Source organism: Triticum dicoccoides, chromosome 6A (assembly GCF_002162155.2).
Source record: "Triticum dicoccoides isolate Atlit2015 ecotype Zavitan chromosome 6A, WEW_v2.0, whole genome shotgun sequence".
NCBI lineage: Eukaryota > Viridiplantae > Streptophyta > Magnoliopsida > Poales > Poaceae > Triticum > Triticum dicoccoides.
In genome coordinates this window covers 517,474,578-517,609,888 of record NC_041390.1, presented here as the reverse complement: position 1 = coordinate 517,609,888, position 135,311 = coordinate 517,474,578, and the positions used below count along the sequence as shown (strand labels likewise).

At 44.3% G+C, this 135,311-nt stretch overlaps 1 protein-coding gene and 2 long non-coding RNA genes across 8 annotated transcripts; 2 read left to right on the top strand and 1 right to left on the bottom strand.

Annotated features, from left to right (window-relative positions):
- Positions 1-66,307: 66,307 nt before the first annotated feature.
- Positions 66,308-69,376, top strand: LOC119317629 (GDSL esterase/lipase At1g28600-like). Its single transcript, XM_037592110.1, has 6 exons — positions 66,308-66,676; positions 67,800-67,897; positions 67,991-68,206; positions 68,381-68,532; positions 68,630-68,906; positions 69,018-69,376. The coding sequence occupies exons 1-6, from the start codon at positions 66,513-66,515 to the stop codon at positions 69,209-69,211; spliced, it is 1,101 nt and encodes a 366-aa protein (XP_037448007.1). The 5' UTR covers positions 66,308-66,512; the 3' UTR covers positions 69,212-69,376.
- Positions 69,377-91,466: 22,090 nt separating this feature from the next.
- Positions 91,467-117,866, bottom strand: LOC119317628. Of its 4 annotated transcripts, none has more exons than XR_005153686.1 (6): positions 117,556-117,866; positions 117,047-117,479; positions 116,461-116,609; positions 116,309-116,382; positions 116,134-116,221; positions 103,325-105,320 (listed from the first exon to the last, which is right to left on the bottom strand). It is a non-coding gene; the product is annotated as an uncharacterized LOC119317628 (long non-coding RNA). The 4 variants fall into 4 exon arrangements; XR_005153685.1 differs by having other exon boundaries at positions 117,574-117,866; XR_005153687.1 differs by lacking the exon at positions 103,325-105,320 and adding an exon at positions 91,467-91,948 and having other exon boundaries at positions 117,047-117,866.
- LOC119317627 lies at positions 110,200-116,140 on the top strand. 3 transcript variants are annotated; one of them, XR_005153681.1, is made up of 8 exons: positions 110,200-112,179; positions 112,610-112,748; positions 112,841-112,891; positions 113,916-114,069; positions 114,309-114,410; positions 114,764-114,846; positions 115,580-115,712; positions 115,799-116,140. It is a non-coding gene; the product is annotated as an uncharacterized LOC119317627 (long non-coding RNA). The 3 variants fall into 3 exon arrangements; XR_005153682.1 differs by lacking the exon at positions 114,764-114,846 and having other exon boundaries at positions 110,202-112,013; positions 112,111-112,179; XR_005153680.1 differs by lacking the exon at positions 114,764-114,846 and having other exon boundaries at positions 110,206-112,179.
- Positions 117,867-135,311: the final 17,445 nt, after the last annotated feature.

Below are 135,311 nucleotides of genomic sequence, written 5' to 3'. Positions count from 1 at the left end.
ACGGGAGTTGTTCAGGAGGAAGTGCCTGTAGTGAAGGATTACCCAGATGTTTTTCCAGAGGAGTTACCAGGCATGCCACTGGATCGAGACATCAAGTTTTTGATAGAGCTATTGCCAGGTATCGGGCCAATATCAAAGAGACCCTACCGAATGCCCGCAAACGATCTATAAGAGATCAAGAAGCAGATTAAGGAGTTGTTGGAGAAAGGTTATATTCGAAGGAGTTCATCACCATGGGGAGCCCCAGTGCTTTTGGCTGAGAAGAAGGATAAGTCTCTAAGAATGGTTGTTGATTATCGTGCGTTGAATGAAGTGATGATTAAGAACAAGTACCCCCAGCCGATGATCAATGATTTATTTGACCAGTTGACAGGAGATAAAGTGTTTTCGAAGATCGATCTGCGATCAGGATATCACCAGCTGAAGATTCGAGAGAAGGATATACCTAAGACAGCTTTCACCACAAGGTACGGGCTGTATGAGTATACGATCATGTCTTTTGGATTAACTAAAGCCCCTGCCTATTTCATGAGTATGATGAACAAGGTGTTCATGGAGTTCTTGGATAAGTTCGTTGTGGTGTTCATTGATGATATCTTGGTATACTCGAAGAGTGAAGAGGAGCACAAGGAACATTTACGTTTAGTTCTCGAGAAGCTCAGGGAACATCAGTTGTATGCCAAGTTCAGCAAATGTGAGTTTTGGTTGAAGGAAGTTGGATTTCTTGGACATGTCATATCAGGAGAGGGTATAGCAGTGGACCAAACCAAGGTTCAGTCAGTCACTGAGTGGTTGTCACCCACCTCAGTTGGAGAGATCCGCAGTTTTCTTGGACTTGCGGGATATTATCAGAGATTTATTGAAAATTTCTCTAAGATTGCGAATCCTATGATGACATTGTTGAAGAAGGACACCAAATTCCATTGGACTGAAGAATGTGAAGCAAGTTTCCAGGAGTTGAAGAAACATTTGACTACAACCCCAGTGCTGATTCTCGCTTAGGACTTCCAAGTGTATTCCGATGCTTCTCGCTTAGGACTTGGAGGAGTACTGATGCATGACGGAAGAGTTGTTTCGTATGCCTCACGACAACTGAAACTGCATGAGTTAAATTATGCCACGCATGATTTGGAGTTGGCTTCCGTAGTGCATGCGTTGAAGACTTGGAGACATTTTCTCATCGGAAACCGTTGCGATGTATACACGGATCACAAGAGTTTGAAGTACATCTTCACACAGAAGGAGATGAACCTCAGGCAGAGGAGATGGTTAGAACTCATAAAGGATTATGATGAAGCTGCATTATCATCCAGGAAATGCCAATATCGTAGCAGATGCTTTGAGCCGTAAGAGTTATGTCAACACCCTCGTAAGCGGAGGGATGCCAAAGGAGTTAGCCGAGGATCTTAGGGCACTTCGATTGGAAATAGTTCCTAAAGGGTTTTTGGCAACATTGGAGGTTAAATCAACACTATTGGAAAAGATTCGAGAAGCTCAGAAGGATGACAAAGATATCACTGAGATAAAGGATAAGATGAGTGAAGGGAAAGCCAAAGGGTTTCGTGAGGATGAGCACGACACCTTGTGGTTTGAGGACCGTATATATGTGCCCAATAATGCAGATATCAGGAAGTTGGTATTACAGGGAGCTCATGACCCGCCATACTCGATACACCCCAGAAACACCAAGATGTATTTGGATTTTAAGGAGCATTTCTGGTGGACTGATATGAAGAAGGATATTGCCGAGTATGTAGCCATCTGTGATGTATGTCAGAGAGTGAAGGCCGAACATCAGAAGCCAACAGGATTGCTACAGCCTACGCCGATACATGAATGGAAGTGGGATAAGCTTGGCATGGATTTTATCACCGGATTGTCCAGGACCAAATCATGATATGATTCTATATGGGTAGTAGTTGACCGCTTGACGAAAGTGGCTCACTTTATCCTCGTAAAAACCACGTATACAAGTGCGAAGTTGGTCAAGATATACATGACTAGGATCGTATGTCTGCATGGAGTTTCGAGGACCATCGTGTCAGATAGAGGAACGCAATTTACTTCAAAATTTTGGCATCAGTTGCACCAGACCTTGGGTACCAGACTGGAGTTTAGTACAACTTTTCATCCGCAGATAGATGGACAGACTGAGAGAGTCAATCAGATTCTGGAGGACATGTTGAGAGCTTGTGCATTAGACTACGGATCTAGTTGGGACGATAATTTGCCCTACGCAGAGTTCTCATACAATAACAGCTACCAGGCCAGTTTGAAGATGGCACCGTTCGAAGCATTGTATGGGAGAAGATGTCGAACACCGTTGATGTGGGATGAATTTGAAGACCGCCAGTTGTTTGGACCAGATTTGATTAAGGAATCAGAAGAGAAGGTTAAACTAATTCGAGATAGACTGAAGGTAGCTCAGTCCTGACAGAAGAGTTATGCAGATTCAAAACGCAAGGAGGTAGTCTATGAAATCGGAGACAGAGCGTATCTGCGAGTATCACCTCTTCGAGGTGTTAAACGTTTTGGTGTTAAGGGGAAATTAGCCCCGAGATTTGTGGGACCGTACCATGTTTGGAACGCATGGGAGAAGTTGCCTACAAGTTGGAGTTATCCGAAGGACTGTCAGGAGTACATGATATGTTTCATGTTTCCCAGTTGAAGAAGTGTCATGCGGAGATAGCCGATATTCCTCTGAGAGATACAGTGCCCCTGGAAGCAACTCAGTTGAACAGTGATTTGACGTATGAGGAGAAGCCTGTCAAGATTCTAGAGTTTGCTAGCCGAGATACTCACAGCAAGGTTATCAAATTTTGCAAAGTTCAGTGGAGCCACCATACCGGGGATGAAGCCACCTGGGAACGAGAGGATGATCTCCGCAAAGACCACCCACACCTATTTCCTAGCTAACCCGAATCTCGAGGGCTAGATTGATCTTAAGGGGGGTAGGTTTGTAACATCCCAAATTTTCAATTTGGAATGTTATACGTAGGTCATTCATGCATATCATATTTTATTTGCATTTTGTTTCGCGATCCTCGAAATTCTAAGCAACTCAAGGACCCTCAGAGAGAGTTGGGGATTTCACGGTTTTCATATTTGAATTTTATCAAATATCGAAACAAGGATCATTTGTTTTATTATTTTTTTCTCTGAAAATATTTCATATTAAAATATATGAAAGGAGATAATATGACTTCTCCAAAATAAACGAAATATTGGAGGAAAAATATTAAAATTAACTTTTGACTTTATTCGGATTTTATTGCTACTTTTATTTGCATAGGAAAAAAATATGCATTTTTCAAAAATTGCATTTTAGGCCAAGAAAATGTTCACCTTGTTCTAAATATTCTATTTAGACGGTGAAAATTTGTTTTGGTATTTTTAGATTTTTTTTTCTAGGATTTTTTTCGGCGGAATATGTTAAAAAAAGAGGAAGCCCGCCGGACCGAACTGGGCCGCGGCCCAGCCAGCCCCGCGCCGCCGTCGTCTCCGAGCCGGACTCCTCGAGGGAGTCCGAGCCGCAAGCCGCCTCCCCTCCCCCTTTAAAAGCCGGACCTGGGCCCTCCTTGGAGCCCCAAGTTGCCGCCTCGCGCCGCCGCCGCACGCCGCCTGCTGCTGTGCCGCCGCCAAGCCCCTGCCGCCCTCTGCCGCCCCGTGCTGCACCCCGCCGTCGCTCACGCTGCCGCCCGCTCGCCGGAAGCCGCCGGAGCCGCGCCGGAGTTCGTATCTCGCCGTTCGTTTTTTTTCCGGTTTAGGTAAAAACCGTCGGTTTTTTAAAAAACCCTAGTTACGTTTTTTAGACCGATTCGATGGTTTCCTCGGTTTAGTTTATTCAGCGGACGTTCGTCCGTACGTTTGTTTTAACGAACGGTTTTCGCCCGTTAGTCACAGACAAACGTGCATTTGTTAGCCTGTTCGTTCGTTTTTGTTTTTCTCAGGTTTTTCACGATTATTTTCGATCACGATTTCTGATCTGATTTTCGTTTTAGTTTTTCTTTTTGCTCGTTTATCGGAATCAGGCGATTCAAGCGCCTAGATCTTCATCTCGAAGCCCTCTTTCCGTTTAACCAACTTGAACAAGATTTTGGTACAGTAAAATTTGACTTTAGTCCAGATTAGTAATTAGATCTTGTTTCTTTCGCAGTTTGTGTTTCGTTTCTTCGTTTGATTTGATTCTTTTTGCAAACCAGAGTTCTTAAGTTGAACTTTCTGGTTAGATCTCTTATTTGAGTTTTACTCGTGCATCTTTTTTTGATTGCTTATGTATGCTATTGTTTGTCTGCGATAGAACACCCGGAGTGCGAAGCGTGCTACTACGAGTCTCTAGGTTTCACGGATCATCAGCAAGGCAAGTAACACTTTGATCGTACCCCTTTATTACCCAGTTTTTATGCATTAGTTCCAATCCTCAAACACTGCATGATTAGGATGTGATTTACTTGTGGGTTTGGGAAGTAGATGATGAGGTAGAACCTATTACCTGTTTTATTATCAAACCCTTGGGAGTTACCTCTACGTTGCTTATATTGCTATGCTATGCTCGTAGACGTGGATTGGGTTTGAGTGTATCCATGACAGATGTGAGATTGATAATTAATGGTTCAACTTAAGGTGGCAACTTTAATACACATCTGGATGGATTGCTTGTTTGGGCACCTGGAGAATCCAGTGTTGTCCTAGGATATCCCGGAGTACCCGTGTGATCATCCTACGGTCCGCCACCCAGGCTCAAAGGGATCTTAAGATTATTCATGCTAGAAACTTCCATGTGCAGCCACAAGCCATTATGGGCTCTGGCATAGTATGAGTAAGTTGTGTGACCTCTTTCAGTGGTGGGCTAGCAGATGTAGAGGGAAAGTAGGTGTAACTGTCCATCCAGAGTAAAGAGTAAATGCTTCTGAAAGACTGTGTCTCGATCATCCGTTTCTCAAACATCATGTAGTGCGAGAAATCCAACGGAGGAGATCGAGTCTTGTGGGAAAAAGTGCACAAACCTCTGCAGAGTGTACAATCTAATCATGGTTAGCCGTGTCCCCGGTTATGGACATCTTGAGTATCTAGTACTTGGATTTTCCTATTGTATCTCATCACTCTAAATTAATTTGTTGGGTTAATGAACTACTTTAATTGGGATTGAGTTGGAGGAACCTTCTCAATGATGTTTCAAGTACCATGATAGTTGAAATAAAACTTATTCCTTTGTTGTAGGAATTTTTTTGGCTTTTCGCAAAAACATTATAACCATACAGCCTCCACCAGCCAAATATGCATATAGTGTTAGTATTATTTCTGTTCATTGCTCTACTGTGTTACATTGCCAGCATATTTCATGTGCTAACCCGTTTTTGGGCTGCAACATATCACGTTGCAGACTTTTCAGACGAGGAGTAAGGTTCGCTAGGTCGTTGCCGTGCTGCTCAGCTATGTCGTTGGAGTTGATGGACTCACTTTATCTTCCAAGCCTTTCGCTGTTATCGTATTAGATGGCCTTAGGCCATATTTATTATAATAAGTTCTCTTTTGGAGACATTCGATGTAATAAGTGTGTGATTGCTACTCTGTTATAAATCCTTCGAGTACTCTGTGTGTCAGCAGTACCAATCCAGGGATGACACTGAAGCATAGAGACTTGACCATTTGAGGTCGGGTCGCTACAATCTCCAAACAGGGCAACTTGACATCCAACTCGCCTAACACTCCTTTGTACGTTTCCATTGCAACCCCTCTGTGTATAATCCCATATAAGCATGAAAATGATTTGTTACTTTTAGCGTGAGGGCTCGAATCTGTGTAAAACTCATGCCTAGTGTCCACTGGTAACCCGAGGTTGTCACACTATCATAAAAATCTACATGCGACTATTGTGATGGTGTCATGCAAATCTTTGGTCCAAGGGTCCACAATTGACTAGGAGGAAAGGAGAGTTCATAGCTCATGGGTGGACTAATCCCTCTCATGCCTCCACCATAATGGTTTTTCTTCTTGGGCATCCTTCTGGACATCGCTTGGGAATTCGTTTTCGGGAGGACAAGCGAGCGAGAAATGCCACCCTCCGAGTTAATATCCAACCATTTACCATATTGCTCGAAACGAAAGTGATATAGTTAAATAAGTCATGAGCACGATGGATTTCACTAGAATCTAGCTCAAAGTGGTTTTCTCCGTTGACTATAATAAATAAACAATTTGGAAGTCAAAAGTATCATCAAAAATCAAGATTATTTTGGTACCTTCGTCAAAGTGTGATCCTAACTAAGGACAACATCGTTCATCGCAATTGGCATGGAAGAAAAACATGTTGTTTTATCAAAGTAACGAGATAATAAAATATATTTGCTTGCAATGCAGATTTGCGCGCTACATAGTCAGTCATCCAAGTTGCATTTAACTTCTATCTGCCACGCATTGTAGCGAATGTGCTTGGTCACTGGCTTCATGGTATACCATGCAAGTTTAGCGTGCTCATAAGGGTGAGAGCGTCAACCTAGATTTGGCCATTATAACAATGTAGTAATGATATGATTTTTAATTGTAAAAATTCATCTCCATTGCAAGATTATCTATCGATATACACACTACACACTAGCTTCGTTCATGGTCTATTCTACAATGACAAGAACACCAACATTTGTTTACAACATTGTGTATGTGTTTGGAGCAGGTGTCCAAGAAAGTTTTAACCCCTTACGGGTGGCAGCATAGTCTTCATACATGCCTTTCCCCTCTCCTCCTTTGGAATTGCTTTGTTTTTGTGTGATTGTACCCTTTGTCAACGTGTTGCCTAAGTTTGTGCATTTTTGGTTGTACATCATAGTTAAGCAGAGGTCGGGTACATGCTCGTTATATTCATATATCCTTGATACAATATTATTATTCAATAAATAGGAAACCACTTCCTTTCAGCCATTTGATTTTGTCGCTCGCATCGCTCGCCTCCCTTGGTTATCACGCGTCCCCTGTGGACCCCACGTACAATGTGTCCTAGAAATACCTAGGGCGACCCCATTCCCGTCCTCTTGTATTTTGTCCCTCATTTTTTTACTCATTCTCGACCTGCATGGGGCGCCACTGTACACATGTTGTCGCCGATGCGAACCAAGCACCGCACACGCCATCGTGCTACTCGGTGCAAGGGACAATGTGGCCGTGCGCCACCGCCACCGTTTTTGACACTACACCGCCGCTGTTGGAGAAGGCTTCTGACAGACATGCGAGGGGCGACTGATGAAGGAAATATGCCCTAGCGACAATAATAAATTTGTTATTTATATTTCCTTATATCATGATAAATGTTTATTATTCATGCTAGAATTTTATTAATCGGAAGTACATGTGTGAATACATAGACAAACAGAGTGTTACTAGTATGCCTCTACTTGACTAGCTCGTTAATCAAAGATGGTTAAGTTTCCTAGCCATAGACATGAGTCGTCATTTGATGAACGGGATCACATCATTAGAGAATGATGTGATTGTTGACCCATCCGTTAGCTTAACACTATGATTGTTTAGTTTATTGCTATTGCTGTCTTCATAACTTATACACGTTTCTATGACTATGAGATTATGCAACTCCCGAGTACCGGAGGAACACTTAGTGTGCTATCAAACGTCACAACGTAACTGGGTGATCATATAGATGCTCTACAAGTGTCTCCGATGGTGTTTGTTGAGTTGGCATAGATCGAGATTAGGATTTGTCACTCCGATTGCTGGAGAGGTATCTTTGGGCCCTCTCGGTAATACACATCACTATAAGCCTTGCAAGCAATGTGACTAATGAGTTAGTTACGGGATGATGCATTACGAGCGAGTAAAGAGACTTACCGGTAACGAGATTAAACTAGGTATGATGACACCGACGATCGAATCTCGGGCAAGTAACATACCGATGACAAAGGGAACAACGTATGTCGTTATGCGGTTTGACCGATAAAGATCTTCGTAGAATATGTAGGAACCAATATGAGCATCCAGGTTCCGCTATTGGTTATTGACCGGAGATGAGTCTCGGCCATGTCTACATAGTTCTGGAACCCGTAGGGTCCACACGCTTAACGTTCGATGAGATCGGTATTATGAGTTTATGTGTTTTGATGTACCGAAGGTAGTTCGGTGTCCCGGATGAGATCACGGACATGACGAGGAGTCTCAAAATGGTCGAGACATAAATATTGATATATTGGATGACTATATTCGGACACCGGAATGGTTCCGAGGTGTATCGGGTATTTACCAGAGTACCGGGGGGTTACCGGAACCTCCCAGGGGGTTATTGGGCCTACATGGGCTTTAGTGGAAGAGAGGAGGAGACGGCCAAGTGGGAGGCATGCGGCCCCCAAGAACAATCCGAATTGGGGGGGGGGGCTTTCCTTCTCTCCCTCTTCCCCTTCCCCCCGTCATAGTTGGACTAGGAAAGGGGGGAACCTACTCCTACTAGGAGTATGTCCCCCCCTTGGGGCGCGTCCTATGAGGCCGTCGGCCCCCTCCTCCACTCCCTTATATACGGGGAAGGAGTGCACCCCATAGACACACAAGTTGATTTCTTAGCCGTGTGTGGTGCCCCCTCCACAGATTTCCACCTAGGTCATATTGTCGTAGTGCTTAGGCGAAGCCCTGCATCGTTAACTTCATCATCACCGTCAACACGCCGTCGTGCTGACGAAACTCTCCCTCAGCCTCAGCTGGATCTAGAGTTAAAGGGATGTGTGCAGATCATAGAGGTGTGTGCGTTCGGTAGTTGATCGGTTGGATCGCAAAGACGTTCAACTACATCAACCGCGTTACTTAATGCTTCCGCTTTCGGTGTGCGAGGGTACGTAGACACACTCTCCCCGCTCGTTGCTATGCTTCTCCTAGATAGATATTGCGTGATCGTAGGATTTTTTTGAAATATTACGTTCCCCAACAGTGGCATCCGAGCCAGGTCTATGCGTAGATGTTATATGCACGAGTAGAACACAAAAAGTTGTGGGCAATAATAGTCATACTGCTTACCAGCATTTCATACTTTGATTCGACGGTATTGTTGGATGAAGCGGCCCAGACCGACATTACATGACCGCGTTCATGAGACTGGTTCTACCGCCATGCTTCGCACACATGTGGCTAGTGGGTCTCGGTTTCTCCAACTTTAGTTGAATCGAGTGTGACTACGCCCGGTCCTTGTTGAAGGTTAAAACAACAAACTTGATGAAAAATCGTTGTGGTTTTGATGCGTAGGTAAGAACGGTTCTTGCTAGAAGCCCGTAGCAGCCATGTAAAACTTGCAACAACAAAGTAGATGACGTCTAACTTATTTTTGCAGGGCTTGCTGTGATGTGATATGGTCAAGACGTGATGATATATATTGTTGTATGAGATGATCATGTTTTGTAACAGTTATCGGCAACTGGCAGGAGCCATATGGTTGTCGCTTTATTGTATGAAATGCAATCACCATGTAATTGCTTTACTTTATCACTAAGCGGTAGTGATAGTCGTAGAAGCAATAGTTGGTGAGACGACAACGATGCTTCGATGGAGATCAAGGTGTCAAGCCGGTGACGATGGTGATCATGACGGTGCTTTAGAGATGGAGATCAAAGGCACCAGATGATGATGGCCATATCATATCACTTATATTGATTGCATGTGATGTTTATCCTTTATGCATCTTATTTTTCTTAGTATGGCGGTAGCATTATAAGATGATCTCTCACTAAATTTCAAGGTACAAGTGTTCTCCCTGAGTATGCACCATTGCTACAGTTCGTCGTCCCGAGACATCACATGATGATCGGGTGTGATAAGCTCTACGTTCACATACAACAGATGCAAGCCAGTTTTGCACATGCAGAATAATCGGGTTAAACTTGACGAGCCTAGCATATGCAGATATGGCCTCAGAACACTGAGACCGAAAGGTCGAGCGTGAATTATATATTAGATATGATCAACATAGTGATGTTCACCATTGAAAACTACTCCATCTCACGTGATGATCGGACATCGTTTAGTTGATATGGATCATGTGATCACTTAGATGATTAGAGGGATGTCTATCTAAGTGGGAGTTCTTAAGTAATATGATTAATTGAACTTTAATTTATCATGAACTTAGTACCTGATAGTATTTTGCATGTCTATGTTGTTGTAGATAAATGGTCCGTGTTGTTGTTCCGTTGAATTTTAATGTGTTCCTAGAGAAAGCTAAGTTGAAAGTGTCAGGACCCCGATTCTAAGTCACACTGATCTAGCCTGTAACACCTCATATCACTTTGTGGCCTCACGCACGATACTCCCACGGGTGTCGCCTTACCATGGCCCGGGACCGTTTGCGCCTTTTGGCTCACGTATATGATAGTGTCGCTAGCATCCATATGACAGAGAACCCGGGCCGACATGGCTAGTCGTGAACCCAAAGCGGCACAAACTTACGGGGACAGGCATACATGAATCAACATCGAGCATGTCGGTGAGCAGCGTGTGAATCCGGGCTGTAGCACTGGGCTAACAGGACTCCGGGAACCCGGGCTGTAGCAGGCTAGGCAGGACTCCGGATGTCACCACGTGACATTTTCTCGAAGGGACAGACACAGGAACAAAGTGAAACACGTGCTGGCCAGTCAAGTGTTCCGGAGCAGTAGTGCTGGGCTAGCAGGAGTCCGGTGAACCGGGCTGTAGCGAACTACTATGGCTCATGGAAGCACTAGACTACATTTCCCCATAAGAGAGGCTGCCAAGGATAAACAACTAGATTGTTGGATCCCACACATACCAAGCATTTCAATCATACACACAATATGCTCGATATGTGTAAATACAACATGGCATCACAACAAAACTCTACAACTCAAAGTACTTTATTTAAAGGCTCTGGAGAGCCATACATAACATGTTCATACAGGTAGGGGTCACATGACCCGACACTCAAGTCATACAAACATACAAGCACACGCGGAAGCAAACTTGTCTGAGTACAGATAACTAGAAAGAAAGAGGGCTTGACGAAGCCTGTCTATCTACATAGGCCCTTCATGGCTCGGAATCATCACCTGGGTGGCAAGTCACTCATCAATGTCGAGATCTACATAAAACCCGTCGGAGGGGGTGGTGTTCTCTTCTGCAACAGTAATTAAGCAAACATGAGTACAAAGGTACTCAGTAAGTCTTACAACAGATCCTACTATACATGCAACATTCTCAAGAAGGATAGTGGGGTTATTGCAGCAAGCTATCTTTGACTCTTGGCTAAGCTATCCTATGAGACACCACTTGTAAAATAGTTCTCGCACACGAGTCCACTAATCACCATCACAATACTCCACCGTGGATCCTCCCTCGTCATCCTACGAGAGGGCCATCCACGGTACTCACACTTATCTTGAATCTTTTAGTAGTAACCATTAACTTGTCTATGAACTGCATAAGCGACCAAGTAGTCCTTTACCGCAGATGCGGCTATTTGAATAGTTTTATACCCTGCAGGGGTGTACTTCGTCACACATGTTTCCACCACTTAGCGTCTGCACACGACATGTGCTCGGCAGACTTCAACCGAAAGCCGACGTGGGTGTAGACCACAACCTGACTAACCACACAAGTCTCTAGTCTAGGTTTATCGCCTATTCGGGTTCCATCCGCAAGGAAATCCGGTCGGGGTGTCCTCAACGGCCCCAAACGATGTGTGCAGGGTTCCCGAGACACCAAACGGGCGACTCGGTACACCGGTCCATGAGCCTACCGCATCACAGCCCACCCCTAAGGTCAGCGCTGCGCACGGCCTCCAGCAACTACAAACACCAAAAACTACTTGCAACTCCTGGACAGAGGACGAGAGGGGTCAGTAAGTCGAGCGGGTCATATTTCAGGGCCCAATGTGTGGTAGTAGCTGAATCTTAAATCATGCATATAGATCTCAGTTCTTAAGGACGACCTCAATGAAACAACCCACCATGTACTCCTACATGGCCTCTCATCGATACCTTTACCAAATCATGTTCAACACTTCACTCTCATTACCGACACAACCATTCACTCTAGTTCATCACCCCGACGAGCCAGACCTGACATGACTCTAAGCATAGCAAGCATAGCATGGTAGGAAACACAAACATGGCTCAATCAACTCCTACACATGCTAGTGGGTTTCATCTAGTTACTGTGGCAATGACAGGTCATGCAGAGGAAGTGGGTTCAACTACCGCAACACATAGAAGTTTGAAACGCGTTGTCTTAATGCAGTAAACAGGAGCAGAAGCAAGAATATGGGTTTGTATCAAAATGATCAATGGGGTTACTTGCCTGATGGAGTAGTAGTAGGGTACTGCCCTTCAGTCGGATATTGGAAGGTATCCTCGAAGGCAGAACCTACCACGAAAGACACCACGGAACACAATCATCACATGGCAATATGCAACAATATGATGCATGCTATGACATGGAAATATGGTGTGTCTTGGCTAATGCATTGTAAAATAGGTTGGTTTGAGTCCATTTTATTCAAAGATTGAAATAGAACTCATGATATTAAGTCATATAAGTGCATTAGCTTGTTCACTTAAACAGCAAGGTTAAAGTGTTCTGATATGCATGAAACCATTACAGATGGAAAGATTGGATTTTTCTGATCATTTTTCATATATAAATCTTTGCATTTGGAGTTACAGATTAATTTCTATGGATTTTTGAAGTTTAGACCAACTTCTGGAATTTCCTGTATAAGAATAATTCCAGAAATTGAATTACCGCGTCAGCATTGCGTCAGGGTGATGTAAGCAGGTCAAAGGCGCCAGCCCAGGTCAAACCTGACGGCTGGGACCCACATGTCAGTGTAACAACTAACTAACAGAGTTAGTTAGTGTTATGTTAGCACTAATCTAGGTTAATTAGGGCCTGGGCCCACATGTCAGTGAGTCAACCCATTAACTAAATTGGTTAGCGTTAACTAATCTAACACTAAACTAAACAGGGGCATGGCCCACATGTCAGTGACCCTGGGAGGGTCAAATTGGGCCCACCCGAGGTCAAACTGGGTCAGCGGAGTCAAACTCGCCGGCGTTTAGCCACCGGCGAGGCCAGACGCGGCGGGGCAGTGCGGGTTTCGTGCTTCGGCGACCAAAACGACAGCGGAGCATGTCTACGTGATGCGGGGTGTGAGCCGCGTCGAGTGGTGGTGGTGGTTGGGCTCGGGGTCGCCGGAAACAACACCGGCGACGAGCTGTGCGGCTGCCGGAGTTCGAGCGAGGCCGAACCCGTCGCTAGGGGGCACGGCAAGGGGCGTGCGGTGGTGCTACGGGTTTCTGGCGATGCGGTGAGTGTAGTGTACAAGGTGGGGTGGCCGGAGCGTCGTCGGTGACGAGCTCGGCGGCGGCGCGTGCGGTGAAGTTTCGTGCGGTCGCTATGGTGCTCGAGAGAGAGAACGGGAAGGATGGGGAGGTGGCTGAGCTCACAGCGATCACGACGGAGCAGACGGCGAGGTTGGGGACAAGCTGGTGCGGCGGTGACGGTGAAGGGGATCTCCGGCGGTGGTGGAGTTGGGCGAGGTCGTTGCAGTGGCTTCGGGGCAAGCGAGCGCTCGGGGCTCGGCCTTCTCGACGGAGAGGAGGGCGGCGGCGCTTCTGGACGCGGTGGCGCGACGCGGGGACGATGGTGGGCGCGTCTACGTCGGCGGTGCGGCAGCGGCAGCGTCGGCCATGGCAGGAGAGGGCGAGGGAGAGAGGCAGGGGGCATGTGGGGGTGTCCAGGCGGTCGAGGGGGCAACGTGGAGGTTGACCAGCATGTCTAGAGGCGAAGCGGCAAGCAGGTGGCGCCGTGGCGAGCTCGCGCACGCCGGCGTCACCTCCCTGCCTGCCTGGCGGGGAAGAAGCAGTTGGCTGGCATGGGCCAGCACAGTGCTGGGCCGCCAGGTGGGCTGGGTGGTGGGTTGCGGCCAGGTAAGTTGTTTTTCCTTTATTTTTTGTTTTCTTTTATTTCTGCAAGTTTGTGGCATTTCTAAAAAAACCTAGGCATTTCCAAAATTCACCAAACTGCACATGCTCACTGTATGGAACATATCCAACATGGAACATTTCAGTTTGGGATTATTTGGACATTTAAAATATTTACTAGCATTTAAATTCCCAAATGCAAGTTACATATGATTTAATTCAATGATCTTGTGATGACCTAGAAAATTGTGAACCCATTTTGTCAGAGGTTCTAACCCAAGACAAAAGGGTGGACTTTTTAGAAGGGCATTTTCAGGTTCATTGAAAATGATTTTAGTAAAGCCTAGTTGTTTTCAGCGGGGCTGGGGGTTCTGTCATCCCCATTTCAAATTTCTGGAAAAGTTAACATGATGCAACACTCAAATGCATGAACTAGCTAGGATGTGACAGAAAGATGATGGTAGCAACTACACGGTCTGGGCCCGTAACTTGAGGATTATCCTCATTGCTGCACAGAAGAATTATGTCCTAGAAGCACCGCTGGGTGCCAAACCCACTGCAAGAGCAACGCCAGATGTTATGAACGTCTGGCAGAGCAAAGCTGATGACTACTCGATAGTTCAGTGTGCCATGCTTTACGGCTTAGAACCGGGACTTGAATGACGTTTTGAATGTCATGGAGCATATGAGATGTTCCAGGAGTGTAAGTTAATATTTCAAGCAAATGCCCGGATTGGGAGATATGAATTCTCCAATAAGTTCTACAACTACAAAATGGAGGAGAATAGCTCTGTCAGTGAGCACATACTCAGAATGTCTGGGTACCACAATCACTTGACTCAGCTGGGAGTTAATCTTTCAGTTGATAGTGTCATTGACAGAGTTCTTCAGTCACTGCCACCAAGCTACAAAAGCTTCATGATGAACTATAATATGCAAGGGATGGATAAGACAATTCCCGAGCTCTTCACAATGCTAAAGGTTGCGGAGGTAGAAATCAAGAAGGAGCATCAAGTGTTGATGGTCAATAAGACCACTAGTTTCAAGAAGAAGGGCAAAGGGAAGAAGGGGAACTTGAAGAAGAACGGCAAGCAAGTTGCTGCTCAAGTGAAGAAGTCCAAGTCTGGACCTAAGCCTGAGACTGAGTGCTTCTACTTCAAAGGAACTGATCACTAGAAGCGGAACTGCCCCAAGTATTTGGCAGGGAAGAAGGATGGCAAAGTGAAAGGTATATTTGATATACATGTTATTGATGTGTACCTTACTAATGCTCGCAGTAGCGCCTGGGTATTTGATACTGGTTCTGTTGCTAATATTTGCAACTCGAAACAGGGGCTACGGATTAAGCGAAGATTGGCTAAGGACGACGTGACGATGCTCGTGGGAAATGGTTCCAAAGTCGATGTGATCACCGTCGGCACGCTACCTCTACATCTACCTTTGGGATTAGTTTTAAACCTGAATAATTGTTATTTGGTGCTGGCGTTAAGCATGGACATTATATCTGGATCTTGTTTGATGCGAGATGGTTATACATTTAAATCAAAGATTAATGGTTGTACTATTTATATGAGTAATATCTTTTATGGTCATTGTCGGTGTCAAAACCGGCGGATCTCGGGTAGGGGGTCCCGAACTGTGCGTCTAAGGCGGATGGTAACAGGAGGCAGGGGACACGATGTTTTACCCAGGTTCGGGCCCTCTTGATGGAGGTAAAACCCTACGTCCTGCTTGATTATTCTTGATAATATGAGTAGTACAAGAGTTGATCTACCAAGAGATCGGAGAGGCTAAACCCTAGAAGCTAGCCTATGGTATGATTGTATGTTGTCCTATGGACTAAAACCCTCCGGTTTATATAGACACCGGAGGGGGCTAGGGTTACACAAGGTCGGTTACAAAGGAGGGGTTATGCATGTCCGTATTTCCTAGCTTTCCTTCCACGCCAAGTAGAGTCCCATCCGGACACGGGACGAAGTCTTCAATCTCGTATCTTCATAGTCCAACAGTCCGGCCAAAGGATATAGTCCGGCTATCCGGAGACCCCCTAATCCAGGACTCCCTCAGTAGCCCCTGAACCAGGCTTCAATGACGATGAGTCTGGCGCGCAGTGTTGTCTTCGGCATTGCAAGGCGGGTTCCTCCTCTAAATAAACCATGGAAGAGTTTGAATACAAGGATAGTGTCCGACCCTGCAAAATAAGTTCCACATTCCACCGTAGAGAGAATAATATTTCCATAAATCTAATCTGCTGACACATTTTGGCAGCATGACATCACGCCATGGCCCGGTAATTATTTGAACCATTTTTCTTTAACCAACCCCGCACATAACGCGAGGCGGTTTCTTGACACGTCTTGTCAAAGCAGAGATCGTGTTCCCCTTATTGCGGGATTCTCATCAATACGGACGTGGGTAACCCAACCACGCCTATGGCACTTGGGGGATAAGTGAGTTTTACCAGGCTAGTGGGGGCGCATAGTTTAGTCCGCCCTTATAAAGGGATAAGATCTCACCTTTTTCTACCCACACCTTCTTCCTCCTTTCTCATCCATTCTCGCGCACTCGAGCTCCAGCGCCCAAGTCCACATCCTTCTCCTCAACTCTCTCTTAAACATGTCCGGAGCGGGAGGCAAGTGGATGGCCTCCTCCGTCACGGAGGGGCACATCAAAAAGTTACGTGGAGCCGGATACTTAGCCGCGGATATCGCGCATCGGCTGCCAGCTGCGGGGCAGATCGTCCCTACCCCGGAACCTCACGAAAGGGTGGTCTTCCTCCCCCACTTCGTCCACGGACTAGGGTTTCCCCTCCATCCATTCATCCGCGGACTCATGTTCTATTATGGGGTGGACTTTCATGATCTGGCCCCGAATTTCATCCTCAACATCTTGGCGTTCATCGTCGTGTGCGAGGCCTTCCTCCGCATCCGGCCCCACTTCGTCATATGGCTGAAGACCTTAATTACCAAGCCGAAGGTAGTAGGCAGCCAACAAGCGGAATGCAGCGGAGCCATGGTGGGCAAAATGCCCAACGTTACATGGCTCGAGGGCTCCTTCATGGAGACCATAAAGGGGTGGCAGTCGGGGTGGTTCTACATCACTGAGCCGCGCGACGCCAACTGGGCGGCGGCCCCCGAGTTCCGATTCGGAATCCCCACGCGGCTCACTTCCTGGAAGGAGAAGGGCCTTTCTTGGGGCTCTTCGGTGGAGCTGGACGGACTCCAGAAGTGTATCCGGAACATGACAAGCAAGAAACTTAAGCTTGTCAACATAGTCCAGGTCATGCTCTTCCGCCGGATCCTCCCGTGTCAACAACGAGATTTCAACTTATGGGAGTTCGACCCGGCCCAGCACTAGACTCTACACGAGCTCTTCGACATGACGCATAAGGACGTCTGGAGGGTGCTGTTCAAGGGCGTCGAGGTCCCTCCTTCTCTTACCGAGGACCGCGGGCTAAGCGCAAAGCGCCCTGTGCATTCGGTAAGTTCTGTACATCTGGTAGGATATTTATTTCGCATAGCTTAACCATGTGCGGGGTCTGAGCTCCCATGCCTTTGACAGGACTGGGTGGAAACATCAGAGCAAATTAACTGTCCAGCCCCTCTGCCCGAAGACCCTACGGACGCTCTCCTGACGGAGATGCAGACTCCGGCTCCTTATGAGGTGCCGGAGAAGACCAAGAAGAAGGCCAAGGGAACCCGAAAGAGTTCCCGGTGCCAGGTGGTATTGGAGTCATCGTCCGATAACACCGAGACGCACTCCTCCCATGAAAACTAGGAGAAGGAAGACGAAGACTCTCCCCCTCCAGCCGGGGGGACAAGAAAAGGAAGGCCGCCCCAACCGGGGAGGCCGAAGGGTCCAAGAAGGGAAGGACTCTCCTTCCGGACTGTTCCACCACCGCCGCCGATGGCGGAGACGAGTGGCTGCTCAGGGCCAAGCCCCTGGCGAAGTTGTAAGTATTCGGATACCAGAGTAACTCATAGCATACTTTAGTTGCACTGCTTCTCCTAACATCGAATATGATTATGTAGTCCGCCCCAAGCCCGTATCGACGTATCATCGTCGGACGGTTCCTTGGACTCGTCAGACATGGATAGTGATACACTTCCAACCGCCACCTGTCCTTGCCCTACGGACAATGCCGAGGTACTGTCTCAAGGGGCACCGAGCCGGGGGGAGACAGTCCCGGAGGCACCTCAAGGCGACCTTCCGGACTCCAGGAGCAAAGGGAGCAAGGCTCCCAGGGGCTCCAAGTCCGGCCCGCAGCCAGACACTGCGCCGGAACCTCCAGTGGTTCCGGACTCGGGCAGGCGGCCCCCTTCCAAGAGGGGCAAGCCGTCCGTGCCGGTGACCTCTGTCCATCCAGAGGTATCGGACGAACTGCTGGGAGCGCTTAGCAGCGCTTCCATCGACAAAGAGCACCGCACTATTATGAGTGCGGTGATCAAGAAGGTTCAGTCCGCCAAGAGCGGACTGACTGAAGCTTGTACCAGCCTTCTAACAAGCTTTGAGGTAAGTACTTAAAATATAAGAAAAATATTACCGCATAGACAGTAGCCCCTGATGCTTTGTTTGGTGTTCACAAAGAAAAGCCGAATAGAGGATCGAATAATATCTAAGGAGTCTAATATAAGTATGTCTGTATGCGTATGCAGGCTTCGCTGCTGACCTCTGCCGCACTGACTGCGGAGGTCGCCGCACTGAAGCAGGACTTCGAGCGGTCCGAGAAGGAGCTCGGCCTTGCCAAGAGGCAGCTCGAGGAGAAGAAAGGTAAGTAATACCTTGTCTAAAAAAAGAAAATGTGGTTGCGAACTGACAGGATCATCATGAATGTGCCAGGGGCCACGACCGAAGTGGCGACCCTGAAGCAAGCGCTGTCCGAGGCCTAAAACAAAGCGGCCAAGGAGCGCACCAAGCGGGAAAAATAAGAGGCACGGGTGGGCGAGGTGCAACAAGAGCTCCAGGCTCTCGTGAAGAAGCACGAGGCTTTGGATCTTGACTCGAAGATGCGAGAGTACGAGCTTGCTGCAGCCCTCGAGAGCACAAAGCATGCCAAGGTTGAAGCCCAAAAGGCCCTCCAGGAAATTGAGGCGATGAGGAAGATAGCGGCGGGTAAGGCATTCAATATGCAAAGTAAGCATGTGAAAGTAAATTACTTGTTACTTACCCGAGTCCAGAGCTCTCCAGGAGCATTCATAGATTTTCCCTGCAGCATGTCTGAAGCCGCGAAATATTACCAGGCCGAGGAAGGAAGCTTGATGGAGAAGTTGTTCTAGTGTTAGTATACTGGGACCGAACATCCGATGCCTATGAGCGAGCAGCTAAAGTAACTGGTCGAGCTGCACAAGGCAGCCGAACAGGCCATGAGGGGCCTTATAGTCCGGATGTGGCCTGGCGACTCCCTTTCCAATAGCTACTTCGGCTGGTGAGGCGGCTTGTGGATGCCTGCCCACAGCTGGAGGCCATAAAGCGGTCCGTCTGCATCGAAGGTGCACGCCGGGCCTTTGCCCGTGCGAAGGTGCATTGGGCCAAGATGGACGCCGAGAAGCTGGTGAAGGAGGGGCCGCCGCAGGGCAAGGAGCATCGCCATCCTGAGATGTATTATGAGGGTGTCCTGAAGGGTGCCCGTCTTGTGGCGGACGAGTGTGCGAAGGATGTAATTTTTGAATAAACTTGCTCGTGTGATCCTGTATTATGAAAACTTGTTCATATGCTCTATGCAACGCTTGTCTGTGCGGCTGTTTATCAAATCTGAGAGATGGCCAGTCGTCGGCTTCTGCCCCCATGCCACGAGTGCTGGGGTGTTCGGGATAAACCTGAGCACTCTTTTTCCCATTGTTGGGTCCTTCGAGGGAGGTGCTTAGCACCACGAACAAGGCAACCGGACTATAATGCTTTATCACTCTCACTTAGCCATAGAAGTCTACAATTTTAAATTTGGGCGAAGCCCCTAGTATTCGGAAGGCCGAATTCGGGGCGCTATACACGCCTTAAGCTAGACAAAGCCGACTCCTCGTTCTAAGCGGCATAAGTCTTTAGGGACTCGAGACCTCTCGAACAGCGACCAGCTCTCGCCTTCATGACAGTCAGTTTTAGCTTTCTCTACTGAGGTGCTTAGCCCAGCTGAACCGGGGCACAATCGCAGTAGTTCTCCCAGTGCTACCTTAGCCGATATAGCGGAACATAAGGTACTAAAACATGGGAGCCGGGCAAACCCAACTATTGACCCAAGACATGATTCGGAGCTGATGCATATAATGCTATAAGTTCGGGGTGCCGCACTATGGAAAGTGTTCGGACTTCTCACACCGTATTATGGGGTAATGCTTAAGCCCCTGGCGTATTGGCCGTACCAAAGTGTACAGGTGCTGAATGTCATGAATGAACACACACACACACACAGATATATATATATATATATATATATATATATATATATATATATATATATATATAGAAAGTCTATTAGTAACCCTGGGTGAAGACGCTCCCCTCCGACGCACCTGGTCTCGGTGTGGTTGTCGCACCACTCCTTTTCCCGGCCAATGTATTTCATTTTCCATTTTTATTTATGTTGCTTACGGTTTTTTTGTGGACCAAACCCACTCCCCGCAGTTTCTGGACCTATTCTAACTGCAAACGGGGCAAGCGATGGGAGGTTTCGGCGGCGAGCGGTAGCTGCGTGCGGCGTTGGTCCGGCCCCGTTTTCCGGCGGCGGGGTCGAGGCGGGTAGTGCTGAGGGAGGCTTCGTGGCTGGTGGTGGCCTCCTCGGCCGGCCGCCCCGTGGGAGGCTTCGCGGCATGGTGGTTAGCCTGCACCTTGCGGGTAACCTCGACGACGTTGATCACTATGGATAGCTCGACAAGTTCACCGAGGAGGCATTTTTACCTCCGCCATGTTGTGTTTCTCTCTCGTCTTGAACGACGGAGGCAGCGGTTCGGCCGCTCGGTGATCTCGGTGTGCATAGAGGAGGGCTGTGTGTCGCGGCGGCAGCCAACAGGAGATGCAGCGGCTCGACCTCCTCTGTGACCTCATCTCCAGTTGAAATTAACAAGGCTGCCTCCCTGAACTCGCGCCGGCTGGAATCAATTGCGGCCTAGGTAACTCAGCGCCACTAGAGCTTCAGGTGCCTCACAAGTCACAAGGTTAGGAAATTTTATTTACTTGTGTCACCCCAACCTAGCTACAGATCCTGTCAATTTTCCTCTAGCACTAGAGCTTCAGGTGCCTCACAAGTCACAAGTCACTAGAGCTTCAGGTGATTCTCGTGACTGTAGGAGCATTCTTGATTGTGAAATATGATCATTGCTTCAAACTCTCCATTTCGTGCATTTAACTATTCGATCCAATTATTTAATATTCTTTAATATGGTGGATCAGAATAGGATAAAGCTATGATGATTGTGTGATTGATTTTTACCTGAAGTTGTGAATGATGGCTTAGTTGTAGGAGCTTGTCTTGGTTAATTCAATTAGTCCTCCCCCGGTGACCTCCTCCCCCCGTGTGGCGGCGCCGCGCCGCACCGGGGCCTCCCCGCCGGCCCCCCCTCTCCTCCCCGCCGAGCCTCCCTCTCCTTCCACCGCCGCCGCCGAGGGCATCGCAGGCTAAGCCTGCGGGCCGCGGTGGCGGCAGCGGCAATCTTCCTCGGCCGGCGATCGGATCTGGGTGGCGGCGACCCACTGCGGCCGATCCAAGTGCGATGGCGCAGGCCGGTGGTGACCAGGGTTGTCGTGCTGGTGGCGGCAATGAAGAGATCACGTCGGCGGCTAGGGTGTCCGATCTGGATCCCATTCAGATCTGGATGGTGGTTCCTCGAGCCTTCGTGCACATCCTTTGTTCCGGCACGGCAAGCGGCCTCCGGACTAGGCACGTGACACGAGGATGTCGGGGGCTCCGGCCCTTGGCGTGAAGGTGGTCGGCTAGATGGTTGTGGATTCTCGCATCCAGTCCCGGCGTACAGTGGGGAAACGGGGCTGCCGGTGAAAACCGTGCTATGACTCGTGTCATGGCGGGCGATGGCGGCGTTTTTGCGTCGTTATCTTGTTGAAGACATCGCCTCTGCAGCTTTTGTCGACTTGCTTGCGCTGCTCTGGGTGAAAACCTTGATCCGGAGTTTCCGGATCGGATGATGGCAGTGCTTTTGGGGCGTCGTTTTCCCTCATGGGGGCATCATTTTTTGAGCAGCAGCTGGATGCAGGACCAGAGGACGGATTCTTTGGTGGAGCGGTGCGGCATCTCACTCATTGATGGCGGCGGGTCTAGGCGGCATGGCGCTGTGGTGACTCTGCGTCCGATGCACGGAGATGGACTCGCGCAGGAGGGTGACGCGGTCTGGCGTCGTGGTGGCGTCGACGGCAGCTAGACCGGGCAACGTACATGCAACAGTACAGCTCTGAAGATGGATTGGGGGCAGGTGGCTGCGGCGGCCTCAGACCCGGTAGGCGTCCTGGTTGAGGAGTGCGCCGGACTAGTAGGTGACCCATACCCGGCAGGCGTCCTGGATGGGACCTCAGGTCTTAGATGTTACGTTTGGCTGCGAGATCTGTTTGGTACTAGGCCCAGACTATCAGCATCCTTCATCTATTGGATAGGAGTAGCGACACTTTTGTTGCCTAGACGGTGGCTTCAGTCTTACTGTTGTATGACTTTGTAAGGTCTTGTGTGAATAATTAATAAAGTGGCTGCATGCATCGTCCAGATGCAGAGGCTGGGGGTCCTCCTCCATTTCCAAAAAAAAACTGAAAGAAATTTAAAGGAGGCCAATCAAATTCTTTGTTCTGTCATGGTATTCTGAAAACCAACTTGCAGCTTGGTATTGTAAGGGAAAGGAGAGTACGCATTTGCTACTGGTCTTGTTTGCTTTTGTAGTAAGAAGTTACAACTTTTTTATGTTGTTACTTTTTTTTGGGGTTTCAAGCGAATCGTTGTTTTCAAATTCAGTGTCAATTATATTTTCATGGGAGGCCCATCTGAAGTGCTTACCTCATAGAACAAGCCTCCGAGGCAGAGTCCAATTTTGTGTTTGAGCCCTCAGAGCTCAATTTCTACAACTTCAACACATATTCATGTATAAGCAGAATTGTGTTCTTTAATCCACTTCACATGGTGCTCACTAACTGTTTGAATGCACCAAGGAGCTGATAAACTGCAGATTTTTTAGTGTTTTTTCCATTTATGTTGCTTATATAGCTCAAGCCTAAATTCTGCAAGCTTTTAGTAGTTAAGGTTGTCTTACTATTTTCATTTGGCTTTATTTGTTTCAGAAATCAAAAGTTCTATCATCAAATTTTAGTCGACGAGGTAAATCCTGCTAGCCACATGTGTCATGGCGGCGGCGGCTCGCCGCCACCATTCCCATTTCATCTTCGCTCTGCAAGGTAATAGAAGGAGGGCTCTAATGGGAATGATGCTTGCCACCCCCACCTTCATGACTGCTCCAGATCCATTCAAGGTGGTCATCACTGTTAAATCGTCCAGTGAGCTCAGTACCGTCCTACTCTCCCTAAAATGCACAGTTGCAGAAACAACATCTATTGTGCACCAAAAAGGATAATTGCCCATGTGTAAAATGAGATTTATATATCAAAAGTTTTTGTCTGTTGATATTTTGGCGGTTCTCTTCCCTTCTGCACTGCTGCTGGAAGTGATGAGAGAATTTGTGCATACAGTTGTGGTCATTAGTAAATATATCATTCGAGTTGAAAGGTTGGAGCGTATGCATTAACATTTTCAAGTGGATACTTTGGTACTTGATTTTATAATCATTTGAAATCCGAATATCACGTTGCATTGTGATATTTCTAACTGAAAATTTTCACTATTAGTTATGCATATTTTGGTGGAATTTCTAACACTGTTGTTCTTTCAAGCATATAATGTTCTTTAGAAATTTAATAGTTCATACTGGAATCCTTTTGAATGTATAGTTTTATTATGTTTTCAAAATTTTAAGCAGATAATGGATGAACATGTTTTTTTTGCATCACCATGCTTTGTATCTAGTTTTACAACATCACCGTGTATAGTCTGTGTTTGTGTTTGTTCTAGATTGTCTGCTGCACACCCAGGTGATTTGGTCTCGTATATCTCTTATAAAATAGAAAGTCTCTGATCACCAAATCCGTATAGGTCATAGTGAGACATTTCTCAGAAATACTACTCCGGTATGCGGCACCGTTTGGTAGTTCTATGTACACTGACTCACTGACCCGTAGGGTTTTCTTTATTTTGTAGTACTACATGTGTGCAAGAATAAATAAAATGTGGTCGTCTCCATAGACTTTTGAGCTGTTCCAATTTGTATTAGATCTGCAATATTTATGTAAGTTCAGTTTTTGTTATTTTTTAATTCAAGTTGGGAGAGTATTAATATTGATAGTAGTTGTGGTTCTAGTTGGAGTAATTTATCATACCACCTGACCTAAGGATATTTGTGTCTGGCTCAATCAAGTGTCATATCATTTCTTTCAGGCTTACAAGCTCAGCGGTTCGTAGAAATCTGCAGTTTTTAGTTAAGTGGTTAGTGTTTAGATATTCTTGTGATAGATCATTAAGACATTCTGGCTTTTCTTGATTAAATGTTCTGTTTTCTGTAATCGAAGATTCACAATGGATGATTGAGAATGATAAAGCTAAGCCGGATACAAGTGCGGAAGTACAAAGGCAGGATGCTCTTGTTGTTGGTCCTGCAGTTACAATTGTTGGCATGTTTGTAAGATGCAAAATGAGATCTCCGCCATGAATTTTTGAGACCTCCACCCTCGTCCCACCAGCGAATTGGTGCAATGGTGGCCTGGCATGCCAAAATTTTAGAGCCCGTCCAAACAAGATGTGACACTTCAGTAGACTCCAATAGTTCGGCTCAGAAGGTGAGGGATTTAATCTGAGCAGCCCTTATGAACATGAGCATCTTTGCCTGAATCAGAATGGTGTCATGTTTTGGCAAGCCAAGTCCTTCCTAGTGCTCAACTTTAGTTCGTTAAAATAGTTATTATCGATTTTAATCCACTCAGGAAGAATGTGGACATGCGTCTGAAGAGTAATAACACGAATTACAGAAAGCAGCGATGCTAATGCTGAATAGATCCATTTTTCGCGTCTAAACCTGACGGACAATGCAGCCTATCCAAAAAAAATGATGCCGTAACTTTACATCGCAGTCTCATTTTCCCTACTGTGCTTTTTGGGCGTGTGGACAGATTTGTCTTGGCCATAATCTCACTTCATAGCCAACCAAATCTTACCTCACCTCCCTTCTCTCGTTGTGGTGTTTCCATAGATTCTGTAGAGGGTAATCTTACCTCACAAGCCTTCTATTTCCTACGTGGATGCATGCTAGCTTGACTCATTGCGTGGTTGGTTGGGGTGAGGAATAAGAATTCCTCACCCAGGGTGACGAATAGCGCGACCCTATATATATAAAGGAAGAATAGAGAATGCGGTAATAGTCAGTGCTATGCATTGTTTATTCAAAAAGGTGCGTCGAAGCAGAATGATACAAGTAGTGCGATAAGCAAAAAGTAGGACTATTTGACATGTCCCCTCCAAGGGCAAGCTGAGGAATGGTATTTAAAGCAGGTATTTCACTCGTTGTCAGAGACCACCTCGGAGTTCCGTGGTGCGACGTAGCTTTCTGCCTCCTTGGTTGTTGCATCGTATGTCCGGTAACCGTACTGCCGGACGGGGTTTCCAGAGATTAAAGTCCTGAAAGAGAGAAAAATAACAAAGCGGGAAGCCCCTAGTGCAGTTGAGCCGCGTCTTGGGGCATGTCGTAGTCGTGCCCCCCTCCCCACCTATGCCCATGGTATTTTCAATGCGTAATTATGTACGCATGGCACGGATTTCGCCGTTTGGTTGGTACTGGGGTGGGGGCTGCATTGCTATGCGAGCTCAAAACGTGCCAGACGGTCTTGTTGCCGATTACTCCGGGCGCGCTTGAAGGTGTCTGGGTCTTGAATCGCCGCACTGGTGGATTGCCTTAATAGGCTGCTTTGCGCTTCTACTGCGAGGGCCGTAGTGTGCTCCTCCGTGCGGAGAGAGCGCTCTATGTTTCCATTGACTGTGATGACCCCCCGAGGTCCTAGCATCTTGAGCTTGAGGTATGCATAATGCGGTACCGCATTGAATCTCGCAAATGCGATTCGCCCGAGCAGCGCATGATAGCCACTGCGGAACGGGACTATATCGAAGATTAACTCCTCGCTCCGGAAGTTATCCGGGGATCCGAAGACCACTTCTAGTGTGACTGAGCCTGTGCAATGGGCCTCTACACCTGGTATGACGCCTTTGAAGGTCGTTTTTGTGGGTTTGATCCTTGAGGGGTCTATACCCATTTTGCGCACTGTGTCTTGATAAAGCAGGTTCAGGGTGCCGCCGCCGTCCATAAGGACTCGAGTGAGGTGAAATCCTTCAATGATTGGGTCTAGGACCAGTGCGGCGAATCCGCCATGACGGATACTAGTGGGGTGGTCCCTGCGATCGAAGGTGATCGGAGAGGAGGACCATGGGTTGAACTTTGGGGCGACTGGCTCCAACGCATGTACGTCCCTTAGCGCACGCTTCTGCTCCCTCTTGGGGATGTGGGTTGCATATATCATGTTCACCGTCCGCATTTGTGGGTGGGGACCTCTTCTGTCCTCCGGTGTTCTGCCGGGGCTCTTCCTCGTCATCGCTATGTAGCCCCTTGTCTTTGTTTTCGGCGTTTAACTTGTCGACCTGCTTGAACACCCAACATTCCCTGTTGGTGTGGTTGGCTGGCTTGTCAGGGGTGCCATGTATTTGGCACGAGTGATCGAGTATACGGTCCAAACTGGACGGGCCCGGAGTGCTTCTTTTGAATGGTTTTTTCCGCTGACCGGGTTTAGAGCCTCTGAATCCAGCATTGACTGCCATGTCCTTGGTATTGTCGCTATTGACGCGGAGCTTATGTTTGTTGCAACGTGACCTGCCATTGCTATCCTTGGTATCTGAAGTATCGTGGTTCTTTGATATGTTATTGCTGCGAGCCAGCCAGCTGTCTTCTCCCGCGCAAAAGCAGGTCATGAGTGTCGTGAGCGCTGCCATAGATTTCGGCTTTTCCTGGCCAAGGTGCCGGGCGAGCAACTCGTCGCGGATGTTGTGCTTAAAAGCTGCTAGGGCCTCTGCATCCGGACAATCGACGATTTGATTTTTCTTTGTCAGGAACCGTGTCCAGAATCGCCTGGCCGATTCCTCTGGCTGCTGGATTATGTGGCTCAAGTCATCGGCATCTGGTGGCCACACATAAGTGCCCTGGAAGTTGTCAAGGAATGCGGCTTCCAGATCCTCCCAACAGCCAATGGATTCTGCTGGCAGGCTGTTGAGCCAATGCCGAGCTGGTCCTTTGAGCTTGAGTGGGAGGTATTTGATGGCGTGTAGATCATCACCGCGGGCCATGTGGATGTGCAGGAGGAAGTCCTCGATCCATACCGCAGGATATGTTGTGCCATCGTATGATTCGATATTTACGGGTTTGAAACCCTCTGGGATTTGGTGATCCATTACTTCGTCTGTGAAGCATATGGGGTGTGCGGCGCCTCTGTAGTGGGCTATGTCGCGACGCAGCTCGAATGATTCTTGTCCGCTGTGTTCGGCCCGGCCGGATTGACTTTTACTGTATCCGGCGTGACGGTTATCGTCTCGCGTAGTGGCGTGCCCTCGTGATCCATAGATCGATCTCGTGTGTTTTGCTTTGTCCTCCAATACGTCTCGCAGGTCTAGCATGTTTCCCCATGCCTTGTCATTTTTATTTGAGTGGCGTCGGGGTGTGGGCTGAGTTTTTGGTTGAAATGCCTCTCTATCGCGGCCACGAGGTGGCCGATCAGTAGCGTCATATGCTGGAGATGTAGGTTTTAATGCTTCCTCCTCTAGTCGGGGTAGCAACCTGCGCTTTGGATAACTCTTGGAGGGGCGCTCGAGTTCATATTCCTCGGCCGCAAGGACTTCGGTCCATCTGTCAGCTAGCAAATCTTGATCAGCTTGGAGCTACTGCTGCTTTTTCTTAAGGCTATTTGCCGTGGCTATAAGCCTGCGCTTAAAGCGCTCTTGTTCGGCGGGATCCTCCGGCACGACAAATTCATCGTCGTCGAGGCTTGCCTCGTCTTCGGAGGGAGGCATGTAATTATCATCCTCCGCCTCTCCATCTGCCGCTCTCTCGGGAGGGCTGGCTTCTCCATCCTCCTGCTCTAAATCTTGCTGGAGGGGGTTGTTGTTGTCTTCGGCACTGTCTGGAGTGCTATTATCTCTTGTGCCGGTGTCACCGCTTTTGCTTTGGCGAGACTTAGAGCGGTGCCGCTGACGTTAGCGCTTGGGTTGCTTCTTGGAGGGGTCATCCTCCGCTGTCTCGTCGACATTGCCTTCTTTGGGTGTGTCCACCATGTATATATCATATGATGAGGTGGATGTCCAGTGCCCTGTGGGCAGTGGTTCTTCTTCGTCTCCCACATCGTCGTCCATACTGTCGATGTCTTCAGAGTCGAAGTCGAGCATGTCGATCAAATTGTCGACAGTGGCAAGTAAGTGGGTGGTGGGTGGGCGGCGAATTTCTTCGTCATCCGCATCCCAATCCTGCCGAACATAGTTTGGCCAGGACTCCCCTGACAGGGAGAGGGACCTTAGTGAGTTCAGTATGTTGCCAAAGGGCGAGTGCTGAAAGATATCCGCGGAGGTGAACTCCATGATCGGCGCCCAGTCAGATTCGATAGGCACGGGCGCAGGCGGTTCGGAGTCCGTGGCCGGGGAAGAATCCGGTAGTTCGGCGTCACGGCTCCCGTGAGGGGTAAGGTCGATACTCGGCTTGATCGCCGCTGAGAGTACGGCCTCCGGGGCGGGGTCTATCCACCCGTCCATGGATGGCACAATTGGCTCCAAATTGAGGGTCGAAGCGGTCGCCGGTGTGGTCTCCTGAACACTGTCCGACGACAGAGCTAAATCATGCTCATCGTGACCGTGCGGCACTCAGCCGGGGCTCGAATCCATCGAAGATCAAGTCTCCGCGGATGTCAGCCATGTAGTTTAAGCTTCCAAACCTGACCTGGTGGCCAGGGGCGTAGCTCTCGATCTGCTCTAGATGGCCAAGCGAGTTGGCCCGCAGTGCGAAGCCGCCGAATACAAAGATCCGTCCGGGGAGAAAAGTCTCACCCTGGATTGCATCGCTATCGATGATCGAAGGAGCCATCAAGCCTAACGGCGACGACACAGAGGAACTCTCAATGAAAGCACCAATGTCGGTGTCAAAACCGGCGGATCTCGGGTAGGGGGTCCCGAACTGTGCATCTAAGGCGGATGGTAACAGGAGGCAGGGGACACGATGTTTTACCCAGGTTCGGGCCCTCTTGATGGAGGTAAAACCCTACGTCCTGCTTGATTATTCTTGATAATATGAGTAGTACAAGAGTTGATCTACCACGAGATCGGAGAGGCTAAACCCTAGAAGCTAGCCTATGGTATGATTGTATGTTGTCCTATGGACTAAAACCCTCCGGTTTATATAGACACCGGAGGGGGCTAGGGTTACACAAGGTCGGTTACAAAGGAGGGGATATGCATATCCATATTGCCTAGCTTGCCTTCCACGCCAAGTAGAGTCCCATCCGGACACGGGACGAAGTCTTCAATCTCGTATCTTCATAGTCCAACAGTCCGGCCAAAGAATATAGTCTGGCTGTCCGGAGACCCCCTAATCCAGGACTCCCTCAGTCATGAACCCTTGATGAGTGGTCTATTTTTACTAAATCTTGATAGTAGTGATACACATATTCATAGTATTGAAGCCAAAAGATGTAAGTTTAATAATTATAGTGCAACTTATTTGTGGCACTACCATTTAGGTCAAATTAGTGTAAAGCGCATGAAGAAACTCCATGCTGATGGGCTTTTGGAATCACTTGATTATGAATCACTTGATGCTTGTGAACCATGTTTCATGGGCAAGATGACTAAGATTCCGTTCTCCGGAACAATGGAGCGAGCAACAGACTTGTTGGAAATAATACATACTGATGTATGCAGTCCAATGAGTGTTGATGCTCGCGGCGGATATCATTATTTTCTGACCTTCACAGATGATTTAAGCAGATATGGGTATATCTACTTAATGAAACATAAGTCTGAAACATTTGAAAAGTTCAAAGAATTTCAGAGTGAAGTGGAAAATCATCGTAACAAGAAAATAAAGTTTCTATGATCTTATCATGGAGGAGAATATTTCAGTTACGAGTTTGGTCTTCACTTGAAACAATGCGGAATAGTTTCGCAACTCACGCCACCCGGAACACCACAACGTATGTGTCCAAACGGTGTAATCATACTTTATTAGATATGGTGCGATCTATGATGTCTCTTACTGATTTACCGCTATCGTTTTGGGGTTATGCTTTAGAGATAGCCGCATTCATATTAAATAGGGCACCATCTAAATCCGTTGAGATGACACCATAGGAACTGTGGTTTGGCAAGAAACTCAAGTTGTTGTTTCTTAAAGTTTGGGGCTGCGATGCTTATGTGAAAAAGCTTCAACCTGATAAGCTCGAACCCAAATCGGAGAAATGTGTCTTCATAGGATACCTAAAGGAGACTGTTAGGTACACCTTCTATCATAGACCTGAAGGCAAGATATTCGTTGCTAAGAATGGATCCTTTCTAGAGAAGGAATTTCTCTCGAAAGAAGTGAATGGGAGGAAAGTAAAACTTGATAAGGTAACTGTACCTGCTCCCTTATTGGAAAGTAGTTCATCATAGAAATCAGTTCCAGCGATTCCTACACCAATTAGTGAGGAAGTGTCCAATCATTTTCATTACTCAACATATTATTCAATAGCAATTCAGCTTGATCAACAGTTCTTTGCCTGAAAACACAACCAACACAACTATCCAGGTGGTCTCTGGAAGCATCAGTTAGTCCATTATAAAAGATATCAAGTATTTCATTTTTCTTGAGAGGATGATCAGGCAAAGCATTAAGTAATCGGAGAAGCCTCCCCCAAGCTTGTGGGAGACTCTCTTCTTCAATTTGCACAAAATTATATATTTCCCTTAAAGCAACTTGTTTCTTATGAGCGGGGAAATATTTAGTAGAGAAGTAATAAATCATATCCTGGGGACTACGCACACAACCAGGATCAAGAGAATTAAACCATGTTTTAGCATCACCCTTTAATGAGAATGGAAACAACTTAAGGATATAATAATAGCGAGTTTTCTCATCATTAGTGAACAGGGTGGCTATATCATTTAATTTAGTAAGATGTGCCACAACAGTTTCAGATTCATAGCCATAAAAAGGATCGGATTCAACCAAAGTAATTATATCAGGATCGACAGAGAAATCATAATCCTTATCAGTAATAAAGATATGTGAAGTAGCAAAAGCAGGGTCATATTTCATTCTAGCATTCAAAGACTTTTCTTTAAGCTTAGCTAATAATTTCTTAAGATCAGATCTATCATTGCAAGCAAGAAAGTCTCTAGCAGTTTCTTCATCCATAACATAACCCTTAGGAACAACAGGCAATTCATATCTAGGGGGAGAATCTTCATCATCACTTTCATCAATATTATCAGTTTCAATAATTTCATTCTCTCTAGCCCTAGCAAGTTGTTCATCAAGAAATTCACCTAGTGGCATAGTAGTATCAAGCATAGAAGTAGTTTCATCATAAGTATCATGCAAAGAAGAAGTGGCATCATCAATAACATGCGACCTATCAAAATCAATAGCATGTGTAGGTGTCGCAAGTTTACTCAAAACAGAAGGTGAATCAAGTGCACAGCTAGATGGCAGTTCCTTACCTCCCCTCTTAGTTGAGGGAAAAATCTTGGTTCTTTAATCTTTCAAGTTCTTCATAGTGACCAGCAGATATAAATCCCAAGTGACTCAAAGAATAGAGCTATGCTCCCTGGCAACGGCGCCAGAAAATAGTCTTGATAACCCACAAGTATAGGGGATCGCAACAGTTTTCGAGGGTAGAGTATTCAACCCAAATTTATTGATTCGACACAAGGGGAGCCAAAGAATATTCTCAAGTATTAGCAGCTGAGTTGTCAATTCAACCACACCTGGAAACTTAATATCTGCAGTAAGGTATTTAGTAGAAAAGTAATATGATAATAATGGTAATGGTAGCAAAAGTAATATTTTTGGGTTTTATAGTGATTGTAGCAGTAGCAACGGAAAAGTAAATAAGCGAAGAACAATATATGAAAAGCTCGTAGGCATTGGATCGGTGATGGAGAATTATGTCGGATGCGATCGATCATGCAACAGTTATAACATAGGGTGACACAAAACTAGCTCCAGTTCATCAATGTGATGTAGGCATGTATTCCGAATATAGTCATACGTGCTTACGGAAAAGAACTTGCATGACATCTTTTGTCCTACCCTCCCGTGGCAGCGGGGTCCTATTGGAAACTAAGGGATATTAAGGCCTCCTTTTGATAGAGTACCGGACCAAAGCATTAACACATAGTGAATACACGAACTCCTCAAACTACGGTCATCACCGATAATGGTCCCGATTATTGTCACTTCAGGGTTAACGGATCATAACACATAATAGGTGACTATATACTTGCAAGATAGGATCAGGAACTCACATATATTCATGAAAACATAATAGGTTTAGATATGAAATCATGGCACTTGGGCCGACAAGCATTAAGCATAGCAAAGTCATGGCAACATCAATCTCAGAACATATTGGATACTAGGGATCAAACCCTAACAAAACTAACTCGATTACATGATAAATCTCATCCAACTCATCACCGTCCAGCAAGCCTACGATGGAATTACTCACGCACGGCGGTGAGCTTCATGAAATTGGTGATGGAGGAAGGTTGATGATGACGATGGCGACGGATTCCCCTCTCCGGAGCCCCGAAAGGACTCCAGACCAGCCCTCCCGAGAGAGTTTAGGGCTTGGCGGCGGCTCCGTATCGTAAAAAGCGATGAATCATTCTCTGTGGTTTTTTCTCCCCGAAAGTGAACATATGGAGTCAAGGTGGACGTCGGTGGAGCGTCAGGGGGCCCACGAGGCAGGGGGCGCCCCCAGGAGGGTAGGCGCGCCCCCCACCCTCGTGGACAGGGTGTGGGCCCCCTGACATGGATTCTTCTTCCAGTATTTTTTATATACTCCAAAAATAATCTCCGTTGATTTTCAGGACATTCCGAGAACTTTTATTTTTGCACAAAAATAACACCATGGCAATTCTGCTGAAAACAACGTCAGTCCGGGTTAGTTCCATTCAAATCATGCTAGTTAGAGTCCAAAACAAGGGCAAAAGTGTTTGGAAAAGTAGATACAACGGAGACATATCAACTCCCCCAAGCTTAAACCTTTGCTTGTCCTCAAGCAATTCAGTTGATAAACTGAAAGTGGTAAACAAAAACTTTTACAAACTTTGTTTGCTCTTGTTGTTGTAAATATGTAAAGCCAGCATTCAAGTTTTCAGCAAAGATTATGAACTAACCATATTCACAATGACATTTAGGTCTCATGTTTACTCATATCAATGGCATAATCAGCTAGCGAGCAATAATAACAAATCTCGGATGACAACACTTTCTCAAAATAATCATGATATGATATAACAAGATGGTATCTCGCTAGTCCTTTCTGAGACCGCAAAACATAAATGCAGAGCACCTTTAAAGATCAAGGACTGACTAGACATTGTAATTCATGGTAAAAGAGATCCAGTCACAGTCATACTCAATGTAAACTAACAGTAATGGATGCAAATGACAGCGGTGCTCTCCAACTGGTGCTTTTTAATAAGAGGATGATGACTCAACATAAAAGTAAATAGATAAGCCCTTCGCAGAGGGAAGCAGGGACTTGTAGAGGTGCTAGAGCTCGGTTTTGAAATAGAGATGAATAATATTTTGAGCGGTATATGATACGTCTCCAACGTATCTATAATTTTTTATTGTTCCATGCTATATTATTTTCTGTTTTGGACATTATTGGGCTTTATTATACACTTTTATATTATTTTTGGGACTAACCTATTAACCGGAGGCCCAGCCCAAAATTGCTGTTTTTGCCTATTTCAGAGTTTCGCAGAAAAAAAATATCAAACGGAGTCCAAACGGAATGAAACTTCGGGAACATTATCCAGAGGACTTGGACCCTACGTCAAGAAAGCTACCAGGAAGGCACGAGGTAGGGGGGCGCCTACCCCCCAGGTGCGCCCTCCACCCTCGTGGGTCCCATGTTGCTCCACCGACATACTTCTTCCTCCTATATATACCTATGTACCCCCAAACTACCAGATACGGAGCCAAAAACCTAATTCCACCGCCGCAACCTTCTATACCCATGAGATCCCATTTTGGGGCCTTTTCCGGAGCTCCGCTGGAGAGGGCATCGATCACGGAGGGCTTCTACATAAACACCATAGCCTCTCCGATGATGTGTGAGTAATTTACCTCAGATCTTTGGGTCCATAGTTATTAGCTAGATGGCTTCTTCTCTCTCTTTGGATCTCAATACAAAGTTCTCCACGATTCTTGTGGAGATCTATTCGATGTAATCTTCTTTTGTGGTGTGTTTGTTGAGACCGATGAATTGTGGGTTTATGATCAAGTTTATCTATGAACAATATTTGAATCTTCTCTGAATTATTTTATGTATGATTGGTTATCTTTGCAAGTCTCTTTGAATTATCAGTTTGGTTTGGCCTACTAGATTGATCTTTCTTGCAATGGGAGAAGTGCTTAGCTTTGGGTTCAATCTTGCGGTGTCCTTTCCCAGTGACAGTAGGGGCAGCAAGGCATGTATTGTATTGTTGCCATCGAGGATAACAAGATGAGGTTTATATCATATTGCATGAGTTTATCCCTCTACATCATGTCATCTTACTTAAAGCGTTACTCTGTTCTTTTGAACTTAATACTCTAGATGCATGCTGGATAGCGGTCGATGTGTGGAGTAATAGTAGTAGATGCAGGAAGGAGTCAGTCTACTTGTCTTGGACGTGATGCCTATATACATGATCATACCTAGATATTCTCATAACTATGCTCAATTATGTCAATTTCTCAACAGTAATTTGTTTTCCCACCATAATACTTATGCTTTAGAGAGAAGCCACTAGTCAAACCTATGGCCCCCGGGTCTATTTTCCATCATATTAATCTCCCATCAACAAGCTATTTCTGGCATAGTTTTTATTTCGCTTTATTTACTTTGCATCGTCATCATAAAAATACCAACAATATTATCTTATCATATCTATCAGATCTCACTTTCGTAAGTGCGCCTTTCTTGCTTGCCCCTAACCAGAATAAAGGTCACAATGAAACTTTGATAAATTGGACTCCGCTAAGACCCGCTTGATATGAGTAGATTGCCCTGAGTATTTTACTTTGACAAGACAAAATCACTTGTTTTTTAGCTATATGAGAAAGAGCTGGCGTGTGGGATTGACAACCCCTTTATTGTGTTGGTTGCGAGGATTTTATTAGTTTGTGTAGGTGCGAGGGACTCGTGCGTGGCCTCCTACTGGATTGATACCTTGGTTCTCAAAAACTGAGGGAAATAGTTATGCTACTTTGCTGCATCACCCTTTCGTCTTCAAGGGAAAACCAACACAGTGCTCAAGAGGTAGCAAGAAGGATTTCTGGCACCGTTGCCGGGGAGTCTACGCAAAAGTCAACATACCAAGTACCCATCACAAACCCTTATCTCCCGCATTACATTATTTGCCATTTGCCTCTCCCCCACTTCACCCTTGCCGTTTTATTCGCCCTCTCTTTTCCGTTCGCCTCTTTTTTTCGCATGCTTCTTGTTTGCTCGTGTGTTGGATCGCTTGCTTGTCACGATGGCTCTACCTAGATTTGGTGATCTTCTCCTTAAAAGGTTAGAAGAGATCGAAAGCAACGTTAGGAGTTTTTGGTCTTACAATTTGAGCATAATAATTTCTTTAGAAACGAGCTTAAGGAACAAAAAAGCTTTATGGGTTATATGAATAAAGAGCTCCATGATATGTATAAAGAATTTTATGGTTTGAAATCTCAGATTGCTCATCTTGAGAAGTCAATAGCTAAAGTTTCGGATAAGCAGGCCACCTTAGTTAATAAGATGGCCGCTAAGCCGGATTTTTTTGGGAAAATAAAGATGAAGATCTAAAAGTTATTGATGTGTCCCCTATTAAATCTTTGTTTTGCAATATGAATCTTGATAATGATGGGACTGAATATGACCCACTTTTACCTAGAAGGCGTTCCAAAAATTCGGAGTTTTTAGATCTTGATGCAAAAGTTGGTAAAAGTGGAATTGAAGAGATCAAAACTCTAGATATTAATGAACCAACTATTTTGGATTTCAAGGATTTTAATTATGATAATTGCTCTTTGATAGATTGTATTTCCTTGTTGCAATCCGTGCTAAATTCGCCACATGCTTATAATCAAAATAAAGCCTTTACCAAACATATCGTTGATGATTTGATGCAATCTTATGAAGAAAAACTTGAGTTGGAAGTTTCTATCCCTAGAAAACTTTATGATGAGTGGGAACCTACTATTAAAATTAAAATTAAATATCATGAATGCTATGCTTTGTGTGATTTGGGTGCTAGTGTTTCCACGATTCCAAAGACTTTGTGTGATTTGCCAGGTTTCCGTGATTTTGATGATTGCTCTTTAAACTTGCACCTTGCGGATTCCACCATTAAGAAACCTATGGGAAGAATTAATTATGTTCTTATTGTTGCAAATAGGAATCATGTGCCCATAGATTTTATTGTTCTTGATATAGATTGCAATCCTTCATGTCCTATTATTCTTGGTAGACCTTTCCTTAGAACGATTGGTGCAATTATTGATATGAAGGAAGGGAATATTAGATTCCAATTTCCGTTAAGGAAAGGAATGAAACACTTCCATAGAAATAAAATAAAATTACCTTATGAGTCTATTATGAGAGCCACTTGTGGATTGCCTACCAAAGATGGCAATACCTAGATCTATCTTCGCTTTTATGCCTAGCTAGGGGCGTTAAACGATAGCGCTTGTTGGGAGGCAACCCAATTTTATTTTTATTCCTTGCTTTTTGCTCCTGTTTAGTAATAGATAATTTATCTAGCATCTGTTTTGGTTGTGTTTTTTGTGTTTAATTAGTGTTTGTGCCAAGTAGAACCGTTGGGAAGACTTGGGGAAAGTCTTTTTGATCTTGCTGTAAAAAACAGAAACTTTAGCGCTCACGAGAATTGCTGCCATTTTTATTTGGAAAGTGCTATTTAGTTAATTATTTTTGCAGACGATTAATAGATAAATTACTCACGTCCACAAATTTAGTTTAGAATTTTTGGGGTTCCAGAAGTTTGCGTTAGTCACAGATTACTACATACTGTTCTGTTTTCGACAGATTCTGTTTTTCATGTGTTGTTTGCTTATTTTGATGAATCTATGGCTAGTAAAATAGTTTATAAACCATAGAGAAGTTTGAATACAGTAGGTTTGACACCAATATAAATAAAGAATGATTCATTACAGTACCTTGAAGTGGTGTTTTGTTTTCTTTCGCTAACGGAGCTCGCGATATTTTCTATTTTGAGTTTTGTGTTGTGAAGTTTTCAAGTTTTGGGTTAAGTTTTGATGGATTATGGAACAAGGAGTGTCAAGAGCCTAAGCTTGGGGATGCCCATGGCACCCCAAGGTAAAATTCAATGAAACACAAAAGCCTAAGCTTGGGGATGCCCCGGAAGGCATCCCCTTTTTTCATCTACTTCCATCGGTAACTTTACTTGGAGCCATATTTTTATTCACCACATGATATGTGTTTTGCTTGGAGCGTCTTGTATTATTTGAGTCTTTATTTTTTTAGTTTACCACAATCATCCTTGCTGTACACACCTTTTGAGAGAGACTGACATGATTTGAAAATTATTAGAATACTCTATGTGCTTCACTTATATCTTTTGAGCTATGTAGTTTTTGCTCTAGTGCTTCACTTATATCTTTTAGAGCACAGTGGTGGATTTGTTTTATATAAACTATTGTTCTATCATGTTTCACTTAGATTATTTTGAGAGTCCTACAAAATAGCATGGTAATTTGCGTTAATTATGATAGGCATTCAAGATTAGTAAAAGAAATATCTTATGAGTGTGTTGAATACTATGAGAAGTTTGATACTTGATAATTGTTTTGAGATATGGAGATGGTGATATTAGAGTCATGCTAGTTGAGTAGTTGTGAATTTAAGGAATACTTGTGTTGTAGTTTGTGATTCCCGTAGCATGCACGTATGGTGAACCGTTATGTGACGAAATCAGAGCATGATTTATTTATTGATTGTCTTCCTTATGAGTGGCAGTCGGGGACGAGCGATGGTCTTTTCCTACCAATCTATCCCCCTAGGAGCATGCGCGTAATACTTTGTTTCGATAACTAATAGATTTTTGCAATAAGTATGTGAGTTCTTTATGACTAATGTTGAGTCCATGGATTATGCGCACTCTCACCCTTCCACCATTGCTAGCCTCTCTAATACCGCACACTTTTCGCTGGTATCATATACCCACCATATACCTTTCTCAAAACAGCCACCATACCTACCTATTATGGCATTTCCATAGACATTCCGAGATATATTGCCATGCAACTTACCACCGTTCCGTTTACTATGACACGCTCCATCATTGTCATTTTGCTTTGCATGAACATGTAGTTGACATTGTATTTGTGGCAAAGCCACCGTTCAGAATTCTTTCATACATGTCACTCTTGATTCATTGCATATCCCGGTATACCTCCGGAGGCATTCACATAGAGTTATATTTTGTTCTAAGTATTGAGTTGTAATTGTTGAGTTGTAAGTAAATAAAAGTGTGATAATCATCATTTTTAGAGCATTGTCCCAAGTGATGAAAGGATGATGGAAACTGTGATTCCCCCACAAGTCGGGATGAGACTCCGGACTAAATAAAAAAAGGAGAGGCCATAAAAATGAGAAAAGGCCCAAATAAAAAAAAGTAAAAAGAAAGAAAAGAAGGGACAATGCTACTATCCTTTTACCACACTTGTGCTTGAAAGTAGCACCATGATCTTCATGATAGAGAGTCTCCTGTGATATCACTTTCATATACTAGTGGGAATTTTTCATTATAGAACTTGGCTTGTATATTCCAATGATGGGCTTCCTCAAAATGCCCTAGGTCTTTGTGAGCAAGCGAGTTGGATGCACACCCACTTAGTTCCTTTTGTTGAGCTTTCATATACTTATAGCTCTAGTGCATCCGTTGCATGGCAATCCCTACTCACTCACATTGATATCTATTGATGGGCATCTCCATAGCCCGTTGATACGCCTAGTTGATGTGAGACTATATTCTCCTTTTTTGTCTTCTCCACAACCACCATTCTATTCCACATATAGTGCTATGTCCATGGCTCACGCTCATGTATTACGTGAAGATTGAAAAAGTTTGAGAACACCAAAAGTATGAAACAATTGCTTGGCTTGTCATCGGGGTTGTGCATGATTTAAATACTTTGTGTGGTGAAGATAGAGCATAGCCAGACTATATGATTTTGTAGGGATAACTTTCTTTGGCCATGTTATTTTCAGAAGACATAATTGCTTAGTTAGTATGCTTGAAGTATTATTATTTCTATGTCAATATTAAACTTTTGTCTTGAATCTTTCGGATCTGAATATCCATACCACAATTAAGAGAATTACATTGAAATTATGCCAACTAGCATTCCACATCAAAAATTCTGTTTTTATCATTTACCTACTCGAGGACGAGCAGGAATTAAGCTTGGGGATGCTTGATACGTCTCCAACATATCTATAATTTTTGATTGTTCCATGCTATATTATATTCTGTTTTGGACATTATTGGGATTTATTATACACTTCTATATAATTTTTGGGACTAACCTATTAACCGGAGGCCCAACCCAGAATCGCTGTTTTTTTCCTATTCCAAAGTTTCACAGAAAAATAATATCAAACAGAGTCCAAACGGAATGAAACCCTCGGGAACGTGATTTTTGGAACGAACGTGATCCAGAGGACTTGGACCCTACGTCAAGAAAGCTACCAGGAAGGCACGAGGTAGGGGGGCGCCTACCCCCCAGGCGCGCCCTCCACCCTCGTGGGTCCCATGTTGCTCCACCGACATACTTCTTCCTCCTATATATACATATGTACCCCCAAACTACCAGATACGGAGCCAAAAACCTAATTCCACCGCCGCAACCTTCTGTACCCGTGAGATCCCATCTCGGGGCCTTTTCCAGAGCTCCGCCAGAGGGGGCATCGATCACGGAGGGCTTCTACATCAACACCATAGCCTCTCTGATGATGTGTGAGTAGTTTACCTCAGACCTTCGGGTCATAGTTAGTAGCTAGATGGCTTCTTCTCTCTCTTTGGATCTCAATACAAAGTTATCCACGATTCTCGTGGAGATCTATTCGATGTAATCTTCTTTTGCGGTGTGTTTGTTGAGATCGATGAATTGTGGGTTTATGATCAAGTTTATCTATGAACAATATTTGAATCTTCTCTGAATTCTTTTATGTATGATCGGTTATCTTTGCAAGTCTCTTCGAATTATCAGTTTGGTTTGGCCTACTAGATTGATCTTTCTTGCAATGGGAGAAGTGCTTAGCTTTGGGTTCAATCTTGTGGTGTCCTTTCCCAGTGACAGTAGGGGCAGCAAGGCACGTATTGTATTGTTGCCATCGAGGATAACAAGATGGGGTTTATATCATATTGCATGAGTTTATCCCTCTACATCATGTCATCTTACTTAAAGTGTTACTCTGTTCTTTTGAACTTAATACTCTAGATGCATGCTGGATAGCGGTCGATGTGTGGAGTAATAGTAGTAGATGCAGGTAGGAGTCGGTCTACTTGTCTCGGACGTGATGCTTATATACATGATCATACCTAGATATTCTCATAACTATGCTCAATTCTGTCAATTGCTCAACAGTAATTTGTTTACCCACCGTAATACTTATGCTTTCGAGAGAAGCCACTAGTGAAACCTATGGCCCCCGGGTATATTTTCCATCATATTAATCTCCCGTCAACACGCTATATCTGGCACCGTTTTTATTTTGCTTTGTTTACTTTGCATCTTTATCATAAAAATACCAAAAATGTTATCTTATCATATGTATCAGATCTCACTTTCGTAAGTGACCGTGAAGGGATTGACAACCCCTTTATTGCGTTGGTTGCGAGGATTTTATTTGTTTGTGTAGGTGCGAGGGACTCGTGCGTGGCCTCCTACTGGATTGATACCTTGGTTCTCAAAAACTGAGGGAAATACTTACGCTAATTTGCTGCATCACCCTTTCCTCTTCAAGGGAAAACCAACGCAGTGCTCAAGAGGTAGCAGTATACTTTCATTTTCAACATAACAACCAAGAGATCTCGATATCTTCCATGCTACACACATTATAGGAGGTTCCCAAGCAGAATGGTAATGTTTATACTCCCCCACCACCAACAAGCATCAATCCATGGCTTGCCCGAAACAACGGGTGCCTCCAACTAACAACAATCTTGGGGGAGTTTTGTTTGTGATTATTTTGATTTGATTTGAGCATGGGACTGGGCATCCCGATGACCAGCCATTTTCTCGTGAATGAGGAGCGGAGTCCACTCCTCTTGAGAATAACCCGCCTAGCATGGAAGATACAGACAACCCTAGTTGATACATGAGCTATTCGAGCATACAAAACAGAATGTTTATTTGAAGGTTTAGAGTTTGGCACATACAAATTTACTTGGAACGGCAGGTAGATACCGTATATAGGAAGGTATGGTGGACTCATATGGAATAACTTTGGGGTTTATGGAGTTGGATGCACAAGTAGTATTCCCGCTTAGTACAAGTGAAGGCTAGAAAAAGACTGGGAAGCGACCAGCTAGAGAGCAACAACAGTCATGGACATGCATTAAAATTAATCAACACTGTGACGCCCCCGATTTAATCGTACACTAAACATACACGCAAACGTGTACGATCAAGATCAGGGACTCACGGGAAGATATCACAACACAACTCTACAAATAAAATAAGTCATACAAGCATCATATTACAAGCCAGGGGCCTCGAGGGCTCGAATACAAGAGCTCGATCATAGACGAGTCAGCGGAAGCAACAATATCTGAGTACAGACATAAATTAAACAAGTTTGCCTTAAGAAGGCTAGCACAAACTGGGATACAGATCGAAAGAGGCGCAGGCCTCCTGCCTGGGATCCTCCTAACTACTCCTGGTCGTCGTCAGCGGGCATCCGTAGTAGTAGGCACCTCTGGGTAGTAGGAGTCGTCGTCGAAGGTGGCGTCTGGCTCCTGGGCTCCAACATCTGGTTGCGACAACCAAGTAGAAGGGATAGGGGGAAAAGAGGGAGAAAGCAACCGTGAGTACTCATCCAAAGTACTCGCAAGCAAGGAGCTATACTACATATGTATGCATTGGTATCAAATGGATTAAGGGAATCATATGTGGACTGAACTGCAGAAAGCCGGAATAAGGGGGGGATAGCTAGTCCTTTCGAAGACTACGCTTCTGGCAGCCTCCATCTTGCAGCATGTAGAAGAGAGTAGACTGAAGTCCTCCAAGTAGCATCGCATAGCATAATCCTAACCGATGATCCTCCCCTCATCGCCCTGTGAGAGAGCGATCCCCGGTTGTATCTGGCACTTGGAAGGGTGTGTTTTATTAAGTATCCGGTTCTAGTTGTCATAAGGTCAAGGTACAACTCCAAGTCGTCCTGTTACCGAAGATCACGGCTATTCGAATAGATTAACTTCCCTGCAGGGGTGCACCACATTCCCCAACACGCTTGATCCCATTTGGCCGGACACACTTTCCTGGGTCATGCCCGACCGCGGAAGATCAACACGTCGCAGCCCCACCTAGGCACAACAGAGAGGTCAGCACGCCGGTCTAAACCTAAGCGCACAGGGGTCTGGGCCCATCGCCCATAGCACACCTGCACGTTGCGAACGCGGCCGGAAGCAGAACTAGCCCCCTTAATACAAGAGTAGGCTTACGTTCCAACCCGGCGCGCGCCGCTCAGTCGCTGACGTCACGAAGGCTTCGGCTGATACCACGACGTCGGGATACCCATAACTACTCCCGCGTAGATGGTTAGTGCGTATAGACCAAATGGCCAGACTCAGATCAAAAACCCAGATCTCGTTAAGCGTGTTAAGTATCCGCGAACGCCGACCAGGGCCAGGCTCACCTCTCTCCTAGGTGGTCTCAACCTGCCCTGTCGCTCCGCCTCAAAGTAACAGTCGGGGGCCGTCGGGAACCCAGGCCCACCTCTACCGGGATGGAGCCACCTGCCCCTTCAGCCCCCATCTCCGAACAGTATCACAGGTAATGTAACAGTGTAAAGTATATAGTATATGCCCGTGATCACCTCCCGAAGTGATCACGGCCCAGTAGTATAGCATGGCAGACGAACAAGAGTGTAGGGCCACTGATGGAACACTAGCATCCTATACTAAGCAGTAGGATAGCAGGTAAAGGTAACAACAGTAGTAGCAAGGACAGGCTATGCAGCAGTATAGGATTAACTGAAAGCAGTAACATGCTACACTACTCTAATGCAAGCAATATAGAGAAGAATAGGCGATATCTGGTGATCAAGGGGGGGGGGGCTTGCCTGGTTGCTCTGGCAAGAGAGAGGGGTCGTCAACACCGTAGTCGTACTGGGTAGCAGCGGCGTCGGTCTCGGTGTCTAGCGAGAGAAGAGGGGGAAGAAACAATAAATACTTAAGCAAACAGATGCATAGCGATGCATGACAAGACAGGTATCGGTGCTAGGGTGCCCTAACGCGGTATGAGGCGATACCGGTGAAAGGGAGGGAACATCCGGGAAAGTATCCCCGATGTTTTGCGTTTTCGAGCAAAGGAGCCAGAGGGAGAAAGTTGCGAGTTTGATATGTTAGGATTGCATGGCGGACGAACGGGCTGCGTAGCTGGGTTCGTCTCGCCGTTCTGAGCAACTTTCATGTACAAAGTATTTTGATCCGAGTTACGTTTATTTTCTATGATTTATCAAAGTTTTATGTATTTCTAAAATTTATTTAATTAATTAAATCGAACATTATCCAGAATAGTGAAAGGTGATGTCAGCATGACATCACCATGACATCAGCAGGTCAAACTCAGTTGACTGGAGTCAAACATAACCAGTGGGTCCAGTGGGACCCACCTGTCATTGAGACAAAGGTTAAATAGGATTTGTTTAAACTAAATAGGATTATTTAAGTGTGGGCCTAATTAGTCAGTGACAGATTAGTGTTTTAATTAGCAAGTTAATTAATCAGGATTAATTAACTAATTAATTAATTATTTTTAGTTATATATATATATTTTTTAAATCTCTTTTTTTGTTAAAATGTTCTGGGCGTGGGGGCCCTTGATCAGTGGCCCTGGCTGGCCTAGCGGGCGCTGGGCGAGCGGGTTAGTGGGCAGGCGCCCGTGGAGGCCGGACCTGGGCACGCACGGCACCAGGGGGCTCGGGCTCCACGGCTGGGCGCGGCCTCCGACGAGGCCGCCGGTCAGCGCAGAATGGAGGGGGGACCGCGGCCAGCGGCAGGAGCCCCGGACGCCATGGAGCGACGAGGGTGGCGTCAGGGCGTGGCCGGGCGGAGGCGGGGTTGGCACGGCTGCGCGCGGACAGCAGCCGCAGCAACAACGCGGCGAGGGCAGTGGCTGGGCACGGGCGGCCAACGCGGTGACGGCAGCGCATGGAGTGTGGGCGCGCAGGGAGGTGGCCAGCGCGCGACAGCGGGTCACAGGTGCGGCAACCACGTGCTCCTCGGGAGCTCGGGCGCGACGGCGGGGGCGACCTACGGCGACAGGAGGGAAAGGAGATGGGGAAAAAGGAGGAGGGGGCCTCACCGGGCCCTGTAGGTGTGCAATAGTGTGCGCGAGGAGGAGTCGGGGAGGCGCCGGAGCTCGAGGCGGCGGCGGTCGACGACGGGACGGCGACGGGGTGGCGATGACGACTAGCGACGGCGTCGGTTCGACGACGAGGCGAGGTTGCGGTCAGGCAGGTGTTGCGCAAAGGAGAGGAGGGCGAGGAGGAGTCCGGGAGGCGAGCATCGACGCGACGGGGTCGACAACGGCGGGCGTCAGGGCGGCGCGGTCGCCAGGTCTGCGCCCCCGATCTCGATCCAGATCGGGGGGAGGGAGAGAGTGGCGTGGGGAGAGTGGGTTAGGGATCGGGGAGTGGGGGGTTAGTGGGGTTATAGGCCGAGGTGTGGGCCGGCCTGGGGTTGGCCTGGTGGGATGGCCAACTGGGCCACGAGGCCCACTTGGGGAGGGGGGTTTCTGTTTTTCCCTTTCCATTTCTTTTATTTTGGAAAAACAGGATAGCTACTGTTTTGGATGAAAACAAGGCATCAAAAGAGACCTTTGTTGAATGTGAAATTTAGCAAATAATTCAGGTACAACATTGTAGTGTTGCCTAAAAAGTTTCAGGGCCAATGGAATTGTTCAAGCATTTTTATAAATTGGAAAGGTTAATAAATATGTTGTTGGACCACTAAATACAATTCCATGGGCACTTGGAAATCCAAAAGAGGTCGGTTCCAACATGACAATTATCCAGGGATTCTTTGCCACACATTGAACATTTTAGCTATCATGTTTCGCAAATTTGAAATTTTGACTTAAATTTTTGATTTCGAATGAGAACAGAGATTTGGATCAGGTGAGGATTAGCAACAGTAGGAGTGATGACCTGGCACAATTAGCAGAGGTTACTGTAGCTTAATTACCCGGGCGTCACAAACACCGAATACAAGCAAGAGTAGGATATAATGCACCATGAACATAAATATCGTAGAGGCTATGTTGATTTTGTTTCAACTACATGCATGACCATGTGCCAAGTCAAGCCACTCGAATCGTTCAAAGGAGGATACCACCCTATCATATCACATCACAACCATTTTAATAGCATGTTGGCACGCAAGGTAAACCATTATAAACTCCTAGCTAATTAAGCATGGCATAAGCAACTACAATCTCTAATTGTCATTGCAAACATGTTTCTTTCATAATAGGCTGAATCAGGAACGATGAACTAATCATATTTACAGAAACAAGAGAGGTCGAGTTCATACCAGCTTTTCTCATCTCAACCAGTTCATCATATATCATCATTATTGCCTTTCACTTGCACTTCCGAATAGTGTGGATAATAATAATAGTGCACGTGCATTGGACTAAGCTAAAATCTGCAAGCATTCAATTCAAGAGAGAAGACAAGGTAATATGGGATCTTTGTTAGATCAACAATAATGCATATAATAGCCACTCAACATTTTCTTATGGTCTTCTCCTCTCGACCCCCAAAGGAAAGAAAAGAAACAAAACTATTTACATGGGAAAGCTCCCAACAAGCAAAAGAAGAACGAGAAATAGTTTTGGGTTTTCCTTTTAATTACTACTACTACAGGCATGGAAAGTAAACTAGCTAAAAACTACAACTATTTTTTTGTTTTTTCTTAAGGTTTTTCAAACACACAAGAAGGAAGCGAGAAAATGAAAATAAAGTAGCATGGATGATACAATGAAAAAGTATGAGCACCGACAATTGGCATGAGTGTGTGAACATAAATATAATGTCGGTGAGAGATGCGTACTCCCCCAAGCTTAGGCTTTTGGCCTAAGTTGGTCTATGCCCATGGATCAAAATTGTAGCTGGGGTCGTACTGAGAAGGGTCCTCAGATTGCCACTGGCTGGCGATCTCCTCCGGATTCCACTGATAAACAGACTGACGGTGAGGGTTAGATTGTGGCTCTGGCTCTGCAGCTGACATCTGGCTCCGGTAGGCATGAATGTCCTCCGACGGAACAAGGTACTTGCCTGAAAATATGTCAAACAAAGAGGGCACGGGCAAGGTAATAAACTCACAATATTTTTGTTAAATATCAATTTATATTTAAGTGTCTTATTCTTATCCTTAACAATAAACTCATGTGCTACCATACTCTTATAACCTAGAGCAATAGGGGGCAACAACTTTTCCTTTTTCTCATAATGCCTGATAGGTATGTTAAAGTGTGCAGCAAGGCGCGAGGCAAAGATGCCTCCAAGGACGGGGCCCTTAGTACGGTTCAGATTTCTCCGTCTAGCAACAATAGCGCCTAAGCTGAAAGTAGTATCATGAAACAAGGCATGGTGCAAAATAGCAATATCAGGAGCACTAAGGTTCCCACAGTTCCCGCGACCAATTAAGCATCTACTAGCAAATATTGTGAAGTAACGTAAAACAGGAAAATGTATGCTAGTGATTCTCGCATCGGAAACTTTCCTCGTTTCCCCTACAATAATCATATCAATAAATCCCTCCACAACATTACGATGTGGTTCCTCTATGCTGCCCTCAAAGGGTATCAAACAGACCCGGCAAAAATCATAAATTGACATCTCCTTATGCTCATCATATAAATAAAATTCCACCGAAGGTGTTGATCTCCTAGCATGGAAATGAAAATTTTGCACAAAGATATTGGTGAGTAAGAGGTACAGTTCACGCTGTTCGTGGATGAAGGCGGTGAGGCCTGCATTCTCAGCCAAATGATAAAAATCTTCATAAATCCCGGCCTCTCTCAAGAACTCATCACAAGGCCATTCACATGGCCGAACCTCCGCAGGACGAGGGAGATTATACTTGGGCTTCTTGTTCTCTTCACTTTGCTTATCCTTCGAGCTTCGGCTCGATGAGCCCCTCAAAAATCTCTTCATCTTTTTTGAAAATTTCTGAATTTTTTAGTAACTTAAAATAAAAGTGAACCAAACTCAACAAAATTGATAGCAACTATTCCTACAAGTGCCTAGAGGCTATATCATGCATTAAAACTACTTTTGACCACATAAATTTGACATGCAAGCTCAAGAACAAGGTCACCTAAGCAGCAAAAATTTGCAATAAATAAAGCACTAGAACAAAAACTAATTGGACCATTGGAGGAGTCACATACCAAAGAACAATCCCCCAAAGCAGTTTTGTGAGAGGAACTTTGAGCAAGGAGATCGAAAATGGCAGCAAGATGAGCTAGAACTCGGGTTTGAGCTGGCTAGTGATTTTTTTGGGAGGAAAAAGGAGTGTGTGGTGACTGGAATAAGTGGAGTTGACCCACGTGGGGTCCACGAGGCAGGGGCGCGCCCTCCACCCTCGTGGGCACGTGGCTGCTCCCCCTGCTGTGTTTTCAGTGCCAGATATTCTCAAATATTTTAGAAAAAAACATATTTAAATTTCAGGTCATTTGGAGAATTTCTATTTTCGGGGTATTTTTTATTGCATGGATAATTCAGAAAAGCAGACAGCAAATACTATTTTTGCTTTATTTAATATAAATAACAGAAAGTAAAAAGAGGGTACAGAGAGTTGTGCTTTCTAACTTCATCCATCTCATGCTCATCAAAGGGAATCCACTAACAAGGTTGATCAGGTCTTGTTAACAAACTCATTCCGAATCGCATGAAACTGGAGAAATTTCGAATACCACTAGGTTACCTCAACGGGGATATGCACATCCCCAACAATAAGAATATCATATTTCTTCTTGACAGTAGGAAGAGGAAATTCAAAACCTCCAATAGTAATTGTTGAAATTTTTCCAATAGAATTGATACTGTGGACTTGAGGTTGTTTCCTCGGAAAGTGTACCATATGCTCATTAGCATTAACATGAAAAGTGACATTGCCTTTGGTGCAATCAATAACATCCCCTGCAGTATTCAAAAAGGGTCTTCCAAGAATAATAGACATACTATCATCCTCGGGAATATCATGAATAACAAAGTCTGTTAAAATAGTAATGTTTGCAACCACAACAGGAACATCCTCACAAATACCGACAGGTATAGCAGTTGATTTGTCAGCCATTTGCAAAGATATTTTAGCAGGTGCCAACTTATTCAAATTAAGTCTATGATATAAAGAGAGAGGCATAACACTAACACCGGCTCCAAGATCACATAAAGCAGTTTTAACATAGTTTCTTTTAATGGAGCATGGTATAGTTGGTACTCCTTGATCTCCAAGTTTCTTTGGTATTCCACCCTTAAAAGTATAATTAGCAAGCATGGTGGAAATTTCAGCTTCTGGTATCTTTCTTTTATTAGTAACAATTTCTTTCATGTATTTAGCATAGGGGTTCATTTTAAGCATATCAGTCAAACGCATACGCGAAAAGATAGGTCTAATCATTTCAGCAAAGTGCTCAAAATGCTCATCATCCTTTTTCTTGGATGGTTTAGGATGAAAAGTCATGGGTTTCTAAACCCATGGTTCTCTTTCCTTACCTAGCTTCTTAGCAACAAAGACTCTCTTATCATAACATTGATTCTTTGATTGTGGGTTATCAAGATCAACAACAGGTTCAATCTCTACATCATTATCATTGCTAGGTTGAGCATCAACATGAAGATCATCATTAACATTATCACTAGGTTCATGTTCATTATCAAATTGTGTTTCAGCATCAGAAATAGAAATATCATTGGGATTCTCAGGTGTGTCAACAACAGGTTCACTAGAAGCATGAAAAGTCCTATCATTTTTCTTTTTCTTCCTCTTAGAAGGACTAGGTGCAACATTAGTTCTCTGAGAATATTGCTCAATTCTCTTAGGATGGCCCTCGGGATACAAAGGTTCCTGAGTCATTTTACCACCTCTAGTCATAACTCTAGCATCATTATCATTCTTCTTATTATTTAATTCATTGAGCAAATCATTCTCAGCTTTAAGTACTTGTTCTACTTGAGTGGTAACCATAGAAGCATGTTTACTAATAAGTTTAAGTTCACCTTTAACACTAGCCATATAATCACTCATGTGTTCAAGCATATCAGCATTGCGTTTCAATTGTCTGCCAACATAAGCATTGAAGTTTTCTTGTTTAACAATAAAATTATCAAACTCATCTAAGCATTGGCTAGCAGACTTATTTCGAGGAATATCACCTTCATCAAATCTATAGAGAGAATTTACCTTTACTACCTGTGTCGGGTTATCAAGACCATGTATTTCTTCAATAGGTGGTAAATTCTTAACATCTTCAGCTTTAATACCTTTTTCTTTCATAGATTTCTTTGCCTCTTGCATATTTTCAGGACAGAGAAATAGAATACCCCTTTTCTTCAGAGTTGGCTTAGGAGTTGGTTCAGGAAGTGTCCAATTATTTTCATTAGTAAACATATTATTCAATAACAATTCAGCTTGATCAATAGTTATTTCCCTGAAAACACAACCAACACAACTATCCAGGTGGTCTCTGGAAGCATCGGTTAGTCCATTATAAAAGATATCAAGTATTTTATTTTTCTTGAGAGGATGATCAGGCAAATCATTAAGTAATCAGAGAAGCCTCCCCCAAGCTTGTGGGAGACTCTCTTCTTCAATTTGCACAAAATTATATATTTCCCTTAAAGCAACTTGTTTCTTATGAGCGGGGAAATATTTAGCAGAGAAGTAATAAATCATATCCTGGGGACTACGCACACAACCAGGATCAAGAGAATTAAACCATGTTTTAGCATCACCCTTTAATGAGAACGGAAACAACTTAAGGATATAATAATAGCGAGTTTTCTCATCATTAGTGAACAGGGTGGCTATATCATTTAATTTAGTAAGATGTGCCACAACAGTTTCAGATTCATAGCCATAAAAGGATCAGATTCAACCAAAGTAATTATCTCAGGATCGACAGAGAAATCATAATCCTTATCAGTAATAAAGATAGGTGAAGTAGCAAAAGCAGGGTCATATTTCATTCTAGCATTCAAAGACTTTTATTTAAGCTTAGCTAATAATTTCTTAAGATCAGATCTATCATTGCAAGCAAGAAAGTCTCTAGCAGTTTCTTCATCCATAACATAACCCTCAGGAACAACATTCAATTCATATCTAGGGGAGAATCTTCATCATCACTTTCATCAATATTATCAGTTTCAATAATTTCATTCTCTCTAGCCCTAGCAAGTTGTTCATCAAGAAATTCACCGAGTGGCACAGTAGTATCAAGCATAGAAGTAGTTTCATCATAAGTATCATGCAAAGAAAAAGTGGCATCATCAATAACATGCGACCTATCAAAATCAATAGCATGTGTAGGTGTCGCAAGTTTACTCAAAACAGAAGGTGAATCAAGTGCACAGCTAGATGGCAGTTCCTTACCTCCCCTCGTAGTTGAGGAAAAAATCATGGTTCTTTGATCTTTCAAGTTCTTCATAGTGACTAGAAGATATAAATCCCAAGTGACTCAAATAATAGAGCTATGCTCCCCAGCAACAGTGCCAGAAAATAGTCTTGATAACCCACAAGTATAGGGGATCGCAACAGTTTTCGAGGGTAGAGTATGCAACCTAAATTTATTAATTCGACACAAGGGGAGCCAAAGAATATTCTCAAGTATTAGCAGCTAAGTTGTCAATTCAACCACACCTGGAAACTTAATATCTGCAGCAAGGTATTTAGTAGCAAAGAAATATGATAATAATGGTAACGGTAGCAAAAGTAATATTTTTGGGTTTTATAGTGTCGCACAAAAAAGTAAATAAGCGAAGAACAATATATGAAAAGCTCGTAGGCATTGGATCGGTGATGGAGAATTATGTCGGATGCGATCGATCATGCGACAGTTATAACATAGGGTGACACAGAACTAGCTGCAGTTCATCAATGTAATGTAGGCATGTATTCCGAATATAGTCATACGTGCTTATGGAAAAGAACTTGCATGCCATCTTTTGTCCTACCCTCCCGTGGCAGCGGGGTCCTATTGGAAACTAAGGGATATTAAGGCCTCCTTTTAATAGAGTACCGGACCAAAGCATTAACACATAGTGAATACATGAACTCCTTAAACTACGGTCATCACCGATAATGGTCTCGATTATTGTCACTTCGGGTTAACAAATCATAACACATAATAGGTGACTATAGACTTGCAAGATAGGATCAAGAACTCACATATATTCATGAAAACATAATAGGTTGAGATCTGAAATCAGGGCACTCGGACCCTAGTGACAAGCATTAAGCATAGCAAAGTCATAGCAACATCAATCTCAGAACATAGTGGATACTAGGGATCAAACCCTAACAAAACTAACTCGATTACATGATAAATCTCATCCAGCCCATCACCGTCCAGCAAGCCTACGATGGAATTACTCACGCACAGTAGTGAGCATCATGAAATTGGTGATGGATGAAGGTTGATGATGACGATGGCGACGGATTCCCCTCTACGGAGCCCCGAACGGACTCCAGATCAGCCCTCCCGAGAGAGTTTAGGGCTTGGCGGCGGCTCCGTATCGTAAAACGCAATGAATCCTTCTCTCTAGTTTTTTTCTCCCCAAAAGTGAATATATGGAGTCAAGGTGGACATCGGTGGAGCGTCAAGGGGCCCACGAGGCAGGGGGCGCACCCAGGGGGATAGGCGCGCCCCCACCCTCGTGGACAGGGTGTGGGCCCCCTGACGTGGATTCTTCTTCCAGTATTTTTTATATATTCCAAAAATAATCTCCGTTGATTTTCAGGTCATTCCGAGAACTTTTATTTCTGCACAAAAATAACACCGTGGCAATTCTGCTGAAAACAACGTCAGTCCGGGTTAGTTCCATTCATGCAAATTAGAGTACAAAACAAGGGCAAAAGTGTTTGGAAAAGTAGATATGACACAGACGTATCAACAAGCCATAGAGAATAAATGGATCTTTAAGAAGAAGACTGAAGCTGACGGTAATGTTATTGTCTACAAAGGTCGACTTGTTGCGAAAGGTTTTCGACAAGTACAAAGAGTTGACTACGATGAGACCTTCTCACCCGTAGCGATGCTTAAGTCCGTCCGAATCATGTTAGCAATTGCCGCATTTTATGATTATGAAATTTGGCAAATGGATGTCAAAACTGCATTCCTTAATGGATATCTTAAAGAAGAGTTGTATATGATGCAACCAGAAGGTTTTGTCGATCCAAAAGGTGCTAACAAAGTGTGCAAGCTCCAGCGATCCATTTATGGACTGGTGCAAGCCTCTCGGAGTTGGAATATACGCTTTGATAGTGTGATCAAAGCATATGGTTTTATACAGACTTTTGGAGAAGCCTGTATTTACAAGAAAGTGAGTGGGAGCTCTGTAGCATTTCTGATATTATATGTGGATGACATATTGTTGATCGGAAATGATACTGAATTTCTGAATAGTATAAAAGGATACTTGAATGAGAATTTTTCAATGAAAGACCTCGATGAAGCTGCTTATATATTGGGAATCAAGATCTATAGAGATAAATCAATACGCTTAATTGGAATTTCACAAAGCACATACATTGATAAAGTTTTGAAGAAGTTCAAAATGGATCAAAAAAAGAAAGGGTTCTTGCCTGTGTTACACGGTATGAAGTTGATTCAGACTCAATGCCTGACCACTGTGAAAGATAGAGAGAAAATGAAAGTCATTCCCTATGCTTCAGCCATAGGTTCTATCATGTATGCAATGAAGTGTACCAGACCTGATGTGTGCCTTGCTATTAGTTTATCAGGGGGGTACCAAAGTAATCTAGGAGTGGATCACTGGACAGCAGTCAAGAACATCCTAAAATACCTGAAAAGGACTAAGGATATGTTTCTCGTTTATGGAGGTGACAAAGAGCTCGTTGTAAACGATTACGTCGATGCAAGCTTTGACACTGATTCAGATGACTCTAAGTCACAAACCGGATATGTATTTTTATTGAATGGTGGAGCTGTCAGTTGGTGCAGTTCCAAGCAGAGCGTCGTGGCGGGATCTACGTGTGAAGCGGAGTACATAGCTGCCCCGGAAGCTGCAAATGAAGGAGTCTGGATGAAGGAGTTCATATCCGATCTAGGTGTCATACCTAGTGCATCGGGTCCAATGAAAATCTTTTATGAGAATACTGGTGCAATTGCCCTAGCAAAGGAATCCAGATTTCACAAGAGAACCAAGCACATCAAGAGACACTTCAATTCCATCCGCGATCAAGTCAAGGAGGGAGACATAGAAATTTGCAAGATACATATGGATCTGAATGTTGCACACCCGTTGACTAAGCCTCTCTCACAAGCAAAACATGATCAGCACCAAGACTCCATGGGTGTTTGAATCATTATAGTGTAATCTAGATTATTGACTCTAGTGCAAGTGGGAGACTGAAGAAAATATGCCCTAGAGGCAATAATAAAGTTGTTATTTATATTTCCTTATATCATGATAAATGTTTATTATTCATGCTAGAATTATATTAACCGGAAACTTAGTACATGTGTGAATATATAGACAAACACAGTGTCACTAGTATGCCTCTACTTGACTAGCTCGTTAATCAAAGATGGTTAAGTTTCCTAGCCATAGACATGAGTTGTCATTTGATGAACGGGATCACATCATTAGAGAATGATGTGATTGACTTGACCCATCCGTTAGCTTAGCACTATGATTGTTTAGTTTATTGCTATTGCTTTCTTCATAACTTCTACATGTTCCTATGACTATGAGATTATGCAACTCCCGAATACCGGAGGAACACTTAGTGTGCTATCAAACGTCACAACATAACTGGGTGATCATAAAGATGCTCTACAGGTGTCTTCGATGGTGTTTGTTGAGTTGGCATAGATCGAGATTAGGATTTGTCACTCCGATTGTCGGAGAGGTATCTCTGGGCCCTCTTGGTAATACACATCACTATAAGTCTTGCAAGCAATGTGATTAATGAGTTAGTTACATGATGATGCATTACAGAACGAGTAAAGAGACTTGACGGTAACAAGATTGAACTAGGTATGATGACACCGACGATCGAATCTCGGGCAAGTAACATACCGATGACAAAGGGAACAACGTATGTTGTTATGCGGTCTGACCGATAAAGCTCTTCGTAGAATATGTAGGAACCAATATGAGCATCCAGGTTCCGCTATTGGTTATTGACCGGAGATGAGTCTCGGTCATGTCTACATAGTTCTCGAACCCGTAGGGTACGCACGCTTAACGTTCGATGACGATGTGTTTTGATGTACCGAAGGTAGTTCGGAGTCCCGGATGAGATCACTGACATAACGAGGAGTCTCGAAATGGTCGATACATAAAGATTGATATACTGGATGACTATATTCGAACACTAGAATGGTTCCGAGGTGTATCGGGTATTTACCGGAGTACCGGGGGGTTACCGGAACCTCCCGGGGGGTTATTGGGCCTACATGGGCTTTAGTGGAAGAGAGGAGGAGGCAGCCAAGTGGGAGGCGCGCGCCCCCCAAGCCCAATCCGAATTGGGGGGGGGGGCTTTCCTTCTCTCCCTCTTCCCCTTCGTAGTTGGACTAGGAAAGAGGGGAACCTACTCCTAGTAGGAGTAGGATTCCCCCCTTGGGGCGCGCCATATGAGGCCGGATGGCCCCCTCCTCCCCTCCTTTATATACGGGGGAGGGGGCACCCCATAGACACACAAGTTGATTTCTTAGCCGTGTGCGATGCCCCCTCCACAGATTTTCACCTCGGTCATATTGTCGTAGTGCTTAGGCGAAGCCCTGCGTCGGTAACTTCATCATCACTGTCAAGACGCCGTCGTGCTAACGAAACTCTCCCTCGGCCTCAACTGGATCTAGAGTTCAAGGGACGTCACCGAGCTGAACATGTGCAGATCACGGAGGTGCCATGCGTTCGGTACTTGATCGGTTGGATCGCGAAGACGTTCGACTACATCAACCGCGTTACTTAATGCTTCCGCTTTCGGTCTACGAGGGTACATAGACACACTCTCCTCGCTCGTTGTTTTGCTTCTCCTAGATAGATCTTGCATGATTGTAGTAAAAAAATTTAAATACCACGTTCCCCAACAACTGACACCTCTGCGGCTAAGCCACTAGCTACTGTTGCGACGTTTATTTGGTGATGCTGAGAGAGAGCGTTGGAGCTGCTGCTGTCGGAGATGTTGGAGGCAATGTTGTGATGGTCGTCAGGATGCTACTGTTGTGACAACCACCGGAGATGCCGTGAGGCAATGCAGTAACGATTTTTGAGATGCTGCAAGGTGATGTTGCAAGGCGATGCTATGACGCGACTGGTGATGCTGCGAATGAGTGTTGGGGAACGTAGTAATTTCAAAAAAATAACTACGCACACACAAGATCATGGTGATGCATAGCAACTAGAGGGGAGAGTGTTGTCCACATACCCTCGTAGACTGTTAAGCGGAAGCGTTATGACAATGCGGTTGATGTAGTCGTACGTCTTCACGATCGACCGATCCTCAGTACCGAACGTACGGCACCTCCGCGTTCAGCACGCGTTCAGCTCGGTGACGTCCCGTGAACTCACGATACAGTAGAGCTCGAGGGAGAGTTTCGTCAGAACGATGGCATGGTGACGATGTTGATGAAGCTACCGTCGCAGGTCTTCGCCTAAGCACTGCTACAGTATGACCGAGGTGGATTATGGTGGAGGGGGGCACCGCACACGGCTCGGAGAGATCAATGATCAACTTGTGCGTTCTAGGGTGCCCCTTGCCCCCGTATATAAAGGAGCAAGGGGGAGGCCGACCGACCCTTCTAGGGCGCACCAGGAGGATGAGTCCTCCTCCTAGTAGGAGTAGGACTCCCCTTTCCTACTCCTACTAGGAGGAGGAAAGGAAGGGGAAGGGGAGAAGGAAGGAGAGGGAGGAAAGGAGGAAAGGGGGGCCGTCCCCCTAGTCCAATTCGGTTTGGGCTAGGGGGGCGCGCCCCCTGCCTCCTCTCTTCCACCACTTGGCCCATGAGGCCCAATACTTCTTCCCCATATTCCCGTAACCCCCCGGTACTCCGAAAAATACCCGAATCACTCGGAACCTTTCCGATGTCCGAATATAGTTGTCCAATATATCAATCTTTACTTCTCGACCATTTTGAGACTCCTCGTCATGTCCCCGATCTCATCCGGGACTCCGAACTACCTTCGGTACATCAAATCACATAATCTCATAATACCGATCGTCACTGAACGTTAAGCGTGCGGACCCTATGGGTTCGAGAACTATGTAGACATGACCAAGACACGTCTTCGGTCAATAAACAATAGCGGAACCTGGATGTTCATATTGTCTCCTACATATTCTATGAAGATCTTTATCGGTCAAACCGCATAACAACATACATTGTTCCCTTTGTCATCGGTATGTTACTTGCCCGAGATTCGATCGTCGGTATCTCAATACCTAGTTCAATCTCGTTACCAGCAAGTCTCTTTAATCGTTCCGTAATGCATCACCCCGCAACTAACTCGTTAGTCACATCGCTTGCAAGGCTTATAGTGATGTGCATTACCGAGAGGGCCTAGAGATACCTCTCCGACAATCGGAGTGACAAATCCTAATGTCGATCTATGCCAACTCAACAAGTACCATCGGAGACACCTATAGAGCACCTTTATAATCACCCAGTTACTTTCTGACGTTTGGTAGCACATAAAGTGTTCCTTTGGTAATCGGGAGTTGCATAATCTCATAGTCATAGGAACATGTATAAGTCATGAAGAAAGCAATAGCAGTAAACTAAAACGATCAAGTGCTAAGCTAACGGAATGGGTCAAGTCAATCACATCATTATCCTAATGATGTGATCCCCTTTATCAAATGACAACTCATGTCCATGGTTAGGAAACATAACCATCTTTGATCAACGAGCTAGTCAAGTAGAGGCATACTAGTGACACTTTGTTTGTCTATGTATTCACACATGTATTATGTTTCCGGTTAATACAATTCTAGCATGAATAATAAACATTTATCATGATATAAGGAAATAAATAATAAATTTATTATTGCCTCTAGGGCATATTTCCTTCAGTCTCCCACTTGCACTAGAGTCAATAATCTAGTTCACATCTTTATGTGATTAGTTCACATCTCCATGTGATTAATACTCAAAAGGTTTACTAGAGTCAACAATCTAGTTCACATCGCTATGTGATTAACACCCAAAGAGTGATCATGTTTTGCTTGTGAGAGAAGTTTAGCCTACGGGTCTGCAACATTCAGATCCGTATGTATTTCGCAAATTTCTATGTCTACAATGCTCTGCACGGAGCTACTCTAGTTAATTGCTCCCACTTTCAATATGTATCCAGATCGAGACTTATAGTTATCTAGATCGATGTAAAAAGCTTGCATCGAAGTAACTCTTTACGACGAACTCTTTTATCACCTCCATAACCGAGAAATATTTCATTAGTCCTTTAAGGATAATTTTGACCGTTGTCCAGTGGTCTACTCCTAGATCACTATTGTACTCCCTTGCCAGAATCATGGTAAGGTATACAATAGGACTGGTAAACAACATAGCATACTTTATAGAACCTATGACTGAGGCATAGGGAATTCCTTTTCATTCTCTTTCTATTTTCTGCTGTGGTCGGGTTTTGAGTCTTTACCCAACTTCACACCTTGCAACACAGGCAAGAACTCCTTCTTTGACTGTTCCATTTTGAAATACTTCAAAATCCTGTCAAGGTATGTACTCATTGAAAAAACTTATTAAGCATCTTGATCTATCACTATAGATCTTGATGCTCAATGTGTAAGCAGCTTCATCGAGGTCTTTCTTTGAAAAACTCTTTTCAAACGCTCCTTTATGCTTTCCAGAAAATTCTACTTTATTTCTGATCAACAATATGTCATTCACATATACTTATCAGAAATGTTGTAGTGCTCCCACTCACTTTCTTGTAATACAGGCTTCACCGCAAGTGTGTATAAAACCATATGCTTTTGATCACTTTATCAAAGCATATATTCCAACTCTGAGATGCTTGCACCAGTCCATAGATGGACCGCTGGAGCTTGCTCACTTTGTTAGCACCATTAGGATCGACAAAACCTTCTCGTTGCATCTTATACATCTCTTCTTTAAGAAATTCATTAAGGAATGCAGTTTTGATATCCATTTACCAGATTTCATAAAATGTGGCAATTGCTAACATGATACGGACAGACTTTTAAGCATCGATACGAGTGAGAAAATCTCATCGTAGTCAACATCTGGAACTTGTCGAAAATATTTTTGCGACAATTCGAGCTTTGTAGATAGTAACACTACTATCAGCGTCCATCTTCCTCTTGAAGATCCATTTATTCTTAATGACTCACCGATCATTGGGCAAGTCAATCAAAGTCCATACTTTGTTCTCATACATGGATCCCATCTCAGATTTCATGGCCTTAAGCCATTTTGCGGAATCTGGGCTCATCATCGCTTCCTCATAGTTCATAGGTTCGTCATGGTCTAGTAACATGACTTCCAGAAAGGATTACCGTACCACTCTGGTGCGGACCATACTCTGATTGTCCTACGAGGTTCGGTAGTAACTTGATCTGAAGTTTCATGATCATCATCATTAACTTCCTTACTAATTGGTGTAGAGATCACTGGAACCGATTTCTGTGATGAACTACTTTCCAATTCGAGAGAAGGTACAATTACCTCATCAAGTTCTACATTCCTCCCACTCACTTCTTTCAAGAGAAACTCCTTCTCTGGAAAGGATCCACTTTTAGAAACAAAGATCGTGCCTTTGGATCTGTGATAGAAGGTGTACCCAACAGTTTCCTTTGGGTATTCTATGAAGACACATTTCTCCGATTTGGGTTCGACCTTATCAGGTTGAAACTTTTTCACATAAGCATTGCAGCCCCAAACTTTAAGAAACGACAGCTTAGGTTTCTAGCCAAACCACAGTTCATATGGTGTCGTCTCAACGGATTTATATGGTGCCCTATTTAACGTGAATGTAGCTGTCTCTAATGCATAACCCCAAAACGATAGTGATAAGTCGGTAAGAGGCATCATAGATAGCACCATATCTAATAAAGTACGGTTATGACGTTCGGACACACTATTACGCTGTGGTGTTCCAGGTGGCGTGAGTTGCGAAACTATTCCGCATTGTTTCAAATGAAGACCAAACTCGTAACTCAAGTATTCTCCTCCACGATCAGATCGCAGAAACTTTATTTTCTTGTTACGATGATTCTCCACTTCACTCTGAAATTCTTTGAACTTTTTAAATGTTTCAGACTTATGTTTCATTAAGTAGATATACCCATATCTGCTCAAATCATCTGTGAAGGTCAGAAAATAACGATACCCGCCACGAGCCTCAACACTCATCGGACCACATACATCAGTATGTATTATTTCCAATAAGTCAGTTGCTCGCTCCATTGTTCCGGAGAACGGAGTCTTAGTCATCTTGCCCATGAGGCATGGTTCACAAGCATCCACTGATTCATAATCAAGTGATTTCAAAAGCCCATCATCCTGGACTTTCTTAATGCGCTTTACACCAATATGACCTAAACAGCAGTGCCACAAATAAGTTGCACTATCATTATTAACTTTGCATCTTTTGGCTTCAATATTATCAATATGTGTATTACTATGATCGAGATTCAATAAACCACTCACCTTGGGTGTATGACCATTGAAGGTTTTATTCATGTAAACAGAACAACATTATTCTTCGACTTTAAATGAATAACCGTATTGTAATAAACATGATCAAATCATATTCATGCTTCACGCAAACACCAAAAACATTTATTTAGGTTCAACACTAATCCCGAAAGTATAGGGAGTGTGCGATGATGATCAGATCAATCTTGGAACCACTTCCAACACACATCGTCACTTCACCCTTAACTAGTCTCTGTTCATTCTACAAATCCCGTTTTGAGTTACTAATCACAGCAACTGAACTAGTATCAAATACTGAGGGGTTGCTATAAACACTAGTAAAGTACACATCAATAACATGTATATCAAATATACTTTTGTTCACTTTGCCATCCTTCTTATCCGCCAAATACTTGGGGCAGTTCTGCTTCCAGTGACCAGTCCCTTTGCATTAGAAGCACTTAGTCTCAGGCTTAGGTCTATACTTGGGCTTCTTCACTTGAGCAGCAACTTGCTTGTCGTTCTTCTTGAAGTTCCCCTTCTTCCCTTTGCCCTTTTATTGAAACTAGTGGTCTTGTCAACCATCAAGACTTGATGCTTTTCTTGATTTCTACCTTCGTCGATTTCAACATCACGAAAAGCTTGGGAAATCGTTTCCGTTATCCCTTGCATATTATAGTTCATCACGGAGTTCCAGTAACTTTGTGATAGTGACTAGAGAATTTTGTCAATCACTATATTATCTGGAAGATTAACTCCCACTTGATTAAAGTTATTGTAGCACTCAGACATTCTGAGCACATGCTCACTAGCTGAGCTATTCTCCTCCATTTTGTAGGCAAAGTACTTGTCAAAGGTCTCATACCTTTGGACATGGGCATGAGTCTGAAATACTAATTTCAACTCTTGGAACATCTTATATGCTCCATGGCGTTCAAAACATTTTTGAAGACCCGGTTCTAAGCCGTAAAGCATGGTGTATTAAACTATCAAGTAGTCATCATACCGAGCTTTGCCAAACGTTCATAATGTCTGCATATGCTCCTGCAATAGGTCCGTCACCTAGCGGTGCATCAAGGACATAATTCTTTTGTGCAGCAATGAGGATAATCCTCAAATCACGGATCCAATCCGCATCATTTCTACGAACAGCTTTCAATTTATTTTTCTCTAGGAACATATCGAAAATAAACGGGGAAGCTATGTGCGAGCTATTGATCTACAACATAGATATGCAAATACTATCACGACTAAGTTCATGATAAATTTAAGTTCAATTAATCATATTACTTAAGAACTCCCACTTAGATAGGCATCCCTCTAATCATCTAAGTGATCACATGATCCAAATCAACTAAACCATGTTCGATCATCACGTGAGATGGAGTCGTTTTCAATGGTGAATATCACTATGTTGATCATATCTACTATATGATTCACGCTCGACCTTTCAGTCTCCAGTGTTCCGAGGCTATATCTGCATATGTCAGGCTCGTCAAGTTTAACCCGAGTATTTCTGCGTGTGCAAAATTATCTTACACCCGTTATAGATGAACGTTGAGCTTATCACACCCGATCATCACGTGGTGTCTCGGCACGACGAACTTTGGCAACGGTGGATACTCAGGGAGAACACTTTTACCTTGAAATTTAGTGATCAATCAAAACAGAATAAGATGGATAAAAGATAAACATCACATGCAATCAATATATATGTGACATGATATGGCTATGATCATATTGCGCCTTTGATCTCCATCTCCAAAGTACTGTCATGATCTCCATCGTCACCGGCATGACACCATGATCACCATCATCTTGATCTCTATCAACGTGTCATCATATGGTTGTCTCGCCAACTATTGCTTTTGCAACTATTGCTATCGCATAGCGATAAAGTAAAGCAATTGTATGACGCTTGCATCTTATGCAATAAAGAGACAACCCTAAGGCTTCAGCCAGTTGCAGATAACTTTAACAAAACATGATCATCTCATACAACAATTTATATCTCATCACGTCTTGACCATATCACAGCACAACATGCCCTGCAAAAACAAGTTAGACGTCCTCTACTATGTTGTTGCAAGTTTTACGTGGCTCCTACGGGCTGAGCAAGAACCGTTCTTACCTACGCATCAAAACCACAACGATGTTTCGTCAAGTTAGTGCTGTTTTAACCTTCAATAAGGACCGGGCGTAGTCACACTCGGTTCAACTAAAATTGGAGAAACTAACACCCGCCAGCCCCCCTATGTGCGAAGCACGTCAGTAGAACCAATCTCGCGTAAGCGTACGCGTAATGTCGGTCCAGGCCGCTTCATCCAATAATACTGCCGAACCAAAGTATGACATGCTGGTAAGCAGTATGACTTGTATCGCCCACAACTCACTTGTGTTCTACTCGTGCATTTAACATCTACGCATAAACCGTCTCGGATGCCACTGTTGGGGAACGTAGTAATTTCAATAAAATCCCTACGCACACGCAAGATCATGGTGATGCATAGCAACGGGAGGGGAGAGTGTCGTCCACGTACCCTCATAGACTGTTAAGCGGAAGCATTATGACAACGTGGTTGATGTAGTCGTACGTCTTCACGATCGACCGATCCTCAGTACCGAACGTACGACACCTCCGCGTTCAGCACACGTTCAGCTCGGTGATGTCCCGCGAACTCACGATCCAGTAGAGCTCGAGGGAGAGTTTCATCAGCACGACAGCGTGGTGATGATGTTGATGAAGCTACCGTCGCAGGGCTTCGCCTAAGCACCGCTACAGTATGACCGAGGTGGATTATGGTGGAGGGGGGCACCGCACACGGCTGGGTGAGATCAATGATCAACTTGTGTGTTCTAGGGTGCCCCCTGCCCCCGTATATAAAGGAGCAAGGGGGAGGCCAGCCGGCCCTTCTAGGGCGCGCCAGGAGGAGGAGTCCTCCTCCTAGTAGGAGTAGGACTCCCCTTTCCTACTCCTACTAGGAGGAGGAAAGGAAGGAGGAAGGGAAGAAGGAAGGAGAGTGAGGAAAGGAGGAAAGGGGGGCGGCCCCCTAGTCCAATTCTGTTTGGGCTAGGGGGGCGCGCGCCCCGCCTTCTCTCTTCCACCACTTGGCCCATGAGGCCCAATACTTCTTCCCCGTATTCCCGTAACTCCCCGGTACTACGAAAAATACCCGAATCACTCGGAACCTTTCCGATGTCCGAATATAGTCGTCTAATATATCGATCTTTACGTCTCGGCCATTTCGAGACTCCTCGTCATGTCCCCGATCTCATCCGGGACTCCGAACTACCTTCGGTACATCAAATCACATAAACTCATAATACCGATCGTCACTGAACGTTAAGCGTGCGGACCCTACATGTTTGAGAACTATGTAGACATGACCGAGACACGTCTCCGGTTAATAACCAATCACAGAACTTGGATGCTCATATTGGCTCCTACATATTCTACGAAGATCTTTATCGGTCAAACCGCATAACAACATATGTTGTTCCTTTTGTCATCGGTATGTTACTTGCCTGAGATTCGATCGTCGGTATCTCAATACCTAGTTCAATCTCGTTACCGGCAAGTCTCTTTACTCGTTTCGTAATGCATCATCCCGCAACTAACTCATTACTCACATTGCTTGCAAAGCTTATAGTGATGTGCATTACCGAGAGGGCCCAGAGATACCTCTCTGATAATCGGAGTGACAAATCCTAATCTCGATCTATGCCAACTCAACAAGTACCATCGAGGACACCTGTAGAACACCTTTATAATCACCCAGTTATGTTGTGACGTTTGGTAGCACACAAAGTATTCCTCCGGTAATCGGGAGTTGCATAATCTCATAGTCATAGGAACATGTATAAGTCATGAAGAAAGCAATAGCAGTAAACTAAAACGATCAAGTGTTAAGCTAACGGAATGGGTCAAGTCAATCACATCATTCTCCTAATGATGTGATCCCGTTTATTAAATGACAACTCATGTCCATGGTTAGGAAACATAAACATCTTTGATTAACGAGCTAGTCAAGTAGAGGCATATTAGTGACACTTTGTTTGTCTATGTATTCACACATGTATTATGTTTCCGGTTAATACAATTCTAGCATGAATAATAAACATTTATCATGATATAAGGAAAAAAATACTAACTTTATCATTGCCTTTAGGGCATATTTCCTTCAATGAGTGCCAGAGTTGCTGCTGCGACGGCCACCCACGGCGCAGGGAGGCAATGTGTCGATGCGATGTTGTAACGGCCACTGGTGATGATGCGAGGGAAGGCATGAAGTTGCTGCTGTGAGGCGATGTTCTGACAGCCTTGGCGGCTGGATGGAGGATCCGAGGTGCGTGCTGCGAGGCGATCATCAATGCGATTAGGAGGCGGTATGATATGAGGGATGTGTCAAGGAAAGGGTTATGCTACGAGGGAGATGGAGAAGGAAGGTCCTAGTCAGCGCGCCCCGAAGCGAAACTGGCGCTCATAAGGGAATCTACTAGGCCGGCCCATGAACACGTCACGCACCGAAATACCGTAGCACAAAAACATACAGAAAAAGCGGTCGTCGCCGGGGATCGAACTCACGCCGCAACAGTACTGCAAGAGACTAGCTACCACTGTATCACTCACGTGCTAGTTATCGAAACTAGCGCGCATCTCTAAAAAACTATTAGACACAAGTTCACTAATTTGAGAAACAATGTTCACCAATTGAATAGTGTGACTAGTTGACCGTTGACTGTTTAAAAGATATGTGTATGCTTCTTTGAAAAATCAGGAATTAAAAAAATCATTCACAACAAAAAGTTCAAGGGTTAAAAAAAGGCTGATGAATTTAAATGAAAAAAATCACAAAAATGAAAATAGTTCATCGAATTTGAAAAATGTTCATCGTTTTGGAAAAAAGTTTGTCGATTTTGAAAAAAGTTCATTGTTTTGAAAAAAATCATAGATTTTGGAAAAAAGTTCGTCAATTTTGAAAAAAGTTCATCAATTTTGAAAAAAGTTCATTTTTTCTTAAATAAATCATAGATTTTGTGGAAAAGTTCATCGTTTTGGAAAAAAGTTCATCAAATTTGAAAAAAAAGGTTCATTTATTTCGAAAATAGTTCATCGATTTTGAAAATAATTCTCTGAATCTAGAAAAAGTTCGTCATATTTGAAAAAAGTTCATCGGATTTTAAAAAAAAGTTCATCGAAATTGAAAAGGAATTCATTGATTTCGAAAAAAGTTCACAGAATTTGAAAAAGGATGAGGAAAAAAGAAAAAGAAAAAACCGAACTGACGTAGATAATAAGTAAGTGGACCGAAATATCTATTAATGGAAGTGGTCATGGCCAGGTGGCTAGGACGAAGCGCTAGCTGCGATGAGGTTCTGGGTTCGATAACTAGTTCCAGCTAACTCCAGCGTGCGCCCATCCGTGCTCCCGCATATGTGGCATGATTTGATTGGAACAAAATAAGACCCGATCCCACCCTTAAAATCAGAGAGGGGGGAGATGATTAGATTAAAAAGAAAAAAAGAGAAAAAGACAGTCACAGGATGGAGTGGGAGCACAGATGGGAACATGGATCCTTCGTAGAGTGGGCTGGGCTGGCCAGATAAGACTAGTCAAAATGTCCACGTGGCCCTTTTTTTTCCAGCTAAGCCAGCTCCTCTCGAGGAGACCCATACGTCATAAACATGTTTAAAGCGTTCTTATCCGTCCATAAGTGGTCTACACAAAAAAACTTATCATAGACATTTTTTTTGTAAAGAAAAACAAATCATAGAATCATTTTTTCGGCAAACCCGTCCCTCGATGTGGTGGGTTCCTGCAATTCCTAGATCCGCAGAAGTTGCAGGCAGAGCATATGCGCATGTTGTGCTTGCGCTTTGGCCTACGAGAATCCGCCATATCTGACCTCTTGCTACGCTCGTCGGATCATCACCATGCTGGAGCTGACTTCGGCAATTAAAAACTAACAGAGGCCGGTGGAGCTAATCAACGAGCAGGCATCGCCATCGTGCTATCACAGGAGTCAAAACACGAAGACACCGACGCGGTCGGCACATGCACCCGCGCGGAAGCAGCATCGGATCGCACGCTACGTAGCTCCTAATAATGGCGCTACCTCCTCGTCTCCTTCTGGTGGCCCTTCTCCTCGTCGCCCTCACCGGAGAGGCGGACGCCGGTGGCGCTGGCCATGGCCACGCGCGCTACGACCGCGTCTTCAGCTTCGGTGACTCGCTCACCGACACCGGCAACTCGGCCATTCTCCCGGTCACCAGCGGCGGAGCCAGCGTATAGCTATTGGGTTCAACTGAACCCAATGGATCTTGCCTGGTACGTGCGTATATATACGTGTTTAATCAACCCAATAAAATATTTTGGCTGACCCCAACACATCTCACGTATGTGGAACAAAGGGCCCAAAGGGCACAAGTTCATGTAATCGTTTTACAAGAAACGTGAGCGCGTGAATCACGTAAACGTTTTTACACACCTAAGAAAACGAAATCGTTTCACCAGAAAAGCGCATGCAGCAGCATGCGGCACGCCTCGTCAAAGACTGGTTTTTTTTTCATCGTTCGTCTGTTCTGATTCTCATCTCGCCTGTTTGCCTCGCTCGGCGCCTCCGCCGTCGCACGCCCGCGGCAAGTAGACGTCTTGAGATCGACATCGGCAATAGTGAAGCCCAAAATTGAGGTAATTAGATTATATACCCACATCTCCTCTCTTTTTTGTATGTTCCATCTACCCTAAAACACCAGTATCGCAATGACTGTTTTGCCCTAGTTTTTATTTGTTTTGCTCCATGAACTTTGATTGATCTAGCCTATGAAGCCGTATATTTTGAAGAAAACTCGGTCACCAGATCGAGATAATGATATAGGCACATCAAGGTCACCCATTAGACGTAGGGTAAGTGCATCAAATGTCACTACAGCTAGTCTCCCGAAGCCTACTATTCATACAAAAATAACTAAGATGAATTGCCTTATGATCTCCCCGCAAAAATAAAATAAAATAGAATTGCCTTATGATCCTGATCGAAAGTTATCTAATACTACTCTATTTACTCATTTCTAGAGATTCCAATATGAACTACATACGGATGTATACAGACTATTTTAAAATGTAGTTCACTCATTTTTTCCGTATGTAGTCCATATTGAAATCTCTAGAAAGACCTATATTTAGGAATGGAGGGAGTATATAATACCATATATCTATTCATTTTGTTGTTTTGGGGTACTATAATTTTGTTGTAAGATAATTTAAAATTAGACTTTAACTTCACATCTAGTACTAAGTTCTCCCCGCAAAGAAAAATAGTACTAAGTTCTCACAACGAGTCATGGAGTGAACCCAATGGCCAAATTTTCTGGCTCCGCCCCTGCCGGTCACCGCCGGGGGGCCCTTCACCAACCCGCCGTACGGGCAGACCCACTTTGGCCGGCCCAACGGCAGGGCCTCCGACGGCCGCCTCGTCATCGACTTCATCGGTAAAGATCATTTAATCACCGATCGGATCGTGCGTTGACCTGCACTACTATACTGATAATACAAGCTCACAATTATGTCTTGTGGGGATGCAGTGGAGTCTCTGGGGTTGCCGCCGCCAACTCCGTACCTCGCCGGCAAGACCGCGCAAGACTTCCGGCACGGCGCGAACTTCGCGGTGGGCGGCGCGACGGCGCTTGACCCGGCGTTCCTGCAGAGCAGAGGGATCACATCCTTCGTGCCGGTCGCTCTCAGCAACCAGACGAGCTGGTTCAACGGTGTTTTGCAGCTTCTCGACTCCACTGGCAACGGTATGCAATGTACTGTACATCACGGTCCTTGATTCATGAGATCCTTATTCGCAAAAAAAAAAAGATTTATGAGATCCGCCAATTCATATTCTAGTACGGTCCATGATGACACTAGTTCACGTTTCGCAACGAGTCCTCAAAAACTTCTGATTAGGGGAGGGCTGTATGCTACAGGGCAGCGCAAGATCATGGCGAGCTCCCTCTTGTACCTGGGAGAGATCGGATTCAACGACTACTCTTTCGTCGCCGTCTTCGGCAACGGCACCGTGGGCCTGGCGCAGAGCCTGGTGCCGCACATCGTCGGCGCCATCCGTTCAGTCCTGACCGTGAGTAGAGTACTCCGGCCGGTCAACTCCGCTCGCCACACCCACCCTAGCTAATTAATTTTCAATTGCACCTCACCTGTCTCATTCTATGACGCAGGACGCGATCGGTGTTGGAGCGCGGACGATGGTGGTGGCGGGGATGATACCGATGGGCTGCGAGCCGGAGCTGCTGGCCATGCTACCCGGCGGCGGGGGCGACTACTACGACCGGGCGTCCGGCTGCATCGCGCGGTTCAACCAGCTCGCCCAGCTGCACAACCGCGCGCTGAAGCGCATGCTCTGTCAGCTCCGGCGAGACCACCCCGGCACGGCCATCCACTACGCCGACCTGTACCGCCCCATCACCGCGGTCGTATCCTCGCCCAGAAAATACGGTGCTGCATGTCACAGCCTTTCCTCTCTCCAGTTGATCCGCATGCCATCGGCTTCGGTTCTAACTAATGTATGGTTTTCCTTGGCGCGCATGGCATGTATATCTGTGGCAGGCTTCGGCGACATACCCTTGGCAGCGTGCTGCGGCGGCGGCGGCGGGCCGTACAACTTCAACTTCACCTTCTTCTGCGGCACTCCGGCGGCAACCGCGTGCGCCGACCCGTCGAGGTCCGTTTCGTGGGATGGGATCCATTACACGGAGGCTGCAAATAAGTTCGTTGCACACGCCATACTGAGGGGGTTGTAATGAGCCATCAACGAACAAAACACAAAGAAGGCCTGGACAACAACGGGAAAAAAATATGAGTTGTTCATAAATTATACTTACTTTTGTTATTTTTTTCTAAAGAAGGCAAAAGATTTGCCTTATTCATGGATTATAAGATGGGAAAAAAGTTTAAGGTTTGTGTAATTGTGTTGCAATCCCTAAATGTTACGACCCAAAACATAAAGGCCTACTCTCGTGGCATGACGGAATGCGCTGCACTAGTGCATAGCGGTTATGTTAAGGCCCTCTTATTGCACACCCAAACTGTATGTGATGACGTGAACCATCTCATGCAAAACTTTTTAATGTATCATCACAAAAAGTTACATCTAAAAAGTCGTGTGTTATGATGTTCGCAAGATTTTAATAGTAGAAAGTTTTTCAGGCTGCACGTTGACCTCTACCCATCGCATGAAATATTTAAAACATACACAAAGACAGTAAATAATAAAGGAACATATGTTCATAGGTTCTTAATTAACAAAATATTAAAACATTATTTACATAGGTAAAATGTGATAGAACTACATAGTGCTAGGCAACGTCCTCCACTTTGACGCTAGCTAAGTACGCGCGGGTGACATCCAGGCGGTCAACTACCGCGTCCACTGTTTCAATTGACTACGCCATGGTGGCTTCGGGGCAGCGACAATGTCGACTACTGCAATGAAATGGTGTGCAGCGGGGATGTGGTCGGGCCCAACAATTGCACGGGCCTCATACTCTACGGATTCAATGTCACGAGGAGGGCGTCAGCCAACTCAACCAACTCATCCAGGAAGACATCGTACCGGCCCCAGAGTTCCTCAACTCCATTATCCAGAGATGGAGGGTCGTGGACCTCCAACTCAAAACCGAAGAGTCATGGCTCAGGCATAGTCCCTAGGGCGATGGGGGTGGGAGGCACGTGCTCTGGTACGACTGGGCCGGGCGCAGGCTGTAGGGTGATGGGGGCAGGCTCTAGCACGATGGTGCTGGATGACGCAGGCTTTGACACAAGGTAGGTGGGCACTGGGACGATTGCCATTACAAGTGGGAGTAGCACATGCGCATGTTGACCAACCTCGCAGATTTGCTGGGGTATATATGGTACCTCTCGCCGGGAATGGGTGCCTTGATAGCCGAACAAGCACCTTAGGAATGGCTCTACTTGATAGTGGATGCAAGCGGGCCATCGTCCTGGCCATGGTCGTCATGCACATCCAAAAACAATAAAGTAGGTGGGGTTTGAACATCGCAATGGTTGCCAAGGACGAAATGTGTGTGATGAGTTGTGTGATGTCGTTTACACGATAACTAAGAAACAAGACAGAATTCCTTATTTGACACTCCCTTAAAATCATGTTCCTTATTTGACACTGAAAAAAATTTCTTCCCTATATGACCTATAGTCTTAATTTCTTTCCCTATATGACACTCTAGTTCATTTTGTACACATGAAAATACCTTTTTACCCCTGTACATAATGTGACCAGAAATATGCAGCATTGAGCCTAATTATGGAAAATTCGTTTCTGAGAGTGAGCACAGCTGAACATGTTATCTCCTCTGTTGGTCTTTTTTGGGATGCGTGTGTATTCTGTATTCCTGAGCCTGAGCGCATGCATCCAATGTATTTAGAACGTATTCAGCTGTGGGTCTAGTTTCATGCAGTATGGTTTGTGAGTGCGACGTCGATCGACATTGATCATTGACGCTCTTAGCATTGGAGAAAAGAGGAAGAAACCAAGGCGGAGACCAAGTCCACGAGTAGGTGTGTGTGGGCGAGGTGGCCACTCCGGGCTCCGGCCGTGTTGCGGTTGCTATCCGGCCGGCTGACTCTGTCCGCCCACCCCGCCGCTCATCCAGGGGAAAATTCCTAAACGTAGTAGACTTGACCTGATTTTTTACCGGACGGCATAATTCAACAGACTCTTCGAAAGTGCGGGGGGTCAAACCAAACCACATGCTTTCTTGAGGTCAAAAGTTTACGTGACCTTGCACGTACGCACCTACGTACGTACGGTGCTCCTCGTGTTGCACAGTTGCATGGTGATGCATGCTGGCGTGCTCCCATATTTAACAAAATGTAGCATGGATCATTTCCACAGATATGCTACTGCAGGTATACAATCTAACCGGAACAGTAGCAAATCGACTGGCATGACAATACCAGCATATCTGATGTCACATATGGATAACTCGACTGATTTTTTTGGAACAACTATTATCTTGTACATATTTGTGGTCACATTATACATATGGGTAAAATGGTCTTTTCACGTGTACAAAATGCACTAGAGTGTCATATAGGGAAAAAAATTAAGACTAGAGATCATATAGGGAAGAAAATTTTCTCTAGTGTTAAATAAGGAACACAATTTTAAGAGAGTGTCAAATAAGGAATTCTCTCAAGAAACAATTATCTCCAATTTATCATCAATGCTCACACAGCTGGTTGATAAAACTGTGCATGTGAAGGAAATATGCTCTAGAGGCAATAAAAGTTGTTATTTATATTTCCTTATATCATGGTAAATGTTTATTATTTATGCTAGAATTGTATTAAATGGAAACTTAGTACATGTGTGAATACATAGACAAATAGAATGTCACTAGTATGCCTCTACTTGACTAGCTCGTTGAATCAACGATGGTTATGTTTTCTAACCATAGACATGAGTTGTCATTTGATTAACGAGATCACATCATTAGAGAATGATGTGATTGACTTGACCCAACCGTTAGCTTAGCATGATGATCATTTAGTTTGTTGCTATTGCTTTCTCCATAACTTATACATGTTCCTATGACTATGAGATCATGCAACTCCCGAATGCCGGAGGAACACTTTGTGTGCTACCAAACGTCACAATGTAACTGGGTGATTATAAAGGTGCTCTACAGGTGTCTCCGATGGTGTTTGTTGAGTTGGCATAGATCGAGATTAGGATTTGTCACTCCGATTGTCGGAGAGGTATCTCTGGGCCCTCTCGGTAATGCACGTCACTATAAGCCTTGCAAGCAATGTGACTAATGAGTTAGTTACGGGATGTTGCATTACTGAACGAGTAAAGAGACTTGCCGGTAATGAGATTGAACTAGGTACTGAGATACCGACAATTGAATCTCGGGCAAGTAACATATCGATGACTAAGGGAGCAACGTATGTTGTTATGCGGTTTGACCGATAAAGATCTTCATATAATATGTAGGAACCAATATGAGCATCCAGGTTCCGCTATTGGTTATTGACTGGAGATGTGTCTCGGTCATGTCTACATAGTTCTCGAACCCGTAGGGTCTGCACGCTTAACGTTCTGTGACGATTTGTATTATGAGTTATGTGATTTGATGACCGAGATTTGTTCGGAATCCCGGATGAGATCGGGTACATGACTAGGAGTCTCGAAATGGTCGAGACGTAAAGATCGATATATTGGAAGGCTATATTCGAACATCAGAAAGGTTCCGAGTGATTCGGGTATTTTTTTGGAGTACCGGAGAGTTACAAGAATTCGTATTGGGCCTTAATAGGCCATACGGGAAAGGAGAGAAAGGCCTCAAGGGTGGCCGCACCCCTTCCCCATTGACTGGTCCGAATTGGACTAGGGAAAGGGGGCGCCCCTTCCTTCCTTCTCCTTCTCCCTTCCCTTTTTCCTATTCCATGTAGGAGGTGGAATCCTACTAGGACTAGGGAGTCCTAGTAGGACTCCACACTTTGGGCGCGCCCTATGAGGGTCGGCCTCCTTCTCCCTCTATCCTTTATATACGTGGCCAGGGGGCACCCCATAGATACACAAGTTGATCATTGATCTCTTAGCCGTGTGCGGTGCCCCCCTCCACCATAATCCACCTCGGTCAAATCGTAGTTGTGCTTAGGCGAAGCCCTGTTCCGGTAGCATCATCATCACCGTCATCACGCCGTCGTGCTGACGAAGCTCTTCCTCGACACTCTGCTGGATTGTGAGTTCATGGGACGTCAGCGAGCCAAACGTGTGCAGATCACGGAGGTGCCGTACTTTCGATACTAGGATCGGTTGATCGTGAAGACGTACGACTACATCAACCGCATTGTCATAACGCTTACGCTTACGGTCTACGAGGGTACGTAAACAATACTCTCCCCTCTCGTTGCTATGCATCACCATGATATTGCGTGTGCGTAGGAAATATTTTGAAATTACTGCGTTCCCCAACAGTGACATCTGAGCCAGGTTTATGCGTAGATGTTATATGCACGAGTAGAACACAAAGGAGTTGTGGGCGTGGGTATATACATATTGCTTGCCGTCACTAGTTGTTTCTTGATTCAGCGGTATTGTTGGATGAATCGGCCCAGACCGACATTACGCGTACACTTACGCGAGACTGGTTCTACCGACGTGCTTCACACACAGGTGGCTAGTGGGTGTCTGTTTCTCCAACATTAGTTGAATCGGATTCAATGAACAGGGTTCTTTCTGAAGATCAAAAAGCAATCACTATACCGTGTTGTGGTTTTTTAATGCGTAGGTAAGAACGGTTCTTGCTCAGCCCGTAGCAGCCACGTAAAACTTGCAACAACAAAATAGAGGACATCTAACTTACTTTTGCAGGGCATATTGTGATGTGATATGGTCATGACATGATGCTAAATTTTATTGTATGAGATGATCATGTGTTGTAACACAGTTATCGGCAACTGGTAGGAGCCATATGGTTGTCGCTTTATTGTATGAAATGCAATCACCATGTAATTGCTTTACTTTATCACTAAGCGGTAGCGATAGTCGTAGAAGCAATAGTTGGCGAGACGACAACGATGCTTAGATGGATATCAAGGTGTCAAGCCGGTGATGATAGAGATCATGACGGTGTTTTGGAGATGGAGATCAAAGGCACAAGATGATGATGGCCATATCATGTCACATATTTTGATTGCATGTGATGTTTATCCTTCATGTATCTTATTTTGCTTAGTTTGGCGGTAGCATTATAAGATGATCTCTCAATAAATTTCAAGGTAAAAGTGTTCTCCCTGAGTATGCACCGTTGTGATAGTTCGTCGTGCCGAGACACCACGTGATGATCGGGTGTGATACTCTCTATGTTCACATACAACGGGTGCAAGCCAGTTTTGCACACGCGGAATACTCGGGTTAAACTTGACGAGCCTAGCATATGCAAATATGGCCTCGGAACACTGGAGACCAAAAGGTCGAGTGTGAATCATATAGTAGATATGATCAACATAGTGATGTTCACCATTGGAAACTACTCCATCTCACGTGATGATCGGACATGGTTTAGTTGATTTGGATCACGTGATCATTTAGATGACTAGAGGGATGTCTATCTAAGTGGGAGTTCTTAAGTAATATGATTAATTGAACTTTAATTTATCATGAATTTAGTCCTGATAGTATTTGCATATCTATGTTGTAGATCAATAGCTGCAACGTAGCTCCCCGTTTATTTTTGATATGTTCCTAGAGAAAAACTATGTTGAAAGATGATAGTAGCAATGATGCGGACTAGGTCTGTGATCTGAGGATTATCCTCATTGTTGCACAGAAGAATTATGTCCTTGATGCACCGCTAGGTGATGGACCTATTGCAGGAGCAGATACAGACATTATGAACGTTTGGTAAAGCTCGGTATGATGACTACTTGATAGTTTAGGCACCATGCTTTACGGCTTAGAACCGGGATTTGAAAAACGTTTTGAACGCCACAGAGCATATAAGATGTTCTAAGAGTTGAAAATGGTATTTCATACTCATGCCCGTGTCGAGAGGTAGAAGACCTCTGACAGTATTTTGCCTACAAGATGGAGGAGAATAGCTCGACTAGTGATCATGTGCTCAGATTATCTGGGTACTACAATTGCGTGAATCAAGTGGGAGTTAATCTTCCAGATTAGATAGTAACTGACAAAGTTCTCTAGTAATTATCACCAAGTTACTAGAATGTAGTGATGAACTATAATATGCAAGGGATAACAAAAGTAATTCCCAAGCTCTTCGCGATGTTGAAATCGGCGAAATGTAGAAATCAAGAAATAACATCAAGTGTTGATGGTTAACAAGACCACTAGTTTCAAGAAAAGGGCAAAGGGAAAGAAAGAGGAACTTCAAAGAAGAATATCAAGCAAGTTGCTACTTCCATGAAGAATCTCAAAGCTAGATCCAAGCATGGAACTGAGTGCTTCTACTGCAAAGGAAATGGTCACTGGAAGTGGAACTGCCCTAGATACTTGGCGGATAAGAAGGATGGCAAAGTGAACAAAAGTATATATTTGATATACATGTTATTGATGTGTACTTTACTTGTGTTTATAACAACACCTCAATATTTGATACTGGTTCAGTTACTAAGAGTAGTAACTCGAAACGGGAGTTGCAAAATAAACAGAGACTAGTTAAGGGCGAGGTGATGATGTGAGTTGGAAGTGATTCCAAGGTTGATAAGATCACCATCACACACTCCCTTTACCTTCAGGATTAGTGTTGAACCTAAAATAAAAGTTATTTGATGTTTGCGTAAAGCATAATATGATTGGATCATGTTTATTGCAATACGGTTATTCATTTAAGTCAAGGATAATTGTTATTCTATTTACATGAATAGAACCTTCTGAGGTCATACACCCAAGGTGAATGGTTTATTGAATCTCGATCTTAGTAATACACATATTCATAATATTGAAACCAAACGATGCAAAGTTAATAATGATAGTGCAACTTATGTGTGGCACTACCGTTTAGGTCATATTGGTGTAAAGCGCATGAAGAAACTCCATGCTGATGGGCTTTTGGAATCACTTGATTATGAATCATTTGATGCTTGCAAACCATGCCTCGTGGGCAAGATGACTAAAACTCCGTTCTCCGGAACAATGGAGCAAGCAACTGACTTATTGGAAATAATACATATTGATGTATGCAATCCGATGAGTGTTGAGGCTCGCGGCGGGTATCGTTATTTTCTGATCTTCACAGATGATTTGAGCAGATATGGGTATATCTACTTGATGAAACATAAGTCTGAAACATTTGAAAACTTCAAAGAATTTCAGAGTGAAGTGGAAAATCATCATAACAAGAAAATAAAATTTCTGCGATCTGATCATGGAGGAGAATATTTGATTTACGAGTTTGGTCTTCATTTGAAACAATGCGGAATAGTTTCGCAACTCACGCCACCTGGAACACCATAGCATAATGGTGTGTTTGAACATCATAACCGTACTTTATTAGATATGGTGCAATCTATGATGTCTCTTACCGATTTATCACTATCGTTTTGGGGTTATGCATTAGAGACAGTTGCATTCACGTTAAATAGGGCACCATCTAAATTCGTTGAGACGACACCATATGAAATATGGTTTAGCAAGAAACCTAAGCTGTCGTTTCTTAAAGTTTGGGGCTATGATGCTTATGTGAAAAAGTTTCAACCTGATAAGCTCGAACCCAAATCGGAGAAATGCGTCTTCATAGGATACCCAAAGGAAATTGTTGGGTACACCTTCTATCACAGATCCGAAGGCAAGATATTCATTGCTAAGAATGGATCCTTTCTACAGAAGAAGTTTCTCTCGAAAGAAGTGATTGGGAGGAATCTAAAACTTGATGAGGTAATTGTACCTTCTCCTGAATTGGAAAGTAGTTCATCACAAAAATAAGTTCTAGTGATTCCTACACCAATTAGTGAGTAAGTTAATGATGATGCTCATGAAACTTCATATCAAATTACTACCGAACCTCGTAGGTCAACCAGAATATGTTCCGCACCAGAGTGGTACAGTAATCCTGTTCTGGAGGTCATGTTACTTGACCATGATGAACCTACGAACTATGAGGAAGCGATGATGAGCCCAGATTCTGTTCCGTGAAATGGCTTGAAGCCATGAAATCTGAGATGAGATCCATGTATTAGAACAAAGTATGGACTTTGATTGACTTGCCCGTTGATCGGTGAGCCATTAAGAATGAATGGATTTTCAAGAGGAAGACGGACACTGATAGTAGTGTTACTATCTACAAAGCTCGAATTGTCGCAAAAGGTTTTCGACAAGTTCAAGATGTTGACTACGATGAGATTTTCTCACTCATAGTGATGCTTAAGTCTGACCAAATCATGTTAGCAATTGCCACATTTTATGAAATCTGGCAAATGGATGTCAAAACTGCATTATTTAATGGATTTCTTAAAGAAGAGTTGTATATGATGCAACAAGAAGGTTTTATCAATCCTAAAGGTGCTAACAAAGTGTGCAACCTCCAGCGATCCATCTATGGAGTGGTGCAAGCATCTCGGAGTTGGAATATATACTTTGATAAAGTGATTGAAGCATATGGTTTTATACAGACTTGTGGTGAAGCCTGTATTTACAAGAAAGTGAGTGGGAGCACTACAACATTTCTGATAAGTATATGTGAATGACATATTGTTGATCAGAAATAATGTAGAATTTTCTGGAAAGCATAAAGGAGTGTTTGAAAAGAGTTTTTCAAAGAAATACCTCGATGAAGCTACTTACATATTGAGCATCAAGATCTATAGAGATAAATCAAGACGCTTGATATATTTCCAATGAGTACATACCTTGACAAGATTTTGAAGTAGTTAAAAATGGAAAAGTTAAAGGAGTTCTTGCCTGTGTTGCAAGGTATGAAGTTGAGTAAAGACTCAAAACTCGACTACGGCAGAGAATAGAAAGAGAATGAAAAGTCATTCCCTATGCCTCAGTCATAGGTTCTATAAAGTATGCTATGTTGTGTACCAGACCTATTGTGTACCTCACCATAAGTTTGGCAAGAGGGTACAATAGTGACCCAAGATAGGATCACTGGACAACGGTCAAAAATATCCTTAGTGGAATAAGGAAATGTTTCTCGGTTATGGAGGTAAGAAAGATTTCGTCGTAAAAAGTTACGTCGATGCAAGCTTTGACACCGATCTGGATGACTCTAAGTCTCGATCTAGATACATATCGAAAGTGGGAGCAATTAGATAGAGTAGCTCCGTGCAAAGCATTGTAGACATAGAAAATTTGCAAGATACATACGGCTCTGAATGTGGCAGACCCGTTAACTAAATTTCTCTCATAAGCAAAACATGATCACTCTTTGGGTGTTAATCACATAGTTATGTGAACTAGATTACTAACTCTAGTAAACCCTTTGGGTATTAGTAACATGGAGATGTGAACTAATCACATAAAGATGTGAACTATTGGTGTTAAATAACATGACGATGTGAACTAGATTATAAACTCTAGTGCAAGTGGGAGACTGAAGGAAATATGCCCTAGAGGCAATAATAAAGTTGTTACTTATATTTCCTTATATCATGATAAATGTTTATTATTCATGCTAGAATTGTATTACCCGAAAACTTAGTACATGTGTGAATACATAGATAAACAAAATGTCACTAGTATGCATCTACTTGACTAGCTCGTCGAATCAATGATGGTTATGTTTCCTAACCATAGACATGAGTTGTCATTTGATTAACGAGATCACATCATTAGAGAATGATGTGATTGACTTGACCCAACCGTTAGCCTAGCACAATGATCGTTTAGTTTGTTGCTATTGCTTTCTCCATAACTTATACATGTTCCTGTGACTATGAGATCATGCAACTCCAGAATGCCGGAGGAACACTTTGTGTGCTACCAAACATCACAACGTAACTAGGTGATTATAAAGGTGCTCTACAGGTGTCTCCGATGGTGTTTGTTGAGTTGGCATAGATCGAGATTAGGATTTGTCACTCCGATTGTCGGAGATGTATCTCTGGGCCCTCTCGGTAATGCACATCACTATAAGTCTTGCAAGCAATGTGACTAATGAGTTAGTTACGGGATGTTGCATTACGGAACGAGTAAAGAGACTTGCCAGTAACGAGATTGAACTAGGTATTGAGATACCGACGATCGAATCTCGGGCAAGTAACATACCGATGACAAAGGGAACAACGTATGTTGTTATGCGGTTTGAGCGATAAAGATCTGTGTAGAATATGTAGGAGCCAATATGAGCATCCAGGTTCCGCTATTGGTTATTGACCGGAGATGTGTCTCGGTCATGTCTACATAGTTCTCGAACCCGTAGGGTCCGCACGCTTAACGTTCTGTGATGATTTGTATTATGAGTTAGGTGATTTGATGACCGAAGTTTGTTCAGAGTCCCGGATGAGATCGGGGACATGACGAGAAGTCTCAAAATGGTCGAGACGTAAAGATCGATATATTGAAAGGCTATATTCGGACATCGGGAAGGTTCCGAGTGATTCGGGTATTTTTCAGAGTACCGGAGAGTTACAGGAATTCATATTGGGCCTTAATGGGCCATACGGGAAAGGAGAGAAAGGCCTCAAGGGTGGTCGCGCCCCTTCCCCTTGGACTTGTCCGAATTGGACTAGGGAAAGGGGGCGCCCCTTCCTTCCTTCTCCTTCTCCCTTCTCTTTTTCCTATTCCATGTAAGAGGTGGAATCCTACTAGGACTAGGGAGTCCTAGTAGGACTCCACACTTTGGGCGCGCCCTATGAGGAACGGCGTCCTCCTCCCTCCATCCTTTATATACGTGGCCAAGCGGCACCCCATAGATACACAAGTTGATTATTGATCTCTTAGCCGTGTGCGGTGCCCCCTCCACCATAATCCACCTCGGTCATATCGTAGTGGTGCTTAGGCGAAGCCCTGTTCCGGTAGCATCATCATCACCGTCATCACGCCGTTGTGCTGGCGAAGCTCTCCCTCGATACTCTGCTAGATCGTGAGTTCGTGGGACATCACCGAGCCAAACGTGTGTAGATCACGGACGTGCCGTACTTTCGGTACTAGGATCGGTCGATCGTGAAGACGTACGACTACATCAACCTCATTGTCATAACGCTTTCGCTGACGGTCTACGAGGGTACGTAGAGAATACTCTCCCCTCTCGTTGCTATGCATCACCATGATCTTGCATGTGCGTAGGAATTTTTTTGAAATTACTGCGTTCCCCAACAGCATGCACGCATTTTCCCGTCGTGTTCCTGCATGTCATGTTGGTGTGTTTCTACCGGTGGCTTCAATACACGCCTTCCCACCACACATGCGTCTCCGATGACCATAGGTCAACCCCAAGAGGTGTCGATAAAGCGTCGGCAAGCCCGTTGAGGGAGTCCTGGACTAAGGGGTCATCGGGCGTCCGACCTGTTATCCATGGGCCGGACTGATGGGCTGTGAAGACATGAAGGCTGAAGACTGTATCCGTGTTCGGATTGGACTCTCCTTGGCGTGGAAGGCAACCTAGGCGACCGACTATAAAGATTCCTTCGTATGTAACCGACTCTATGTAAACCCTAGATCCTCCCGGTGTCTATATAAACCGGAGGGGTTAGTCCGAAAAGGATATACTCATTACCATAGTCATACAGGTTAGACTTCTAGGGTTTAGCCATTATGATCTCGTGGTAGATCAACTCTTGTAACACTCATATTCATCAAGATCAATCAAGCAGGACGTAGGGTATTACCTCCATAGAGAGGGCCTGAACATGGGTAAACATCATGTCCCCCGTCTCCTGTTACCATCGATCCTAGACGCACAGTTTGGGATCCCCTACCTGAGATCCGCCGGTTTTGACACTGACATTGGTGCTTTCATTGAGAGTTACACTATGCCATCGACAAAAGGCTCGATGGCTCTCCTTGTACTTAAAGACAACATCACCTCCGGGGGAGCTCTGGCCCCAGGCCAAACCCTATGGCTGGGCGGCTTTACTATGATCGCCCGTTCGGCCGTTGAGCCGACGATGACCTCTCGGGCCATCGGAAACCCCCTTCGCATTAACTCCGAGCACTCCAAGTAGATGGATTCGACAGACTTTTCCTCTTTGAACGAACTCCTAGATCGCATCGCTACTTTGGGAATCGCCACAGACTACGATCAGATCAGGCCTAAAACCGATCAAGGAGAAATCAAGGCCCCACCGGTCACCCACCAGATTGCGGTGTTCGTGGAGCAGGACGGCGAGTCTTCTTCTATGTTGAAGACGGACTATGTTTGGATCGCCGTTCAGGAAGAGCCGGATACTCACCCACGAAAGGATGCGACCAGCCGTCCGAACATAGCATCGGACGGCGGTCCTAAACAATCAGAAGATATTCCGAAACCCGGACTGTTAAGCCCGGAAGGTCGTCAGACTCCGGATAATCGATCAGGTCAGGGTTCGGATTTAATTCCACCCACCCACCCAGACATAGACACTCTCATAAGCATAAAACAACAGTCTCAGGAAATGGTCCACCACTTCTGGGCCAGATTCCTCCTTGTCAAGGACAAGGTAAAAGATTGCCGTGACGAGGACGCAATATCAGCGTTCTGCAACAATTGCGCAGATGAAGGAATCCTCAACGCCATCAATCGCGCCGCATAATGAAATTCACTGACTTAGCAACCATTGTACAAAAGTACAGCGCGATGGAGAGCGCCTAGAAAACTCAGGCAGCTCACTGGGAACCGTCGGTCCCAACTCGATTCCCCCTATAGGCGAAAAGGGCGCACCCTCGCGGCACGCCCAGTCCAACAGTCAAGAAACACAAAACCACTATGCGGCACGACACCGTTCTGGAGGGGTGGCTCGATGGCCCATGCAAAATACATACAACACCAGATACTGTGGCAACCCACAGCCTTAGACAATGTTGGATACTACAATAGGTAGCCAAGATCGGCGAGGACATCCTTATCAAGGACGACCCAGAACGGCATCCCCCAGAAGACGATAACTCAAGAGTATTGATGATCTTTAAGACATTCGCTTCAAACAACAAGCGCAAAAGGGCACTTCGCAAGCTCGCCGAAGTCTGCCAAATTGCTACAGTAAACCCCTGGAACGACACGGCTATAACATTCAACGCTGGTGATGAACCAAAGTACAGAACAGTACGAGCGCCAGCCGCGTTAGTCCTCAGTCCTATCGTGGACGGGTTTCAACTTACCAAGGTCCTCATGGACGGCGGCAGCGGACTAAACCTCATTTATGAGGACACACTCCATAAAATGGAAATAGACAGGAGCCGCATCAAGCAAAGTAACACAACCTTCCGAGGAATTATTCCCAGTAGGGAGGCGCGATGCGCGGGCAAGATCACACTTGACGTAGTATTCGGCATGCCGGAGAACTATCGGTCCGAAGAAATAACTTTCCAAGTGGCCCCTTTCAGCAGCAGATATCACGCCCTGTTGGAGCCGGATGCTTTTAGACACTTCCAGGCCATACCCCATTAAAGGTATATGAAGCTCAAAATGCCTAGACCAAACGGTATAATCACTCTCGTTAGTGATCCGGACATAGCACTCTGCGTTGAAAACAAAACCGCATCCTTGGCCCTGGAGGCGCTATCCGAAGCCCTTGCGGCCAAAGAATTAATCGCACTACGCTCCACGGTGGACAGGGACGACGTGATCCTCGACAAACGCCCTAAATCCACCTCCTTCAAACCAGTAGAAGAAATAGTCAAATTCCAGGTCCACCCAACGGACCCCAAAAAGACAACATCTATCGGAGCTCAACTAAACCCAACAGTTGACACCGCACTACAAGAATTCCTGCGCGAAAACTGGGACATATTCGCCTGGCATCCTTTAGATATGCCAGCGATCCCACGCGAGCTGGCCGAACATAGCCTCAATATATTAAAGGGGTTTAAACCGGTTAAGCAAACACTGCGGCGCTTTTCCGAACCCAAGCGACAAGCCATGGGGGAGGAGCTGGCCAAACTCATCGAGGCCGGATTCATTAGAGAAATCAAACATCCGGACTGGCTGACAAACCTGGTGATGGTACCAAAGAAGGACAAATCCTGGCGCGTGTGAGTCGATTTCAAAGACCTCAATAAGGCTTGCCCCAAGGATCCCTTCCCCCTCCCCCACATTGATCAAATCATCGACGCCACCGCAGGACACGACTCACAGTGTTTCCTTGATGCATATTCCGGATACCATTAAATCAAAATGAAGGAGTCCGATCAAGCCGCAACAACATTTATCACCCCGTATGGGCCATTCTGCTTCAACACCATGCCCTTTGGGCTCAAGAACGCCGGCGCCACATACCAACACATGATTCAAACATGCCTGGAGAAACAGATCGACAAAACAGTAGAAGCTTACGTCGATGACGTCGTCATCAAAACTAGGCATGTCGAAACACTAATAGACGACTTACGTCTTACATTCGACAACCTCCGAGCGTATGACATTAAGCTCAACCCAGAAAAGTGTGTCTTCGGCGTCCCCGCTGGAAAACTGCTGGGCTTCATCGTTTCCAATAGATGAATCAAAGCAAACCCAGCAAAAATCCGAGCTTTGTCACAATTGGCTAAGCCAACAGACCTTAAACAAGTTCAAAAGCTTGCGGGTTGCGTAGCAGCTCTAAGCCGCTTTATCTCCAGATTGGGAGAAAAGGCACTACCACTCTACCGCCTTATACGGCGAGCCGACCACTTCGAGTGGACGGACGCGGCAACAGCCGGACTGGAGGAAATAAAAACCCTTCTTGCGAGCAATCCAATCCTGGCCGCACCAAACGCCGGCGAACCGATGTTATTATACATATCGGCAACACATCAGGTGGTGAGCGCCGTACTCGTCGTTGAACAAGAATAGGACGGACGTAAATTCCTACTCCAGAAGCCAGTATACTACGTATCTACTGTCCTTACACCATGCAAATCCCGGTACCCTCATTATCAAAAAATAGCATACGCGGTCTTCATGGCATCCCGAAAGCTCCGTCACTACTTCCAGGAGTGTTCAATCATGGAGGCCTCCGAAGTACCACTCAATGACATTATAAACAACTGCGATGCTACGGGCCGGATTGCCAAATGGGCCATCGAGCTCCTCCCATTTGACATTACATATAAACCACGTCGAGCTATCAAATCCCAAGTGCTGGCCGACTTCGTCGCCGAATGGACAGAGGCCGAACTCCCTAAAGAGTACGACACATACTTCAATTGGGTAATGTACTTCGACGGCTCCAAAATGCTGGCAGGGTTAGGAGTGGGTGTCGTTTTAACATCCCCTACTGGAGACGTCATCCAGTACGTTCTCCAAATACTATACACAGACTCCAATAACGCAACCGAATACAAGGCCTTATTGCATGGTCTCCGGATGGCTGTCTCCATGGGCATACAACGCCTAGAAGTCCGCGGGGACTCAAACCTTGCAATATCTCAAATAAATGGAGATTTCGACGCTAAAGATCCGAAGATGGCAGCGTATCATAACACAGTCATAAAAATGTTGGCCCGGTTTGAGGGGCTCGAGTTCCATCATGTGGCTCGAGAAAGTAATCAAGCGGCGGATGTTCTTGCTCGTATCGGCGCTAAGCGCGACCCCGTCCCACCTAATATCTTCCTGGAAAGGCTCTTTAAGCCATCCGCGGTGTGGCAGGGGGAAAACGGCAATACTAGTCCGGAACCAAACATAATCCCAGATCCCGGAAACACCAACGTCGTCGGGGGCTCAGCCACCGAAATAACACCGTCGGCGCATCTCATCATGGCAGTCATTGCCCCATGGACCGAACCCTTCCTGGCCTACCTCAACAGGAAAGAGCTTCCCGAGGACCAGAATGAGGCCCACTGCATTGTCCGGCATTCAAAGGCCTACAAGGTTCATGATGGAGAGCTCTACAAGAAAAGCGCCACCGGAGTCCTTCAACGATGTACATCCGAGGAAGAGAGGCGGCAACTGTTGGCTAAAATTCATGCCGGACTCGGTGGTCACCACGCCGCAGCTCGGGCCCTTGTTAGCAAGGCCTTTCATACAGGGTTTTATTGGCCGACGGTCGAGCAGATGCATAGGACCTTGTCCAACGTTGCGTCAGATGCCAACTCTTCGCCAATCAAAACCATATGCCCCCACCGCCTTACAAACAATCCCCATCACTTGGCCTTTTGCGGTCTGGGGACTCGATATGGTTGGACCCCTTAAAGGGGGAAGCCATAAGAAAAAATATCTGCTGGTTATGGTGGACAAATTCACTAAGTGGATAGAGGCTAAGCCGGTCAAAATGGCTGAGTCTGGCCCAGTGATAGACTTCATATCCGGTGTCGTGCACCGTTATGGTGCCCCACACAACATCATCACTGACAATGGCTCCAATTTCACATCTGACAAGGTAAAAACCTGGTGTACTAATCTGGGTATTAAACTCGATTACGCCTCTGTCTACCACCCACAAACCAACGGTCAAGTCGAACGAGCCAATGGTCTTATTATGAGCGGCATCAAGCCCATACTAGTGCGGTCTTTGAAAGAATCAGACAAGCACTAGGTTGAGGAGCTCGACTCCGTACTCTGGGGGCTGCGGACCACGCCCAACCATACTACCAGATACACACCTTTCTTCATGGTGTATGGCGCAGAGGCCGTATTGCCCTGCGATATTATTCACGACTCACCTCGAGTGCGTATGTACGAAGAGAGAGAAGCCGAGCTTGATCGGCAGGACAACCTAGATGCCCTGTAGGAGGAACGCGATGTCGCAAAAGCCCGTTCAGCATTTTACCAACAGCAGTCGAAGATATCAGAGCAGAGAAGTACGGGCCAAGACTTATAATGTTGGCGAACTCGTCCTACGCCTACCGGAGAAGAAAAAGGACAAACTCAAGCCCAAATGGGAGGTTCCCTTCATAATCGATGAAGTTCTCACCGGAGGAGCGTTCCGTCTTCACAATGCATCAGACAATGGCCTCGAGTCGAACCCTTGGAACGCGGCCAGACTCCGAAGATTCTATGCCTAGCGCCAAACCCCTTGTTCGTTTCCTCCTCCCCTGTAGTTTCCATTATTTTTTCTCTCTTTTCTGATTACTTTCTAATTTCTTGCTTTAAAGCTTTGGTACGGCTAGACCGCACACCATTGACACATACATTTTTAAATATGTACGCCACTTGTACCTGGGGGCTTCTTAGACGGAGGTTCTTGTCATTCCTTGAGCATCAAGCTCCTCACATATGAGTTTTTTCATATGTACCTTTTCTTTGCCACTATATGCATCGATATGACTTAAGTTTTGGCCAAGCTGGGTTGCCTGGCTCCTGTGCTTATGCCCTACGTTCCCGTTAGTTCAGCTAGGGCATAAAGGGAGCACCTCTACGATTGTTACTGCCGGGTCATTCGGATGTGTACCTCAAACAGGGTGAAGCCAAAAGCTAGCGTTCTTAAGGGAATATTCGGTCAGTGAATTAAAGATGTTTTTTAAACTCACTCCATCGTGCACCCCCAGAAGTTATACAAACTGTGGTGCTCACATCACAATTCGTACATGTGCATTAAATGCATGCACACCCAGGGAAAGGAACCCTTAACGGAACTATTCTCTCTGGAAGATGTTTCTTACGATATCAATGTAATATAACATAGCTACCTGGATACAACTTGTATGTTCAAGCAACTATGACCCCTATGCCTAGTTTTCCAGGCATACCCCGGCCTATTCGGCCGCGACGGTATTCGGAAACACTCCGCACCTTCGGGTCCGGAGGTTGTAGCGAAAAAGTCTGCCATGACAAATGATATACAATTCACCTAGATGAGGAAAGTACATGGTCACTTGGACTCGAACACATCTTCCTCTACACCTTCCAACAGGCAGTCTAACTTCCAATCCTGTTGGGAATATTTTGCGGCCACCTCTACTAGGTCATATACTAAACTAACAGGAATTTCTTCCCCATTTGACCCTAACGGTCCAACCCGGGCCATGTGATTTGGATCCAGCTTTGTATATAGCGTTTTCACCATGGCCCAGGCCTCTCGCGCGCCCTCTCGGTAGGCCGATATCTTCCGTAGTCGGATACGCCGCCGGGCTCCCTTGAATAGCTCTACAAGCTCCTCCATACTTCCTGGAGGGGAGGCGGATGGCCATAATGCCTTGGCAACGCTCCGCATTGCCAGCCGGGCATGCTCGTGCACTTGCGACAGTCTTTGCAGCAGATCACTCGATGATTCGGACACCTCCTCTTCAGGATGGCCTGTCAATATACCTGCAAACATGACTATATCAGTTCCATTTATCTCTGAACTACTTTAACAATAGTTCGGACACATACTGAATATGCCGCCCCACAGCTTCTTGTTCTCCTTCACGGAATCGTCTAGCTAGGCTCGAACATCTTTCAATTCTTCACCCAATGTAGTGTTGGAATCCTGTAGATTGTTTTTCTCGTCCCTGACGCGGGTCAGCACACGCTCGCCTGCGGCGTGTTGCCTTTTCGCCTCTTTTTCTCCCTCTTGGGCAATCTTCAACTTCTCTTCAAGTTGATCAGACGACCCTATTATGCGATCACCAGCAGAATTAGCACAGCTGGTATACAATTATTGTTCCTCGGTGGAGGGGAACATTACCAAAAGACGACTTCTTGACGTTTTCCAGTTCAGCAGTAGCAGCATTTAGCTGTGCCTGGCACTGCTCCAGCTCTTGGGCTAGCAAGCAATTCTTCTCTGTAAGGTCCTGGTCGTACAACGATCCTTAAATCAGTTGTGCCAACTGCTTTCAGTCTCGGGGGCTATGGGCATATGGTTATCCTTTTTTGAGAAAGAAAATTTACCTACATATCTGTCAGATATTGCTTCGTGGCTCTTCTAAGCTCGTCTCGAGCAGCTCGGATGTATGCGTCGCCCGAGCTAAAGGCATTAAAAGCCTCCTCCGAGAACTTGGGGTCTCGCAAGACAGCCCTGCAGCACCGATGGTTCATGGCGCTCTCTACCTCCGAGTTGGTGACGAACATATTTTCTGAACCCTCGGCCGAAGGGCAGTCCAACGCTATTCCTACACCAGCCCCAGTCTTCCCGATTGGATGTAAATCCCGGTTGTTGGGAACACCACCGACCGGATCCCCGGACACAGTTCGACAAACCTTCTTCCTGTAACCAGACAAACACATGAGTCATAGTCGAATGCGACTGCTGAAAAGCATGTTTACCCGTACCTCCTCGATGAAGGCCCGGTTGTGCCTTCACCCGCCTTCCTCTTCGAAGGCTTGCCCGGCATGGGAGCCGATCTCTTCGAAATCACTGAACGTCTTCCCTGTGAAGCACGATACAGTGTGGTGGGTGAGGCAGAATAAGAGCACTCTTTTAGAGAAGGTGTTTCTTAATTATTTACATGTGAAGCAGGAAGAAGGCCAGGGTAGTCGATAGTGATGGCCACTTCTGTGCCATCATAGCTTGTCTGGTAAAACACTCCCCCCGCAAGCACTACGAATATATCCGGATCCTCTTCAAACCCAGGATCTAGCTCCCAGTTGTGGATCTCCGGCTGTGGGGCAGGACTATGAAGTCCTTCGGTGACCTTCCGCCAGTGCTGTCATAACAAACAGACTTGAAATTTATCAAAAGTAATCCGGAGGGGGAATGAGTGGAATAGAGGGGTCGAAGCTTACCCAACTGGGAGGATCATACATAGAATACCCATCTCTGCGCTTAATGCGAAGAAACTCCTCTTCCTCCCCTTTAAACAGCTCGACCAATATTTTGGCCAGAGTGGCGGGGGTATCTGGACCCTTCTGGCCATAGCGGGAGGTGTCATCCTCCCCATTGTAGTGCCACATGGGCAACCCTCTGTATTGTAGCAGCTGAACCCCTTGCACTATGGAGGTCGCCATTACCCCGATTATTGTGAGTCTGGACTGAGCGAGCGTCTTTATCTTGCTCATAACCTGGCAAACTTCTGCGCTGTCATCCTCTTCAAGACTCCGGGGACGCCAACTGTGGCGTTTCTTTAGCGGAACGCTCGCAAATTCAGGAAGGCCCTTTCAAACTGGGTCAGGGAGCGCGACGTCCTCAATATAGAACCATTCAGAAGGCCATTCTTCGGATGCCTTCCTTGGTGTGTCGGGCAGATATCCAGTATTGCGATACGCCATACTTCGGCTCCGCCCACTTCAAATATTGACCCCTCGTGATTACGCGGGACAAGACAGAACAACTTCCTCCACAACTCGAAATGAGCCTCGATACCTAGGAATAGTTCACATAAAGCGACGTAACCTGCAATGCGCAGAATGGAGGTAGGGGTGAAGTTGTGCAGCTGGAGGCCATAGTATTCCAAGAGCCCTCGGAGGAACGGATGAATGGGAAACCCAACGCCCCTTAGCAGGTAGGGGACGAAACATACTCGCTCTCCCCCAGATGGATTGGGTAAGTCCTCTGCTTGAGTCTCACCATTGAAGGAATCTAGCCCCGCTCGAACAGAAACTAGATCTGCGGGGGTAAGAAATCCCTGCGTCTGCAGCTTCGTCAATTGACTGTGGGACACTGAACACCTCTCCCGCTGGCCTTTCTCTAGGCCGTAATGGGTGGAGGAGCTGCGGGCACTAGCCATGCTGGAATGGTTTCTCCTAAGCAGTTTCCGGGGATTTCCTCTGCGTGGTGCCGAATGGATCTAGGATCCAATCTCTTTAATAGGTGCTCTTCCTTGCATGGACGGGGTGTTATCTGTAAAAATACCCTGACCTTCCACCTTCACTTGACACGTGGGAGGCGAAGTTATTTAATGCGCAGAAGCCAAGGGGAGCGACATTGAACTGATGGTCGAATACATCACTTGGAGATCATTAAAGGAGGAACCCGCCTTGCAATGCCGAAGACAATTTGTGTTTCGAACACCTCGCTATAGAAGACTGGTTCGGGGGCTACTGAGGGAGTCCTCGACTAAGGGGTCCTCGGGCGTCCGGCCTGTTATCCATGGGCCGGACTGATGGGCTGTGAAGACATGAAGGCCGAAGACTGTATTCGTGTCCGGATTGGACTCTCCTTGGCGTGGAAGGCAAGCTTGGCGACCGACTATGACGGTTCCTTCTTATGTAACCGACTCTATGTAAACCCTAGATCCTCCCGGTGTCTATATAAACCGGAGGGGTTAGTCCGGAAAGGATATACTCATTACCATAGTCATACAGGTTAGACTTCTAGGGTTTAGCCATTACGATCTCGTGGTAGATCAACTCTTGTAACACTTATATTCATCAAGATCAATCAAGCATGACGTAGGGTATTACCTCCATAGAGAGGGCCCGAACCTGGGCAAACATCGTGTCCCCCGTCTCCTGTTACCATCGATCCTAGACGCACAGTTCGGGACCCCCTACCCGAGATCCGCCAGTTTTGACACCGACACCCGTTCCCGTGCAGCTACCTTCAACCCCAAAACCCCAATCCTCTTCGTCCATCTATATAAAGACCCCCAATATCTCGATGACTCACAGTGGTCACATACCCAAGGTCGCCACCGCTCCACATAGGTCTCTCCCCTTAGCTCGTCTTCTCCCTCGACTACGTATGGCACAAATGCACCTTCGCCCAATGGCCCCTTCGATAGAGGCCATGTCTTGCTTCAAAGAGGCACCACAGGGCGACACCATCCATGACAACGTCGATCACGTGGTCCAAAGGCAGGAGGAGCATTCAGTGGCTGGAGCCCAGCAGGCCGGCATTGGAGGCCTGTCGGCTGCTACGACAAGTCTTTGAAATTTAGCAACCCCCCGACGGTAGTTGATCCCGCGTCGTACAATACTTCATAGCCTGACATGAAGCGAACCACCATGCCCCCGCGCATACCCGGTCAAGCGAACGAAGTATGTGTGTCTTCGCCGCGAGCGAAACAACCATGCACATGGCAAACGATAAGACAGCCGGGGTCCGCGTGTGTAACATGCGAGAGTACTACTACTACTACTACTATTCGAATCTAAACCATTTTTTTAAAATATGGAATAAAATAAAATACACAAGATTTTATTTTTAAAAAACAATTATTAAAATGTGTCTAAATTTTCTGGAGAGTGGAATAATTTTTTTAATTCCTTTTTTGAAATAGTGAATAATTTAAAAAATTCTGGACATTTGTAAAACTATATGAACAAAATAGTAACAAAAAGAAGAAGAGACCAAAATAAACCACTGAAAATGGACAAAACAGCGAAAAAAATCGAAAGCTAGTAGAGAAAAAAACAAAACAAAAACTAATACCAACAATAGAAAGCAACAACGAAGAAAATATCACATGAAACCCATAAGTCAGCGGGTTAACTAGCTCCGTTGCTGGCGTAGCCTCGAAGATTTATCAGCCGTGGGCAATAAATAAAATCTACCTATTTAAGCAGCATCCCCTTTCAATAAAAAAATAACTGCTGCTAGCGTAGCCGCGAAGATTTATCAGCCGTGAGCAATAATAAAATCTACCTATTTAAGCAGCATCCCCTTTCAATCAAAAATAACCGCTGTTGGCGTAGCCTCAAAGATTTATCAGCCATGGGCGATAAATAAAATCTACCTAATTAAACGACATCCTGTTTCAATCGAAAATAAAAACGTAGTCGTCAAATCCTTCGCCTACCTATTTAAGCAGCCACCCCTTCGTGCTTAATTTTCACACCAACCCAACCAGCCTTCTCCATCTCTCACCTCCACACAACCCCCATGCGGTTTGAGCCGCAGGATCCGAGATGTGGTTCCCGAGCGTCCCCTCCTCCAACCACCACCAGCAGCCCGTGCGAGCCCAAGGCAGGCTCTCCCCACGGCCTGTTTCGCCTCTAGGATCCTCTTCCCAAGCTCCCTTGGCTCCCCATCGGCAGCGCCTGCCCCACCGGCCACAGTGAAGACCTCCTCCACAGCCCTGCCACTTCTTCCTCCTTCTCGTCTCTCTCTCTCACCGTGTCTGAAGGAAATATGCCCTAGAAGCAATAATAAAGTTATTATTTATTTCCTCATATCATGATAAATGTTTATTATTCATGCTAGAATTGTATTAACCGGAACTTAGTACATGTGTGAATACATAGACAAACAGAGTATCACTAGTATGCCTCTACTTGACTAGCTCATTAATCAAAGATGGTTAAATTTCCTAACCATAGACATGAGTTGTCATTTGATTAACGGGATCACATCATTAGGAGAATGATGTGATTGACTTGACCCATTTCGTTAGCTTAGCACCTGATCGTTTAGTTTACTGCTATTGCTTTCTTCATGACTTATACATGTTCCTATGACTATGAGGTTATGCAACTCCCGATTACCGGAGTAACACTTTGTGTGCTACCAAACGTCACAACGTAACTGGGTGCGGTTTGCGGTCACGCGATCGTGATCGAACGCTCTAGATGATGGAGGAGGTTTAGGTGGGTTTTGGGCCAGTTTGGAAGGGTGTTGGGCTGCAACACACACGAGGCCTTTTCGGTCCCTCGGTTAACCGTTGGAGTATCAAACGAAGTCCAAATGGCACGAAACTTGACAGGCGGTCTACCGGTAGTAAACCAAGGCCGCATGACAAGTCTCGGCCCAATCCGAAAACGTTTAACACCCGCACACGAAAAGAGGTAGAAAGGGACACCGGAGGACGTAGGAGCGCCGGAATGCAAAACGGACAACGGGGAAAATGCTCGGATGCATGAGACGAACATGTATGAAAATGCAATGCACATGATGACATGATATGATATGCATGACAAAGACAAAACACACAGAGACAAAAACCCAACAACGAGGAAATAAAATAACTTAGTGTCGAAAACGACAAGAGTTGGAGTACAAATAAGGTAAATTACATCCGGGGTGTTACAACACTTCACCACTACGAAAGGATCTCGTCCCGAGATCTAGGACTGGAAAAACTCCGGGTACTCAAAACGGAGGTGATCCTCGCGTTCCCAGGTGGCTTCACGGTCTGAATGATATGACCACTTGACTTTGAGGAATTTGATAGACTTGTTGCGAGTCTTGCGCTCAGTTTCTTCAAGAATAGCAACGGGGTGCTCATGATAAGACAAGTCTTCTTGGAGATCAATGTCTTCAAAGTTGACGGTGCGGTCAGGAGTCTTGAAGCACTTGCGGAGCTGAGAGACATGAAACACGTCGTGCACGTTTGCAAAGTTGGAGGGAAGCTCAAGTTGATAGGAGAGATCGCCTCTCTTGTTGATGATCTTGAAAGGACCCACGTATCTAGGGGCAACCTTTCCTTTGATACCGAAGCGACGAGTACTTTTCATTGGAGAGACGCGGAGGTAGACATGGTCTCCGATCTCGAAAGCCAAGTCACGATGCTTGCTATCATAGTAACTCTTCTGGCGCGATTGCGCGGCTTTGAGATTATCATGAATGACTTTGCACATCTTTTCTGCCTCTGTGATCAAGTCATTGCCAAGAAGTTGACATTCACAGTCTCTGACCAGTTAAGAGGAGTACGACACTTCCTGCCATAGAGAATTTCGAATGGGGCCTTGCCCGAACTCGCTTGGAAGCTGTTGTTGTAGGAGAACTCGGCATATGGAAGACAATCTTCCCACTTCATACCGAAAGAGATGACGCAAGCCCTGAGCATATCTTCAAGAATCTGATTTACTCGCTTGACTTGGCCACTAGTTTGAGGATGAAAAGCTGTGCTGAAACGGATGTTGGTGCCCATGGTCTTCTGAAAAGAATTCCAGAACTTAGAGGTGAAGATGTTGCCACGATCTGAAGATATCAACTGCGGAATGCCGTGCAGAGAGACAATCCGGGAGGTATATAGCTCTGCTAATTGAGCTGATGTGATAGATTCTTTGATAGGAAGGAAATGAGCCACTTTAGTGAGTTTGTCGATGACAACGAAGATAGCATCATTGCCACACTTGGACTTCGGAAATCCAGTCACGAAGTCCATCTCAATATGGTCAAACTTCCATTCTGGAATGGCAAGAGGTTGGAGGAGACCAGCTGGTCGTTGGTGTTCTGCCTCCACTCTTCTGCAGACATCACATTCATTCACGAACTGAGCAATCTCACGCTTCATTCGAGTCCACCAATATGATGCTTGAGGTCTTGGTACATCTTTGTACTTCCAGGATGGATAGAGAGGAGTGAATTGTGAGCCTCGTTCATAATGACTTTACGAAGGTCACCTTTAGGCACAACAATGCGATTCTTGAAGAATGGAGTATCCTTGTCATCAAGGCGATAACACTTGTACTTGGGTTGACTCTTGGCAATCCCAATCTTCACCTTCTTCACCATAGCATCAAGAAGTTGAGCCTCGCGAATCTGATCTTCCAAAGTAGGAGAGACTTGGAGGTTGGCCAGAAATCCTTGAGGAATACCTTGAAGAGAAGCATCACAGAAGACCTCAAACGGTTTGGATTCATCAGGAGGAGTCAGAACTGGAGCAGTGACTAACTTCTCTTTCAGGGTGTTGAAAGCGATGCACATTCAGGAGACCAAACGTACTTGACGTGCTTCTGGAGAAGGTTGGAAAGAGTCTTCGCGATCTTAGAGAAGTTCTCAACGAACCTTCGACAATAGCTTGCGAGACCCAGGAAGCTGCGGAGTTGCTTCACATTCTGAGGTGGCTCCCAATTCACAATTGCAGACACCTTCTCAGGATTCACCACTACGCCCTTGGCAGAGATGATATGCCCAAGGTAGAGAACCTCATCGAGCCAAAACTCGCACTTTGAAAACTTGGCATAGAACTGATGTTCTCTGAGCTTATCCAGCACCAAACGCAAGTGCTTGGCATGATCTTCCTTGTTCTTGGAAAAGACCAAAATGTCATCGAGGTAGACCAAGACGAAGTCATTTGTGTAGGGGATGAAGATGAAATTCATCATGCGAGAGAATGTTGGCGGAGCATTGACGAGGCCGAAAGACATGACAGTGTATTCATATGAACCATAGCTTGTTCTGAACGCTGTCTTAGGGATATCTTGCTCACAAATGCGAATCTGATGATAGCCCATACGGAGATCAAGCTTGGAGAATACTTGAGCACCTTTGAGTTGTTCAAACAGCTCATTGATGTTGGGAAGTGGGTACTTGTTCTTTATGGTCTTCTTGTTCAATGGACGGTAGTCGACACAGAGTCGGTCCGTTCCATCCTTATTCTTCACAAAAAGAACTCCACAACCCCATGGAGAAGAACTTGGTCGGATGAGACCCATACGCTCTTGAATATCGAGTTGCTTCTTCAGCTTCTTCAACTCTTCAGGTCCAAGCTTGTAAGGACGCTTGCAAACAGGTTCCGTGCCAGGCTCAAGATCGATGACGAATTCAACTGGCCAGTGCAGAGGCATTCCTGGAAGCTCTTCTGGAAAGACGTCTTGATATTCGCAAATGACTGTAATTTGAGAGATGGCATTCAGCTCGCCTTTCTCATTGAGAGAAAACAGTCAAATGTTATCGTCATTAGCGGCAAAGACAATTACATCCTCAAACGAATGAGTCAATTGAATCTGCCTGGCAGTACAATCAAGCTGAGCCTTGTGCTTAGAAAGCCAATCCATTCTGAGAATAATTAAGGTCAATATCCGAGTTACCAAGGACCATTGGGGAAGCCAGAAACTTGAAGTCACCCATCATGATAGAAACATCCGGGACTATTGTGGTAGCCCTCATAGACTTGGCCGGAGAAACCACTCCCATAGGTTTACCCAACATTTCCGAAACGAAGTCATGCTTTGAAACAAATGATCTTGACATGAAACAATGCGATGCACCAGTATCAAAAAGGACTTTTGCGGGAGTAGAGTTAACTGAAAAGTTACCCATAATCACATCTGACGAGTCATCTGCTTGAGCTGCGTTCAACAAGTTGACCTTGGCGTGCTTGGGATTATGCTTAACCACTGCGGTGCTAGCAGACCTCACAGGAGGAGGAATACGCCTCTGATTGAAGCATTTATTGGCATAGTGACCCTTCTGCTGACACTTGTTGCACGTGACCTCCGAGAGCGGACGGTGATACGGAGCACTTGATCTTGGAGCTTGAGACGAAGTCTTGTTCTGAAAGCCTGGGTTGGGTGGGTGGGAAGATCCATTGCCACCTTTGCTCTTTTGCTGATAAGGCTAACGGAACGAAGGAGGCAGCCAATACTTTTGCTGCTTAGCCACTTGAGTTGAGGAAGGAGGAGTTGCATCTCTGACTCGCTTCTTGGAAGCATCGCACTTGAGTTGAGCAGTCTCTTGCTTCATTGCCATGTTGTAAAACTCATCATACTTCTGAGGCTCGAAAAGCACGAGAGCAAGTTGAAGATCTTCTCTGAGGCCATCCATGAACCGATAAATCATGCTCTTCTCGTCAGGGACGTCTTGCTTGGCGAAACGAGCGAGCCTTTGGAACAGAATGTTATACTAGTAAACAGACAAGCTGCCTTGCTTCAGGTTGCGGAATTCCTCACGCTTGCTTTCAACAACACTTTGAGGAATGTGATGAGCTTTGAAGTCTTGACGGAACTCATCCCAGGTAATCACACAGCCTCCTTTGAAATCTTTGTATTGCTGAAACCATTCTGCAGCTTGGTCTTTGAGTTGGAAGGAGGCAAACTTGACAAAGTCCTCAGGCCTGACGTTACTGCACTCGAAATGCTTGCATATATCCACGAGCCAATCATCAGCGTCTGATGCCTCGACACAGTTGCTGAAGGTCTTTGGCTGGTTAGCAAGGAACTAGTTGAGTGTAGCAAACTGATTCTGATTGTTGCCCTGGCCATGATTCCCTTGGTTGCGCTCTTGCAGAATTTGCATGATCAGCTGCGTGTTTGATTGGTAGCAGCCATCACAGCTTGCCATGCCTCCGGAGATGACTCCTTATGAACTGTGGTTTGGCAAGAAGCCAAAGTTGTCGTTTCTTCAAGTTTGGGGCTGTGATGCTTATGTGAAAAAGTTTCAACCCGATAAGCTCGAACCCAAATCGGAGAAATGTGTCTTCATAGGATACCCGAAAGAAACAGTTGGGTACACCTTCTATCACAGATCCGAAGGCAAGACTTTTGTTGTTAAGAATGGATCCTTTCTAGAGAAGGAGTTTCTCTCGAAAGAAGTGAGTGGGAGGAAAGTAGAACTTGATGAGGTAACTGTACCTACTCCCTTATTGGAAAGTAGTTCATCACAGAAACCAGTTCCTGTGACACCTACACCAATTAGTGAGGAAGCTAATGATGATGATCATAAAACTTCATATCAAATTACTACCGAACCTCATAGGTCCACCAAAGTAAGATCCGCACCAGAGTGGTACGATAATCCTGTTCTAGAGGTCATGTTACTAGACCATGACGAACCTACGAACTATGAGGAAGCGATGATGAGCCCAGATTCCGCAAAATGGCTAGAGGCCATGAAATCTGAGATGGGATCCATGTATGAGAACAAAGTGAGGACTTTGGTTGACTTGCCCGATGATCGGCAAGCCATCGAGAATAAATGGATCTTCAAGAAGAAGACATACGCTGATGGTAATGTTATTGTCTACAAAGCTCGACTTGTTGTGAAAGGTTTTTGACAAGTTCAAGGAGTTAACTACGATGAGACCTTCTCACCCATAGCGATGCTTAATTCCGTCCGAATCATGTTAGCTATTGCCGCATTTTATGATTATGAAATTTGGCAAATGGATGTAAAGACTGCATTTCTGAATGAATTTCTGGAAGAAGAGTTGTATATGATGCAACCTGAAGATTTTATTGATCCAAAGGGTGCTAAGAAAGTGTGCAAGCTCCAGTGATCCATTTATGAACTGGTGCAAGCCTCTCGGAGTTGGAATAAACGTTTTGATAGTGTGATCAAAGCATATGGTTTTATACAGACTTTTGGAGAAGCATGTATTTACAAGAAAGTGAGTGGGAGCTCTGTAGCATTTCTAATATTATATATGGATGACATATTGTTGATTGGAAATGATATAGAATTTTTGGATAGCATAAAATGTTATTTGAATAAGAGTTTTCCAATGAAAGACCTCGGTGAAGCTGCTTACATATTGGGTATCAAGATCTATAGAGATAGATCAAGACGCTTAATTGGACTTTCACAAAGCACATACCTTGACAAATTTTTGAAGAAGTTCAAAATGGATCAGGCAAAGAAAGGGTTCTTGATGTGTTACAAGGTGTGAAGTTGAGTAAGAATCAATGCCCGACCACTGCAGAAGATAGAGAGAAAATGAAAGATGTTCCCTATGCTTCGGCCATAGGTTCTATCATGTATGCAATGTTGTGTACCAGACCTGATGTGTGCTTTGCTATTAGTTTAGCAGGGAGGTACCAAAGTAATCCAGGAGTGGACCACCGGACAACGGTCAAGAACATCCTGATATACCTGAAAAGGACTAAGGATATGTTTCTCGTTCATGGAGGTGACAAATAGCTCATCGTAAATGGTTACGTTGATGCAAACTTTGACACTGATTCGGACGATTCTAAATCGCAAACCGGATACGTGTTTATATTGAACGGTGGAGCTGTGAGTTGGAGTGGTTCTAAACAAAGTGTCGTGACGGGATCTACGTGTGAAGCAGAGTACATTGCTGCTTAGGAAGCAGCGAATGAAGGAGTCTGGATGAAGGAGTTCATATCCGATCTAGGTGTCATACGTAGTGCATCGGGTCAAATGAAAATCTTTTGTGACAATACTGGTGCAATTGTCTTGGCAAAGGAATCCAGATTTCACAAGAGAACCAAGCACATCAAGAGACGCTTCAATTCCATCCGTGATCAAGTCCAGGTGGGAGACATAGAGATTTGCAAGATACATACGGATCTGAATGTTGCAGACCTGTTGACTAAGCCTCTCTCACGAGAAAAAAATGATCAGCACCAAGGCTCCATGGGTGTTAGAATCATTACTGTGTAATCTAGATTATTGACTCTAGTGCAAGTGAGAGACTGAAGGAAATATGCCCTAGAAGAAATAATAAAGTTATTATTTATTTCCTCATATCATGATAAATGTTTATTATTCATGCTAGAATTGTATTAACCGGAAACTTAGTACATGTGTGAATACATAGACAAACAGAGTGTCACTAGTATGCCTCTACTTGACTAGCTCATTAATCAAAGATGGTTACGTTTCCTAAGCATAGACATGAGTTGTCATTTGATTAACGGGATCACATCATTAGGAGAATGATGTGATTGACTTGACCCATTCCGTTAGCTTAGCACTTGATCGTTTAGTTTACTGCTGTTGCTTTCTTCATAACTTATACATGTTCCTATGACTCCGAGGTTATGCAACTCCCGATTACTGGAGGAACACTTCGTGTGCTACCAAACGTCACAATGTAACTAGGTGATTATAAAGGTGCTCTACATGTGTCTCCGATGATACTTGTTGAGTTGGCATAGATCAAGATTAGGATTTGTCACTCCGATTGTCGGAGAGGTATCTCTGGGCCCACTCGGTAATGCACATCACTATAAGTCTTGCAAGCATTGTAACTAATGAGTTAGCTGTGGGATGATGTATTACGGAACGAGTAAAGAGACTTGTCAGTAACGAGATTGAACTAGGTATTGAGATACCGACGATCGAATCTCGGACAAGTAACATACCAATGACAAAGGAAACAACGTATGTTGTTATGCGGTTTGACCGATAAAGATCTTCATAGAGTATGTGGGAGCCAATATGAGCATCCAGGTTCCACTATTGGTTATTGACCGGAGACGTGTCTCGGTCATGTCTACATAGTTCTCGAACCTGTAGGGTCCGCACGCTTAAAGTTCAGCGATGCTCGGTATTATGAGTTTTTGTGTTTTGATGTACCGAAGGTACTTCGGAGTCTCGGATATGATCACGGACATGACAAGGAGTCTCAAAATGGTCGAGACGTAAAGATCGATATATTGGACGACTATATTCGGACACAGGAAGTGTTCCGGATAGTTTCGGAGAATACCAGAGTGCTGGAGGGTTACCGAAACCCCCCGGAAGAAATAGTGGGCCTTATGGGCCTTAGTGGAGAGAGAGAGAGGGCTGGCCTAGGGCAGGCCCCCCCCTCTGTTCCGAATTGGACTGGGAGAGGGGGGTGGCGCCCCCCTTTCCTTCTCCCTCCCCCCTTCCTTTCCCCCTCCTAGTAGGAGTAAAAAAGAGGGGAGTCCTAGGACTCCTCCTCCTGGCGCGCCTACAGGGGCCGGTCGGCCTCCCCCCTTGCTCCTTTATATACGGGGGCAGGGGCACCTCTAGACACACAAGTTGATCTGTTGATTTCTCCCAGCCGTGTGCGGTGCCCCCCTCCACCATAATCCACCTTGATCATATCGTAGCAGTGCTTAGGCGAAGCCCTGCATCGATAGCATCATCATCACCATCATCACGCCGTCGTGCTGACGAACCTCTCCCGTAAAGCTCTGCTGGATCGGAGTTCATGGGACGTCATCAAGCTGAACGTGTGCTGAACTCGGAGGTGCCGTGCGTTCGGTACTTGGATCGGTCGGACCGTGAAGACGTACGACTACATCAACCGCGTTGTGCTAACGCTTCCGTTTTCGGTCTGCGAGGATACGTGGACACACTCTCCCCTCTCGTTGCTATGCATCATCCTGATCCTGTGTGTGCGTAAGAATTTTTATGAAATGATTACGTTCCCCAACAGTGACCTCCTCTGTCCCTTTCTGCAGGAGATCAACCGCAACCATCCCCTAGGAGAGGACATGGCGTCGTGCCGTCCCTTTCTGCAGGAGATCAACCGCAACCATCCCCTAGGAGAGGACATGGCGTCGTGCCGTCAACACCCGGCTTTGTCGCCGTCGACCAGATCTGGGCGAGATTTAGTGTCGCACGGTCCCGCCTAGATGCCTCGCCAACGGCTGCTTCCTGCCTTCGATTCGAAGCTCGCCGACAAGGTCCCGTGCAGAGGCCGACACGATGAACACCGGCGGCAGCCTGGAGCGCACGCGCAGCCCCGTGTTGACCAAATCATGGGCCGCACCACTGATAGCCGGCATGCCCTCTGAAGCCAGCCTAACATTGAGCCGCCACCAAGCTTGGCTAAAGCCCACTAGGTGAGCCTCAGCCCCTTGCCCTGCCTCATGGTCTTGGCCCAGGAGCACTCGGTAGATAGGCCCCAACCTGTGTGTTGTTTGGTTGTTCTACACCCATCCGTTTAGGCCCAGTTTGTTGCAGTTTTGGCTCCTTTATAATCTGAACTATTAATAATTATAGGAAACTATTGCTCATTTCTTTACAGGAAAATAACAAAATTTGCATCACAAAGATATAACAAATAACCATAATTTGGATCACAAAACTTTATATTCGGTTTTAGACCAGAAAAATGTGATGAATCTAATTATGCTATTAGTTGTTCATGTTAATTTTTTTGAAATATTGTTTAGGGTAGAATATAAAATAATTAATTAATTTCCATGGAGTACTTTCACGAGATCCTATATAGATGCTTCCCGCCTCATTTAAAATGACTAGATAGGGTAGTTTATATCTTCTCACCCCTTGCAATGTTAACAATATTTAATATTGATGTCTACATAAACACGATTGAACCATATCATAAACGTGGAGTCCCATCGAGATGCGAAATAATTTCGTATCGAACTTCACTTAATGTGTAACTATTGCTTCCCTTGCCATGCCATGCCATTGTATATCATGAACATGATGGATCTTCTGTCGTAGTATTAAGTGTGTATCTGTTGTTCTTTTCAGCGTTCTTTGCTTCTTCGTTTCTTCATGGATAGGACTCAAAGATGATGTGATCTTCGAGCAAAGGGTTGATCTTCTACTAACCGTGAGTACCAGGCAAGGATGATCATTATCCTTGATACTATTACTAGCTTTTCTTTCTAGATTCTCGATGCTATCATATGTCCCGTCACGTTCCAGATATTTAAGTCTATCATGTTGCCCACATACAAACATGACTTCCACCTCCTAGCAAACATTGTTATGGCTATGTTACCGCTTGATTCGACATTTGCTTAGTATCTTTAATCGGGTTAGAGTCCGTCTTATGCCATGTTGTTAGCTTGGTTACTCTTATCTGGGACATCATGCTATTATGTTACTTATATGATATGATGGCATGGTAGTGCACAAGATGAAGGGTAGAAGGCTAGGCCATATGTCTTGGCGTTTTTTTCCATTCAAGTCGCCCTAAGTACCAGGTATGACCATTGAGTCGGGCATGTGATTCACATGACCCTTTGTAGTTGCTGAGACCATGCGTGTAGAGCTGGGATGGTCTCGATACGATGCCAGACAAGATGGTGAAACATGTATGTTGAGGCTAGTGATTGGAGGACAATTGTGTCCATTGTTTTTTTTTGTGACGGCACTATGCCGGACAAGATAGTCAATCTTGCGTGTGAGACTTTGGCATGCATGTGTAGCAGAAGATGTGACAAGAAGGGAATGTAGTTAAACCTTGCACGGGTCCCCAATGTAAAAAAATCATGATAGCCTTTGGCATGCGAATGCCTTAAGTTGTTCCCACATGTTTTTTTTTTCGAAACGGAGGTAAAAAATTTGCCTCATCATTTAATTAAGAGGAGAGTTGTTCCCACATGTTTTTTTTTCAAAACGGAGGCAAAAGATTTGCCTCATCGTTTAATTAAGAGGAGAGTTGTTCCCACATGTCGGGTATGGCTAGGTACGCGATTCTCATGGCCCTGTGCTGTGTGTATAAATGGGTGGCTTCACATTGGAAAAAACCGCATGAAGAAACTCCAACTTAGGAGTTGATTATGACCAAGTCTCAACGTGGCACACAGTCTACCTAGCCCCATCGTTGTGTGCCCGACCAAAGCCCTCTATCCTTTTTTTGCACTCCCTTCTCCACACTCGGACGCCCAAAATCACCTACTTGGCCCTAGACTATGTATTTAGTAACGACCGTGGCTGGAGTCAACCGAACAGCACAACCCGCCAGTCAAAACTGTACGCTATGGGTGGACGTGACACCTGCAAAATCATATGATGGATAATGATACATGGATCTTTGCTCCGACCAGCCCTGGCAGCGTGCGTTTCTCCTTGCCCGCACCAACAAAAAACCAACCTATGGGATCTGGTCAGTTTCGATTTCCTTTGTCCCATCGCCCTGGGTGGGTTTTGGGTGTTTGTCGTTTTCTACCAATCACTGGATGGTGCGTGATTGAATGGTATGCCGCCGATCATACCTTGTGTTGTAGGTCACGGCCGACAGCAAACAAAGTACCAACACCGCTGCTGAGAAAACTCCAAAAATTCCTAGCATAACAAAATGGTGTGTGGGGTGAGCAGATGAGAGGAAGAAGACCACCCCCAATATATATCACAACACCCACGCACCATAATGAACTGACATACTACACCCAGAGGACCCACCCAACAGCGCCTACCAACCCAGGACATCTGGACTATGTCATCTTCTTAATGGCACGGAACGGCCTGTCTTTTAGACAATGTGAAGCAACTTATGAAAAACATGCTTTATGAATGATCCACAAAGAGTTTCTGGTTCCCTTCACGACTATGAACAAATAGGAACAACCACTCTTTGTACATGGCAAGCGCTTGTTCGAGTTGGTCGCACTCAGCCACCATCTTTTGGGCGGACATGCAAAAACACGACGACCCTGAAACCATACTCAGCAGGACCATGAAGGCGAGGAAGCACCCGATCTTGGAATGGTGTATAAAGCAAATGTTAAGGCGCAAGGAATTGAAAGCGCTCGGGGCGCTCGGGAGAATTAGATCTCAAAACACAAATAAAGAAATACCCAGGAAACAATAGCACACCAAAACCATGACAAACAAAGAACAAACAACCACTCAGAGGACCTGCAACCAAGAGAAGGAAAGGAAAGGACAGAGAGCAAGGAGAAGAGGCACAAAAGAACATGTGCATTGCAGCGAAGAGACAACCTACCTCGACCAACTCTGAAGCGCACAAAAAACTAATGGTCCACTACTGCCGCCGGCAGACAAAACACCAACGTCGAGAAAGCTCGAAGATAACCTTGGCACGAACGAAAAGAGAACTGTGTGTGAGGCAAGCAGGAAGATGAATACCACTCCCATTATATACTCGAGCACCCCACACATAGTGCCCACGAGTAACCGATGTAGTACACCCTAGCACCCACCCGGCAGCGCCATCTAGTCGGACGGACCCAACTCGCAAACCATTCAATGCTCCATAGTTCAAATAGCGAAGATAGCTTCCGCTATTGCGTCCGCAATAGCATACGCTATTTCTCAAATTAAATGTCATTACTTTTTGTTAATGATCTAGAAATATACACAATGATCTAGTGTTTTTACAAATCCGCTACATGGACATAGCACCCGCAATATCGTCAGCTAGATGGAACCCAACCTGCTACCAGCCTGCTATCCTCTATTTAAAACCATGCAATGCTCAAACCTTGAGCTGGGTGCATGCGCGTGCTCGGTTCACATAGAGCGACACATGGCCATATGGGCGCACCTAGCTCGCGAGTCCATGCATGCAATAATCAGACCCCGAGTCGGGCCCAAGCGAGCGCCCGACTCATGCTACCAACGACATTGATTGGCTGGCCCAACTCACAAGGCACGCACATAATGACACCTGGACAGATTAGCACACCCAGCTCGCAAGACCGGGCATGCAATGCTCAGAACTCGTGTCAGGCGCACACGCGGACCGTACTTGTGCAAGCGAAGCACTCCGGCAGGGGCCGAAGGATGCTAACAAGATGACCTGGCTCACGTGTCGCACTCGGGGCATTGTGTGAGAGGGCGCGCACATGCACGATAAGAACCACCATGAAGAGGTGGCCCCAGCCGCTCACAAGGCCCACCCGTCCTAGACCCCCAAGGCAATCCGTCTAGTGTGCAGAGGCCTCATAGATTGGATGACATGGAGAGCCCAGGGAGCTAGCAGCATGAGGCCTAGGCACAACGAACGATGGGTAGGGCACTTGCGTGCGGCGAGGCCCCAGGGGTGGGCACTCCAACATCCTTTAAAGGACTAATGTTCATGTGTGGTTTTTTCTCTGGGTAGCAGGGTTAGATGGATGGGTTGTGGAGTGCACTCGCCGGTTGGTCTCATTCGGATGTGGAGGGTTTTTTATACCCGGCCTCTTGCGCCGCTGGCCTTGGTTGGTTTGCTTTCTTCATGTGTCTGGTTTTCTTGAGGGCTTGTACCAGCTTGGGGGAGGGGGTGTGGTCTGGGTTCATCCTCCATGTTAGTGCGGGGAATTCGATGCTAGGGGTTATCGATATCGCATTGCTTCGAGAAAGGTAGAAGATAACTCTAGCCACCTCTTCAAGTGCACATAGGTAAGTTATCCCGCCACAATGCATCTGCAAATCCAGCCATAGTAAAATCAGGAAATTGCCTACAATTAGGTTTTTAGATTGTTGGAATATTAGGAAATTTCATGATTGATTGCAGTAAATAATTCATGACTAAAAAACTGATTAGCATGTATAGATCTTGCAAAAGAGAAGATCAGAACAACAACATCACACATGCAACATCAACCATACTTAGAGACACGATCAGATGACGTCGTACGTACTGTTCATTTGTAGATGAAGTAGTCGTGGATGCTGCCTAAGCAAAGTTGTTGACATTGACATTGGTGAAGACCGGTCGAAGCATACAACGTTGGAGACGATGGTACGCAATGCCGTCCTACTTGGAAGGAAGATGACATGTGGTGAAGAACTTGAGCGTCACGCGTATCGCTTTCCAAAAACTTAATTCTCCCTCTCACAGTGCGGGATAAGAAGGCAAGGCATACTCTCCTGCTCGCCTGTGCACGCCGACATTCGGGATGAAGTAGAGTACAATGGCAGTGCAAGTAGTGAGAGGAGACAAACCCTAACTCGTTTCGGTGTTTCTTTGGCAGTGGATAGTAAGTCATATCTAAACTGACTAGGTTTCGAAAACTTAACTCTCAAGATAACATCAAAAACTTACTGGCCAAGCAATTTTAAAAATATAACGACAAAACAAAGTTCTCCTGCAAGGCCTCAGACCATATTTCGGCTCACCATTCATGCACATGTCATATGCTAGTGCGCGGGCACGGTGAGGCGAGCGTGGTGCTCACTTTCTTTCCTCATACCAATCACTAAGTGTAGTGGGGAGAACTCACTACATAAAGTGGTCTCACACCACGTCCGCTAACAGTATGGGGCTAAAACTTGCACCTCCACTTACCATTTATTCATTGCCCTTTATGACACACGCGCACACACACACACACACACACACACAAAGTTATGGTGTCAAATTATCTATGTGTAAGCATTAATTGCATTTGTATCCTTTTGTAGTACCAATTAATTTCACCATCTAATTTCATTGTGTTTGTTACTATAACTAGTAAATGCGTACTTGCAATACACATTGAAATTATGGAGAAAATTAACTGCACATTGATATTAGATAGGCTACCAATTACATGTTACTTACATAGTGTGGACATTGATATTTGGTATGACATTAATTGCACACTAAACATGTTGAGGGCTCGCCACTGAAGCAATATAGGTCATTGGATTGATAAGGTTTGATCGCCAAGATTTGTTGGATCTGCCCTTTTCGATCTTTTTATATTGATATTGATACTACCATCATGCTTGCATGCCACCTGTCTCCTAGTTGAGACCACAAACATGATAGTTTTCTTTTGTATAAATTGTTGCATCGAGCGTTGTACAACCACCATAAGTTAGGCCTAGTGACAGGAGGCGAGGTGGAAGGAATCCAAGCCAATAACTGTGTCAACAAGGCAGGAAAAGGTAAAGCTAGCTAGATAAAATTAGTTGATTCTTCATATCATCTATATGAAGTTTTTGGTTTTTGCAATTGTATTGTTCAAATATATTACTAATCTATGAATATCCATGAACAAGTTATTTCAAATATCGACTCATCCTTTGTTGGTTCCTCCACAATTTAAGATCCTCTTTGTTTCAAATAATTCTTTTTTACAATTCTAATCTACAATAATTCATTATACTTATACAAATAGAAGTTTTAGAAAGAAGTTGCACAACGATTCTGGAGAAAAATTCCCATTTACGATTTAATCTACAATATTTTTCATTATATGGCTCGTGGATTCTTATATTCTCTAGTGTAATCAAATACATCTCATCACTTTTTATGGTCTTCAATCATTGCCATCATGCCTTGATTCTACTCTCATATTTTTTTTCTGAGATCTTGTGAATCATGGTGGCCATGAATATAGTCGTTCGTGGCCGCTTTGAGTTGGTATGAGACTTCTTAGATTGCAGGTATGATATATTATAGAGTTAAATTTTGCCAGATTTTCTTAGATCACATATCTGTTATAAAATGTTGTTGGATATTTTATTCTTAGATTTCTCAGCCTGGTTAGATAGTGTATCTAAACAATCAGGATAGCAAATTAAAACATGAGTTAATTGCAAAATCAATTGCCAGTGACGTATGCAAATATTTTTTCCCACCATATATACATGACCATGTCATATCTACATACTCCAATCATACCATAGTCACTGGCAATTAAAACGATATTTTTCCCACCATATGCAAATATCAGAGTACTTACCTAAAGAAAATTTTGTATTGATATGCATATACATATGGTTTCAGGTCATACCAAGTCTACAGTAGCATAGAACAATACATACATACGTGTAACATAGTATACCGCACATGCATGACATGTAAGCAAGTCGAGGAAGGTGTCAGCATTTCGGTCAGCAAGTTGGAGGATGCACCACATCATGCTAGGTGGTCTGCCGCGTACCCTCGCACTATGATCCACCAAGACACCATGGACCTCGTGGACTAGTGTGTCAAGTATTTCATGGTGATTACCTCCATAGTGGCCCACGAGGAGCATAAGGAGAACAAGACGAAAATGAGCGGCATGCGAGTGTTCAAAGCTATGGACAAGCTCGACTTCAACAACTATGTAAGGCCCCTCACTGAGTACCTCTACATGTGGGACGTGGAAACAAGCGAGCCATGGCGTAGCATCTAGCTGCAACGGTGCAGACGTCATCACAGCCGTCCGACTCCGCATTGGGTCCACCATCATACAACATCATGGTGCAAGGTCAGTTGCTAGTGGCCAATGTAACGACGACAACGGAGGAGATGCCACCACCACAATCACCCATCTTTGTGTTGGGTGTATCACCGCCATACGACGTCGTGGTGCATGCTCAGGACCCGTAGGCCACTGTGACGACGACATGGGAGATGTAACTAGCACCACTAGTTGTTTGGCTTTGCATGAGCTCAACCACCTCCACACAATCGTGTCCGCGGTGCGTGTGCTCAGATAGTAGAGGTGGCTAACCGAACGCAAAGCCAAACGACCATAGTGGCATTGGTTCCACTCCCCCTCTCACCGTCATTGTCTTCTCAACGGCCATCGACGCCCGAGCTTACACCATACACCGCACGACGACCTTACAACCAACACAAAAATGGGTGGCTATGGTACCTTGCCCTTTGTTGTCATTGTCACATCAACCACCGGTAGCTTTTGTTGCACCATGTTGTTGTATGGCGGTGGACCCCATGTGGAGTCATATGGCTGTGGCGCCATATGTCCCATCGAAGACGGCTGGCGTGCCATGGCTCGCTTGCTTCCGCGTCTCACGTAGCACGTAGCTTCGCGATAATGGGGGTGTACCCAATGAGGGGCCTGTGTAGTTGTTGAAGCTGAGCTTGTCCATGGCTTTGGTCACTTGGAGGCCGCTCATCTTTGTCCGGTTCTCCTTCCTATGCTCCTTGTGGGTCTCCATGGCGATAATCCCCATTAAATCTTTGACACACTGATCCACGAGATCCGTGGCATCTCGGTGGATCATGGTACGCGGGTACATCGGCAGGGCGCCTCTTGCATGATGTGGTCCAACCTCTAGATTGTTGCTTGGAACGTCGACACCTTCCTCGACTTGCATGCGTGCCATGCATGTGCATTATACTATGTTACATGTATATATGTATCATCCTCTGCTACTGACTATGGTATGACTCGAAACTATATGTATATGCGGATAGATATGACTTTCTTTAGATAAGTATTTAGATATGACATGGTTATTTGAAATATCGACTCATCCTTTGTTGGTTGCTACGTAATTTAAGATACTCTTTGTTTCAAATAAATCTTTATTTACGATTCTAACCTACAATAATTTTCATTATACTTACTAGCAAAAGAGCCCGTGCGTTACAACGGGAGAGAAAACATAACACATGCTCTTAACTCAACAACCATCACTCAAGACCACAATAGGTCCATCTTCTTTATTTTTGCGAGGCATCATATTTGTGTTGCCGCTTATCCTCCTTCGCACCCACGCTGGTGATGGCCTCGGTATTCACACAAAACAACAAAAAACGTTTGTTGAATATGGTTAATCCTAAGTCATCTCTCTCCCTCTCTACCCCCTCTCCCTCTCTCTCTCGCTCGCTTTCTCTCACTCTCGTGATGAAAAATCTGTTGTTTTTCCCTGCGACATTTTTCATAGGTATGCATGTGTAGTTATCGATGTTTTCTTTTCCGTATATCGTTATAGTGGGGTGTTTATTTGCAATCCGAATCGTCGCTAGTATGAAAAAAACGAATTTTGCGCTATAAATTATAAGTTTGCTTCCATAACAATATTTTTAAAATATTTAACAAGTAAAATTAACATCATATTTAGATTCCACACATTTTCTAATAAAATTTCATATATAATATGTTAAAATTGAAGTTACGGTTTAAAAGATACAGATAATTTAGAAAATCATTAGCAAATCATTTGGTTTGACTCAAATATATTCCAAAATAATATTTAAAAATACTTAACAGGTAAAAATAATCTCATATTCATATTCTACATATTTTTCTAATCAAATTTCATATATAACATGTTCAAATAGGAGTTACGGTTTAAAAGATATGGATGATTTTAAAAAGCATTTGTTTGACTTACATATGATCCGCGGATGAATTGTCTAAAACATCAGGGGGGGTTTCGAAAAATTTAAAATAACGGTTCGGGTGTGACTTAAATCCGGACGGCGGGTTAATTTCAAGAAAAGACAGGGATTTTTATGTAAAATACGAAAATAACGATTCGTTTTAACTTAAAACAGGACTGCGGGTTGAATTCTCTGAAATAAAGGGACTTTTCTGAAAAATGCCATGACGGACGAAAGAAACCCAATTTGCTTTATTATTATTAGGTAAAGATAAAGATTTGAATGGAAGTCGTAAAAATAAGTTGCGCAATGATTTGCAGAGAATTTTCCATTTACTATTTTAATCTACAATCATTTTTGTTATATAGCTCGTGGATTCTTATATTCTCTAGTCTAATCAAATACATCTCATCACCAATTTTATGGTTTTCAATCATTGCAATCACGCATTGCTTCTACTCCCATGTTTTTCTGAAATCATGTGAATCATGGAGGCCTTGAATATAGTCGTTCGAGATTGCTTTAAGTAGGTATGAAAATTATTAGATTGTAGATATGAAATAGTCTAGAGTTAAATTTTGCCATATTTTCTTAGATCATGGATCTTTTATAAAAAATTTAGTGGATACTTTATTCTTAGATTTCTCAACCTGATTAGATCATGATCTAAACAATCGTGATAGAGGACTAAAACATGAATTAATTGCCAGTGACGTATGCAAATATGTTTTCATATCATATGCAATCGTAAAGAAAGATTTATTTGAACCGAAGAGTATCTTAAATTACGCAGGAACCAACAAAGAATGAGTCGATATTTCAGATAACATGTGCTTGGATATTCATATATTAGTAATATATTTGAATGGCACACTTGTGAAAGCCAAAAACTTCATACAGATGATAGGAAGAATCAACTAATTTTATGTAGCTAGTTTTACCTTTTCCTGTCTTGTTGACATGGTTATTGGTTTGTCTTCCTTACATCTTACCTCATGTCACTAGGCATAGGTTGTCTTTATGGTTGCTGTATAATGCTCCACCACAATTTATACAAAATGAAATTAGCATGCGATAGCCTCAAGGAGGAGACAGGTTTGCATACAAGCGTGATGATAGTATCTAACATCTAAGATATAAAGCCTCCTAGAGTACCCGCCGTTCTGGAGGCCTTCGCGCGCGCGTGATCGCTGGCCACTCGATCAGCTCGCTGGCTCGTTTTTCACCATTGATTTTTACTATTCACTGCTAGATTTTGTTACACCTCGCGTTGCTTCGCTGGGTGGCTGCCAGTGGACCCATATAATCATTGGTCCACACTGCAGCGAAGGGCTCGTCGACTGGGTTCGTGACTCATTGACGCTCCCGGTGAAAAAGCCCTAGATCGAGCGGTCAAAACAGATCACGCCCTCATTGATTCCTTCCACTCCCTCGACACCACCTCCTCTCCACCCGGCGGCGCCCCCTCCTTTCTCCCCACCCGCCTTCCTCCCCATCTGGCGGCGCCTCCTCCCTCCTTCCCATGGCCTCCCGCACCGCGCGCCACCGGCTAGCTGCACCACCACCGCATGCAGCGCCTCCTCCCTCCTTCCCACGGCCTCCCGCACCGCGCGTCACCGGCTAGCTGCACCACCACCGCATCCTCATATACTCCAGCCCACTATGCCAGCGAGAGAGGAAGCTACGGGAGGAGGAGAGCCCATCCCGTGAGGAAGACGTGGGGAGGAGCTCTACCCGTCTCAGTTGCCGGCCGGGATCTGTAAGAAGAGGAGACCCAGTGCTGGCGTCGGCTCCAGCGACGCGGGTTGAAGGCCAGTGCAGGCGAGCGCGCGCGTGCAGTGCGGTGCCCTAGACAGGTGGCAGCGGCCGTCAAGACAGGAGCGGCGCCGCGAGCGACGACCCTTGGTCGTCTTCAGGTGCGCGCCGTCCGTGGTGGCCGATCATGGGTGTTGGCTGGCGGCCGGAGGCCCCTGCAGCAGGCCGGTGCCCCTTAGCAAGATTGGCATGAACTGGGAAGGCAGCCGGTGTGTAGTATGATCCTCGCCTCCTCCAACTTCGTTAGGGTAAGCACGTCTCTGTCCTTTCTCTTCTCCCGTCTCTGTGTATGTGTGTGTGTTCGTCGTTTCTCCTTTCTTCTCTCATGAAGAAGGGGCTGCTCAGTTTTGGAACAACAAACCATGGAGGATATGGGTCTGCACGGGCTTAGAGCAGGAAGCCATGGCGGCCAAGGTGAATAAGCAACACATAATCGTTATGCACAAAATATGCATTTTTGGAAATTATTATTATTTGTTCTTAAGATATCTATAGCATTTTTTCCTGAATAATTAAAGCCATCTACTGTATTGATGATTTGTTAGCTGAAAAATGAATGAAAATGAGCTTGTAGTTTTGTGAATAAGTCTAATACTTTTGCAGTCCGCTTTGTTAGTATCATAAGATTAGTTATACAGTTATACTCCAATATGCTGCTGCTGTAGCTACCCGAAGGACGATGCAATGTTCGAATTGAAAAATGAAATCATAGCATCATATAGTTGCACAATAGATTTCTAATAATATAGAATTGATTTAAACACATCACTTCATAGTGCGCTTTTGTCATTAGACATGGAGGGATATTCTGTTCTAGGAAATTCACTTATGACTACATTCACAGGTTGAAGATGATGGTGTTGTCTTCTTCCTTCTGATTGATTTCCAACAGCTTAAGAACTTGTGCGGTGGTGTCAACCTCTTATGCTCTCAGGGAAAATCCTAAAGAAGCCTTGCTTTGCATGGGAGCTGCAGTTCATCTGGTTGATGCTTCTTTTCATGCTAAAATTATTAGTGTTGTTGTTGTGCTTTGTTTTTTCACTCACTGTACTTTGATTCTTGATGTTTTCTTCAGGCTAAGAGATCGTGCTATGGAAGCGACGAGGGCTGCCGCAGTGTAGACAAGGTCAATATCAGGCTTTATAACCAGACTGAGACAATAATTGCTTTGAAGAATTTTAAAGTGGCTATATTAGTAAGAATTTGAAGGCAGGCTATGAAAGTCAGTATGACAATGCTAATTTGCAAAACGATGCTAAATGCTAAGATTTGACTCTACAAGTAATCGAGTTGACCGTGTAACATGCACCTAATGCGAATTTGCATGTATCCTCATGTCTAGAACTCCAGATTATAGGTTTTGGTGTTCTCCATGCCATTTTTCTCATAATCCCCGAGGGCTACCGATTTGATCTTTTGTTGTTCCTGGTGTACCGATTTGGTATTCTATTTGTTGCTTGATCCTCTTCCTTCACTTTTGTTCTACTATTATTTGGTTGTGTGTCTCTTCTGGTGTCCTGGATGAAAATATGAGCAGCAAATATCGTTGTGGTCTGATGGAGATGCATTTGCCTAGAAACCATTGTCTGACAGCTCGGCCATTTTTTGTGAAATTCTCAACGTCAAATAACTGCGGACCTGAGCTGAGGGTGCTGCATATGGTTTCTGTTTGATTTTTCTTTCCTATGGATTGGAGATTGTCGTTCGCGGATCCCGCTGAATATTTGTGATGTTAAAAAGGAGTGGCCTGATTCATACATTGATGAGATCTATGTTATCACTCTGAGGGATCTGTCGCAACAACTTATGATTTTGTTATTCGTTTTTGTTTTTTCAGCTATATTGTTTTTGCTACCTGGTCTCTGTGTTGGCATCTCGATGAGTTGATAATTTTTTGACTTGATTTGTTCTTTGTTGATGATTTTTGCTTTAAAATATTTCTCCATGAAAATCATACAAGCAGACGGGTGATCGGAACTTATGCCATGTTGATATGTCTACATAATACATGCTTACCCTTGTGGTTGGCATCCGAGAGAAAACATTATCTATCTTTTCCAATCTTCTCAAACATTATTTTCTTCTGTTTTTTGTCGTGTTTGCGCTTAGCTCATGTTCTCCCTCTTAGTTGGAGTTTAGTGTTTTTACAGGACTCGGATCTAAGAGGGACGCCGTGGATGCGGATAGCGAGATGGTTTACATGACTTAGATCTGAGAGGGACGCAGTCAAATGGTCTAACCAAGTTTTCTTCAATCCTCTGTTCTACATTCTGGTTTTGATGCCTTGCTGCCTTTGACATTAAGGTGAGGTCCTCTTCCTCATACTACTGCCTTCTTTCTGAGGCATCGCGATTCCTGGAATCCTTCTTCCGTTTTTCTTTCGATTTGATATTCTACCTCCTGAATGATGATTACAAGTGCATGGTTCATATGATCGAATTGTGATTGCTTGAACAAAAATATGATGTTATGAGCTTTTAGTGCATTGGTTTATGGTTGTGCATTGATATATTTTGATAGTGAAACTCACCTCTTATGTCAAGGTGGGAAGCTTGGCTGATTCCGCCTCCAGTCAGAAGATTAATACATCTATGGTTTTATTTTCCATGCCAACAGCTTGATTGATGATTCCTAATGCATCTCAGGTATTGGTCTCTTCTCCGTAAATGTATATACTTTACCATGCTAATTTTGTGTTAACCGTTGCGTAATATTTCGCCACTAGAGATATATGATATAACCATTTTTGTTGCTTATACATAAAAAGGTTGCATGTGTGATGTACTGCTGTTTGTAGCTTTTTGCACTTGTCTAATTTTTAAGCCATATTCTGCTCATAAGAGAATAATTTACAGCCGGGACCGATTCATTATGACACATGATGTATCATGCACGACTGCTTAACTAGAGAGAATAAAATGATGGAATATTCTTCTGTCCAACCAGAAAAAAATTCTTATAATGTGTTTTATTCATTTGACATATCAAAATACATCAGCATTTAAAGAAGTGGCAATGATTAGCCATCGTCATACTGGTGAATACGCATTTGGATTTATAACATCGAGCATGATTCTTCAGGTACTTGTTTATGCACAACACTTTCTACAAATGGATTCATGGCATCAATAACATTAGCATGCTTCATTCTGGATAATTTACTCATTTATATGCTTTCAAGAATTTTGATTTATAATTTTCATTATTAGCTACACAAAGATTCATACCATACTTGTGTGTGCTCTTTTTTTGTGTTACCTCATTCTTGAAATAGTTCACTTTGAGGAAAGTGTTATCCTTTAGTTGTAATTTGTGACAACTAAACACTTACATCTCAAGAGTGTAAAGGTTCGCCCAAAGAATTAAGTCTAATGTAGCCTGGCTGGGCTTATCTTAATAGTTAGCTTATCAGGATTAACCTATAGTCTATATATAAGGTGGTTTAAATCAGTCTCTCGTACATAAATTTGTTGTGCAAGCCCTGAAAAGGCCAGCTAGAGATACTTCAAGGTTATGGGGCTTTTACACATTTGTCTGGTAATTTGATGTCTTTTAGAGTGGTTCCTTTAACTGCTAAATCCTATGAACACTTGCGAATACTATATGTTGTTGTTGTTAGGTTCTCTACCAGAAATCACTCAGATATCATCTTATTCTCTTGTTCGCTGTTTTTTTGTAACATCTGAATATAGCATAAGCTTATTTTGGTAATGCCTCCTTTTTGCGGTTGCTAAGTTTGATGGTCTTCTTAATAGCACTCTTACTATATCACCTGAATTTCTAATCTTAAGTTTCTACTATTATCTCTCTACAGAAATAATTGTTTCTGGAGGAATGACCATGCCACAGTTGATTACTGCACTAGGACTTGCCCTTGATAAGAACCAGGGAACCCATTTAAACAGAATGATGATTGTGTGAGCCTTTAAATATCGCCAACACATCAGGTACAGTCGAAAACTTTCCCCGTCCCCCAGGCCCTGTGGGCTGCGACTGAACTTAGATTTCTAATCCCTAGCTTAACTTCCTGTAGGTATTGGCATCTAGATGTTTACAACTACTAAAGGGACACCCAAGTCATAGATGATGCTACATCTGATGTATGATTTGAAGATTAGAAGCTGGAGCACAAGGATTGTGTGATGGAGTAAACATTGGTTATATATTTTAGGCGGGTCAGATATTAAAGTGGGGTGCTCACACAACACTTAGGTGGCTTACGGAGATTACTGAAATTGGTTTGTGGGTGTTGTGTGCTCACACCGCACTCATAAAATTACTATCAAGATTTGAAGTTAGTTATGAGCTAAAATTAGTTATAATGAAAAACCAGGAGAACACCATATTAGGTGAATTTAAACCACTTACAGGACAGTGCCAACAACAACAAGAGTGCCATAATAAGGTGCTAAAGCCTTCCAGGTGAAGGACAATGTCAAGAGTAACATCGACGCACCTTCAAAACAGAAAAAAGAACATTAATTCCTAAGTCATGGCACATCAAGAAACACAAGCACACAGTTTACTGTAGAAAAGGCAGTACCATTCCAGATAATCTTGTTATGAGAAGGCTCTTCCTTCCTTGCTTGACCATCAGTGGAGATGCAATCATGGTGCCTATGAGAAGTATATATACATCTCAGGAAAGGCATTGGAAATTACTGCCAAAATACGCTTTTCAAACACTTTACTAACCAAAAACATTGGCATCACCGAACAAGAGCACTCGCTGCAACATTAGATGCAATGCCTGTACTGTGGAACATGGACGTAGAGTAGTACACGACAGCATTTATGCCAGCAAGTTACTGAAACAAAAACAGTGTCGCTCCCCACACTCACAACTGCAGTATATGAGAAACATATCAGGACGCATGTAGAAGAAATTTCATCATAATAATCAATTATGACAGACACAAATGAGTATGAAAAGAATACTTAGAAATTGCAACCCGAGTTATGTAGCCTGAGTAAATTATTAGTCGTAGCATTGCGGACTGTAAAGAACATGGCTTGGTAGCAGCAGTTTGCGAGGAGGAGTTCTAGGCTAACCCCAAGATGATAGTTTCGATCAAGCAAATGTGATAGCATAAAAGCCATAGTAATTCTTTTTATTATTCCTATGCATTTTCTTTGTCATAGATGATAGGCGGAAGTTGCTTTGCCCAAACTATTTGCATCTATATGATAAGGTAACACACAAAACTTTTTCTCACTAATTCCTTTGTACCACGTCATTGGCTTGATAGGGTATAGAAAAAATAATCAGAGAACATTTTACCTTCCCAATAGCGTTTGCTGAAAAGATCAAACCAGCTGGCATCTGGCTCATTAGATACTTGCACTAGCAAATCAATCTCTCTTTCTCTCATCTACAGGCAAGTCACGGCTAACATCATCGAGCATCAACGGCAAGCAACAAGTGGCCAGCAGCATGCAGCGACAGCGGCAAGTAGCAAACAACACCAACAGCGGCGGCGATTTCTCACCCTGCTGTTAGTGGCGAGGTCGGACAGAGCAGAGCAACGAGTTCTGGACAGCGGTAATGGCGGTCAGCGTCAGGAAGAAGTAGGAGGGATCCACGGCTTCGAATCAGTGGTCCAGAGAAGATGTGGACAAAGCGGAGCCCGTCACAGTCCCTGTAGCTGTTCGGTGAGGATGACGACCGCGACGGCCGACGAAACCGAGGAAGGCGGCCTCGGTCGAAGAGGTTCCTGCACGCCGGGGCACGGAATGACCATTAAAGGGACAGCAGGAACAAAAATGGAGCTAGGGGAAGTGGGGAACTACCTAGGAGCAAGAACGCACCAGAAAACGAGGCGATTCACGGCGCCGTCCAGCTGGCGTGCATGTCGGAGCTGGAGGCATGGACGTCGATCCGGACTGAGGGCTGGCGAATCCCGCTGGTTCCTGTGACCGGCGTTGCAACGGCGAGCTGGCGTGCATGTCGGAGCTGGAGGCATGGACGTCGATCCGGACTGAGGGCTGGCGAATCCCGCTGGTTCCTGTGACCGGCGTTGCAATGGCGAGCGGCGGTGCCCCCGGCGAGCTAGACGAGAGAGGGGATCCAAGAGAAGAGGATATGAAGTGAGGAGGGAAGGGGTAGCTGGTTTGCGGCCGCGTGTCCGTTGTCCTGCTAGATGGCGCTGCTGGACTCACCCACTGGCCAGTGTCAAGGGCAGGGGCTGAATGAAAATAAATGCAAATGAGATTGACTGGAACATCTCTTCCTCCTCTATTCCTTCATAAGCTTCTCAAGATTAGCATGATCTAAATGTTTCCGTGCTCAGAATTTTACAAAAATATCTTGGAAAATTTCACAGATGCTACTGTTCAAATTCGAAATAAAATCTGCCCCAATTTTGGGTTGAACTGTAGGTAAGTGATAAATTCTGAAATGCATGAAATTTTTACTGGAGTTTGTAGATAACATGTAACTGCCATATATAAATATTCATGAAATTCCAGTAGTTGAATCATCACCAAACACATATATCACAGTTTTGTCATTCTCTCAAATTTAAAGAAACGCACTTGATTTAAGGTAACAAAATTATTTTCAGAATTTTTGGGATTGAAGCTGTGGGGAAGGTATGAAAAGCATGAGCTAATCATATAGTCATGATAAGAATTTTTATGACTAGGCATGCGCTCATTCAGTTAGGATAAGATTTGAGCATAGAACAAAATTTTGATGACTAGGCATGCGCTCATTCAGAGTGAATAGCAAAAAACTACCACATTACGGGTCATCGTTTCAAAAAACTATCGCTTTTTTAATCTTTTCAAAAAGCTATCATAAAATTCTTCTACTGTTCCAAAAAATCCAAATGACCATCTGACTTAGAATTAATCCTGTTTATGACAGGTCGGGCCCGCTACTAAACAGACCATTTGTTGACTGTTTGTTTGACCGTTAACTTACAGCTGGGTCCCACATGTAAGTGCTCTCTCTCTCCCTTATCTCTCTTCTCCCCCTCTCTCTCACCCTTATCTCTCAAAATCCCGAGCGCCACGGCCGCCGTCGCCGCTTGGTCCGGCCACCACTACGCCATGGGGAGCGCCTCCGGGCCGGCCACCACCACGGCCGGCGCAGCCACGGCCGCCACCGCCAGGGCCGACCACCACCATGCCATGGGGAGCACCTCCGGGCTAGCCACCACCACGGCCGGCGCAGCCACGACCTCTACCGCCAGGGCCTACCACCACCACGCCATGGACGCGCCGCCGCCTGCTTAGGTCCGCCCCACCGCTGGCCGCGAGCTCAAGCACGGGCGGGGAGCAGCCAGGGAGCTCGGGCGGTTCCAGCCCGCCGCGGCTGTTGTTGCCCGTCGGCCACGGCCAGAGCTGGACGGCCTTGACGAGCTCGCCGGCGTGGTGCTGGCTGGCTCCGGCGCGAGCTCCCTGGGAGGACGAGATTGCTTTTTAAAAAAAATCCAGGGACACGATTGCTTTTATATTTTGTTTCAGGGACCTGTTTGCTAAAAAAATACTTAGGCCCCACCTGTCATAACCTGTCGATGGTCAAACTAACGGTCAACCTGACGAGTGGACCCGAGCTATCATAATAATGTTTGAAGTTAATCAAAGTAGTCATCAGTGCGACATGATAGTTTTTTGTAACAACAGAACAATTTTGTGGTAGCTTTTTGAAAAGATTAAAAAAGCGGTAGTTTTTTGGAACGATGACCCGTAATGTGGTAGTTTTTTTGCTATTCACTCCGCTCATTCCATTATGACCAGGCAACTATGTGATTAAGTGATACCATGAGAGGCATTTGCATTTGCTTGACATGATAAAATGGGTTATTACAATACTTGCTCTAGGAGTACTTTCATTATCGTCATATCCTTATCCCATCATCGATAAGGTTATGCAGTTGCTAAAGTTTAATAACTTTTGTGATTTGCATTCATTTATTAACTAAATCATCAACTTGCTCAATAACAGGCTCTATGTTTCCATGTAATGAAGGTTATAGAATCCATTTTGAAGAACAATTTCTTTGATTCTATCTTATTGTATGTTATCCTAAATGCAAGGTATTAGTTATGTAAACCGTTGTTTCAATCCCATGTTTGCAAATGTGATCGATCCAAATTAAGAGAAATCCTCTTAATTTTTCATGTACAAGGGTTTCAATTGATACACTAAGTGTTTGCTAAAATCTAAATTTACTAGCAAATGCAAATAATTTCAAAGCATTAATAGTTTTATATGGGACTCTGTGCCATTTAGCGCAGCAAGTTTGAATTATACATCATTTTTCATCTTGAAGGGTTTGAATTAGTACCCTAAGTGGTTGATAAAACCTACTTTTCTACTAACAAAGTCAAATATTCTCATAACGCTTCAAGTTTGAGATGGTCGCTCGGACACAAACTTACTGAAAAATGCAAATATTTTCAACGCGCACATGTTTTTTACATGGGACTCAACGGTAAACCACAATAGTTTGAGATTGTACGTGTGAACACCACATTCAGTTACCATTACAACTGTTTATCAACAATGTTCTTGTCACAAAAAAAATAATAGATATATAGGCACATATAAAATCATGCGTTGTAAAGCTTCAAACACTTGCTCATAATATCTTCCTCTCTATCATTAGTCCGTTGTGAACTTGTGATGGAAAAAAATTAGATTCCATCAAAAGTGCTTCTGGATGCTATGATACTATAGCTTGGCCTTCCAAAACGCAATTTACTCAACACACAAGGCAAGGACCATTAGTCTCGAGGCAACTGTTCAGTTTTATCCATCTGAGGTACTAGGTATACAATGGACTTGCAAAGAAATCAATAATTCATTTATGTTTACGAAAAACTGGAAGAGGGTAAAGATCGCCTGATAAACAAACCTCTTAAATACACGGAAACCTCTTACAACAAAGTGATACAAGAGTTCAACTATGATAAGCTACAATTGGTTAAAAAGGAAGTTCTGTAACACGAGCTAAAAGAAAAAGAAGCAAAAATAGACTATCTGAGCAATAACAGGTGCAATGATCTAAGGAGAAATCACACGGAAGTAAAGGAACTTTATTGCATCATAAATACCAACTCCATAACATCATCAATGCTTCAAGACAACAATCTCAACCATATTCTCTCACAGATAATGTATGTTGTGGATCGCCTTAATGATAGAACTTTACAATCAAAGGACATTCTACAGAAAACAAACAAGTGTTATTAGGGATTTGACGATGATATGGAAGACATTTCTGCTTTGCCCAATGATAACCACCAAACATGGCCACCATAAAGAGTTGCTTAGATGATGAGGTCATTTTGTATGCCAATGGCGCAAGAAGCGACGACCACCTGATCTAAATGATTGCATATGGCAGTTACCATAAGCTGGGAAGCTATTTATATGCCACATCTCTGTCTATGTAGCTTTGCTTACCATGAACCGATATACCACCAATGTAATATATAATGCTATCTATGAACATCATACCTAAATATCTATTTCCTTATGCTTCATGGATTTTAAGACCGGTCTCTAAAATATTCCAATTTGCATGGTCTGAAAGCTTGGTTTTCTCTCGCCCTTTGAGCCATGGGTGCAACGGGTCATCTAGCATGAACAAAGGGCAAGCATATGCTTTCGCCTTCAGATGCACTTCCAAGGGACTGCACCTGATCGTCTACTCAATATAAGCAAGTTGTAAGAGCCCCTTGTTATATAATTTAGCATTACTATAGATGCCAACCAAGACTTCTGCGTTTATCATCCTTTTGGATCTTACGTAATCCCCTAAGGCCATCCTGTGCATTTAATTGTTGGTTCTTTGCTGCTTAGACTATTGTGTGGTATGCTTTTGAAACAACCATGATGAAAGAAATATATGCTTTCGCCTTCAAGTGCATGTCCAAAGGCCTCTGCATGATTGTCTATCCAATCTAAGCAGATCACAAGAGTTCTTTGCTACATAACTTAGTGCATCATTTTGAATCTTAGGTAAAACAAACTATGATAATCCTGTGCGTATGCCTGTCGCTTGCTTGCTGCATACAGTGTGCCTGTCGCTTGCTTGTTGCATACAATATCATGAGCTGTGCTTTTGGAGCAGCAATATGTCAATGCACACTCTTTCAATACTTGGCTTGCACTCGGCCTTTGCGCCATTGGCGCAACGGGTCATCTAGTTATAGTAAAACAACAACGAAATGAGTTGGAGAAATTACTTGATACTGTAAAATGATATGCATGCAATTAATTTTTGCACATCCAAACGCATACACACAAAGATAATTTGGCATTATAAGGACATCTCCAACACTGACCCCAAAACAGACACTGTATTTGTCCGCGGATTGGTCCGCAGATAGTGATAAGGGACCCAACTATCCAACCCTGGTGACGAGAACGGTCCTGCTAGTCTCTTCGACGCGACGGCATGGGAGGTCAGCAGGGACACTGCTCGTCGCTGGAGCAGAACCTCCATTCCCTGGCTCTGCTCCAGCGACGAGCAGTGTCCCGCTGGTGTCTTTGACGCGACAATGCGGGAGGTTGGCGGGGACCTCCGCTCCCTGGTCCTGCTCCTCCTCACCCTTTTCATTATGCTCTTCTATACCCTGGTGGTCGGCACCGAGCTCGGGTTGTATGGCTCGCGGGAGGTCACTAGGTGTCAGGCGACAGACTGACGCGGGGCACGACCAGGTGGCTTCCATAGACGACCGCTTGGGCTAGCTTGTATAAGGAGTTGAGGTCGTGAGGAGATAGGAGGAGGCGAGGAAGGATAAGGAAAAGCAAGGAGGCACGCCCTGCATTGGTTCGCTAGTGGTGGTGACATAGCCGAGCGGAGCGATGAAGGGTAGTCGTGGGGAGTCTTTGTGCGCTCGGGCTCCACGGCCCCTGGCGACTGACGGAGATGATTTGTGTGTGTGGTGGAGGTTGCTCGATGCCGGGTGACGATACGTCTCCAATGTATCTATATTTTTGATTGTTCTATGCTATTATAGTATCAATCTTGGATGTATTATATGCAATTATATATCATTTTTGGGACTACCCTATTAACCTAGTGCCCAGTGCCAGTTGCTGTTTTTTTGCTTGTCTTTGGCTTTTGAGGAAATCGGGAACAAAGTCCAAACGCTACAGAACTTTTTGACGATTCTTTCTGGATCCAGAGATACCCTAGAAGGTTCGGGAGAAGACTAGACGATCCACGAGGGATCGACAAGATTTCTAGGCGCGCTCCCCAGCCTTGCGGGCCCCTCGTGACACATCTTAACCTAATCCACCTCTATATATTCTCAAATACTCCAAATACATCAGAGAGTGATGCGGCTTGAACTGCGTCGTTATTTCCCAAAAGAGGAAGGGATGATGCAGCACATCTACGGTAGCTATTTCCCTGAGTTATGAAAACCAAGGTATCAATCCAGTAGGAGAACTAAGCAACACTATATAAACGGTACCTGCACACAAAGAGCAAATACTTGCAACCCGACGTGTGAGAGGGGTTGTCAAGACCTCCTCGGGCAAAAGATAGATTGGTTTGTATGATTTTGGATAAATAGATCTCACAATAACACAACATAAAACAAGTAACAAAAAAGCAAGGTATTTTTGGGTTTTTGAAATAATAGATCTGAAAACAAAAGCAAATGAAAGTTGATCTCAAGGAAAATATGATAAAGAATAGACCCGAGGGACGTAGATCTCAGTAGTGGCTTCTCTCTAGAAATAGAACCTCAAATAATTATGAAGATATCCAGGCAATCATCAATATATAGGCATCACGTCCAAGATTAGTAGACTGACTCCTGCCTACATCTACTACTATTACTCCACACACCAACCGCTATCCAGCATGCATCTAGTGTATTAAGTTCATGGAGAAACGGAGTAACGCGATAAGAACGGTGGCATGATGTAGACGAGATCTAGTCATGTAGGAATATACCCCATCTTATTATCCTTAATAGCAACGATCAATACGTGTCTTGCTGCCCCTTCTGTCACTAGGAAAGAATACAGCACGATCAAACCCATCACAAAGCACCTCTTCCCATGGAAAGAAAAATCGATCTAGTCGGCCTAACTAAACCAAAGATTCGAAGAAGAAATACGAGGCTATAAATAATCATGCATAAGAGATCAAAACTCAAATAACTTTCATGGATAACTAGATCTGATCATAAACTCAAAGTTCATTGGATCCCAAAAACACACCGCAAAAAAGAGTTACATCAAATAGATCTCCAAGAGACCATTGTATTGAGCATCAAAAGAGAGAGAGAGGAAGCCATCTAGCTACTAACTACGGACCCGTAGGTCTACAATGAACTACTCACGCATCATTGGAGAGGCACCAATGAGGATGATGAACCCCTCTATGATGGTGTCTAGATTGGATCTCGTGGTTTTGGAACTTGCGGCGGCTGGAATTGTGTTTTGTCGACTTCCCTAGGGTTTCTGAAATATTTGGGTATTTATAGGGTGAGTAGGTGGTGTGGGAGGCCACCAAGGTGGGCACAACCCACCAGGGTGCGCCTGGGCCCCCAGGCACGCCCAGGTGGGTTGTGCCCCCCTCGAGGCACCCCTCTAGTACTTCTTTGGCCCATATTGTTCCTTCTAGTTCATAAAAATTCTCCAAAAAGTTTCACTATATTTGGACTCCGTTTGGTATTGATTTTCTACGATGTAAAAAACAAGCAAAAAACAACAACTGGCACTGGGCACTATGTCAATAGGTTGTCCCAAAAAATGTTATAAAGTTGCTATAAAATCATTGTAAAGCATCCAAGAATGATAATATCACAACGTGGAACAATAAAAAATTATATATACGTTGGAGACGTATTAGGGAGCCACCCGAAACACTTTTCCCGCTGCTGCAAGTCTCTGTTCTTTCGTGATCCCATCTACAGGCCTTTTCCGTTACTCTACTAGCGGGAGAATCGATCACAAAGGGCTTCTACATCAACCTTGCTTCCCTTCCGATGATGCATGAGTAGTTTATCGCAGACCTACGGGTCCATAGCTAGTAGCTAGATGGCTTCTTCTCTCTCTCTCTCTTTGATCGTCAATACAATGTTCTCCTCGATGTTCTTAGAGATCTATTCGATGTAATCTTCTGCGGTGTGTTTGTTGGGATCTGATGAATTGTGGGTTTATGATCATATTATTCATGAGAAAATTTGAGTCTCTTCTTAATTATTTTATGCATGGTTGTTTTAGCTTTGTATTTCTCTCCGATCTATCCGTTTGGTTTGGCCAACTAGATTGATTGGGAGAGGTGCTTTGTGATGGGTTCAATCTTGCGGTGCTCCATCCTAGTGACAAAGTAGGGGAAAGGACACATAATTGTTTTGTTGCCATTAAGGATAAAATGATGAGGTTTATTCATATTGGTTGGATTTACTTTATCTACATCATTTATCTTGCTTAAGGCGTTACTCTGTTTTTGTGACTTAATACCCTAGATGCATGCTGGATAGCGGTCGATGGGTGGAGTAATAGTAGTAGATGCAGGCAGGAGATGCTCTACTTGTCTCGGACGTGATGCCTATATACATGATCATTGCCTTGAATATCACCATAACTATGCGCTTTTCTATCAATTGCCCAACAATAGTTTGTTTACCCACCGTATGCTTTTTGTTTGAGAGAGAAGCCTCTAGTGAAAACTATGGCCCCCGGGTCTACTTTTATCGTATATAAAATCCAGAAATACCTAGCTACAATTTTATTACCGCTATTTTATTTTGTGTTTTTATTTAATCTATCTACCACTATAAGATTTGATCCTTGCAAATAACTGCCAAGGGGATTGACGGCCCCCTTGATTGTGTTGGATGCAAGTATTTGCTTTTGTGTGTGCGGGCACTGCTAACAAGGTTCTGCGTGGTTCTCCTACTGGATTGATAACCTTGGTTCTTAACTAAGGGAAATACTTATCTCTACTGTACTATATCATCCTCTCCTCTTTGAGGAAATCCCAACGCAGCTCACAAGTAGCACCGGGAGGAGAAGCAAGTTGTGGAGCGGTGGTTTGCCGGCAGAGAGATGAAGTTTTCCGGCTCTTCATGGCTATCTACATGGTACTCAAGTTTTTGAAAGGTTCTGATTGGCAGGGAGATGCTCTTTTTGTTAAGTACTTTTTGGAGTGAGCAGAACTAATTCATATAGTAGTTTCCACCTAGTTTTTGTGTGCTGACTGCTAATGCATCATCCCGTCTAGTTTTAGATTTCATGGCAAATTCACTCTACCATGTTATTTTTCATTTTTGTGCCTTGGCAAAAAAAATATCTACGATGGCATTTTTATTATATATTCTATGACAAACTTTGTATGTGCAATGGCATTTTTTAATTTGTATATACCATGAAAATTATTGAACATCTGGCAAATCTATCTTGTGTAGCTTGGTTATTCTAGGCACAAATGTACATGGCAATTTTGTACTATGTAGGAATGGACACCATGACAATTTATCTTCGATTTATTTGTTTGCAACAATTTTTGTGGACAAATTTATTGTTACATATCATGGCAATTTTTATTTTGAACAAATGAATGACAAATTTAAGTTACTTTTTGCCATGCACAATAATGTTTTGCCCCCTTCTAGATTTTGCCATTGGCAAATTTAAGTTACTTTTTGCCATGCACGACAATGTTTGCCTCCTGGTAATATTTTGCCATTGGCAATTTTAAGGTACTTTTTCTCCATGTACATTCTACATTAAAGTATGCTTTTTTTCTTCTTCGAATTTTCAACTCAAAATTGTGTGTTCCTATGGCTAATGTGCATGTCATATGGTCTGCCTCATGGAAAATTCTTATATAATGCCACTTACAAAGCTATTTTTATAATTTTGTCCCCTCCACAATTGCCCTATGAAACAAGTTGTTTTGGTTTCTCTAAGTTTGCCATCTTTGTCCAAAAGGACAAAATTCTTAATTTTTTCCATGTCCACATGACTAAGTTAGTGTGGCACTTTTATTTTTTAGGTTATGGCATTTTTATTATTTAGATCATGGTAGTTTTATTGTAGGTAGCATGACACTTTTTATTACTGTAGGTAGTATGGTAGTTGTACTCGACACCTATAAAATTGCAGCTCTAGCAGTTTTGTTTTCAATTTTTTCTATGTTCACGATCTAGCCCAAAAATGTTTGGTGTTTTGCACTAGTTCATGCAAAAGTCAACCCATGGGCAACTCCATCAGTACTTGTTCTACAACATTTCTCGCATTTTCTTGGTTTGTAATCACCATTGATGACACACGACAAAGCTATTCAGACAAATTCCCACGTCTTCTCACAAATGGCAATGCGGAATGCAATTTTATTTATACACGATGAATTCATTGTACAAACTGTACATGGAAAATTATACATTTTTGGCACGGCAAAAATGTACATTTAGTTATACATGAAAAATTGCCATGTTCTCAATTTTTTCTATAAAGGGCATTTTTATTATAGGCACCATGCCATTTTTAGCAATCAGACCATGGTATTCCTACTATTGATTTATTTTTGGGTGCCATGGCATTTTTATTAGTTAGCGGATGGCAATTTTTCCAAATTAGACCATGGCATTTTTCAGTTTATGTAACCTTGGCAATTTCTGCTTTAGATCATGGAGTAGTTATTATGGATGTTTTCACACAACATTTTTTGCATGGAATGTTTGTAAATGTCCCCATAGAAATTAGTTTCTAATTTTAATTATGTAGATAATCATCATAAGATCATACAATGTTTTTACTCATGCTAGCATAATGTGGAAACAACTTAGTTTCTAATTTTCAGTAGTTTGTTTACACACCGTGGGGCCAGAGCATGGTGGTTTCGAGTTCTTGAAGGGCAGCTTCTCAGGGATCAAGGGATACGCCATGGGCCGGATGACCAAGAGCCGCCGCGGCAAGATCTACATCGATGATGCTGGCTGGGGTCCCGAGGCCGATTCAATCGAGTATGGGTACTGGGCCCCCTTTGGCGGAATTCAAGTCTTCATCGGCAAGATCGGCGAATCGTAGCCTGAGCCAGACGCCTACACCGACACCATTGAAACAACTCGGCGCGCAAGACCCGCCAAGGTCCAACCCACCCGGAAGTGTGCTTTCGTCGGCTTTGTTCATGGGGTGGATCTTGAGGAAGGTTATGTGTCTGGTGGAGAGATGGCCATCTATTCAGGTGATGAGTCTTCAATCAGCGAGACCGAATCAATCTACCAACTACAAGATGGCGGGCTTGGGGGCTACTTCGATGGCAACAGTATTCCAGACTCCTATGAGCCGCCGAGCAGGGCTGCTATCTTCATGGTCGGTACACAACAGATGGTGAATCCATCGACTGCCACGGCTATGACCTCTGGTTGAATGATATGTCTCCGTCGTATCTACTTTTCCAAACACTTTTGCCCTTGTTTTGGACTCTAACTTGTATAATTTGAATGGAACTAACCCGAACTGACGCTGTTTTCAGCAGAAATACCATGGTGTTGTTTTATGTGCAGAAAACAAATATTCTCGGAATGACCTGAAACTCCACGAAACATCTTAGAAAAAACAATAAAAAAATCCTCGCCAAAGATGAAGACCAGGGGGTGTTGCGTCTCCGACTCCAACTCCACCTCCATATATTGAGTTTCGATGAGAAAAAATCAGGGAGAAGAAATCATCGCGTTTTACGATACGGAGCCACCGCCAAGCCCTAAAACCTCTCGGGAGGGCTGATCTGGAGTCCGTTCGGGGCTCCGGAGAGGGGGATTCGTCGCCGTCGTCATCATCAACCATCCTCCATCACCAATTTCATGATGTTCACCGCCGTGCGTGAGTAATTGCATCGTAGGCTTGCTGGATGGGTGATGGGTTGGATGAGATTTATCATGTAATCAAGTTAGTTTTGTTAGGGTTGGATCCCTAGTATCCATTATGTTCTGAGATTTATGTTGCTATGACTTTGCTATGCTTAATGCTTGTCACTAGGGCCCGAGTGCCATGATTTCAGATCTGAACCTATTATGTTTTCATGAATATATGTGAGTTCTTGATCCTATCTTGCAAGTCTATAGTCACCTACTATGTGTTATGATCCGGCAACCCCGAAGTGACAATAATCGGGACCACTCCCGGTGATGACCATAGTTTGAGGAGTTCATGTATTCATTATGTGCTAATGCTTTGTTCCGGTTCTCTATTAAAAGGAGGCCTTAATATCCCTTAGTTTCCAATAGGACCCCGCTGCCATGGGAGGGTAGGACAAAAGATGGCATGCAAGTTCTTTTCCATAAGCACGTATGACTATATACGGAATACATGCCTACATTACATTGATGAATTGGAGCTAGTTATGTGTCACCCTATGTTATGATTGTTACATGATGAACCGCATCCGGCATAATTATCCATCACTGATCCGGTGCCTACGAGTTTTCCATATACTGGTTTACGCTTATTTACTTTTCCGCTGCTACTGTTACAATCACTACAAAATACCAAAAACATTACTTTTGCTGTCTTTACTTATGTTGCCGCTACCACCACTATCATATTACTTTGCTACTAAACACTTTGCTGCAGATACTAAGTTTCCAGGTGTGGTTGAATTGACAACTCAGCTGCTAATACTTGAGAATATTCTTTGGCTCCCCTTGTGTCGAATCAATAAATTTGGGTTGAATACTCTACCATCGAAAGCTGTTGCGATCCCCTATACTTGTGGGTTATCAAGACTAATTTCTGGCGCCGTTGCCGGGGAGCATAGCTCTATTCTTTGAGTCACTTGGGATTTATATCTGCTGGACACTATGAAGAACTTGATAGATCCAAAAACCAAGATCTATCCCTCAACTACGAGGGGAGGTAAGGAACTGCCATCTAGCTCTGCACTTGATTCACCTTCTGTTATGAGTAAGTTTGCGACACCTGCATCTGCTTCTGCTATTCGTTCTGATATGTCTCATGTTATTGATGATGCCACTTCTGCTATGCATGATACTTATGATGAAACTGCTTCTATGCCTGATACTACTGTACCCCTTAGTGAATTTCTTGATGAACAAATTGCTAGGGCTAGAGAAAAAGAAATTATTGAATCTGAATACGATGATGATAGTGATGATGAAAATATGCCTATTATTCCTGAGGGTTATCCTTTTGATATGGAATCTTCTGCCGCTATTTCTGCTTGCAAAGATAGATATGAGCTTAAGAGGTTATTAATTAAATGGAACAAAGAATCACTTAGAGATAAAAATGAGATCTGACCCTGCTTTTGCTACTTCACCTATATGTGTTCCTGATAAGGATTACGAATTCTCTATTGATCCTGATATAATTACTTTGGTTGACTCTGATCCGTTTTATGGCTATGAATCTGAAACTGTTGTGGCACATCTTACTAAGTTAAATGATATAGCTTCCCTGTTTACTAATGATGAGAGATCGCGTTACTTTTATATACTCAAAATATTTCCGTTCTCATTAAAGGGTGATGCTAAGATATGGTTTAATTCTCTTGATCCTGGTTGTGTGCGTAGTCCCCAGGATACGATTTATTACTTCTCTGCTAAATATTTCCCTGCTCATAAGAAACAAGCTGCTTTGAGGGAAATATACAACCTTGTGCAAATTAAAGAAGAGAGTCTCCCACAAGCTTGGGGGAGGCTTCTCAAGTTACTTAATGCTTTGCCTGATCATCCTCTTAAGAAACCTGAAATACTTGATATCTTTTATAATGGACTAAACGATGCTTCCAGATACTACCTGGATAGTTGTGCTAGTTCTCTTTTCAGGGAAAGAACACCGGATGAAGCTGAAATTATATTGAATAATATGTTAACAAATGAAAATAATTGGGCACCTCCTAAGCCAGCTCCTGAGCCAACTCCTGCTCCAATTACTGAGCCTATTCCTAAACCAACTCCGAAGAAGAGAGGTATTCTATTTATCAGTCCCGAAGATATGCAAGAGGCAAAGAAATCTATGAAAGAAAAATGTATTAAAGCTGAAGACGTTAAGAATTTACCTCCTATTGAAGAAATACATGGTCTTAATATACCGTCTGTTGAAGAAACATATGATCTTAATTATTTATTTACTGAAGAACCTCCTGATCCCGATATCCCGACACAGGTAGTTAAGGTAAATTCTCTCTATAGATATGATAAAGCTGAAGTCCCTCCTACTAAAATTGCAAGTCAGTGCTTGGATGAGTTTGATAACTTTATGTTTAAGCAAGACGACTTCACTGCTTATTTTGGTAGACAATTAAAAGAAAATGCTTATATGATTAGACGCTTGGGTGATTATATGGCTGATATTAAAGGTGAACTTAAACTTGTTAGCAAACATGCTTCTATGGTTAGCACTCAAGTAGAACAAGTACTTAAAGCTCAAAAAGAAGTGCTTAATGAAATGAATAGTAAGAAAAATGATTATGCTGTTAGAGTGGCTACTAGAACTGGTAGAATAACTCAGGAACCTTTGTATCCTGAAGGCCACCCTAAGAGAATCGAGCAAGATTCTCAAAGAAATAATATTGATGTTCCTAGTTCTTCTAAAAAGAAGAAGAAGAAAAATGATAGAACTGTGCAAACTTCTAGTGAACCTATTGCTGAACCACCTGATAATCCAAATGATATATCTATGTCTGATGCTGAAACACAATCTGGTAATGAACATGAACCTAGTAAAAATAGTAATGATAATGTTCATGATGATGCTCAACCTAGTAATGATAATGATGTAGAAATTGAACATGCTGTTGATCTTGATAACCCACAATCAAAGAATCAACGTTATGATAAAAGAGACTTTGTTGCTAGGAAACATGATAAAGAAAGGGAACCTTGGGTTCAGAAACCCATGCCTTTTCCTCCGAAACCATCCAAGAAAAAGGATGACGAGGATTTTGAGCGCTTTGCTGAAATGATTAGGCCTATCTTTTTGCGTATGAGATTAACTGATGTGCTCAAAACAAATCCTTATGCTAAATATATGAAGGATATCATTACTAATAAAACAAAGATACTGGAAGCTGAAATCTCCACCATGCTTGCTAATTATACTTTTAAGGGTGGAATACCAAAGAAACTTGGAGACCCCGGAGTACCTACTATACCTTGCTCCATTAAAAAGAATTATATTAAAACTGCTTTATGTGATCTTGGAGCCGGTGTTAGTGTTATGCCTCTCTCTTTATATCATAGACTTGACTTGAATAAGTTGACACCTACCGAAATATCTTTGCAAATGGCTGATAAATCAACTGCTGTACCTGTCGGTATTTGTGAGGATGTGCCTGTTGTGCTTGCGAACGTTACTATTTTAACGGACTTTGTTATACTTGATATTCCCGAGGATGATAGTATGCCTATTATTCTTGGAAGACCTTTTCTTAATACTGCAGGGGCTGTTATTGATTGCAAAAAAGGCAATGTCACTTTTCATGTTAATGGTAATGAGCATATGGTACACTTTCCGAGGAAACAACCTCAAGTCCATAGTATCAACTCTATTGGAAAAATTCCATCGATTATATTTGGAGGTTTTGAATTTCCTCTTCCTACTGTCAAGAAGAAATATGATATTCTTATTATTGGGGACGTGCATATCCCTGTTGAGGTAACTTAGTGTTATTCGAAATTTCTCCGGTTTCATGACTATCGGAACGAGTTTGTTAACAAGACTTAATCAACCTTGTTAGTGGATTCTTTTTGATGAGCATGAGATGGATTAAACTAGAAGCACAAACTTCTGTACCCTCTCTATACTTTCTGTTATTTATATTAAATAAAGTAAAAATAGTATTTTTTCTTTCTGTTTCCTGACTTATCCGTGCAAACATAAAAATATCCCGAAAATAAAAGTCCTCAGAATGCCATGCCAATTTAATATGATTTTTTCAGGAATATTTGAGAATTTACTGTGCAAAAATTACTGCGGGAGGAGCTGCCACCTGGCCACGAGGGTGGTGGGCGCCCCCCCTATAGGGCGCGCCCCCTGCCTCGTGGGCCCACGGTGGCCCTCCTCCACTTATCCCAGCACCCATCTTCTTCCTCTTTCTCACACAAACCTGAAAAACCAACTCAAGCACGAGTTCCAGCCATTTTTGCTGCGATTTTCGACCTCCTTGCTCAAAGCACCTCTCGCAAAACTGCTTGGGGAGATCGTTCCTTGGTATGTGACTCCTCCATTGGTCCAATTAGTTTTTGTTCTAGTGCTTTATTCTTTGCAAATTTGTGCTGCATAGGTGACCATGTTCTTGAGCTTGCATGTCAAATTTATATGGTTCCAAATAGTTCTAATGCTTGATATAGGCTCTAGCCACTTGTAGGAGTAGTTGCTATCAATATTATTGAGTTTGATTTACTTTTATTTTGAAGTTACTAAAAATTTCAGAATTTTTCAGAGAAAAACAATATGTTTAGGAAGATGTTCCAAGGTGGTTCCTCTAAGAAGCAAGAACTCAGGATTGTTATGCGTGATGCTGACGAGGATCCACCAAGAGACGCTCCAGTGTGGCCTTGCGAATGGCCGTCGGAAAATTTTATGGACCGTGCGAGAATTAAAGAAGAATTCAAAGCGTATTTGCGCAATGCCGGTCTTGAGGATTTTGAGGCTAACAAATGCCCCCAGTATCATGATCTCACAAGTTCATTTGTGAGGAGGTTTGAGTATTCATCTTCGTGTAATTCTCCTTCAGTCATGTTTGATCTTTATGATAAATCTTATACCATGGACCTAGAGGATTTCACTCTTGGATGCAAACTTCCATCATGGGGTAGTGTTAGGGATCCCCCTAAATCTGAATTTAGAAACTTTCTTGCTAGTATAACTGTGGGGGAATCTAGAGATATAACACAGGCTACCATAGGGAGCATTCACTTTCCTGCTATACATTATTTTGCTCTCTTCATCGGTAGATGCATAAATGCTAAGGATGAAGCATCTCACATGTGTGTCCCTGATCTTAGCATTCTTAGGAGTGCTGTGTTAGGAGACCAATCTTATCATATGGGAGCCATTGTAGCTCATAGGTTGCATCATAATAGACATAATGGAGATTTCTTTGGAGGAATTTATGCAACTCGCTTAGCTCATTTTCTTGAGATAGACATTCGTGAGGGTGATATGGAGTTGCCTCCTTCATATTTAGATTATGACTCTATGGCTTCGCACCAGTTTGTCGAGAGGCCTGAATCACCACTCCTATATCGCTTAATTTTTTTATAAAAGACGTGTTTTCCGTATTACTCTCCCTGCTCCTGCCTTCTTTGATTCACAGACAAAAGGAAGATATCTTATTACCAGAGAGGAGGCAGAAGAGTACAAGAGGAGAGCGGAGGCAGCTCGACTCCACGCTGCAGCATAGCAGCCGATAACCGCTGCACATCAGTATGATCCCAACTATTCCTCCTCATCACAGTATGGCCCCAACAACTATTATTATGGATATCCGCCAGGCCAGCCGTGGCCATAGACCAACTTAGGCCAAAAGCCTAAGCTTGGGGGAGTACGTATTTCTCACCGACATTACATTTATGCTCACACACACTCATTGCTAGATGTCGGTGCTCATACTTTTTCATTGTATCATACATGCTAGTTTATTTTCCTTTTTATGCTTTCTTCTTGTGTGTTTGTTAAACCTTAAGAAAAACCAAAAAATTTAGTAGTAGTTTATTTTTCTGCTGTAGTAGTAATAATTAAAAAGAAAACCCAAAAATATTTCCCGTTCTTCTTTTGCTTGTTGGGAGCTTTCCCGTGTAAATAGCTTATTTCTTTTCTTTTCTTTGGGGGTCGGTAGGAGAAGATCATAATTAAATTGTTGAAGTGGCTCTTATATGCATTATTGTTGATTTAACCAAGAGTCCATATTGCCTTGTCTTCTCCTGTTTATTGAATGCCCGCAGATTCCAGCTTAGTCCAATGCATGTGCACTCATATTATTATTCACACCGTTCGGTCGTGCAAGTGAAAGGCAATTATGATGATATATGATGGACTGAGTGAGATAAGAAAAGCTGGTATGAACTCGACCTCTTTTGTTTTTGTAAATATGATGAGTCCCTCGTTCTTGATTCAGTCTATTATGAATAAACATGTTTGCAATGACAATTAGAGATCATAGTTGCTTGTGCCATGCTTGATTAGCTATGAGTTATAATGATTTACCTTGTATGCCAACATGCTATTGAGATGATTATGATGTGGTATGATGGGGTGGTATCCTCTTTTGAATGATTTAAGTGACTTGACTTGGCACATGTTCACGCATGTAGTTGAAACAAATCAACATAGCCTCCACGATATTTATGTTCATGGTGGATTATATCCTACTCATGCTTGCATCCAATGTTTATTAATTTTAATGCATGTACATGGCTGTTGTCGCTCTCTAGTTGGTCGCTTCCCAGTCTTTTGCTAGCCTTCACCTGTACTAAGCAAGAATACTGCTTGTGCATCCAATCCCTTAAACCCCAAAGTTATTCCAGATGAGTCCACTATACCATCCTATATGCGGTATCTACCTACCGTTCCAAGTAAATTTGTATGTTCCAAACTC

Coding starts and splice junctions, on each gene's coding strand:
- LOC119317629 (XM_037592110.1), top strand. CDS start 66,513: ATGGCGCTACCTCCTCGTCTCCTTCTGGTGGCCCTTCTCCTCGTCGCC. Junction 68,207..68,380: donor TCTCGACTCCACTGGCAACG/GTATGCAATGTA, acceptor TGTATGCTACAG/GGCAGCGCAAGATCATGGCG. Junction 68,533..68,629: donor CCATCCGTTCAGTCCTGACC/GTGAGTAGAGTA, acceptor TCTATGACGCAG/GACGCGATCGGTGTTGGAGC.